We start from the raw sequence: 126,775 nt of genomic DNA, 5'->3' as shown, positions 1-126,775 counted from the left end.
CTCATTGTCTTCTCAATACCTTCATCGAAGAATAAACATGGCGTTGAAAGAGTCTGTAAGCTATTAAATCTGAAGAATTACTCTATGAATTCTTGATTATATAGTGGCAAAGTGCAAGACCCATCTATTTTGAGATGCCTCAATCTCAACAAGTTCCAAATAGTGTCAGGCAATTGCATTCTGTTATATTATATGCTCTCACCAAACGAGTTTCCAGCTTCTGCAGGTTGCTTATTTCCCTTGGCATACTTGTTGAGGAAGTGCGAATGGATAAGAATCTTAAAAGAACCAACTGGGATATGCAATAAGTAAAGTCAACATGGATGCCTGAAAGATCCTGCACCCTGAGAAGTTTGAAGTTCTCCAACGGGCAAGAATGCAAAAGGGCTGATGATACTACAGAGCGGAGACGTGGGCCAAAAGGCTTTGATGCTTTGAAGCACTCCCAATAAGAATAGATGCAAAGATGGTATGGCTCATACAATGTCTGGGCATGAGAAGACGAATCCTTGGAATCAAGACATGTACGCTGCTGCAAGAAACACTCTTCTTTAGCCTTTGCCAGCGCAAAATCATGTAGTAGATCATGAACATGGCTGGCTTTCCTCCATTGAAGGATCCTCTTTTGGAATCTATTACAAGGCTTCTGGCAATTAGATCATTCAAGTAATTTCAAGCTACATCCTCTGAACTTCCTTCATCATCTTTTTGCAGTTGAACAAATCCTTCTGCAATCCATAACTGGATCAAAAGGAATGCTCCAAAATAGAGAAAGCACAGTTTCAGATGGTCTGGTAACTGGTTGTAACTAAGTTCCAGTATGTGCATACACCGTCTGTCTTGATGTTCAAGAAGGTGTGCATTTAAACTATTGGCAATTTGTCCCCCAAAGTGTTGTGTTTCTTGCCATCATAGTTGTCAGATCCACAGCAGGAGTTAGACCTCAGCATTCTGCTGCAACTTTCTGTCCAACTTCGAGAAGTTCTTTAGGGCATCTTTCTTTTCCAAATAGCTTGACTTGCAGCAATTCCCAGGTCCTAGATTCTGATATTGGATTGAAAGGGTAAGTCACACTCATGCATCCAGTTTCCAAAGCAATATGTTGATATCTGCTTGTGAACATAATTCTACTACCTCTCTCATCATCTGGGAAAGAGGCTTTTATATCATTCCATGGTTTAATATCCCACAAATCATCCAAGAAGATGAAATACTTCTTGCCCTTGAGACTTAGATACAACTTTAGAGCTAAATCTTCATCCTCCATTTTCCATACTTGGTCAGTTTCCCCACAAACTAGCTGTAAAATTTCAAGCAACAGTCTTCTCTTTTCATATGCATGACTGACGTGACACCTTGCATGAGCATGAAAGCATAAGGGAACCAAAGGATTTTCATATATTGAATTGCCTAGTGTTGTTTTACCAATGCCAGGCATTCCCATAATCGAAAGTATGCACCAACCTGTGAAACCATTAGTGAGTTGCTCCGCAATCTTTTTCACTTCATGAACAAAATACTCCACATGACCAGTGGGCTTCTATGTTTCATTTCCAGCTTCATGGTTGGGACCTCGCAATCCAACAAAATTTCCTGAACTAGCCAGAGAAGAAAAACCACCAAGGTTCATTGGAAATTTGAGGACTTGAGCGTTGGTAGTTCTCTTGATTTTAATAGCATTCACCTTTCTGCTGATAATCTTAATATGTTGCAGGACATCAAACAGCCCCATTTTCTATTCCCAAAGATGACCACTTCTGGCGATAAATGAATCTATAACAATGCCTTTGAAAGTCTGGTGCACAATGCCTTTGAAACGTATCCAAGGGTCCCTCTGTTCCTCCTGTTCTCGGAAAAGATCCCAAATTTCAAAAAATTCTTCTCTGAGAGATAATATACCTAAAAGGACCATCTCCATTTGATACTGCAGCTGAAGAATTGAATCAGCTTTTGAACTTAGCAGCTCTTGAAGATTTTTGATCACAAATCCATGAAGCCTAGTTGATCAGTTTTGGGGAAATTGGACCTCAGTGATTTTGGAATTATATTAAAATAGACGTATCTCGATTTTATCTTGACAACGTCTATCTCTAGAAGCAAATCAGCAATTTTAAGATTCAGTTCCCTAGCCATTTCTTCAGTAATATCACTGCCATAAAATGTATAAATAGCATATGCTGCACGGCTGAGCACTACTTTGATGTGCAAAAGTAGATGACTCGCTTTCTTAGTCTTCTGAGTGTACTGCAAAGCCGATGGATGAAAGAGATAACATCTAGTAACCTGTAGGTTCTCGTGCAAAGCTTTTAATTGATCCATTACAGATCTCTTGAAACTTGCCGTCACTTTTGATAACTCTATCATATGGCCAAGAAGAGTATAAAGAAAGTGAAGAACAGGTTCATCTGCTGAAATGATATCTCGTAGTGATGATTCTGAAGCTTTGAGGGCGTTGATATAAATCTCTCTCACATTTGGCTGAAAAGGCTTAATCTTTTGTATTAGACAAGAAATGTCATCCTTCATCTCGCTTTCTTCACAACACAAGTACAAGAGACATGCTGCACTGTCAGTCACAGCCTCAGAATGTGTCAGGAGACCATTCAATATCCCATGTTTATTGCACCGGGTCCTAGCAAGTTGAAGGAAAATTCTTATATACCTCAAATTCTCCTCAAGGGCTCGCATTTCTTTAATCAGAGGAAGAATTGAATGAGCCCTCTGGCTGAAATAATTCTTCATATGCTCCAGAAACACTTGAATAAGCTCCATCACTTCATCAACTTCATAACAAGTGGATATTGTTGAGTCGGATACTATAGCATAAACTTGTCGGGTGTGGGGTTTTATCACATCCAGGGTTTTATCACATCCAGCTTCTCTATAACATCTGAAATTTTAAGGCACAACTTTTCTTTTAAGGTCCAACATTTTCCTTTAGACAGAATGAAGTTCTGAGTTGCATCATAGGCCACACTACCTATATGACATAGGAGAAGTTGCAAATTCTTGTCATCAATGTGCCGCTTCCTTTTGTGGATGAAGAAGGCTTGGAGAACGTTTACCTTCCATTTAAGAGTTTGCATTTTATCCTTCACTGGAACTTCCAATTTCCAGTGTGTCTCAAACCACTTCAAGAGGTTTTAGCGCAAAAATAGGAAGAGTCACGAGCTAGCTATGTCTGTCTCTTTTCGCCCTCTTATTCATTCTGATCAATTGCTACACTACATTATCAAAATCTTGCACTTTACAGCGTTAGCGGCTTCGCTGGAAAATTGTAGTACTTTTTCATGGTTATCTCCCTCTTTACAGTACATCCAGACATCCAAATCCAATAAGTTGCAGCCACAATCTACTGCTGTAATGTGCCTAAATATTTACGAATAACAGAAAAGATACAAAAATGACCATCAACTTCGAACATATTAAGCGATCCAGAGGACAATTGTAACAAGCAGAGAAGAAAAATGAAGGGACTAAACATATACATGTCACATATTTCACCTATCCACAACAAGTTGATTAGATATGAAGTAAGTCAATGAAACAACAGAAAGAAACATGAAGAAAATTCATATCCTTATTTCAATCAATTCATTGGCAGAATTAAATGGTTCCGTTTGGATAGACCTGTATTTAAAAACTAGTTTTTTAAATACAATGTTACAGTAATCCACAAATAAAAAACAAAAAAAAAATATATGATTCATACAATATATCAAAAACAACTCATAAATATACATAATAACTTAAAAAAGAATTCTACAACATTTTTCACCTATCACCACCACCGCAACCGCCACCCCCTCCCTCTTTCTCCTCCCCTCTTCCCTTTCCCTCTTTCTCCTGCCCTCCCTTTCCCTCCCACCCCCAGATCAAGGCCTCTAGTTGCGGTCACGACCTAATCGCGACCAGAAGGTCACAACTTTCTGGTTGCAATCTGGAGACCAGAGGCCTCGATCTTCTCGAGACTAGATCGAGGGGGAGGGGAGGGCTGAGGGGTGGGGGGAAGGGAAGGGGAAGAGGGAGACTAGATCGAGGGGGAGGAGAGGGCGGGAGGGTGGGGGGCTGTGTTTTCAAATTCGGACCGGACCGGCCAATTCGACCGGTTGAACCGAGAACCGGCCAAGTGTCCGGTCCGAGTTGATCATTAGAACCGGGAGATTCAAAACCCGGTCAACTCCGGTCAAAAACCGGGTTTGACCGGTACAAAACCGGAAAAACCGGTCCAACAGGAGATTTTGTAAAAAAAGTTCAAACTTTTTTAATATTATGTTTTGACCCCCTAAATTGTGAAAACTTATTTATATACCTCAAATATTTCATATTTTATAAATATTGTCCTAAAATTTGATGTTATTTTTCAATTAAATCCATAATTTTAATTCTAAACTTGTTAATGTTTATTAAATAATATAAATTGTTACTTGATTGTTCTAATTTCTTTGTATTTTTTTGTTAAATATATTTGAAACATCAAATATATATGAATATATCTTTATTAATATCAATATGTTATTGGATATTTTATATACAATAATTTAATTTTTAAATAATTTTTATTTATGACGTTATCCGGTTCGACCCCTATCGACCCTCGGTCGAACCCATTGACCCCTGACCCCTGACCTCGGCCGAGTCGATATCCGGTCCGGTTCTGAAAACATAGGTGGGGGGAAGGGAAGAGGGAGGGGGAAGAGGGAGGAGAAAGAGAAAAGAGGTGGTGGTGGTGGTGCTTGGGATAGTTGTGTTAATTTTTAAAAAGTACTATAAAAATATTTTAATTTGAAAAGTTACCCCAAAATATATTCCAAAAATCCCTCCAAAAACATTACAAAAACATATCTATAGTAAAAGTTTTTTCATATACACAACTATAGTAAAATATTTCAAAAATACCCCCAAAAGTATTGTGAGAGTCCTTACTGATTCAAAGTATTTGCCCTACAATATTTTGGTACAAGATTAAAAACATACTTACTGGGCTGGAATCCCTTGTCATTTCCATGCCTCAAAACTTGCTCATCAACAATCTTCATCATTTTCTTGTTAAAGTTCAACATGATGGTATGAAAAGAGGAAAGGAAATAGCCAATTGTCTTTAAAACTTGGTATTTATTTCATTATTTTTTTGTTGCATAAGAAAAGAGATTAGATTTTTGCCTTTTTGGTAAATGTAGCAAGAAAATGCCATTTAAAAAAAGAGCAAATTGCATAAATGGCACTAAACTATTGAAATGTACCACTTTTGGTCACTGAAATTTTTTAGATGCCAAAAATGCCACCGAACTAGTAAATCTGTAATGTTTAGATCACTTCATATACTAATGCCATCATGAGAGACGGAGAGTAACTTTTTCATGGGCAATTTCGTCTCCATAGCCGTATCCTTGAAGCTCTCCAACATAAATTGCCCTTCAATGTGCTAGACAACTCCTAGGTTCAATTAGAAAGTCCAAACCCTTATTCTCTAGTCAATTTGTCTTCAAATATGAAGTAGGAGCGGTAATATTAGCATTTGCAATTTGTTGGGAATGTGTTGAAGCTTCATGAGAGAAAGACGCAAGGAAACAACTCCGGCCTACTCTTGTGGCACTAAAACAAATTTTGAAGACTTCATAAACTAATAGGAACCTGATAAGGAGCTATGTTGAATGTGCTCTTAGCGAGGTAAGTGTGTAAAGATGTAGGAAATTTGTTAATTAACTGGAAGTTGAAGATGTGTTGACCTTGGTCGATCAATCCTTGGTTTTGATGATTAACAAACCAAAATGTAGATTTGGGCTAATGTTTTTATGTGAGTAATTTGTTAGAACAGATTCTTGTGGCATAAAAGAAGAAGCAAAAACAGGGCACTCATGTCGGACGCTATCGGACGTCCGAAAGGATGAAGAACATCAAGAAGAAAACTCTGTCGGACGCTCGTGAAGAAGCATCGGACGTCCGGAAGGATCGGACGCACGCTTCGGACGCACATCGATCGCATCGGACGTCCGAGAAATTTCGCAAAGATTTGATGACTCTCTGCCTACGTTCGGACGCAGGGTTCGGACGTCCGACAGGTGCGTTCGGACGTCCGACAGACCAACGGCTAGTTTTGACAGCATTTAATATTTGACCGTTGGAGAGTCTTTTGGAGCCATTTCTCATCTTCTATAAATACCCCAAAGCACAAGAAAACACAAGACTTTTGCCAACACAAAATACAAGCTTACAAGTGAGATTTTTGAGTAGAAAGATTCTTTGTTGGTTGTATAAGGGGTTGGGAAAGTTGGGTTGTGAGGTTGCTCAAGTGAAGGTTACTCTCTAGGAGGAGCAAAACCTTGGTGAAGGTGAACCTATCACTTGGAGTAGTAAAACCTTGGTGAAGGTTGCCTCATTTGTATAAAATAGTTCTTAATTGGGTGAGTGATCTTTCAAGTGTAGGTTGTTGAGGGTTAATTAGAATAGTTGTAAAACTCCTTGGCTCAACCAAAGTGTGTTTGGGGTGAGGAAGGAGTGAGCCTTCACTTGTACATCTTGGTTAGCATCGCCATCAATTGAAGAGGCTATTGGTTTGATATTTGGTTTGCATTTCTTATCTTTTCTCTTTAATTAAGTTTTCTTTATTGTGCTTAAATTTGATATATCTTTGTGCATCATTGTGAATTTGTTTGTACTCATTGGGTTGCACCGGGACTTACAATTGGTATCAGAGCTTGGTCTCTTTTGATCAAGCTTAACCGCTTAGAGTAAAGATCATGGCAACCATAAAAGTTTCTTTTTTAGAAGGGCAATCTATTGATAGACCACCTATGTTTAATGGTTCTCATTTTAGCATGTGGAAACAAAGAATGATGATTTTCTTACAATCCGTTTATATTGAATTGTGGTATGTGGTAGAAGATGGTCCTTATGAAGCTAGAATAGTTGACTCTATCACCAATTTGAGTAGATTAAAGACTAGACAAGAATTGAATGAAAAAGACAAGAGATACCTTTCTTTGAATGCCAAGGCCATGTGTATATTGTACAATGCATTAGATGTAAATGAATCTAGTAGGATTAAAGGTTGTAAATCAGCTAAAGATATTTGGGATAAATTGTGTGTATTTCATGAAGGTAACCAAGATATTAAAGAACAAAAGAAATCTTTGCTTGTTTCTCAATATGAATTTTTCAAAATGCATCCTCTTGAAAATGTTGATAAGATGTGTAGTAGATTTTGTGACATTATTGAAGATCTTAAATTGCTTGGAAAAGAATATTCTTTGGGTGAGAAAAATAGAAAGATTTTGAATGCCTTACCAAAAGAATGGGAAAACAAAATAAATGCTATAGAAGAGGCAAAGGATTTAAATTTTATGTCCATTGAATCTCTTGTGGATACCCTAACCTCTTATGAATTAAAGCTGAAATTCAAAGTGCAAGAGGAAGAAAATGCAAAAATGTATAAGAGAGGCGTAACTTTTAAAGCATCTCAAGTGGGGGATAACCCATCCTTCATGGGTAATGAAATCATGGAAGTGGACAATGATATAACTCCTCACATCAAAAGTTTCAAGAAGATCTTCAACAAGAGATGCTCAAGAGGAGATTGCAAAATTACATGGGATGAATGCAATTCAAAAAGAGAAAAAGAAGAGTTGGCCCAAATGGCACTAATGACCGTTGGAGAAGATGAGGTAAGTTCTTATCACTCTTCTTGTGATGAAGATAATGAAGATGATGATGTGAAAATTCTTATGATTAAAATGTATAAAAGTTTGAGAAAATCCTATGCTAAAAATAAAGATTTGAAAACAAAAATAAATGATTTGTTGGAAGAAAACTCCAAACTGTTTCAAGAAAACAAATGTTTGAGAATGGAAAATGATGATTTAAAAAATCAAAAAAGTGTTTTTGATTGCAAAAATAATTTGAAAAGGAAGTTAGAAGAGAAAACAAAGTTTTATGAAAAAATGTTGGAGGAACAAAATGTGTTAAAGAAAAGAATTAATGACTTGAACGAGTTTCTCCAAAATGAAAAACAAAAGTTTTCTCAAACAAAAGAAAGCAAATCTTTTCAAGGCACAAATAAGTTTGCTATGATAAGAAGTAAGAAAATTAGTTGCATTAAATCCACCTATGTGCAAAATACTTCTATCATGTGTAACTTTTGTTGTAAATTTGGACATATGCAAAATGATTGCTATGTAAAGAAAAATATGAGAAAAGGCATGAAATTCATGTGGATTGCTAGATCATGTCGTATTAACTCCCAAGGACCCTATAAAGAAAGGGTACCAAATGAAATTTCTCATATTTAGGTACATCATGAAGATTTGATCCAAGTAGTGCTATATGGTTGTAAGTACATTTGAAAATTTTGATATTCAATATGGTCTTGATTTGAAAAATAAAGGGGGAGTTTGTTTTTTTTTTATTGATGCCAAAAGGGGGAGTATGATCTATTGAAATTTCTTTGTATGTTGGCACTTTCTAAGGGGGAGCTTTATTTGGACTTATTTGATAAAAGAAATCTTCATTTTGTTTGTCATCATCAAAAAGGGGGAGATTGTTGACCTTGGTCGATCAATCCTTGGTTTTGATGATTAACAAACCAAAATGTAGATTTGGGCTAATGTTTTTATGTGAGTAATTTGTTAGAACAGATTCTTGTGGCATAAAAGAAGAAGCAAAAACAGGGCACTCATGTCGGACGCTATCGGACGTCCGAAAGGATGAAGAACATTAAGAAGGAAACTCTGTCGGACGCTCGTGAGGAAGCATCGGACGTCCGGAAGGATCGGACGCACATCGATCGCATCGGACGTCCGAGAAATTTCGCAAAGATTTGATGACTCTCTGCCTACGTTCGGACGCAGGGTTCGGACGTCCGACAGGTGGTTTGGACGCAGGGTTCGGACGTCCGACAGGTGCGTTCGGACGTCCGACAGACCAACGGCTAGTTTTGATAGCATTTAATATTTGACCGTTGGAGAGACTTTTGGAGCCATTTCTCATCTTCTATAAATACCCCAAAGCACAAGAAAACACAAGACTTTTGCCAACACAAAATACAAGCTTACAAGTGAGATTTTTGAGTAGAAAGATTCTTTGTTGGTTGTATAAGGGGTTGGGAAAGTTGGGTTGTGAGGTTGCTCAAGTGAAGGTTACTCTCTAGGAGGAGCAAAACCTTGGTGAAGGTGAACTTATCACTTGGAGTAGTAAAACCTTGGTGAAGGTTGCCTCATTTGTATAAAATAGTTCTTAATTGGGTGAGTGATCTTTCAAGTGTAGGTTGTTGAGGGTTAATTAGAATAGTTGTAAAACTCCTTGGCTCAACCAAAGTGTGTTTGGGGTGAGGAAGGAGTGAGCCTTCACTTGTACATCTTGGTTAGCATCGCCATCAATTGAAGAGGCTATTGGTTTGATATTTGGTTTGCATTTCTTATCTTTTCTCTTTAATTAAGTTTTCTTTATTGTGCTTAAATTTGATATATTTTTGTGCATCATTGTGAATTTGTTTGTACTCATTGGGTTGCACCGGGACTTACAAGATGATTAGGTTAATGTGTAAATATTTGGGCATCTATTACCTGAAAGAACTCTTATAATTTTTTTGTAGGTTGATGGCTGTGGTTATTCAGATTGGTATGAAGATGAAATGTGTGAGCATTCCAAACAAGTCATACTTGGTCTTTTAAGAAGAGTAAATAGGTTGGAAACCGAGAATGAAGCTTTGTGGGAGCAAGTTCTCAAGCGGCAAAACAAAGTTGAGAAAATGGAGATTCAAGTAAAAAAATTTGAAGGAGAAGCTTGGAAGAAAGAATAGGAAAACAAATACTTATTGTTCTTTTTCTTGTAACCTAGATAATTTTTAGTGCATCAATGTGGATTTGGAGGCCTAGTACGGAACACAAGTTTGGAAGACTATAAACTGATGGCTATTAGGGTATTGTTGTCTTTCAAATCCGAAACCAATTCTGCCAAATGGTTTAGTAGGTATCTTATTTTATTGAGGTAGTGCTGTTGTTATATACACCTCATTTTGGTTGGTGTTATTTACACCTTGGATATTTGAGATTGTAGTTTATGAATAAAAGAGTGAAGTACTAGTTTCAACATATGTATTCAAAAGAAAACTGGCTCACAAATGCATCTTCAAAAATGCCAAATACAACAAAAGACTAGTGGAGCCAGTAAAATGAGATTGAATATGCACACCTCCAAACAAAAGAGTAGAAAAGAGTTATAATTATTAGTGTCATTACCATGAATCCCCTAATGAAAACACCCAACAAAGTTAACCTTGTTTCACATGTAAAAAGTTTAGAATTGTCCTTGACATAGAATACATCCAAACAAAAGATTGAATACGTCCAAACGAAGCCAATATATATTCATAAATACTTTAATCTAATCTTCCATCTCTGTTGCTCCTTGATATGCCAGCCTATCTATCAATCTTGAATGGGGGGGGTTCTTTGTCCAAGTGTTCATAGTTGGTGTTGATCCTTATTTTGTCTATTTCAGACAGCTCCCTCTTTGAATAGAAAGATTGTTTGTGGGTCCTTGCAACTGACTGGTTAGCATTATTGGCAGGTCTAACTCTCCTTACTTGTACAGATTACATAATAGTTAACTTAGCTACTTGCCATTGTAAAACTAAAGACAAAAGTGAAAAGAAATTGAACATCTACAGGGGTTCTAGTCTTCCTAATCTTCTGCTTTTTCTTACTATTGGTAGCATCAACACTATCAACATTATGAGTTGGCTGTTTCTGCAATTCTGATGGCCTCGTAGCATGTGCATTACTTTCAGCACGTGAAAAGATGTCATTATGTGAAGTAGCTTGCTCTTCAGCTCCATTTTGTTGAGAATTGGTACCACTTGCACGATCTCCTTCAACTTCCTTATGAGCATGAGGCTGAACTGGTGCACCTTTATAAGACTTTCTAGCATGTTTAGGAGTTGAAGCGGGTTGACTGCAACCTTTAACTCCGGGCCTGTTTGGAACCTGAGTTTTTTGGGAGTTTGTCTAAAACTTTACTGTAGTGTACTGTAGAAGTTTTTGGAAAAATTTTTTAAGATAGAAAAAAATTTTTAAGTTTTTTTAAGAAGTTTTTTGGAAGTTTTTTTCCTTTTCTTTTTTTTTCTTTTCCTTTTTTTTTTCTTTTTTTTTCTTTTTTTCTTTTCTTTCCTCTCTTCTTCTTCTTCCTCTTCCTTCCCACTCCCCCTTCCCTCCCCTGTTACTTCTGCGTTGCCTCCCCAGCAGCAATGGTCACCATTTTTTGTCCTTTCTTTTTCTTTTTCTCTTTCTTTTTCTTTCTTTCTTTTTTCTTTTCCTTCCTCCCTTCCCCTTCCCCCTCAAAAACTCCTGTGCCCACAGCTTCTCCGGCCAGCCCTCATGCATCCCCGGTTCCTTCTCCATTTCCAAAGATTCCTCCAACAATACCTGCGGCTTCTCCCTGGTGAATGCTCCGGCAGTGTCACCGCATCTCCAATCGAAAGCTCAACGAGTTCTCCAGTTCCAGCCACTGCAGAGGTTCCATCCGCCGGTGCCAGTGTTCCTTCCACTTCTGCGACATCGGCAAAGTCACCGGCGATGTTCCCTTCGAGCAGAAACCTGCCAAGTTGCTTACCGGCTGGGACGAGTTTGGCATCGGAAACTTTGCAAGGCCCAGTTGCTGATGAATCGGTGCTACCTCCATTCATGGAGGGCCTAATTGTTCTTGCTGGGCATTGGAAGAGGTGATGACAGAGGTGGTGGTGACGGAGAACGAAGAAGAAAAAGGGGAGGTGGGGGAGGAGGAGGTGGTGGTGGGTTGGAGTGGGTGACGGAGGTGGGGACGGAGGTGGTGGTGGGTTGGAGTGGGTGACGGAGGTAGAAGAAAAAGGGGAGGGAATTTTTTTTTTGTGTGTTTTGGGTATTTTGAGGCATGTAGGTAAAAAACTTTGTGAAATTTTTTGGGGTTCCTGTAGCAAAAGTTGTTAAAAAACTTGTAGGAAACAAACTTGCTAAAAACTTGCACTTCCAAACAGGGCCTCCATTTTTCAGAATACTTTTGTAGGTAGTAGCATTGTGGCTTGCCTGACCACATCTTCTATAGTGTATGATTGCATGTTTTCTTAATTTTCCACATTGTCACTTCCAACATGAACACCACTTCTGTTTTTAGAACTATCTTTTATTTTTATTTTTATTTTTTTGGACCTACCAAATTGGACACATGCAAGTGGAGGATTCAATAAGGGAGTGTCACTCTATCTCTACTATAAGACTAATCTCTATAGTCATTTGGGTCCCTACCAATTTTTAGGATGGCAGAAATTACATGTCAGCAGGGCAGCCCCCTAATTTGGTACAACTTGCATGTACATGTTTTGTTTTCTAAGTACATAGCAAATTGTTCTCCCCTAGGTCCCCTAACTTGATACCCCATTTATCATTTAATATTGGCTTCCATTTCCTAGAAAGTTTTTTCCTTTCCTTAGTTAAAGAATTTATTGCTAGCCGCATAGGACCGCTACATTTTCTCATCCAAAGCACCTTATTTGATATCCTCTCCATTATAAACTATCTAATCCACACAACCATTTCAATCACTGGCAATTCTCTAGCATTCAATATATGGGAATTAAATGTTTCTGATAAATTATTAACTAACATGTCTGGAAAAAAGTCTTACACCAATTATGAGATGGTGCAGCTCTCTTGACCCATGCATGAGTTTGTTGGTCATATGCTCTTAACTCTTTCAATGCTGCCTCATAGAACTCCATTGTTGATGCTACTGCAATGCTCCAAAATCTTTCTTTAAGCACTTCGCCAAGGTGTTTTTTTTGAAGTTTCTGTACATATATTGTACACAATATCTGTGGCTAGCTTCTTGTAATCTCACAACTATATTGCTCATCAATATTCTGTAACAATTGGCTAACAAGCATGTTCATACTAGATCTAACAGACTCTTCAAACTTGTCGACTACCTAATTAGATATCATGTTTTTGTTTCTACAGGCATGGCTGCAATTGTTGCGAACATCAGAAATTCGCTTAACAACAAAGTTTTGGGTACCCAAAGCAGGAATGTGGCTAGCATAAATATACCAATTACATGGATCTGCATATTTAGTTCTCATTCTTATTTTGTCACTAGTATACATGTATACAGGTCTTTCACTCATAATTATATAATTTCTGAGAGCATTTCTAAACTATTTTTTTGTTCCAAATTTTTGTCCGATATGAAAATGGGGATCTATTCCATCCCTGTAGCATTGAAACTAGTGTATCTCGCTGGATCTTCTTCATCTTCTGAATTTGGGTCACTATTTAGCTCCACTTCAACTTGATCATCTAAGAGTAGGTTGTGTTCTTCTCTATTTTGAGTTGTTGCGGCTTTAGTTACTGCACCTTGAGTTGCTACACCTCTATTTGATGCATCTCCATTTGTGGCTCTTTCAGCTAAAGCAGAAATGATCTTTGAGGTATGAGATTTTCTGCTATCTCTTCTTCTTCTATTATTGGAGCTACCATTATCCCTCCTATTCTGACTTGAAGGAGTTGGGTTATTTTCAACTTGGCTCTGCATTTGTGGCTCAAACTCATGTCTATGCATGTACTCATCTTTGTAGTAGTTATTGTACTATTCGAAATCCCTTCTATCACTATAGGCTGAATCATGAACAGGTTGGTCACCTCCCTCAATAGCTTCGTCATCTCTATTGCCTTCATTACTAGCACTATTATCAGTACAAGTACTAGCACAAGTACCTATCTTACTTTTCTTGTTGGCTTGGTCACATCTCCTAGAAGATTCTTGGTGTGATATTTCATCTTAACCAACATGGTCATGCTTCCACTCTAAAGCAGCAACTGATTTACCAGCTTTACCTCCTTTTTGCGGTTACAAGGTGCTGCTGTCTGTTGTGTAGGACTTTACCATCATCCAAAATCTCCTCTATTACAACCGAACTCTTTGTCTTTGAGGACTCTTCTCGTTGCTTTTTCTTCTGCAACTCATATATTTCCTCAACTATGATACGATGACAATTGACTTCCATTAACTTGTACTCATAAACTCAACCATAGAATTGTCTAATGTATTTATCAATTTGAAGTTCCATCAGTCCATGATTCAAATCCCCTTTAGGGTCAATATAATAATATAACATGGTATCACTACGTCCACGCTCTTCAACCATTTCAATTATTTCATGAATCAAAATAAAATTAGCACGGTAAAGATCAAAGCGATCAATCTCTCCACACACATAACTCTTGTATTTGTCAATGGAAAATGCAGATTTATCAGGAACTGCAACAACAAAAAAAGGCAAGCAACACGATTCTTGTTAATCACCAATTTTTACTGTCATATATGTTATTCTTCCAATAAAAATATTTAACCCCCAATTGTTAATTAATTCAAATTAGATAGCTCCCACAAAAGTTTGTAATTTTTTTGATTAATTTATCAGACACAGGGTTCTTGTAGGACCTTTCGCAACCCACTACTACGATAAAAGGGGAATTCACTTGTTCTTGTGTCCTTTTCCAAACAACTAGATCATATCAGCAAACCCTAAACCTAATAAACACTCTAGTTAAATATTTCATTATATTCATAATACATACAACATGATTAATCAAATATTAACCAAATTTACAAGAGTGGGATTGTAAGATTTCTTATAGTATAGTGTGTACAGATCAATGAACTCATCCCTTTGCCTTTTCACCCACTTCGTTGCCATCGATCACTTGTGCTTCATTGCTAATTTTCATCTTCAGCCTGTGCTTTGATTCTCTTCACTGATTATTTTGATTTTGCTGGATTAATGTGGGAACTTTTCTCATCGATCGTTTGCTTTGTCGAAAATTTTGCCAACATTCTAAACTCTACTCGCCCCACTCTTGTCCTTTTCATGCCACAAAAAGCTGTGTAGATGAAATTACCCCTCGAAAAGTTACTTTCTATCTCTCCTAATGACATAAATAATCGGAGTGATCTAAACGGTACAGATTTACTAGTTCGGCGATATTTTTGAGTAATAAAAAAGTTTAGTGACCAAAAGTAATATATTGCAATAGTTGAGTGACATTTTGCACAATTTGTTCTTAAAAAAAATAAATATTTCAGCATACTTTATTTGATTGCTTGGATGGTGTTTTGATTTTGAGTTTTGATGTCAGTCTCACTAGGCGACTTTATAATAGGGTTATTATTATTTTACCCTCTTAAACTATATCACTATTTTCAATTTACCCCTTAACGTTCATTTCACCCCCATAGGTGATTTAACTCTGCATGTTAACAAGTTTTGGACAAAACCCTTCTATTTATAATATTACTACGTTGTTATTATCACTTTCTCTCTTTAAATTATAGTGATATAGTTACTTTACTTTCTAATATTATTTTTTAGACATTTTACCCTATTTTTAACCTAACCAGTATGTCCAAAAATTTTTAATGTATTTACCCTTTTTTATATATAATTAAAAATAAAAAAGTTGAAATGGTTACTCTTCATTTTTTTACTCTTAGAGTTCCAAAACATAAAAGTAAAAGACTTTTTTCAAATTTCTTTTTTTACACTTATTGATACTACGAAAAGAAAAATATATATGAGAGATGGAGATAGAAAATTAGATTTTACAAAGAAAAAAATAAGCGAGAATCTAATATTATCATACTACTTTAATGTTGTCGGGATTAGAACTGGAATTGGGTAGTACACAGAAAAGTAAAGTAATTTTAAAATAACAAAAATGTTGAACTCTTTCTGATTTGTAATTTTTTTGAAAAAGAATTGAGCTCTCTCTCTCTCTCTCTCTTTCCTCATCCCTACCTTTCTATTTTTTTTTCAATATTAATAAGATTGCTAAAAAGAAAGAAATTAATGCTTTGACTTTTTTTTCTTGATACTAAAAAAGAGAAGAGCTACTCGAAATTTTTTATTACTTTTATTATACAAAGAGGAGGGTACTTTCTTTCAAAAATTTTTGACTTGCTAGGTTGATTTAATAGTGGGATAAATTGCCTAAAAAATAACTCCAGGGATAAGTTGATAATAAGTTAATAGTTTATGGTGGTAAAGTGATAATAATTTTATGGGCTAAACATATCTTTTTATTTGAATTAACAAATTTGGTTAACTTTGACCGTTAGTTTTAGGGGTAAAGTGACTAAACAATAATGTTAAAGGGGAAATTAATAATGGCAATAATGTTTTGGGACTGGCTGGCTTGATTGGTCAAATCATGAATTGATTATGGTTTTAGTCCATTTCTATATTTAATTTAGAAAGCCAAATGAATCGATCAAATCCTGGCAAGAGTTGGTCTTTGAACTGGTTTTTTCATTAAATTTTTTTTATATATGAATTTTATTCAAGTAATTAAATATTAAAATAATAAAAAAATTTCAAAATCATTAAATTGGAATTGAACTGATCAAATTGGTTAAACCATAAATCAGAAGTTTATTTGGTTCACTTATTAGTTTGGATTTCAAAACATTGCCATCCACTGGTCCAAAATGGACTAGTGCTAGTATGCCACAATTTGGGAGGCCTTACATCTCCTTTTGGCAATGCATACAGCAAAAAATTGTATATATTAATACAATAGATGTACATAGAATACCAACAAGTTTAGATACTAAAAACAATAACATATAGAAACACAACTTTTACTGTAGATATTAATAACTATCTATATTTGTTGTTTAAATTTTCATGATGTGGTATATCCCCAAGAGTCCAAACTAGATAGATAGGGCCTCTACAATCGCAACATCAATTGCGAGGTGCAACTAATGATAGGTTTGATCTACAATTAAATGGACAAAATTGATAGGAACATCAATTGCAAGATGATCTAAAATTAAATGGACGGGATTGGACTTGAGACAAACTTTTACAATGTCTAGAATGTATAGTGCCTCGAATCCTTGGGATAGTAGAAATGCTGTATTGGACTCTTTGCACTTGGCAAAACAAATGCAAAAGTTCAGTTGATGGGGTTAATTTATACTTTTGTGAGTCTCTTGTTTATAAAATGATGCAAAATAGTCCACCACATATTACAAATGAATAAATTTTGTCTAACAACTTATTTCTATCCAAAATTCTAGTGAAAAATTGCACGTCCAAGTCAAGTGCTCATATTTTCGAGAGGCAAATAAGAAGAAAATTAATATTTTCATCCAAAAAAAAAAACCTTTTGCCATCCATTCCCTCTTCTCCTAGAAGTGGTGGTTAAAGGTTGTTTTTAGGAGAATGTTATTTTTGTTCATATTTTGCCTCTCGAAATTTGAGTATGTGATTTGGATGTACATTTTCAGGTCAAAAATTTAATCTAAAATATGTTGCGATATCAAATCAGTTTATTTTTTAGATGTGAAGGATTGTTTTGTTCTATTTTATATGTGAGAATTGAAATAGGATTTGTTTTATGGGGGATTGTTATGTTGGATTGTGGTGGATTCTAATATCAAATTAATGGATTAAATCCGCTAATAAAGGAGACAACTGAAAAATTTTATTACACTCAAAATGTATACAATAACAATACTCATAAAATAAACTTATACTAGACACTACTAAATTGAGTCTCATTGTTGGGAATATTTGTTCTAATTTTATTAGAACCTTACTCTTGAGAAATCTGCTCAAACACTCACTTAACAACTGAGTTCGTTTATTTTACTTTTTTTCTCTTGAGTTCTGATGCATTCAATTGAAAAAGTGAACCCCTATTTATACTAGTAAAACCCCGACATGTAGCTGCAATTTTCCCCTTCTCATTAATGCATAGCTCCCTAAAAATTTATTGAAGATCACGATGGCTTCTCAATTTGAGCGTGATATAGCAGCAAAAGTCTCTCACATTCACGCTGTGAAAATGGACTTTTACAATTGTCCATTTTTCCATGTCAGACAACTACTATATTGTTGGAGTTTGCTTGTGGTAAATGTCTATAGTTCAATGGTAGGCTTTAGCATTAAAGTCAGTGATGACTTTCAAGGTGGGCTTAGTCGCAATTTCTTGGTGTAGTAAGTGAAATCAATAGTGTCATTATCCAGTACAGAAGCAGAGCATAGAGCAGCAGCTTCAGCAGCACAGGAAAGCACATAGTTAGTGCAACTTATGAAGGACTTACACTAATCAATTGATTACTTGATTCAATTATACTATAACAACTAGTTAGCTATTCGCATGGCTGAAAATCTAGCATTTCATGTGAGAACAAAGCATGTTGAAACTCACTATTATTTTGTTCGAGAGAAGGTGTTGCAAGGAGAAATTGACTTGAAGTATGTCAACACAGATGAACAAGTTGCTGATATATTCACAAAGAGTTTGAATCCTTCCAAGTTCATGAAATTTCGAGAGATGTTCGATATTACTATGAGAAAAGTCAATGCTGAGGGATACAACCTACTCTCGAAATTTCATGAACTTGGAAGGATTCAAGCTCTTTGTGAATATATCAGCAACTTGTTCATCTGTGTTGACATACTTCAAGTCAATTTCTCCTTGCAACACCTTCTCTCGAACAAAATAATAGTGAGTTTCAACATGCTTTGTTCTCACATGAAATGCTAGATTTTCAGCCATGCGAATAGCTAACTAGTTGTTATAATATAATTGAATCAAGTAATCAATTGATTAGTGCAAGTCCTTCATAAGTTGCATTAACTATGTGCTTTCCTGTGTTGCTGAAGCTGTTGCTCTATGCTCTGCTTCTGTACTGGATAATGACACTGTCGATTTCACTTACTACATCAAGAAATTATGACTAATCCAAGGTTAAACATATAACCTACAGTTGACCTCCTTGTATCATAAACACCGGCATAGTTTGCATAACAATATCAGGTCATTGTGCAAGTTTTTTCTTTTTTGTACAATAGACCATAGTCAATGGTTCCTTTAATGTATCTCAAAATTCGACGCATAGCTTCCAAGTGTGTTTCCTTTGGATTTTGCATGAATCTACTCACGATCCTAACTGCATATGTTATGTTAGATCTAACCAAAGTGAGATAAATTAAACTACCTACTAACTGTCTATACATGGTAGTATCATCAAGGTTTTTACCCTCAGTAGAGCAATATCTAGCATTGATCTCCAACACGTAGTTGAGACGGGCTTACACTCAAGCATCCTAAATTTCTTCAATAAATCTTTGGCATATTTTTTTTAGCACAAGAACAAACCTTCACTGGTCCTATCAACTTCAAGACCAAGAAAATGTTTGGAAGCGCACAGACAAGTTTACTTTAGTTCATTGAATTTCCTCATCATCATCACTTGTAATGATTAGATTATCAACATACACAAGGACAGTAGCTAACCTTTCATTGATAGCTTTCACGAACAACGTGAAATCTATAGGTGCCACAAAATATCCACTTTGAAGTAAGAATTCAACTATCTTGCCATACCATACCATAGGTACTTGATTTAATCTATGTAAAGTTTTCTTCAATTTGCATACATAACTTGGTCGGATTTTGTCTTCAAACCCTTGTTGTTGATCCATATAGATCTCTTGATCTAGCTTTCCATGAAAGAAAACATTTTTGACATCCATCTTCCAAAGCTTCTATGACTTGTTGGCTGCAACTACAGATAGAACTCAAACCGTGGTCAGCTTTGCCACTGGACTAAATGTTTTATCATAATCCAGCCCATATTTTGAGGAAATTCACGAGCAATGAGATGTGCCTTGTATCTCTCAACTGAGCAACTAAGTGAATCTTAACCTTATAGACCCATTTGCGAGAGATAGGTTTAATAGCTCTTGGTTTTGAAACAAGATCCTAAGTCTCATTTTGGTTGAATGCTTGAATCTTTTTCTCCATGGCTTTCTTCTACTCAGTGTTTTGAACTGCCTTCTAGTAAGTAGATAGTTCAACTACTTCATCATCTTCTGTCAAAGCTGTATTGGCATACCTGAGATTTACCTTTCTTTGTCTAGTTGATCTCTGGAGTTGTATAGGAGAATTATCATCACCATCAATCTTCTCGAACTAGCTTAGGCTTTTATCTTCTGAGGCTGGATCATGTACTCTTGTTTGCTAAAGACTTTTGCTTTTCTCAAGTGAATGAATATTGATTATGTCTTCAGCTCTCTCTTAATTTGTTTCTAGTTTGTTGGTTTTAAGTTGATAATCAGATCTCTTCTATAGCTTCTTTTTTAATTCATGTAAGCCTGGCAACAATGTTTCTTGGGGCAACCACCAAGATGATGCCTCAATGAATACTACGTTTCATGAGACATAGCATTTTTCAGTCATGGGGTCAGAACACTTCCAATCTTTCTGTTGATTATCATAGCCCACGAATATGTAACGAATGAACTTCCTATCAAACTTTGTTCGAAGATGATCTGGCACAAAAACATAACAAACATAACAAATACACCCAAATACTCTATAGTGAGTAACATTAGGTTTAGCATTTCATAGTTTCTCAATTGGAGAAACAAAGTCTAATTTAGGCTGAAATAGTTTGTTGGTCACGTGGACTACCGTCTTTATGCACTTGCCTAAACAACAGAGAGATACATTTTTGGAATATAGCATGCTCTTGCAGTTCTCTGCAAGATGTCTGTTCTTCTTTTCAACTACTCCATTTTGCTAAGACATGCTAGGACAAGTCAGCTGCTGTCTTATCTTGGACTCCTTCAAGAATCTGGTGAACTCATCCAATGTGCATTCAGATCTGTTGTCTATGTGTAGGAATCTTATTTTCTGACCTACTTCTTTCTCGATTTTATCCTTGAACTCTTTAAACTTGTTTAAAACTTCTGACTTTTCCTTCAAAAAGTTGACCTAAACACATCTAGAAAAATCATCAATAAAGGTAATCATATATCTCATACCACTGATGGATGGTTCCTTTACTCGTCTAAACACATTTGAATAAATTAACTCTAAAAGCATATTGGATCTGAACTTTGACTCTTCATATGGAAATTGATGAGCATTTCCCTACTGGTAACCTACAGAAACAATGTCTTCTTGGACATCTAACTGAAGAGGTCCACTAAGCATCAACTTCGTCATCACGATCTTCAATTTGTGATAATTGATATGCCCCAGTCTAGCATGCCACATATCAATTGTCTCGTTCTTTCTTCTCTTATCAACATAGGTTTCTTGAGCTGACATCACATGCACTGACTCTAGTCATCTTTCATGCATCATTGGTGTACCTGTAATTTTTAGATGTCGATACACCTTGACATCATCAGATCTGAACAACACGTAGTTGCCAGACACTGTTAGTTGAGAAACCAATAGTAAATTTTTCTCCATTCTAGGTACGTAGTAGATGTGCTACAACTCTACCTACTGAGAGTTGTATCGAGGTAGTATCACCGTATTACTAATATAAGTAATTGGTAATTAGAATTATCAGCTGTCACCACCAAACGGCTGCCTTTGTACTCTGTCAAATCTTTTAGTTTTTCTTTGTTTCTAGTCATATGGTTAGAACAACTAGAGTCAATAATCCAATTGCCAATATGGTTGATAGGTTTAGTACTCACCACTGTAAGAGCGAGCTCTTCTTGTAGTTCAGTAATGCAGCAAAATGTAAACTTTTCTACTGCGAAGTATACTTGGACATCTCAATCTTCATCATCCTCATTCACCTTTTTGGAGGATGTAGCAGCATTATCTTCTACTGGTGGGGATCCACAATGTGAGAACCCGTACTTTCTTCATTTTCCTAGTTTTAATTTTTATTTAATCGCATGCTTTTCTGCATTTTTTTTTATATAGGAAAATTTTTCCAGATAATTTTATGAGTTAATATAGTTTTTAGATGATTTTCCTAGTATCGGATAGTTTTTGAAAAATTAAGAACGTACAACGGACGTGGGACCCGCTAGTGCAGAAAGTTCGGAAAAATTCGGCCAGTTCGGTTAAATTTTGGATACTGGGTTTAATTTATCGGGTGTTATGAGATATTTAGAGGTACCAAGTGCATAGGTGTGAGAAAGACAAAAAAAGTTAGGCATGACATTAATGAGAGGGACATGTGTCACTTAGAGATTCATTCTTATCTTTTGACCTTTTTACCATTATTCATGCCTTTACCATTTAAACCAAAAATTGACCAAAATTATCCCCAAATTGAAGCTTCTTGGCCGGCCACCATTCAAGAAAGAAAGAAAAGAAAAGCTCTCCAAAGCTTTGCTCCAAATTTGCTCAATCTTCAATTCCAACGGGTTAATCTTACATTTGTTCCATAAAAACCTACAAGTGAGTGCTAGTGAGGTGATTTGTGAAATTGTTTGGAAGGCTAAGGTGTTGGATTGCTTCCTTTCTTGTCTTATAAGGTGAGTGACTAAGGAACTACTCTTGTCTTTCCAATAATGCTTAATTAATACCCTATGTGAGTTAAAGTGGTGATTTTTGGTGTGATTTCATGATTTTGGTTGAGATTGATGAGATTTTTCTATTTAAACATGATATTTCTGTTTTAATATGAGTGTTATGGTGTGACCATGTATGATGATTGGAAATGATGTTTAAGGAAGCTAGAAGGTGGGAAAAGTGGTTAATTGTAAGAAATTTCTGTTTTGGAAGAAAATTGGAAAAGTTAGGGTTTTCTTATTTACATTCTGCCCGGCACAGTACCTCATAGTTAGAGACCGAATTGGCCTTGGGTTAAAACATGAAAGTTGTAGGGAATGATATTTTAGAGATGCCTACAATATTTCAGGTCAATCGGAGTAGCGTAGCTTGAGAAAAGTCGAAATTACCCTTGCTGTCCTGGTTTTACCCGAATTTGAGAATTTCGTCTGTAATTGGTTATTTTGGTTAGGAATGCTTCAGAATTGGTTGTTGAGTCTTCTGATGAAATGTAACCCTATTTCTAAGCTTTCGGATGGCTTTGGAATTACTAGATTTGGACTTAGGTAGCTTGTTTTATGATGGTTGAACCAGAATGCGGTGGGATAACCTGTTTTTGCGGTTCTGGGTTAGTATTCTACATTTTTTACTTAGTTCGACTAGGAACTGGACTGAGTGACCTTCTGCAATATTGTAGCCCTATATCTTAGCTTTGAAATGGTGGGTCTTGCACCTCCATCCGATAACCGTAGTGCCAATGGTGTCAAAACCGCATAATGACGTCAAAAACTGTTTTTCTGGTTTAGAGCTTAATGCCATTTCCGGTAATGTTTCAAGCTTGATTTTCGTATTTACATGATGTTAAGCCTAGCGAACGGCTTTTGGAAATGAGATTATTCTGTATGACATGTTGGGACTGATTTGAGGAAAATAATGAAGCCATTAATGGCTGAAAAATAGGTAAACACAAGGGATATGCTGCCCGAAACTTTACTTGAAGGCTAGTTGGATTTACTTATGACTTGAGCGAAGGGTTTTTGGGTTGTTCATGCCTTTGATTATATGTGTATTTTGTGTACTGGATTCATGAAAGTGGGAATCATAATTGTTTCGCCTTGGTTATTTTAGGCCTCCTTGGTGATTAAAGCTCTATTTTGGGCAAAAAACTTTTGACGTGTCTGTACTGAAATCGATGAGTGTACCACTCTCCTCAATTGCTGTTTAACTTGATTTCTGGCCTGCCATCTGTGAGTTAAATGACTGCACTACCTGTTTATTTTGTTTGAGATGAGGGTGTACTTTATCGCACTCGTTCTCTTGTCTGTTCATATGCCAATTTTGGAGCGAATCTGAATCTGTTTCTGTATCTGTCATCTGTATCTGTATCTGTTCGGACGTCGTTTGGAACTTGTATCCAACGACCTTTCTGTGATCTCTGAACTCAACCCCTGTGGCTAGTTATTCAAGTCGGGCCGGCAAGGGCCTGGTCGATTAGATAATGAACCACGGTAGTCTGTTTTGGGATTTTTGGGTATTGAGACCCTTGATTCCGGGTATACTCGAGTATTACCACTTCTGCTCTGTTCGATGTGCGGGCCCGGTAGGGGTATGTTTGGTGGACGGAATTGGTGTAAAGTGGGGTCTACGGACATGTTGGTTCTATTTACGTTGACGGAGAGGCAACGGGTTCGGATCAAGTATTGCAAATGAAAATCTGGCTCCTAAGAGCCATCTGTATCCTTTAAAGTGTGATGTTCGTTCATTTCTTTTACTTGATGTGGATATGTGACCTATAAATGTTTTCTTATGATTTCTACTGTTCATAGTTTTGGTACCTCATTGAACTTCTAACTCACCCCGTCCCGTTATTTTTGTTTTCCTTACAGGAAATCGTCTTTTGGACCAATGATCATTTTGAAGAACGAATTGAGCTTGTATAACTACTAGTTTGTATAGCTCCTTGAAAGTTGGAAACCTTAAATGTATTTGAATACAATGGTTCCTTTTGGTTTGTAAACTTATTACTATGTATATATTAAAGTGTTTTCTCATGTTGAAGTGAAATTTGTATTTGGGAATGTACATTCTCTCATATCACATAATGATTGCTTGTACCTGGTTGGATGATGACGTGGCAGCGGCCCGTCCAATTCGATTTGATTCGTGAAGTTTTCTTCCGATTTTGATGAAGTTACGAATGAGTCCCGGCGAGAGTTGGGCAGGCGGTCCGCCGAATCCTTTGGTTCGCTTTAGGGTAAGGTGGGGCTGTCACACACAAAATTTAGCAAGATGCCATTTCTTATCATAGTTGTAGCATTCATCACCTAGTTGGCTTGAGACCATTGATGCCTTCTATTTTGGCCATCCCACTTGATTGTTGCTCTTCCACTTCTTTTGCTGCCATAGGCCTTACTTGCCGTTTGAGTTATTCTAGTTATTTGCTAGTCTTCTATCTGTAGCCGAGATCCTCCCTTTCTCATAAAGAGAACTTTTTCTTCTTCTTTAATAGATACTTTAGACATAGGATTGTCTAAAACTTCCTTGTTGGCAAGTAAACTTTCCAACTCATTTAAGATTGACTCCTTGGCCCAACCATGAGTGACAATAATAACACCCTTGTATAATGGTTTTAGACCATGGGCAATAATTCTCTACATTTTGGTCTTTATGATTGCATTTTGGGAATCCAATCTGGATATTTCATCACGAGTTGATTTTACCTCGAAGAAATATTGACCTACTATCGTATTTTGTTGAGAAATAAACAGTAATTCATTTTTGAACTTTTGGAGTTTTGCATCATTGGTCTTTGTAAAGAGTGTTGTGAATGTGTCCCATACCTCCTTTGGTGTCTTGACACCTTTGATCTGGTGTAGTAAATCATCTTCCACAACTATTGTCAAAGCATATGAAGTTTGGTCAACTTTAACTGTCCACTTTTTAAGTGGCTCTGCCTCCATTGGCGGTGTTGTGTCATCTTTACCAATAACGACCCACAAATCTTGTCCAAGCAAGTAGAATTTCATACGAGTACTCCAGGATCTATAGTTGTTAGAATTAATACTTAATTTATCAATATTTCCAATTGAGATAGCAACCTTTGCAATAGTTAATTTTATGACTTGTGTGATATCAAAAAATTTTCATAGTTTTTCATTATGCTTCTAGAGAATCTTGTCTTGTATCAACCCAATGGGCTGTACTTGCAAAATAAAGATTTTATCAAGAGCAAGTCCAGAATAGACCCACTTTGATCACAGATTGTTGGATTGTGGTGAATTCTAATGTCAATTTAATGGATTAAATCCACTAATAAAGGAGACAAATGAATAATTTTATTACACTCGAAGTATATACAGTAACAACACTCACAAAATAAACTTAAACTAGACACTACTAAATTGAGTCTCTTTCTTAAGAATATCTGTTCTAATTTTATCAGAGTCTCACTCTTGAGAAATCTGCTCAAACACTCACTTAACAATTGAGATCGTTTATTTTACTTTCTTTCTCTTGAATTCTGATGCATTCAACTGAAGAAATAAATCTCTATTTATACAAGTAAAGCCCGAACATGCAACTCCAATTTTCCGCTTCTCATTAATGCATAGCTCCCTAAAAATCTGTTGAAGATCACAACTAGGACAGCTACTCAATTTAGGCATGACACAACAATAAAAGTTTCTCACGTTTGCACTGTAGAAATGGACTTTTACAATTGTCCATTCTTCCATGTCAAACAACTACTATACTGTTGTAGTTTGCTTGTGGTAAATATATATGCTCAGCGGTGGGTCTTAGCATTAAAGTAAGTGATGACTTTCAACATAGTATATAACTTTTACGAACTCAAAAAATTTGTTGCAAAATCTAATGGATTTAACAAGTTTTTAAAAAATTGTTTTTGTCTTTCAAAACTATAGTAAATTCCAAAAATAACTTCAAAAACAATTCCAATAATGACACTTAAAAAAATCTTACATTTTTTTTTTCCACACACTACCCATCACCACTACCACCCATCACTCTCCACTACCACTACCACCACCCTCCCCACTTCTCTCTCCTCCTTCCGTTCTCCCTCTCTCCTTCTCCTTCTTCCCTTCTTCTCTCTCTCTCTCCTTCCCCTCCCCTGCCACCCTTTTTCCCCCCTTCCACCACCCCCCAAATCCCCCCTCTATTTCTACTGGTCACGACCAGAAAGGCCACAACCAAATCTAATCTGATCATGATTGCGACCAATGCTAGTCACAACTAGATTTGAGATGGAAGTGGGGTTTGGGGGCCGGAGATTGGGGGAGAAGGGAGAGAGAGAGAGAGAGAGAGAGAGAGAGAGAGAGAGAGAGAGAGAGAGAAGAAGAAGAAGAAGAAGAAGAAGAAGAAGAAGAGGGAGGAAGAGGGAATGGATGATAGTGGTGGGTGGTGTAAACTTGTTAAAAATACCCCCAAAAATTCATAAATTGTAAAGATATCATAAAATTCATTCAAAAAACCTCCCTTGAAATACTTCAAAAACAGTCCCAAAAACATTTACAGTAAAGTTTTTCATATATACAGTTACAGTAAAGTTTTTGAAAACTACCCCAAAATTTAGGTAACCCAAATGGAGTCTAAAAATATGCAGTAGTGCATGCCTTTGATTTAGAAGTGGGAACTATTTCAAACATATTGGCCTAGTTGAGCCCTCCCTTAGATAGTTTAGAGTAAGAGTAGTACAGGAGTTGATGATTGATAAAAAAAAAATTGCTGTTTCATTTTATATTCATGTATGCACTAAATAAATACATACCCGGCTGTTGATGTTCTCTTATTTTGTCACCAGAGACAAACAGACTGCATCTTTGTTTTCAGTTTTCTAACAATGAATGAAAGATTGTAATCTTTTTCCACAATTTTAAACTTCTGTGCGTTTAGTTGAATTTGTACGGGTTTCATGCTGAATTTATTCAAAGAATCAATAGACTTTAGTTCATCATGCAATGTTTCCTGTTCAAGAACAAAAAAGAGAGAAGAGGATACGTATTAATGTGCTATCTATCAAAGTTCTTTTACCTCAGAATTGCTATGTTCTTTAATGGGTTATTGAAAAGTTATGATTTTGGGGTAGTTTTGCTAGTTTAGTTTTAGCTGCTTGAAAATACAGAGATACCACTTGGGATTATCTGCCTACATAAAATATGGTACTATACTATTTTATCTAAAAAAAGAAGTTTGGGAAGATGAAATGATGCTCTGCCTCAATGTTCCATCTTCTGTCGTATGTTTTATGTTTTCAACTGTTTCTGGGTTTTTCCCGGCAGCAAATTTCCAAATATAAAGACATTCAAAGACCCGAATTAACGTGGGAGTTTTTCATCAAGGATGACCACAATCTGATCCTTTCCCAATTCCTCCTGTTCTTCCTTCATTCTGGGCAGAAATCCTAGCAGCGGAAGTGCAGTTTTGCAATTCAATCCTCTGCAGTGTGGGTGTGTCCCCAAGAACTAGGACGGAACTCCACAAGTCGGTAGCAATACTTCACCACTAGTGTGTCAAGGCAAGGGAGGTGATCCTCTAAGCATTCCAATGTGCAATGCTCAACCATTCTAACTTCAAGAATATGAGCAATGAGAAGAATCATATACTGGATATTTCCTAAATTTAAAGATAGCCTGAAAATTAAGGGGTAACGAGAATTTAGTCCGGTGGTTTTAGTTACCAAAATTTGAGGCTTTAGTTCAAGTCCAAAAAAGGTGTATGAGATACTAGTAGAGTCCAATATGTTACTGCTTACTCTCAATTTTCAATTTTTTTTTTTAAGGAGTGCTCCTCTCTGTTACTTTACTTGTACACTTTTTTTCTTTTCCCTATCTTGTCCATAAGTTGATCACTCTCAGAATAAGAGACGGATTTCGATTTTTATACTTTTTATTAGCAGTGCCGCGTTGTGATTTTTGAACGTCCAGTTCCCAGCTTTGCACAACAGACTCATTGGAGGAGTGGATAACACTAGGCTGCATACGAGTCGAGGTGCTCGCACGTCGTTCGCGAGCAATTTAAGATCGAGTTCAAAGATACTTTAGTTTGTCATCTTGCGAACCAGTTCGATTATATATATATATATATATATATATATATATATATATAATTTTTTATTTTAATAATGAGATTATGTATATATTCCTAATATTTTATTATTTGTTAAGAAAAATTACTATTTTATCCATTTTTTAAAAATAAAAAATTAATTTTTTAAACATTGAGTTTGAATTCAACTTGATTCGAATTTGAAGTCGAATTCAAATTCGAATTTTACTTTGAGAGCTCATCAAGTTCGAACTTAGTAAAATTAAGTCGAGACTCGACTCGATTAGATCAAAATTCGATTCGATTCGATTCGATTCGACTCGACTCGTTTGTAATCCTAAATAACACGCACAAACGAAAGCCATGCAGTCATGGTGGTGTTACTTATGCTTCTAAATTTCTTTTCAAATCAGAATTTATTTTATGATCCCACGTGAATGATTTAACCTATTGTTTAAAACTTTATAAGGACATGTTCGGAAGTTGAAAATAATAAAAAGTTATGTGACCCTAATCTTGGAACAATGAAAAGGGTGAAACATGGCATTAATAATAAACAAAGCTAATACATATAATCTTCAGTATTTGGAAGAAGCTAATACATATATACGCTCTGTTGTGGAGTATAATTGAAGAAGAAAATGCATAAATAAAATAAAATGGAACACCTTTTAGAAGGAAGAATTGATTAGGATCAGTAGAGTTTATCTCTGCAGTGTACATCATCAAGCAAATTAATGTAAATGACGATTGTATACTAGGCTTCATAGGGAACCCTCCACGATCCCTCAAACTTAAAAGTGAACTCAAACTGGTCATTTCCCATTTCCTTCTGTTTTTCTTTCACTGTACGGGCTGAAATCCAAGCAGAGCGGGTGCAATTTTGCAACTCAATCCTCTGTAGTGTGGGTATATCCCCCAAACAAAGAGGGATCTCTGTAAGTGCATGACATTTCTTCACCACAAGTGTCTCAAGGCAAGGGAGGTGATCCTCTGAGGCATTCCAATGTGCAATGTCCAACGACTCCAACTTCAAGAACTTGAGTTTAAGAAATTCTTCTTCTTTCATGTCCCATGTTTTGCCCTCAAAGGAGGCATGCAATAGTTTGAGAACTTCCAGATTAGGCAGTTTCCCAATGGTTGATACTGCACTCCATGGCAAACGAAACTTTGATAACTTCAACTTCTTAAGATTGTGGGGAAAGTTGAATTCACAAGGATGACGAACCACCTGACCACCGTAAACCACATGGAGCGATTCAAGTTGAGTGAGAAAGTCCAGAACAGGAAACCGATTGCAATTGAAAGAATGATCCCATGAATCTAAAAATATGCAACTCAGCTTTCGAAGGTTGGGTAGGCCTCTCATGGTCTTCTCAAGATCTTCATGGAAAAATAAACATGGTGTTGAAAGAGTTTGTAAGCTATTGAACTTGAAGGTTTTCTCCATGAATTCTTGATTATACCGCGGCAAAAAGCAATGCCAATCTATTCTGAAATGCCTCAATCTCACCAATTTCCAAACAGTGTCGGGCAATTGAATACCCTTGCGTGATCTTAGTAGTAAAGTTTCCAGGTTTTGGAGGTAGCTGATTTCCCAGGGGATCCTTGTTGAGGAAGTGCAAACAGATAAGAATCTTAAATGAACCAACTGGAATATGCAAGGAGTAAGGTCGACAATGGTGCCTGAAAGATCCAGCACCCTGAGAAGTTTGAAGCTCTCGAAGGGGCAAGAAGATGAGAAGTCAGAAGACACTAGAGAGCGGAGGCGTGGGCCAAAAGGCATTGATGCTTTGAAGCATTCCCATTCTGAATAGATGCACAGACGGTATGGCTCATACAATGTCTGGACATGAGAAGACACATGTCTGGAATGAACACATATTTGCTGCTGGAAAAAACACTCTTCTTTAGCTTTTGCCAGAGCAAAATCATGCATTAGATCATGAACACAGCTTGCTTTCACTCCATTGGAGGATCCCCTTTTGGAATCTATTACTAGGCTTCTGGCAATTAGATCATTCAAGTAACTCCTAGCTACATCCTCTGGGCTTCCTTCATCACCATTTTGCAATTTAACAAATCCTTCTGAAATCCATAACCACATCAGCTTACTGGTTGGAACTTCTCTGTTCCCAGGAAATGCTCCAAAATAAAGAAAGCATGGTTTCAAATGGTCTGGTAACTGGTTGTAACTAAGTTCCAGTATTTGCATACACCGTCCGTCTTGATCCTCAAGAAGGTGTGTATTTAGACTATTTGCAACTTGTGCCCAGCATTCTTTTTTGCTTGCCATCGTTCTCAGTAATCCAGCTATCAGATCTGCTGCAAGAGTTAGGCCTTTGCATTCGGCTGCAATTTTCTGTCCAACTTTGACAAGTTCTGGAGGGCAACTTTCTTTTCCAAACAGCTTGATTTGCAGTAACTCCCAGGTCCTAGAATCTGATACTGGAGTAAGAGGATAAGTCACGCTATTCATTCCTGTTTCCAGAGCAATATTCTGAAATCTGCTTGTGAACATAATTCTACTACCTTTCTTATCATTTGGGAAAGAGGCTCTCATATCATTCCATTGCCTAAGATCCCACAGATCATCCAAGAAGATGAAGTACTTTTTGCCCTTGAGACTTTGATACAACTTTTCAGCTAAATCATCATCATTCCTTGTACATACTTGGTCAGTTTCCCCACAAACTTGCTGTAGAATATCAAGCAACAATCTTCTCTTTTGACACGCATGACCAACGTGGCACCTTGCACGAGCATGAAAGCATAAACGAACGAAACGATTTTCATATATTGAATTGCCTAGTGTTGTCTTACCAATGCCAGGCATTCCCACAATGGAGAGTAGGCACAAGTCTTTGCACTTATTAGTAAGTTGCTCTCTTATCTTTTTCTCTGCATCAACAAAAAGGTCCACGTGACCAATGGGCTTCTTTGTTTCATTTCCAACCTCATAGCTGGGATCCTGCAGTGCACCAGAATTTCCTGAATTTTCCAGAGAAGATACACAACCAAGATTTTTGAGGACTGTAGTGTCAGTTGTCCTCGTAATTTTAATAGCATTGATCTCTCTCCTGGTCATATGAATCTGTTCCATGATATCAAACAGCCCCAATTTCCAATCCCAAAGATATCCACTTCTCGCAGTAAATGAATCAATGACAAATTCGGTATGGTATACAATGTTTATGAACTGCAGCCAAAGGTCTCTCTGTTCTTTCTGCTCTCGAAACAATGCTTTAATTTCAAAGACATCTTCTCTGAGGGATAATATACTTCCAAGAACTGTCTCCATTTGATGCTGCAGCTGAAGAACTCATGAACCAGCTTTTGATGAACTTAGCAGCTCATGCAGATTCTGGATCACAAACTCCATGAAGCCCAATTCATTGGTTCTGGGGAAATTTGACCTTAGTGATTTGGCAATTATTTCATCGTATACATCCCTGGCCTCTTGCTTGATATCCTCGATCTCTTGGAACAAATCAGCAACGGTCAGATTCAGTACCTCAGCCATTTCTTTAGTTATATCACTGTCATAAGACGTATAAATAGCATATGCTGCGTGAAAGAGCAAATCTTTGATGTGCAACAGTACATTATTAGCTTTCTCATTGCTCTGATTGTACTGCGAAGCTGATGGATCGAACAGATAATCTCTCATGATCTGTAGCTCCTTATGCAAAGCTTCAATTTGATCTATTACAGATCTCCTGAAACTTGCCTTCACTTTGGATAGATCTATCATGTGGCCGAGGAGACTATAAAGAAAATGCAGAACAGTTTCATCCACCAAAATGATATCTTGTGGCGATGACTCTAAAGCTTTCAGGGCTTTGATATAAATCTCTCTCACACTTGGCTGAAAAGGTTTAATCTTCTGTACCACACAAGAAACTTCACCCTTCATCTCGTTCACGATGTCAACATCCATCTTGCTCTCTTCAGTACACAAGAACAAGATACATGCTGTACTGTAAGCCACAGCTTCAGCATGTGTCAAGAGATCTTGCAACATCTCATCTTTATTGCACCAAATTTCTGTAACCCGAAGAAAATTTCGTAGATACCTCAAATCCTCTTCAAGCTCTTCCATTTCTTTACTTAGACGGAGAAATGACCGAGCCTTCCAGCTGAGTAGATTTTCCATTTTCTCCAGAAGCATATGAATAAGCTCAATCAGTTCATTTGCTGTGGAACAAGTGGATCTTCTTGATTTTGAAACTATTGCATAAACTTGCCTGATGTGCGGAATAGCCACATCAAGCTTCTTTATGACACCAGAAATGATACCACACAACTTCTCTTGGAGGGTCCAACATTTCCCTTTGGACAGAATGAAGTATTTAGTAGCATGATGAAGCACCTGATTTATATGCCAAAGGTGGACTTGCAAATTCTTGTCATCAGTGTGCCACTTTCTTATGGGGCTGAAGAAGGCTTCAAGTAGGATCATCTTGAGTCTGAGAGTTTGGAATTTATCCTTCACTGCAATTTCTAATTTCCAATGGTTCTCAAACCACTTCAAGAAACTCAGTGTATCGGCACAATAATTGGAAGACTTGGAAAGCGTAGCCATCTCTAACTCTTCTCTCCCTTTTGTTCACTCTAATCAATTGCAGTAGAAAACTGTTGAAGCATGAACTGTACTGCTTTAACAATTTGGCTATGGCTAACCAATGTTTCTAAACCTGGATTGGTAAGTGAATTGAATAAGCGTTTAGGTCATGGTTTAACTATAGTACAATAGTCAGGGTCAAGGAATAATTTAAAATTTTTTTTTTTGAATTAAGAAATCTTAATAGTGCTAAATTGTCAAAAAAGAGAGAAAATGTAGTAGCCAACCTGTTGAATCTTTTGAGATTTACTAGTTTTGACTAGATTAGCCGGTCTTTGACTGTATTTGATTTTTTTTTTCCGTAAGTTTAATATACAATCAAACCAGTATCATGGTCGGGCCCTGGTTCAACCTACCAAACCGACAGGTTTGACTGGGTTTCTAAACACCATGTATAACCAATGTTTTTGAACTCGGACCGGCAAGTGAACCGGAGAGGGGGCGGTTCATGGTCCGACCCGCCGGTTCAACGGTTCAACAGTTTTTTTTTTTTTTTTTTTTTTACTTCACAGGTCTTCACTCTATAGTCTACACTGGAATTTGACGGCTAATGTACAATCTAACATGGTTATTAATAACTTAAGTCCTTAAAATACATTCACCAATATAATTTAAAAGTTAAATCTAAATTTAAGTTGAGATAATAATAAATTTTTTAAAAGTTATACATGAAACTTGAAATGATAAATATAACTAAAATATCATAGTTCACTCCAAGTTTTCATAAATTTATTACAAACATTAATAGATATAGTCCAAATGTTCATCAATTATCACAAACAAAAATACAAAAATAAATAAAATAAATGTTAACATTCTTTCACAATTCCAAAAAAGTCCATAAAAAAGTTCAGCTCATATTCAAGGCAAACAATTTGACTAACAAACTTCTATCATTGGCATGACAAGGCAACAGCATCCCCTTCACAATTTCATCAATTTAACCTGAAAAAATTAAAAAGTTTATTACAAAAAATATAAATCTAATTGGTGAAGCTAAAAAAAAGCCAATTGGTGAAGCTAAAAAAAAAAGCTAATTGGTGAAGCTAAAAAAAAAAAGCTCTGGAGTCTCGTCTAAAGATAATAGCATGATGATCTTGTCGTGGATATTAGGATGTTGAAGGATTATGAAGAAAAAATTTTTAAAAAAATCAAGAGGAGAATTGGAGTCTGGAGAAGCCAAGGAACAGAGGAAGTGAAGCCGAGGAAACTGAAATGATGTGCCGTCTACACTTTGCTAGGTCTTTTAGGGTTTTTTTTATATAATCTGATTTTAGTTTTTTGGTTAAGTTAAGTAAAATTCTACACAACAAAAGCTTGTCCTTCGGTTGTGGTTTAGTGGTAAGTGTACCTTATTATGGTCATGGAGACTAGAGCTCAAATCCTAGCAGCCTTATTCTTGTCATTGTTTTGAATTTGAGGTTATTGTTTCAAAATTTGAGAACCGCCGATTTATGGTTCACACGGGTTTTCAGCGGTTCAACGGTTCACACGGTTTCCCACTAGCTTTCGGGTTTGATACTGGACCGGACCGATGTCATGGCCGGTTCGTGATCAAACCGACCGATTCGGTCCGGTTCTGAAACATTGTGTATAACTCTTATCTCTCTTTTTGTCACGTATTTTATTTTCTCCCTCTCTGTCACTCTAATCAGTTGCCATACTAAAGTTTTTTCTTCTTGAGCCTTACAGGCTCAGCAGCTTTGCTGGTGAGATGTAGTATTTTAGGGTAATTGAAATTTTGCGCCCTTGAACTATTATAGATTATCAATTTGCTCCTCTAAGCTATTAATATTAGGGCAAAATACACTTTATCCCCATATGATTTAGTGATTTTCACATTACTCCCGTATAGTTTTAAAAGATATATATAATCTCTTTATAGTTTGAATTAAAATATCAAAATGATGAAATTTGCATTTCATAACGGAAGCAACTAAAATGTCAAAAGTACCTCTATATAAAGTTGAAAATTATTTATTAACCACGGGGGATTATGTATATATTTTAAAAATTATAAGGGAGTTATGTGGTAAAACATAAAACCATATGGGGTTAGAGTGTTATGCATATTATATATATATATTTTGATCATTTTAGTTATTTTAGTTTTTTAACAAGGGTAATTTCGACATTTTTATGAGTTATGTTACAAGTAATCATTTACATCACTTTGATACTTTAATCCAAATTATGAAGGGGTTATATATAACTTTTGAAATTATAGATGAGTTATGTGAAACCTTGCTAAATCATGCCATCAATTAGTAACTCAGTGTTCAAATCAATTAAAAAATCGACAAATTTTGATAGTTATCTTTGGGTAAAAAGATTTTAGTATCAGTAAATGAAGAAAAGAATTATAGAAAATTATGCAAATTGGGGACACTAAAGTCTTTGAAAAATAGTGAGAATTGATTCTCTATTTTAGTACTTCCATACGTCTAGTAAATTGCGCTCGCAACTACTATTTTAATGCTTCTCCAAAAGAGATAGTAGAAAGAGTCCTAAATCCTAAAGTGAATTGAATAAGCTTTTAGGTCATGGTTTAACTAGTTCAATGGTTAGGGTCAGGGAACAACCTTTTCTTTTTTTTTTTGAATTAAAAAAAAAGAGAGAAAATTGTCAAAATCTGATTAGTGCAAAATTGTCAGAAAGAGAGAAAATTTAGTGGCCAAACGGTTCAATCTTTTGGAATTTACCAGTTTTGACTAGATTAACCGGTCTTTGACTGGATTTAATTGCTTTTTTTGTTCTAAGCTTAATATATAATCAAACCAGTATTAAGGTGGGACTCTAGTTCAACCCACGAAACTGACATGTTTGACCAGATTTCAAACACTGTATATTACTCTTATCTCCCTCTTTGTTAACTATTTTCATTCTCTCTCTCTCTCTATTGGTTTAATCATTTTTTATTTTCTCTTATCACTCTAATCAGTTGCTATAGTAAAGTTTTTTCTTCTTGCACATTACAGGCTCAGCCGCTCGGCTGGTGAGATGCAGTATTTTCTGGTAATTGCAAATTTGCACCCTTGAACTATTATAGATTATCAAATTGCACCCTAAGATCTTTTTTTTAAATTATTTTTTTGATATGTTGAAGGTTTTAAATTCAGAATTTCCTACTTACAATCCTTCTCGTCTTAACACCTAACCTAACTCTCTCCTAATTCGCATCTTAAGCTATTAATATTAATATTAATTCATGACTATCTTGTAACGCACTGTTCAAATCCATTAAAAAATCGATAAATTTTGATAACTGTTTTTGAATGCAAAGACTTAGTATCAGTAAACTAAATGAAGAAAAGAAATTTAGAGAATTATGCAAATTGTGGACACTAAAGTCTTTAAAAATAGTAGTGAGAGTTGATTCTCTGTTTTTACTCAATTGGTACTTCCGTACGTCTAGTAAATTGTGGTAGCAATTACTACTATTTTAATGAGCCTCCCAAAGAGACAGTAGAAAGAGTCCTAAATCCTATGTAATATTTATTTGGGGGAGGGAACATGATGAAGGTTCCGAGGAAATGGTAGCATATGCCACGCACTTTATTGCTGGAAGGCAGTAACAATGGTGCATGATTCCTGACGCAACTGAATTGATCTATACCTTATCCTGTCTTACGCTAAAATAATAAGGGAAATTTGGGGCACATGCGGACAAGCCAGTTGGAAGTTTTGACTGAAGGGGATTAGGGTTGAACTTGAACTTGGGTATGTTTAATTACCCTAGACTTAGATTTAAGGGTATTTTGCTCTTGATGTCATTTCAGGTTTTTGATATTGGTGGGTTTGGAGGGGGTAGGGATGCCACTTGCGCATTTAAGCCACGGTATATTGGCAGTCCCATATCCCAACTAGTTACTTTTTCAATGGGTCTTTAGGCCTTCCATTTTCCCGAAAAAAAAAAGTTTCAATTTTATATACTGTGTCACAATGGAAAAAAGTTTCAATTTTATATATTGTGTCATGAGTTTTTCATATCGGTAATTACTTTTTGTTTTTTATACCTTCCGTCTCTCCTTATATTCAATTGTTAGGCCTTGATCCTGAAATTGATAGCGAGAATAACTCTAAGAGCTCTCTCCTGACCAGTAAGCTGACTCTAGTGTTTATCAGTAATTACTCTTTTGGCTCTCAAAAAGTGTAAAACTAATTTCCTCAAAACTCTTGTTTTTGTTTTTTTCTTCATCAATCTAAGTACTTTATGTTAGCTTTCTGCACCAGTCCTTTACTTCTTTTTCCTCTCTTTTACTAATGAATCTTGTGGGATTACTGTTAAGAAAACGTTTGGAATGTGAATGTGTTATTTTTGGTGTATGAATTCAAATGAAAGTAACTCAGGTGTTTTGTTAAATTTTTTTCTTCCTTTTGTTATTTGGTGCTTTTTTGTCTTTGGGCTTTTGAAGATCTTAGAGTAGGATTTTTTTTGTTCTTTTTTTTGGGAGTCAAAGATAGACTCAATGGCTTACGAGGCAGAAGGGGAAAAGGGAAGGATGAAATTGGGATTGGAACATCGGGGAGTCTTGAATGTGCATGAGCTTCTTCCTTGAGGTTTCATTTTGGTTATATGGGACTGCAATAAATATAAGCGTGTATTTAGATAGTAACTTACATGTGGTTTAGATATCTCATTAACAAGTCCATATTAGATTTAGGTTAGCCCTTATGGATATAGGGGCTGTTTCGTTAGCACATGATTTAGCCACTCAACACAGAAGCTTTGTTTATCATGGAATGAAAAGTTTTACCTACTCCAGAAAAGAAAAAATCCAATAAGGATTAGTGGTTATGACGTAAAATCAGAATCTAAATCCAAATCCAAAATAATTATTGAAGCATTTAATTACTTAAAAGGAGAAAATATTCAGAACAGCTTGATATCAATAATTATTAGTAGAAAATTTTCAAATTTGAAGTTTGCCCGAAAACTCTGGATAGTAGAATATTTCGGATAATTTTTTGAACAAAATACTATAGAATTTTTTTTTATGTGCTGTATGTGAGATAAAAAGATGATTAAAAAATGTGTCGATGATACAAGCAAATAAAATTTGACAAATAATCTAGTGTCCAAACAAAGTAAAATAATAAGGCTTTAGTCTAATGGTACCATAGCCAAAATTAAATGCTTTAGATTTAGGTTCCAGTTGCAAATAATGCATGAAATAATAGCAGTATCCAATATGTTAAGGCTTACTCCGTTAACTCTACATTTTCTTCCTTTAAGTTGATTATGAAAATGCCAATACATTTCATTTTCAATATTTGGAACGGGCTTCAATTACTTTAAAGAATCTATGGGCTATTCTGCATAATCAACTTTTTTTTTTTTCAACTTATTAAACAATTTGAAAGGAAAAAACTAATGAAAAATAAAATCTATAGTATAATATACAATGACTCGTCACACTATACAATATTCGAAGAGAATCTTACTATATCGATGTTGGGGTACTTTAGGGGTGCCTTTTGAGACGTAAATGCTACTAACCTCATAGTATGATTGAAAAATTCAGGATCACTGCTCTCACAAGTTTTATTTCAAATTAGTTGGGAGCAAAATAATTATTTTTTAATTTTTTTTTTACATCATAATCTCAGTCATTCATATCTTACCTAAACTTATTTACATTGGATCTCTACTTATTTACAGCCCCTCCGATAAAATGGTCTGAAATGTGAGGCCCATGATCCAAAAAACTCAATTTCAATCTCTTGTGACTGTTGTGAGTCCCTAATTATTTAAATCCATCATTTATAATAATCTTGCACTTTTGCTCATCTAAACTTTGACCCGTAGTTGAGAAACATACGAGTAAGTTTTTCATACATTGTCAATCTATATATATATATATATATATATATATATATAGTTTAAATAGTAGCAAGTTTAGATCAATGTTATATAGCATAAATTCAAATTTAAAAATTCAAATCACACATAATGTGGCATACATCTGTCGCTATTAATATAAAAAAATCACTATACTATCAATGCATCAAATTTAATCCAAAACTATAGTAGATGAGGAAATAAGAAGCATCTGATATTTCCAATCTATCAAATTTAAAGAGTAATGGTGTATCGCGAAGGACTTGATGCACCAAGTCCACCAACCAAAGCGGATTGCTTGGGGGCGTCCAGCAGTTGAGTAGAGAATTAGGGATCGCTACAAGGGAGCCAGTTCGTTCATTTCGATGTCCATCCACAGGACAACTTATAAGTCGTCTAATCTAAAAATTTGCACTTCTATTATAAAAAAAAAAAAAAAAAAAAATTTGCACTTCTCAATTGCATAGTTAAATTTTTGAATGAAATGCTTTAATTGGAAAATGAGTGAAATCAGCCAATTATGAGACACAACTGATCATCCAGATTGATGTTACTGGTATGCTTCAAGTGTTCATCAGATTTTTTTTTTTTTTTATTCGAATGGTTGAATGGTATAACAAATCCACCTATTCCATTTTTAGCACCAGATAGGAATATTCAATCTGTTGTGAGATATAATTGAATGGATCATGCTTATAAAGTGAAGAAAGTGGACAAAAGAATAAAATGGAACACCCAATTGAAAGAAGAATTCATTAGGAGAAATAGGAGACAATTTCTGCAATCTACATTATAACACATGAACTACTATGATGAATTTGATAATTTTCTAGGCTGATATTATGATAATATACATAACCTAGTCTACTGATGACGACAATCGGGTCATTTCCCATTTCCTCCTGTTCTTTCACTCTCTGGGCTCAATCCCAAGCAGTAAGTACTGCAATTTTGCAACTCAATCCTCTGCAGTGTGAGTACGCCCCCTAAACAAGGAGGGATCTCAACAAGTTGGTGGCAGTTCTTCACAACTAGAGTCTCAAGGCAGGTATTCCAGTGTGCAACGTCCAAAGACTCCAAGTTCAAGAATTTGAGTTTTAAGGAATTCCCCTTCTTTCATTTTCCATGTTTTCCCTTTAAAGGAAGCATCTGATGATTTAAGAACCTCAAGATTGGGCAGTTTCCCAATGCTTGAAATGGCACTCCATGGCAACTGAAATTCTGATAGATTCAACTTCTTAATATTTTGTGGAAAGTTGAATTCAAAAGGATAATGAAGCAACTGACCGTGGTAAACCACATTGAGCGACTCAAGTTGAGTGAGGAAGTCCAAAACAGGCAAAAAGTTGCATTTGGAAGAATAATCCTGTGAATCCAGAAATATGCGACTCAGCTTTCAAAGGATTGGTAAGGCTCCCAAGGTCTTCTCAATATCTTTATGGTCATCGAAAAACAGACGTGGCGTTGAAAGAGTTTGTAAGCTATTAAACTTGAAGGCCTTCTCCATGAATTCTTGATTATACCATGGCAAATAGTAAAGCCAATCTATCCTCAAATGCCTCAATCTCACCAGTTTCCAAATAGTGTTGGGCAATTGCATACCACGACATGATCTCACTAGTAAAGTTTCCAGGTTTTGGAGGTTGCTTATTTCCCAGGGCATCTTTGTTGAGGAAGTGCAAACAGTTAAGAATCTTAAATAAACTAGCTGACATATGAGAGGAGTGAATTCAACGTTGATGCGCAAAATATCCAGCACCCTGAGAAGTTTGAAGCTCTCAAATGGGCAAGAACATGAAAAGTCAGAAGAAACTAGAGAGTGAAGATGCGGGCCAAAAGACTTTGATGCAAAGACAGTATGGCTCGTACGTACAATGTCTGGGCATGAGAAGACAAATGATCAGAATGAACACATGTTTGCAGCTGCAAAAAGCACTCTTCTTTAACTTTTGCCAGAGCAAAATCATGCAATAGATCATGAATGCAGCTTGCTTTCACTCCATCGGAGGATACCCTTTTGCAATCTGTCACAAGGTTTCTGGCAATTAGATCATTCAAGTAGCTCCCAGCGACATCCTCTGAGCTTCCTTTATCATCTTTTTGCAGTTGAACAAATCCTTCTGCGATCCATAGCCACATCAACCTATTTGTTGGTGCTTCTGCCTATTTGATTCTTGAGTTTTGGTGCCTGAACTGTTCTCGAATTCTAACCATTGGTTGTTGCCATTGCCTGTTGCTTGGCCCAATTGCTAAGTTTTGATCGTTTGAGTTGGGTACTTGACTGTCCAATTGGAGGCAGTTGTTGAAATTTTGGGTGGATTTATGTCCAATTGCTGAAATTTGTTGCTTTGTTTAGTCACTCACACTGCTCCTAGTTTGTTCGAGTGAAATTGGTTGGACGTTCCTTGCCCGTGGAGTTTAACTGTTACATTGTTTGGGGTGATTTTCTGGTATTGATCGAATTGTTGGGCATTATTTGGGGTTTTGGCTGCTGGAGACCCCTATTGCACCCTCAGTTGAGTAATTTTCTGGGTTGGGTTGTTGAATTAGTATTGCCATTGGTTGACTCTAAGTACCTTGTTTGGGGAGTTTTCGGTTTTGTGATTTCCATTGCTAAGCTCATTGGAGCACTTGCAGAGATTTTGAGTTGCATTATTTTTGCATTGACTAATATTCGGACCACCATTGCTTATTGTTTGTCATAACTTCTTTGTTGAGACTTTCGCCTAGTCCTTAGGTGCCTGAAGTTTCCATTTTCTTGATTGGGGTGGTCCTTTTTGTTGCTTCATTATCTGTGCGAGGCACCAGTGGTACGGGTTGGGGTATTTTGACTGCATTTGTTCATTCTCCTTGGTTGGCTGCTTGATTGAAAGCTTAGAGCTTGTGACTAAGTTGTTATTGCTTAAATTCTAACATGCTATTACTGGACTTGCTGAATTTTAGGGGACATTTGTTGCGATTTTGGGTAGAATTGGGTTCATTTGTTGAGATTTGTTGATTTATTTAGACTCTATTACCGCTTCTAGTCTGTTTGATCGCCATATTCGTTGGAATTGACTTCGTTCAAGCACATTGTTGGACATCCTCAGCCATTGATTGAAACTGCTGCATTGTCTGGAAATTTGCTGGTTTGATGTTCTCTGTTGCACTCTAGTTCGCCTGGATCAAGACGCACGTCGGAGCTCTCCTTCCCTCTACAATCTTTCACTGCCGCGCACTACCGTAGCACCATTTTCACTCCACCGTTCCCACCTATTTCATAGCCGCTCGAGACCTTCCACCACGTATTCAGGGAAGTGTAGTTGTCCTATTCGCTTTCTTTACTTTATGATCTCCATTGAGGACAATGTCGGATTTAGGTGTGGGGAGGAGAGGTACAGCTGGTATTTCTGGTGTTCAGCTTTTAGTTTTTTTTTCTTTTCCTTTATTTTCGTTGTTATTTGTTCTATTTTTCGTTTATTTCCTTTTCTTTCTTTTTAGTGGTCAGCTCTTCTATGACTACCAAGTTTTGATGCTGGATTGTTGCCTCTAATTCTGCTATTGCCAAGTTTTATTAATAAAAGGGTATGAAGTTAATATGGTTAAGTTCAGGGACATCGCTTTGGTGAATATCAGTAATTGTTTAACTTTTCCAATTTTTGGTTAACTTTTCTAGGCATAGGGAATGATTGTTGGCATTTTTCTTGTGAATTGGTCCATTTATTAATTTTAGTTCTCCATGTTTGGAAATTTGAGGCTGGCTGCTGTTATTTTTGTGTTATTTTTAGTTATTGTGCTATACGGTTATAAATAAGAGTTGACTGTACTCCGCTAGTGATTACTACTGAGTAACCGGGAATCTTCATCTAAAGTGTCGATTTTCGCGTCAAAAGGTAGTAGTTGTTATGAGTGCGTGGTCCCGTAGCGATTGGAGCTAAGTAACCGGGCTCCTCCATCTGTCAAATGTTGGAGTTCGCGTCAAAAGACTCTAAGGGCTATAGACTAAGTCTTTTGTTACTCAAAAAAAAATAAAATAAAAAAATAAAATAAAATAAAATAAAGATTGTGTTAGTATGTGAATAAGTCAGTTTGCCGGTTTGTGATCTTAATGTCGAGATTTTGGTTAATAGTTGGACCATTTGCTGATAAATGTGAGCAACCATTCCTTTTTCTTAGATTAGTTTGCTTTAAATTGGAGGAGTTGGTGGTTGAGAAGCTAACCGGAGTGGTTTTTCTTGGATCTTAACTGCGATGCGTGATATATGTTTTTCTGGGTATCTTGGCAATACGGTAGTTAGAGCGATAGCCATTGTCAAAATTTTGGTGTTCAATTGATGCTCTCATGCTTGAGGGCAAGCATGATTTAGGTGTGGGGGAAATTGATAGGGTGTTAATTGTTAGTAATTTTATTATTAATTTTCCCCTTTATCCTTGCCAAATAATGTTTTAAATTAGTAATATTTACTTATATTTGGTATTTGGACCTATCTACAGGAAGGAAAACTAAAAAGTGCTAAAATGGGGGACCTGTTGGAGGGAATTGCTCCACACGTAAAAGGGTCCAAAAAAAGCCTCATAAAACTGGCCTACATGAAGCTACAGACGGATTGAATTTCTTTTGGCTGATTAGAAGGGTTGCTGACTAGGACTCTTACTAGCAAGAGGAAACACAAAGGAGAGGAAATTTGGCAGAGCCGCAACTCTTGTACTCCGCAGCTCTTGTACTCCTTTTACCTTCAATTTCGTGGGGACCACGGAGGGAAGTGAGGCAATTTGTTTTAGATTAGGAGACAATTCTTTTCCTTGGGCCGCGGCTTTATCTTTGGGGAATTGGGAGTTTTTTGGGGGTTCTTACTTTTTTAGTTTTTTTTCTTATTGAACTTCGGTGACAATGGCCGGAATTACCCATGCAAATGAACTAATTCATTTGTTCTAGTCGAGGAACAACGGAGGAGTTGGTTCTACTAAATTTGTGAGATCGAATTAGTTTTTATTTATTTCCATTATTCACCGGTATTTATCTATCTTCTGTTTTATGTTCATATGGTTGTTTTATTATTCGATTATCCAGGGCCCGGATTCTAGATTAATTCAATAACCTGAAGCCAATTAGGGTAGTTAAATCCGTAATTGTTTAATTATTCTAAACTGGTGGCGACTGGCATGATTGGATTTGTGTCAGGGAGATAGACAGGCTAACTTAAAGAGACCCTCGTAGCGTGTTGATTGGTTAGAATTAGACTCTTCTAATTATTCATGCAATTAGGGAATTGAACTTCTATGGTCGTACCTAGGGTTGTTTCCTGATTAGAGAAATAGTCAACGGTCGTACCTTGGCTATCGACAAAGTGAGGAAGAGTTGGTTGTTTATCGCGTGTATGACAACTATAACTAATTTATCAGATAATAACTGGAATAACCCTTGCATCTGTGATCGAATTAAGTGAACCATCTCCGAAGTTGTCTCTTGGCTAGAGTTCGTCCATTATTATTTTTATTGTGATAATTAGTTATTTGAGTTGTAGTTATTTTATTTTATTTTAATTTATTCCAAGTAATTTAGTTACTCTCATTTTCAAAAACCCCCCATATCTGGAACTTGAGAAGAAATTAAATTATCCCCAGTCCCTGTGGATTCGACCCTGCTTACCGCTATATACAGAATTTGCATTTTATTTGAGCAGGTATTTATTATTGCACAGGTTCGGCACCTGTCAACAAGCTCTTTACATGTATTTTACTGTCAAATATTTACTTTATCACAAATATTTATTCTCAAATACAGATTTGTATTTACTTTTAAATATTTAATTTTTGTTAAATACAAAACCTACCAGTTTTTCTTCCGCAGAAATATTAATATAACATTTTTTCAATTTTAGTCACAAATATTTATGTATTTAACGTAAATTAAATGATTCAGAATAAAATACTCATAAAGAGCTAATACTTTACTCGTGTAATGGATGAAAGCCATAAAAAATTAACATTTTATAGGCCATTTCTTTTTTTTTTAAATTTTAATTTATATTAAATAGATAACCTATCGATTTTCTTTTTGCAAGAATATTATTGTAACACCTTTTAATTTTTAATTACAAATATTGATATATTTATTATAAATTAAATATTTAAAAATAAAATACCTGTAAAGAGCTGGTAATTTAAATAAGTTATGCGTATTTGCCTATAAACTACACTCCTTACTTAAATCAATAAACTACACTCCTTAACTTAAATCAATAAACTATATTCCTTACTTTAAATAGTGTAATTTATAGGCAAATACGCATATCCTATTTAAAGTATCGGCTCTTTACAGATATTTTATTTTCAAATATTTAATTTATGATAAATATATTAACATTTGTAATTAAAAATTAAAAAGTGTTACAGTAATATTCTTGCAAAAAAAATTAGTAGGTTATCTATTTAATATAAATTAAATATTTTTTAAAAAATAAATGGCCTCATAAAATATTAATTTTTTATGGTTTTCTCCATTACATGAGTAAAGTATTGGCTCTTTATGGATATTTTATCCTGAATCATTTAATTTATGTTAAATACATAAATATTTATAACTAAAATTGAAAAAGTGTTATATTAATATTTCTACGGAAGAAAAACTGGTAGGTTTTGTGTTTAACAAAAATTAAATATTTGAGAGTAAATACAAATCTGTATTTGAGAATAAATATTTGTAATAAAGTAAATATTTGAAAGTAAAATACCCGTAAAGAGTTGATACTTTAAATATGTAATACGTATTTGTCTATAAACTACGCTCCTTAAAGTTTATTAATTGTTAATTAATTTATAATACTTTATCATTCATTGGACTAACACAAAGCATAAATCAGGTACAAAATTCTAATTTCACTCTCTAAAATAATATTTTAATTATTTGGACTGAATTTGTAAAGAATTAGTAACCTCAGGGTAGGTCAGTGTAATTGTTTAAACCACAGGGAAGGTAAGTGTAAATGTCAGAAACCTCAGGGGAGGTTTCTGAAATTATCCCTATATTAAATAGATAACCTACTAATTTTTTTTGCAAGAATATTACTGTAACACTTTTTAATTTTTAATTACAAATGTTAATATATTTATCATAAATTAAATATTTGAAAATAAAATATCTGTAAAGAGCCGATACTTTAAATAGGATATGCGTATTTGCCTATAAATTACACTATTTAAAGTAAGGAATATAGTTTATTGATTTAAGTTAAGGAGTGTAGTTTATTGATTTAAGTAAGGAGTGTAGTTTATAGGCAAATACGCATAACTTATTTAAAGTACCAGCTCTTTACAGGTATTTTATTTTTAAATATTTAATTTATAATAAATATATCAATATTTGTAATTAAAAATTAAAAGGTGTTACAATAATATTCTTGCAAAAAGAAAATCGATAGGTTATCTATTTAATATAAATTAAAATCTTAAAAAAAAGAAATGGCCTATAAAATGTTAATTTTTTATGGCTTTCATCCATTACACGAGTAAAGTATTAGCTCTTTATGAGTATTTTATTCTGAATCATTTAATTTATGTTAAATACATAAATATTTGTGACTAAAATTGAAAAAATGTTATATTAATATTTCTGCGGAAGAAAAACTGGTAGGTTTTGTATTTAACAAAAATTAAATATTTGAAAGTAAATACAAATCTGTATTTGAGAATAAATATTTGTGATAAAGTAAATATTTGACAGTAAAATACATGTAAAGAGCTGGTACTTTAAATAGGCAATACGTATTTACCAATAAATTATGCTCGTTAAAGTTTATTAATTGTTAATTAATTTGTAATACTTTGTCATTCATTGGACATGTGACACAAAGGACAAATCAGGTACAAAATTCTAATTTCACTCTCTAAAATAATATTTTAATCATTTGGACTGAATTTGTAAAGGATTAGTAATCTCAGGGGAGGTCAGTGTAATTGTTCAAACCACAGGGGAGGTAGGTGTAAATGTCAGAAACCTCAGGGGAGGTTTCTGAAATTATCCCTTTAATATAAATTAAATATTTTTTAAAAAATAAATGGCCTCATAAAATATTAATTTTTTATGGTTTTCTCCATTACATGAGTAAAGTATTGGCTCTTTATGGATATTTTATCCTGAATCATTTAATTTATGTTAAATACATAAATATTTATAACTAAAATTGAAAAGTGTTATATTAATATTTCTACGGAAGAAAAACTAGTAGGTTTTGTGTTTAACAAAAATTAAATATTTGAGAGTAAATACAAATCTGTATTTGAGAATAAATATTTGTAATAAAGTAAATATTTGAAAGTAAAATACCCGTAAAGAGTTGATACTTTAAATATGTAATACGTATTTGTTTATAAACTACGCTCCTTAACGTTTATTAATTGTTAATTAATTTATAATACTTTATCATTCATTGGACTAACACAAAGCATCAATCAGGTACAAAATTCTAATTTCACTCTCTTAAATAATATTTTAATTATTTGGACTAAATTTATAAAGAATTAGTAACATCAGGGGAGGTCAGTGTAATTGTTTAAACCACAGGGGAGGTAAGTGTAAATGTCAGAAACCTCAGGGGAGGTTTCTGAAATTATCCCTAAAGAATATAATGACATTACTACTCTTTTATTGATGTTGAAATGCAAATTAGGTGTCAAAGTAATTTAATATTATAATATGAGTTAAGTACCTAAAACTACTATGTGTTTTGAAAGTATGATAAGAACGTAACTGTGTCCTTTTGATACAAACAAATCAATATAATCATCATTTTTTGAAATACAAATCTCAACAAAGTGCTTGCAAAAGGAAAATATTTTGAAACATTGCTCAAGACAAAAAATATTTTTTGACACCAAATCTACTAATTCTTTTAGATAGCTCATTTATTTTTTTTGAGGTCAAAGATCTTAAGGTTATTACCTATAAAAAATTGGTTGATACTTAATAATTTTAAAAAGATATTAAGACAAATATGGTTGTAAAAAAATTTAATAATAGAAGTTAACTTTCATTAGAGAAAACCAATGTTTTATGATGAGTTTGTTTAACAAAAGAATTAAATTTTCAAGGAAGAATGAGACAACTTATTATTGCAATATATACACTTACAAAGTATTTTTAATGGTAGCTGTGTCTTTATGAATAAAATCTTACTGTAAAACTTAATTTTGGTATTACGTATAACAGCCAATTGCTTTTTAGTCAAGGGATACATTAGTTATTAGGTTGAAGAAAGTTCACGGATTTCACATTCTATTAAACCTTTAAATTGACCTTAAATCAAAGGGATAAAGTATTTATTTCCTTAGGTGTCGGGGGTACAAGTCTGGAGGATTTATTGCATTTAACCCTCAGTTAAATTGGCCATTAGTTATATAACTGGTATAGTCTTTTTTTTTTTTCAGTAAAGGAGGGGGTGAAATTTAAGATAATCGGAGGGAAAATAGGGGATTTGAGCCTAAAATCTATAACGAGTTTGAATTATAGTTATTACTAGGAGGAGAGAGCCCGTGCAATGTGTAGGAGTTGGGTGCCTGTAATTGAAGGTAGTGAATAATTATGGTATGGAGATAGTTTTATAAATATTGTTTGATGATTTGTAATATATCTCCACTTGAATAAGAAATATAAGTAAAATTGTGCAGAAACTGTGGCATCATTGTTTAATGAATCATTTGAGTTGATGTTTTAAAATGGAATTATGAATGAACTGCAAATGTAGTTCATGAAGATGAACTAAATCTAGAAGCAATGAAGCAATCGTTCATCATGCACCGTGATATTAAGATGGTAAGCGACAAGGATTTTACCGAATTTTCTAAAAGATTTTCTCAGGAACTCATATATCAATAAAGGATATTAAGATCAGTCTAGTACTTCATTTCCAAGTTATTCAATTGGCAGGAAAAGAAAAGTTAGTAGAAAAAGAAACCTAAAACACATACCTTAAGTTCCATTCCGTCATGTAGGGTAGCATTCTATGGTAGAGTATAGCTCCTTTGTGCCTAGTTTCATAAGTTTCAGCTGTAGATTATATGCTTTGCGGTTGCTAAAATTTATAGGTTTTTATAACAAACCGCTTTGCATTTAATCTATTGTAGAAATTTTTTTTAGCGGATACCAATATTTACATATATATAGAAGATGAAGAGAATCTAACAGAAGAAGGTAGAGAAGTAGCCATTAGAACAGCTCTGCATAACTGTCGAAAACTGTTACTCAAAAATAATAAGATATTAATTCAATCACTAAAATCCCTATCACACCAAATGTTCAAACAGCAAAAATGGCATTACCCAAATACTTAAGGTATAAACTTTAAAATAACATTACAAACATAATATCCAAAACTTGCATTAACAAAATTTAGAATCCAATACAAGATAAAGAGGTGGAGAGAAGAAAAACCTTTGTCACTAGAGTTTCTTGAGCCTTTCCATCTTCATCTCCATCGGCCTCCTTGTTGAGTCAATACAATAGTGGATGAATACACACTACAATATCCTACACTAAAATAAGAAATGAATAAGAGGAGAGCTACAATTGTTGAGGATTTGTGTCTTGCCTCAAAGGGCAAGGCACAATCCTTTTGTCGTTCTTCTATGCTCCAAGGCTCTTTCTTCCTTTAAAACTAACTAAGACTAAAAACTCAAAAGCTCCTTCTAAAACTAAAGGCTTCTCTATTTATATTCTTCATGTCCCTTCCAATCTTCCATAAGAATCCTCTTTGTCTTGAAGAGTCAAAAAGTTGAGATGGAATGATATAAAGTTGACAAAAGTTGATGTCTTGGGTCCAAAAAGTAGCTGCCAAATTGTCATTGATGCTGCAAGAAAGAAGGATGAAAAGTTCTGCAAGTTGCAGATTTTTTCTGCTCAAGTATCTGACTTAGTATCTGAAGCGAATTTCACTATTCGGCGTTGTATACTATTACAGACTCTTCTTCAAAAAATTCTCTAACGAGTATCTGGTGCGATTATCCAGCTTTGCTCCTTTAATCCGACGTCGTATACTGTTCAATACCTTTTCTCTTGCAAAAGCTTCTAGCGGGTATCCAGCTTGATATTTGATCCAAAATTTACTGTCCGGTCCCGTATACTCTCATCCAATTCGATAATAATTTTTTGTAAACAGCTCTGTATTTTCCTTGCTCCTTCATCCCTACCAAAATATGGTAAACATTAAAAACTAAAAGGGCCGAATTGACAAGTCTTCTAAAAGTTACTCAAGGACATCACATATGTCAAAATGGCCACTTACATTATTTTAGGAGCTCAAAATTAACTATAAATGAACTAAAATATGTACAAACTATTAGGTAAAATAGGCACTTATCAAATAATATGAATTTTGTAAGAATTTGTTAGTGAGCAAGACAAAGCTATATTATTGTGTGGGCTCAAATGTGTAGAAGAACAACGATGATTTTCGGAAGTTGTGAAACTATTAGTGTGAAAGCCGAAGACATCAGCAAAAGGCCAGAGTGATGACTATGACAGTGCACCAATTGTAGCTAACAAATGCTCTAGCAACAATTACGCAAATGGCTGGGATCTTTTCTCCATCAGCCAAGCCATAATGGTAGGAAATGTGATAAAATTTGCATATTTATGCTATTTTTACTTGAGCCAGAAAGCATTTGCAGATTTCCCTATTCAAGTTTCTCAGTTACAACGTAAATTTAAAGGTGGGGGAAAGAGGGTGGGAAGACAGAGGTGGAAGGAGAAGGGCAGGAGGACAAGGAGGAGGTGGGTGGCTGGTGATAGAGGTTGGTAGAGGTTGGTAGTGGAGAGAGGAGATAATTCAAAATTTCCAAAATACCCTTGTTTAATTGTTAAATTAGGAGCCAAATTGCTTTTAGATGGTAGCGCTACCGTAAAAGGTCTTAATTGGACTCGAAATTTAAGTTCATACATTACATTAGTCAGGAATAAAAGTCAGGAATTAAATAGACTCTTGAAAAAAGTTTAGAGACGAAATTGATCATTTTCCAAAAAAAAAAAAAAAAGAATCTAAGTTGCTTCTTTTGCAATAGTGATTTGAACTACTGTTTGTTTTAGTTTTGCCCCATATTCTCCTGCGTGTTCTGCCAGGTTTTTAGCAATTAATTGAGCATCTTGTGGTTATTTTTTTAGCTTTTTTTCCTTGTGAATAGCCTCTCTACTTATCTTCTACACAGATAGATTCAAAAATTGATGCTACATTTAATGGTTTTTGAACAATTTAACTCTTGCTTTGTTTATGTACCGTTCATTTGGGCCTTGGTTTCTATTATACAGTAATGACTATGTACTCATTGTAAATGTGCTTTGGACCAATTTTCCAGATGAGTTTTGGTTCACTAATTTTCCTTACATCCTATTAATTTTTTTTTGGTCATGTCTCCAATTAGATTCCTAATGCATTTACCCCAAACGAATTTCATTAATATTTTTTTTACCTCATAAAAAACCTTCCTCCATCTTTATTGCTCTCACTCTATTTTTTTACTCCTCTGGATTTTTTTCTCCCTTGTTAGTCAACGTTCACACTGTAGATTTTAATGCTCATTTATCTGTTTCATGTTAAGTCTTCAATGCTTTCCTTGTACTCATGTATTTATTTTCGTGTTTTGCCTCCTTTGAGGATTATGTAGCTTTAACACACATTTATTTGTATAGACATAAATATAATCTTCTGAAACAGCAGCATGCGCATATATACATATTTATATTTAAGGAATATATGGTAAAACCCTATAGAATAAACAATATGTGTGGTATTCACCTTCTTGTAAATCACAATAAGTTTTACATGATGCGTAATGTAGTGAAGTTAAAAATTTAAAAAAAAAAAGGATTGAAAGAAGATTTCAGTTAGCAATGTAGTGAACTTAAAAATTAAAAAAAAAAAAGGATTGAAAGAATCTTTGGAAGCATACATGCATGTAGACCAACTTTAAAGTTTTAGTCAATTTTCTATTTTTATCCATTTATTTTTTTATTGTTGTATTTGCAGGTAGTAAAGATATTTCCTTTTTTATTTGTTATATGTTTTTCTTAATGTATTCAGTAATCATAGTGATGCTGTTGTACTAACTTATGCAAAAAATTTTATGGGTATTTAAATTTTTTTATGGAAATTTTAAACTTTTTATTCTTTCATCATTTAAAAACTTAGATAAGCATTTTGTGAATCATGTGTTTCAATAAGCTAACATATTAATTTCTTTTTTTAATGCTATTAATTGCTTTGAATAATTGTTTTCATAGTTAACATATTAACCTTTTTGCCAACAAATATTTGCTCGTTCATTTAAGGTACTTTGTTTTTGCAAATGATAACCCTTCATTTTTCTGGATGGTAGTTTATATGTCGTATTATTTCTGCGCCTTCATCTTCGAGTGGCACGCAGCAAAGAAACTTTCTGGTACATTATACCTTGCATAAAACTTTCTTTACAGATCATGTTACCTACATCAGGAGGTTTAATTATCTGTTTATCTTTATATTGTACCTTGCATAAAACTTTACTCTACATAAAGTTGTATCGTGCTCTGCTATATGTACACAATCTGTTTCGCTGTTAATTCTGTTGCTTTTGCTTTTATAATTATTCATATCTGTTCGCTCATATAATTCTGTAAGGGAAAATCATTCAAAACGTTCTTCATATTTTGTAAAATAACTTTTTTCATCCTTCACTTTTAAAAGTGTAATTTTACATCCCTTACAAATTCATATCGATCAAATTTAGTCCCTACCTAGGTTTCCGACTCGTCTTTGGTCGGAATCCACCATATACCTTGCCCATAATCATTTTTTAAGGGCAAAATTGTTAAATCAAATTTTACATAATCCGATTCATAATCTCTCACATTTCACAAGATAAATTTTTTCATCCCTCACATTTCACAAAATGAATTTTTTTTATACTTCACATTTTTCAAAATAAATTTTTTCATCCCTCATTGATCATGTGTGCGAATAAATTTTTTTTTTAAACCCGTGTATATATCTATTTGATTTCAACCAAAATCAAATAGAGATATATTACATACTATTCATACTACTTAGGTGAAATCAAATAAATATGTACATGGATTTAAAAAAATTGTTAGTTTTTTGCTCATATTCATTTTCTTTTACTGGAAAATTGAAAACAAATAAGACATTTTATCTTAAATATTATTGAATATTTATATCAAATTAAATTTGGATAGAAAAAAATAAACAAAGGAAAAGTATGACAAAAAGAAGTAAGTGATTGGCACCTTCAAATTAAATTGAAGACAATCATAAGGCAAATAATTCAACTGTTGGTCTTAAAAGTAGTGAGTAGAAATTTTAGATTTAAATTGCAATTTGTTAGCAGAACTATAGAATTTGAATTAGGACCCATTAATTAGATGGTCTTATTATACAACTCAATAAATAAATTATTACCAATAGAGAAAGTCACAAATGTTGAATAGGTTCACATGGTAAAATCATATAGATATTTACATGGGTTTAAAATAAAATTGTTAGTTTTAAACCCATGTATATATCTATTGAATAGCATGTGTATAACTACAATTAGTTTGTTTAGATGAAATCAAATAGAAATATATTATATACTATTCGTACTATTCCGGTGAAATCAAATAGATAAATACATGGGTTTAAAAGAAAAAAAGCTATTCGTACACATGATTAATGAAGAATAAAAAAATTCCATTTTGAAAAATATGAGAACCAAAAAAATTCATTTTGTAAAATATGAGAAACGAAACAATTTATTTTGTAAAATATTAGGGACGAAAAAATTTATTTTGTAAAATGTGAAGGACTATGAATTGGATTATATAAAATTTAATTTGACAATTTTGTCCTTAAAAAATGATTACGTAAAAGGCACGTGATGGATTCTGATAAAAAAAATTAGTCGAAAATCTAGGTAAAGACCAAATTTGATCAATGTCAATTTATAAGGGACATAAAATTAAACTTTTAAAAATGAGGTGTCGCGCCCCATTTTTCGCGATGGAAAAGAAAAATAAAGTGTGAGGTTTATAAAAGATATGATTTTATTTTTAAACAAGTTAAAAGGGACCTAGAATGGGACTTGAAAAGAATGCGACAATTTGGGTCCAAAATTTAGTCTAAAAGGGTTTTTAAGAAAAAACAAGAGTCGCCACTTGGTATGGAGTTTTGGTGTACCAAGTCACCCAAAAAAATAAAGTAAAACAAAATAAAACCCTTTTTGACAACTCCAGGTCTTTGAAAACAAGAGAAAATGGATTCGGGAGTCACGGTTGAAGAAAGGGAAGGCAAAGATTCGATTAACTCAAATCTAAGGCACCCTTTCAACCTAGTCTAAGCTAGTTGCGAGGTTTAGTCAAAATTTTCCTAATCTAACCCTTAATTTATCACATTTGGATGTTTTCTATATGAATGCAAATCTAAAAAATATCGCAAGGGACAACATGTTCATTCAAGGGTTTAATTGAACCAATCGCATTAATTGCGAAGGTCAAAATAAATCCTCGAAGGTGTCACAAGGATGCAAATGATGAAAAAGAAAAGAAAATAAAAGAAAAGAAATTAAATTATATACATATATATAAGTGATCAAAGAAAAAGGGAATGCAACATAAAGGGTACGGAAGGCAAAAAAATTCGTGACATAATTTTCTTATACATGGATTAATAGGGTATTTAAACTAGAAAGTTATAATCACCCATTTCCCATGTTTGAAAAATAATTATCCTAACATGAACAAGCAAATGAACTAGCTTAAATGGGATGCAATTCTAAATGACATGATTAGCACCTATAGCGGGTAGGGGATAATAAAATAGGGAATATCATGCAAATGAGAAAAGATCCTAAAAATGAAAATATGCATGAAAATGTGGTGAATAGCATACAATGATGAATCTAGCGCAAGATGACCTAAAGGGTCTAGCGTTGGACTAGCCCATTTCTAAAAATCCTTGCTAGCGTTGGACTAGCAAGTAAGCGGAGGGAGAAACCACAACTAGCGTTGGACTAGTGTGGTGACGTCATGCATTAACAATTCATAGCGAAACAAATAAAACATAAATTAAAACAAATAAACACATAAGAGCACGTAGCACATAACACGTAAACATAATATCTAGATGCCAAAATCCTAAGAAAAGCGGACAAAACACATAACACATAAGCCACATAAACACGCAATCTATCTATTACATCGGGGGCGCCTAACTACAATCTAGAAGGGAAAAATATAATAAAACAAATCTAATTATCCTATCTATTACATTTTTGAGGTATTTAAATGCCTCTTGAATCATTATAAAAATTAACTAAAACATATATAAGAAAATTAGAATGAATATTTAAATCAAGTAAATAAAGCATATAAAAATATATAAACACATAGGAACAAATAGGAGCACATAAGAGCACGTAATTGACATTGAAATAATAAAATAGGGGTACCTCCCGTTTGAAGTGGTGACTAAATGGAGTCAAATTGTCATATTTATACTCACAATGAACAAAAGAATCATGGCACCACTTTAATTGAAAATAATAATAATGTTAAAATACTAAATTCACATTAACATGTCAAACGCAAAGAAATTTAAGAACATCTAAAAATTGCAAGTTGAATATGTTCAAAAATAACATAATTAGTTATTAAAGAAAAGAAACAATCATAATAAAGAGAGTCAAAATTCATTAGGGACTGAATTGCAAAGATTGAAAACTTTTAGGGACAGAAGTTATATTTTTCCAAAGTTTAAGGGTCAAAATTAAATGAAAGATAAAATTCAAGGACCAAAGTGCAATTACATTAAGTACCTAAGTGAAAGGAAATTAAAATATTCTGGGCCGAAGTGAACTACTCCAGAGATCAGGGGCTAAAGTGCAAAATTTGATTTCTGATTGGGGAGAAAAAGGCCATTGGGCCATAATTTATTTCTTTGGGCCGAAAACTAACTAAGCCCAACCGAAAATCCATAGAAACGAGCAGGCCAGCCCGTCATTTTATCACTCAAACCCGACCCAGAAATGCATGGGCTCCAGCCTCCTAGCCCATCCGAAACCCAAAAGAAAAAATAAACCAAAGCCCATTTCCAAAACCCAACCAAAACTAACTCCTGGCCCAACCGAAGAAAAAACATTAGCCCAAACCGTTTTCTTTCTTTTCTTTTCTTTCTTTTTTTTTTTTCTTCTTCTTCTTTCTTTTCTTTCTTCCCCGTTCGTTCCGTCTCTTCTTCTTCCCAGGCGAGCTGAAGCTTCAGCTGGCGGCCATGGTGGTCGCCGGTGGCGCCGCCGCCGCCGACCGCTACCGCCGGTGACCTCTCCGGTTACCAAAAATCCTCAAAATACACCCCCTCACTCGATTTTTCGCGTAGGTTCCATTTCCGGAGTTAGTTTTTACAAAAGATGATCTGAAAGTGGCCAAAAAGTCAAAATACAGTCCAGTTTTTATTTTTTAAAACACCCAAATCTTTCACCAAAAATCATAAAAAATATATTACAATGCTCCTTATAACCTCTATAATACAACTATGATTTTAATTTGACAAGAAAACAACATAAAGAGACTAGAATAAAGCAAAACAGCCCCTAAAATTCATTTTTTCCATTTTGGCATTTTCACAAACACTTGACATGCATTCATGGGCCCGTTTCTTTTTTCTTAGTTCTGTGCATGAATTGTCCCAAAAATTAGCAACCCAACAACCAAGGAAACCAGCAAAAGCAAAAGAAAATTAAACAATGAAGCATGGATTTAATGTGCTAAACAAAACTAAAAATTACCTCAATGTAGGTGGCAATCGCTTGGTTGAAGTTTCTGATGCAAAGCTCCAATTATCCAACTGGTTGCTGCCTTGTTGTGTGCAAAATGTGTTGGAAAAATATTGGGAGAGATGAGAGCCGAGAGAAGGAGAGGCGTTATTCTTTTTTTTTCTTTTTTTTCGGTTGAGAGACCAGAGAAAGAGCCGAGGGAGTTTTTTTTTTCTTGTCTGTTTTTGTTTCTTGTCCCTGTGTCAGGGAGAGAACCGAGAGTGTGCTGAATTGAGGGAGTAGTTTTTCTTGAGCCCCAAAAGTGCCGTTCTTTTTTTTTGTCAGTCCCTGAGATTCAGGAGGGAACCAAGGGATTTTTGTCAAATGGGTTTTGGTTTGTTCTTTCTTTTTTTTCTTTTCTTTTCTTTTTTTTTTTTAAGATAAACCTACAAAAATGAGACAAAATATACTTAAAATACAAGAAAACAAATGATTCATCAAATAGAAAATATTCAATAAAACATAAAATTTGACAAAAATTTGGCAAAAATTTGGTGTCTACATGAGGGATGAAAAAATTATTTTACAAAATGTGAGGGACGTTTTGAATGATTTTTCGATTCTGTAATTCTTAGTAATCCCTTATTCTTTTTCTTGTCTCTTTTGTTTTCTATATTTTTTTTAAAAAGAATTTAGTATCATGGTATCAATGGTTAGAAACAAGAAACTATTATCTCTGAAGACCAATGCTTTGACATAAAGCATGCATCAAAAAAACAAAATGCATCTGCTCACATGCTTGTTGAGAAAGGAGGATAACAAAATCAAAGCAGGAAAATTAAAAAGATACCTAAAAAAGTTTCTCTCACTATTTATGAAAACTGTTGTCTTGAATGAAATTTAGAGAGACAGAGAAACATATATGTAGCTATGTCCTTTTTAAAAAAAAAAAAAAAAAAACAACAACAACAAAGAAAGAAAGCTTTGAACCCTGGCAGGAAAAAACAAAGACACAATCCATTGTTAAGGGAAAACATCTCGAGAGAGTCCACTTAAGAGTCCAATATGTAAGTCAAGAATTCAACTCTGACCCAAAACTTAAGCTATTAGGTATTGCGCCCTTACTTACATATTAACTGCTCTTTCTTTTTCTTTCGGACCAATGTGGGGCACAACCCTTTACTCATAAACCTAATAAATCTCCCCCTTCATGAGTAACCCCCACATTAAACCGAAGTTTACAAGCCCTTTTTCGAGCTCACTTTAATACTCAACACAAGCCCACCTTATCACTTAAGGTCACCTCTTATTCCAAACATGGACCCACTCTTCTTTAACATCCAAACTACATTTTGGATCCTTGCCAACCCATGGCACACCTGATCCAACACCAACCAAACTCCTTGGCACTTCGGTCCACTATCAAGAAGAGAATTTTTCACCGATCCAACTTCGAGAAGAATCCACTTGCCCATGAGTAGTCCAGTCTCACAACCTGAAACTCTAATATCAATTTATTAGGGAGAAACACGTTGAGAGAGTCCACCTAAGAGCCCAATATGTAAGTTAGGAATCCAACTCTAACCCAAAAATTTAAGTTATTAGATTTTGGGCCCTTACTTACATATTAACCGCTCTTTTTTCTTCTCTCGGACCAATATGGAACACAACCCTTTACTCATGAACCTAACAGGTATGATATTTGAGAATGATAGAATGGGGCAAGAACCACTGATGGATGTTGCTGAGCGTTACTTGGAAGAATTAGCAAAAAGATGTATGGTTGAGATTGAAGCACATGACGAGAGAAAGCATGCAGTAACAAGGTTGAAGTCATGTCGGCTTCATGATCTTGTGAGAGATCTATGCTTGGTCAAAGCAAAAGAGGAGAATTTGTATAAGATGGTCGATAAAAGAACTTCACGAGATTTTTCTCCTGCAATTGATGCACATTATGGTTTGGTTTTTCGTTTGGATGTAAAGGATATCTCTGAACCCAACTTTCCACCAAAAGAACAAACTAAACATCTTCGCTCATTCTTGTGTGATCTATTGCAAGACAATTGGGAGATTTTTCAGGGGTGAGAACAATGTCCCAAGTCAAGAATTTGAAGATGCTTAGAGTTTTGGCAATTTTAGCCTTCGATATGACCTCCGGAAGTGGTTTTCTCAAATCACATCTAAACTTGCCATATACCTTGGGCAATTTAAGGTACTTGAAAACTCTCGATTTACCCGGTAGTCATTGTTGTAGAATTCCAAACGTGCTATGGAAATTGGGTCATTTGAGATATCTTTAATTTTCGGACTCGCAGGACCCTCACCCTAAGTTGTGATTGAGCAAGCAGCTAGAGATACTTGAATCATTCCATAACAGATTTTGCTATCCTGAAGATGTATGCAAATTATCGAATCTCAGAGCTTTCAAAGCAACAGTGCATAAAAATTTTGAGGACTTGGAACACATCATCAATCATATATAAAACTTGGCATGCATGTGCATTAGCTCACTTAAAATTGAGAGCTGTAATTTTGGCTAAATCAACTTCAATAATTCGAATGACAACAACAGGGGTTTGGATGTTCTTTCACGGGTGTTGTTTAGTAGGAATATTCATGAATTAGAAATTGACCGTAGTTTATGCAAGAAGTTACCGGATTATCAATCCCATATATTTCCTGACCCTGCAGGACTTACTCAATTAAAGCTGCATACTAATAATATTGAGGAAGACCCAATGGGAACACTCGAGAAGCTTCCTAACCTAAGAATACCGGAACTTGGGCCAAATTCATTTCTAGGCCAAGAAATGACCTGCCACTCAATTGGATTTCCCCAACTACAACATCTCGTGCTTAATTTTTTGGGCAACTTGAAGCAGTGGAAAGTGGATGATGGGGCCATGCCTAAACTCTCAAGTTTACGGATTGAGTACTGTACAAAGTTGGAAATGATTCCAGATGGGTTGAGATGTTTAACCAATCTAAAAGAGATATCTCTTTTGGAAATGCCGGAAAAATTCAACAATAGAGTTAGGATAGAGAATGGTCAACAAGGAAAAGATTATGATAAAATAAGCCATGTGCCTTTAGTTAATATCCGCAGGTACTCTTTTTCTTGTTTTATTTTTTCCTCCGATTTTTCTCTTTTGATTTTCAATTTAGGGGTTCTTGGAATTCTCTTTTTCTTAACACCTAGTTCCAATCTCAATTTTGATAAGCTTCACCAACATGAATCGATATTTTCTTTTGTGTTTTTAATATCTCTTTTTCATTTTCGAAAGAGCTGGATCATACTACTTGTTGTGTGAGATTTTTATTTTTATTTTTTAGTTTTAGCTTCCAAATATTTATTTTTCTTTATATAAGACATCATCTAATGCAATTCTTGTTCCATGACTGATTAGGAAATTTGGTGAAGGGGAACTAATTTTATATATGAGTGCACCACCTTTTGGCTTCTGAGGTAAAATCAAAAGAATTTATTTCCTCGTGTTTGGAAATGGGTTGATGTAATCTGTCATAAATTAAATTTAATGGATTAGTATGTGTTACCATTATATAATGTTCTCATCAACAATGTTGCATAGCTAAAAAATGCCTATTGACTGTTTAAACTATTCGTGCTTCCCATGTAGTAGTTGATTTAAATTGTTATCTTCAATCAAGTATCTTGGATTAAACTTAAAATCTGTTTAGAATTTGATAGCAAAGAAGGATCATGTTGCCCTCAAATCTCATTGATATCAAAACCAACAATAAGAGCTCGTGTTAATTCAATCAAGACTATTTACTTCAAGTACAAATAGCTTAATTCAATACAACTATTTAAATTAACTAGTTGCCCGATATTTTCATAATTTGTTTCTTTACTAATGTGTCATGAAATCAAGGTTTATGTCATAAAAGTCAATACTGTTTTTAAAATAATTTGGAGATATCTTGCTCAGATAATTTGGAGACCAGAGTCACAGTTTCAAATAATCTGTTTCTTGAAGACCAGAATCAAGAGAGCAAATTGGCACCATGGTACCCGGGGATGGATGTTAGGATCCAAGTACGGAACAAACAACTATTGAGATATCAAGTGTACATCAATTTAATGGTAAATAAGATACAAGCATGAAAGTTAGACGACATACAATATTTAACGTGGTTCGGCTCCACCATTGAGCCTATATCCACGGAGAGAAACACGTTTTTTATTATGAGAGAAAAACCCTATACAAGAATATAACTTGAATTCAAATTCAACCTTTATATACCATCTCTCATCTCTCAAAAACCCTTTCTCACATCCCATGTATAAGATTACACGATCCCTTGTGTCTCCTTGTGTGTTTTTGTGTAGTATACCAACCCACCTATTTATAGGTAATATTATTTGGCCAAAACCCAAATAACAATAGGAAACTAATTCTAATTCCCACACTTGTAGGAAATAAGTTCTAATTCTAAACTAAATAGAATATTCATTGGCTACTACTTCAAGTAACTAAAATCAATTAGAAAACTAATTACTTCCACACAAAACAAAAAATCTATCTAAAAGAAATCAAGCCAATTTCCTAACAAATCTCCACCTTGACGAAAATTTCTTTTAACAACTATTTGCCTTCAACTACTAAATAATATGGTACCGAACTACATTCCCGAATTAATACAGTTCTGACACCAAATTAATTCAATCGACAAATGAACATGTGTAGTTACTCGAATCCAACCTCTAGTTGACTCGTGAGAAAGTGTCTCAATTCATCATCTCCCTTTGTAGGATTTTTTCTCACCACAACTTGCAATCCGGGATCCCCTTCTGTGAGCTCTAACCCTAACCATTGAGGCGACCAAGTGGTACAATCACCATATTTCTTCCCATTCTCAAGACTGTTTCGTCACGTGTGATTTTCAAAACTCCACCTAAAACGAAAAACTTGTAACTGTCAAAGACTTCTAGCACATGGAAATTAGATCACTTTATTTTTTTGGTACATGTGCCACACCACCCAAAAAACATAACCAATATCTAAAAGCCATTGAGATGAAATATCAACCGTTGGAGGTGTCAGAAAGTCTCCACCAATTCATGTCCAAAATCAATATTGGATTCCACATTTTCCTTGACCTTTGAATCACCTGCCTAAATTCACCGTCAAGCATCTCCATGCTTTTCGACTTCCCATCCTTCACCATCAATGTTTTTTGCCAAACCATTGAAACAATGATACCACTCATTAAATTGTTCAATTAGTAACAACTAATAATCCACTTGATCTCAATAGTTAATTAGGATCCAACCATGAACTTTGCTCTATTGTCCAGTCTCGCTACCAAACTCTGATACTACTTGTTAGGATCTAAGTGCGGAACAAACAACTATTGAGATATCAAGTGTACAACAATTTAATGGTAAACAAGATACAAGTATGAAAGTTAGACGACACACAATATTTAACGTAGTTCGGCTCCACCATTGAGCCTACATCCATGGAGAGAAACCCGTTCTTTATTATGAGAGAAAAACTCTATACAAGAATACAACTTGAATACAAACCCAACTCTTGTATACCATTTTTCATCTCCCAAGAGCCCTCTCTCACACCCCGTGTATAAGGCTACATGATGCCCTTATGTCTCCTTGTATGTCTTTGTGTAGCATGCCAATCCATCTATTTATAGGGAATATTATTTGGCCAAAACCCAAATAATAATAGGAAATCAATTCTAATTCCTACACTTGTAGAAAATAACTTCTAATCCTAAACTAAATAGAATATTCATTGGCTACTATTTCAAGTAACTAAAACCAATTAGAAAACTAATTACTTCCACACAAAACAAGAAATCTATCTAAAAGAAATTAAACCAATTTCCTAACAATACCTTCACCTATCCACATCTGATATAAACTCTCTACTCCAATGTCGGAATCTTCCCTGCATTTACCCCAAGTAAAGGAAGCATGGTTTTAGTTGCGAATGGAGGTCATAGTAACTATAAATTAAAACCTTTGATACCTCTCCTTCTTTTCCAATTTTTTCTCCCCTATCCAGATAGAATTTGATATTCTCATGCACTGCATTCCATTCCTTGAGACTTTTTTTAGTTCTAAGATTTCCACCAAGAACTACCACAACCAATGGAAGACCCCCACAATTTTTCAACATTTTCTTTCCTAACTTTTCCATCTTGGCCAAATCTTCACAACTTGTGTAGCATTAAATCTTCACAACTTGTGTAGCATTAAACAAAACTAATTTAATATCAACAACGATGCATCTATCATTCATTTCTCATATAATCCTTGGTTCAATCATAGTAGATCTTCCATAATCAGAAATAAGCATTATGGTTATCATTCAACAACTATACGAAAACCTTAACGGACTATTAATCAAACAAGTCTCCTGACCCAAAGACTTGAGACATATCAATAGTCTTGGAACCAAAGACATGTTAGTTTTTTCTTTTTAAACTACTGGATTGTATGAATTTGATTAAAAATAGATCAAGTTGTTTAAGTAAATGGTAACAATGCAAAAGGATCATGTTTCCGTTGTGGTATTTCAATTAGGGCTGTAAATAGAATCAAATAGCTTGGTACTCGAGTTAAACTCGGCTTGAATCATCTCGTTTAAACTTGTTTGTTTATGTATCAATTCGAGCCCGAACATGATTTCTAATTTGAAAATATTAACGAACTAATCACGATCTTCACGTTATTCAGCTCAATATGTTCAAGAACATATAAGGCAAGTAAATTTCATAAAAATATGGCTAGTGTTTCCTTTCTTAATTCCACTTCTTTCATTCCCCGTATATTGCTTATCTTATAAAATAGCATGCATATAACTCTCTTGTCTCTTGAATATAACATGATTAAAATTGAAAATATATATAATTAGGAAGATTTGTTGTTATTGTTATCCAAACTTTCAAACTTTTTAAAAATTGAAAATGATTAAAAACTTATAATACAACAAAATTTTATTACATATTTTACAAGGTTATGTGAAGAGTCGAACTATTTTTCATAGTATTTTAAAATATATAAATACAAAAAATTTTAAGTTATACATATAATCATGTATTATACAGGTATATTATGAGTGCTTACTAACTAATGTACTAAATTTTAATCATTAATAAAACATCTTATCATTATTTCAAATAAATTTCCTAATACTAGTTTGAGATAAGTTTTTAAAGTAAAATAGTACATGTGTCCCATAAATCAGTAAAGTTTGATCATTAACCAAATTACCATATTATCAGTAAGAATTACTATGTATGTATAAAACTTACTATTACTTGAACTAAACTTACTCTCTAAAATAAAAATGAATGTAATTGAATGTTGTTAAAATAAAATTCTTACAAATATTATGCATTCGATTTGATAATCTTGCATGAAGGTGTGAACACTCTTCACACCAATCAACCTTTAGTGCGAAAATCAAAATTGGTGATTTAATTAATTCTGTTGAATTTTGTGGAGTGCGTGCAAATGAAAATGCACGATCTTTGTATGAATTGATTCGTTGATTGAACAACTTATCACCATTTTTCTGAAAATTAAGTACGTACGAAATTCAAAATTAGTGTATTTTTTACATAGTTTATAAGTATCATTATAAAAAATAAATATATATCAAGAAATTCTACCTTCCTTTGTAATTTTCTGAGATAAGAAGTATCACAAGCAAATACAAATCATGCATGTCTGTCTTGTAGATTAAGATTTATGTTACCACTAGAATTTCTGATTTTTATGTTAATATTGTATTGGTTTGACAAATAAAATGTACAATCTAGAAAAATGTGTTGAAATTAAAAGTACATGAAATTAATTACTTAACAACAGTGTCGACCACGTCATTATAATTCAGACCAAAGTAACAAAAATCAGATAATTACAATCTTTTTATGATAAAAAAACATTAACTCTTTTGGCCTAAAGGTATGGAAACTGTCATCATGACAATATCAAATACTAAACATAGTTATCGAACTCCAAGAATCCAAACTAAAGTCGCAAACAATCTAAAGATGTAATTTTTCTATCGCAAAAAATTTCTCATATCAAATTCCATCATTTTTGTATTTGGAGGGAACTTGATTCCATCAAAAGTCAAATACCAATATTTGTGCCATAGGAAAAAAGATGACATAAAAACAGTGATGGATATCTATTGGTCTAACCATAAAATAAATTTTTATACTTACTGTTGCGTAATAAGTTGTTATTGAATCATGGGAAAATGAGTCTAAAACGATGACCTATTACCTAACATTTCACTTCTATTTAAAGACGAAAGACAAAAACAACAATAATCAATCAAAAATATTACATTATTGGGAATAATATTTAAAAAAACAATGGAAATGCAAATGTTTAAAGAATAAATAGTACCGAAATTCCTAATTTGAGGCGAATGACATTTTAATCGGTGTAGTTGGGATTTTGTCTTTCGAATTTGATGTGAGATTTCTCTTTTGTCAACGCAAAATTGCTGAAACTTTTCAAATTGTTGTGTGAAATCATTCCGGTTTACATTTTGTTTTCTAAATAAATGTTTTCTCCTTTGCAATCTTGCGAGTTTGAAATTTAGCTCTCGTTGAAATGCTTGAAGGCGGGCATGTTCCATAGTGAAATTAGGTTAAGGGCTATGGAATTGGGACATTTGAGATATCATTAATTTCGGACTCAGAGGACCCTCACCCCAAGTTGCGATTGAGCAAGCAGCTAGAGATACTTGAATCATTCCATAACAGATTTTGCTATCCTGAAGATGTATGCAAATTATCGAATCTCAGAGCTTTCAAAGCAACAGTGCATAAAAAATTTGAGGACTTGGAACACATCATCAATCATATATAAAACTTGGCATGCATGTGCATTAGCTCACTTAAAATCGAGAGTTGTAATTTTGGCTAGATCAACTCCAATAATTCGAATGACAACAACAGGGGTTTGGATGTTCTTTCACGGGTGTTGTTTAGTAGGAATATTTATGAATTAGAAATTGACCGTAGTTTATGCAAGAATTTACCGGATTACCAATCCAATATATTTCCTGACCCTGCAGGACTTGCTCAATTAAAGTTGCATACTACTAATATTGAGGAAGACCCAATGGGAACACTTGAGAAGCTTCCTAATCTAAGAATACTGGAACTTAGGCCAAATTCATTTCTGGGCGAAGAAATGACCTGCCACTCAATTGGATTTCCCCAACTACAACATCTCGTGCTTAATTTTTTGGGCAACTTGAAACAGTGGAAAGTGGATAATGGGGCCATGCCTAAACTCTCAAGTTTACGGATTGAGTACTGTACAAAGTTGGAAATGATTCCAGATGGGTTGAGATGTTTAACCAATCTAAAAGAGATATCTCTTTTGGAAATGCCGGAAAAATTCAACAATAGAGTTAGGATAGAGAATAGTCAACAAGGAAAAGATTATGATAAAATAAGCCATGTGCCTTTAGTTAATATCCGCAGGTACTCTTTTTCTTGTTTTATTTTTTCCTCCGATTTTTCTCTTTTGATTTTCAATTTAGGGTTCTTGGAATTCTCTTTTTCTTAACACCTAGTTCCAATCTCAAGTTTGATAAGCTTCACCAACATGAATCGATATTTTCTTTTGTGTTTTTAATATCTCTTTTTCCTTTTCGAAAGAGCTGGATCATACTAATTGTTGTGTGAGGTTTTTATTTTTATTTTTTAGTTTTAGCTTCCAAATATTTATTTTTCTTTATATAAGACATCATCTAATGCAATTCTTGTTCCATGACTGATTAGGAAATTTGGTGAAGGGGAGCTAATTTTATATATGAGTGCACCGCCTTTCGGCTTCTGAGGTAAAATCAAAAGAATTTATTTTCTCGTGTTTGGAAATGGGTTGATGTAATCTGTCATAAATTAAATTTAATGGATTAGTATGTGTTACCATCATATAATGTTCTCATCAACAATGTTGCATAGCTAAAAAATGCCTATTGACTGTTTAAACTATTTGTGCTTCCCATGTAGTAGTTGATTTAAATTGTCATCTTCAATCAAGTATCTTGGATTAAACTTAAAATCTGTTTAGAATTTGATAGCAAAGAAGGATCATGTTGCCTTCAAATCTCATTGATATCAAAACCAACAATAAGAGCTTGTGTTAATTCAATCAAGACTATTTACTTCAAGTACAAATAGCTTAATTCAATACGACTATTTAAATTAACTAGTTGCCTGATATTTTCATAATTTGTTTCTTTACTAATGTGTCATGAAATCAAGGTTTATGTCAAAAAAGTCAATACTGTTTTTAAAATAATTTGGAGATATCTTGCTCAGATAATTTGGAGACCAGAGACAGTTTCAAATAGTCTGTTTCTTGAAAACCAGAATCAAGAGAGCAAATTGGCACCATAGTACCAGGGGATGGATGTTAGGATTCAAGTACGAAACAAACAACTATTGAGATGTGTATATCAATTTAATGGTAAATAAGATACAAGCATGAAAGTTAGACGACATACAATATTTAACGTGGTTCGGCTCCACCATTGAACCTATATCCACGGAGAGAAATGCGTTTTTTATTATGAGAGAAAAACCCTATACAAGAATATAACTTGAATTCAAATTCAACCTTTATATACCATCTCTCATCTCTCAAGAACCCTTTCTCACATCCCATGTATAAGATTACACGATCCCTTGTGTCTCCTTGTGTGTTTTTGTGTAGTATACCAACCCACCTATTTATAGGTAATATTATTTGGCCAAAACCTAAATAACAATAGGAAACCAATTCTAATTCCTACACTTGTAGGAAATAAGTTCTAATCCTAAATTAAATAGAATATTCATTGGCTACTATTTCAAGTAACTAAAACCAATTAGAAAACTAATTACTTCCACACAAAATAAGCAATCTATCTAAAAGAAATTAATCCAATTTCCTAACAAATCTCCACCTTAACGAAAATTTCTTTTAACAACTATTTGCCTTCTACTATTGAATAATATTGTACCGAACTACATACCCGAATTAATACAGTTCTGACACCAAATTGATTCAATCGGCAAATGAACATGTGTAGTTACCCCGAGTCCAACCTCCAGTTGATTCGTTAAAAGGTGTCTCAATTCACCTTCTCCCTTTGTAGGATTTTTTCTCACCACAACTTGCAATCCGGGATCTCTTTCTGTGAGCTCTAACCCTAACCATTGAGGCAACCAAGTGGTGCAATCACCATACTTCTTCCCATTCTCAAGACTGTCTCGCCACGTGTGGTTTCCAAAACTCCACGTAAAACGAAAAACTTGTAACTGTCAAAGACTTCTAGCGCATGGAAATTAGATCTCTTTTTTTCTTTGGTACATGTGCCACACCACCCAAAAAACATAACCAAGATCTAAAAGCCATTGAGATGAAGTATCAACCGTTGGAGGTGTGAGAAAGTCTCCTCCGATTCATATCCAAAATCAACATTGGACTCCACCTTTTCCTTGACCTTTGAATCACCTGCCTAAATTCACCGTCAAGCATTTCCATGCTTTTCGACTTCCTATCCTTCACCATCAATGCTTTTTGCCAAACCATTGAAACAAGGATACCACTCATTAAATTGTTCAATTAGTAACAACTACTAATCCACTTGATCTCAATAGTTAATTAGGATCCAACCATGAACTTTGCTCTATTGTCCAGACTCGCTACCAAGCTCTGATACCACTTATTAGGATTTAAGTGCGGAACAAACAACTATTGAGATATCAAGTGTACAACAATTTAATGGTAAACAAGATACAAGCATGAAAGTTAGACGACACACAATATTTAATGTTGTTCGACTCCACCATTGAGCTTACATCCATGGAGAGAAACCCGTTCTTTATTATGAGAGAAAAACTCTATATAAGAATACAACTTGAATACAAACTCAACCCTTGTATACCATTTTTCATCTCCCAAGAGCCTTCTCTCACACCCCATGTATAAGGCTACATGATGCCCTTATGTCTCCTTGTGTGTCTTTGTGTAGCATGTCAACCCATCTATTTATAGGGAATATTATTTGGCCAAAATCCAAATTATATTGGGAAATCAATTCTAATTCCTACACTTGTAGAAAATAACTTCTAATCCTAAACTAAATAGAATATTCATTTGCTACTACTTCAAGTAACTAAAACCAATTAGAAAACTAATTATTTCCACACAAAACAAGAAATCTATCTAAAAGAAATTAAACCAATTTCCTAACAATACTTTCACCTATCCAGATCTGATATAAACTCTCTACTCCAATGTCGGAATCTTCCCTGAATTTACCCCAAGTAAAGGAAGCATGGTTTTAGTTGCCAAGGGAGGTCATAGTAACTATAAACTAAAACCTTTGATACCTCTCCTTCTTTTCCAATTTTTTCTCCCCTATCCAGATAGAATTTGATATTCTCATGCACTGCATTCCATTCCTTGAGGCTTTTTTTAGTTCTAAGATTTCCACCCAGAACCACCACAACCAATCGAAGACCCCCACAATTTTTCAACATTTTCTTTCCTAACTTTTGCATCTTGGTCAAATCTTCACAACCTGTGTAGCATTAAACAAAACTAATTTAATATCAACAACGATGCATCTATCATTCATTTCTCATATAATCCTTGGTTCAATCATAGTAGATCTTCCATAATCAGAAATAAGCATTATGGTTATCATTCAACAACTATACGAAAACCTTAACGGACTATTAATCAAACAAGTCTCCTGACCCAAAGACTTGAGACATATCAATAGTCTTGGAACCAAAGACATGTTAGTTTTTTCTTTTTAATCTACTGGATTGTATGAATCTGAGAAAAAAAAGAACAAGTTGTTTAAGTAAATGGTAACAATGCAAAAGGATCATGTTTCCTTTGTGGTATTTCAATTAGGGTTGTAAATAGAATCAAGTAGCTTGGTACTCGAGTTAAACTCGGCTTGAACCATCTCGTTTAAACTTGTTTGTTTATGTATCAATTCGAGCCCGAACATGATTTCTAATTTGAAAATATTAACGAACTAATCACGATCTTCACGTTATTCAGCTCAATATGTTCAAGAACATATAAGGCAAGTAAATTTTATAAAAAATATGCCTAGAGTTTCCTTTCTTAATTCCACTTCTTTCATTCCCCGTATATTACTTATCTTATAAAATAGCAAGCATATAACTCTCTTGTCTCTTGAATACAACATGATTAAAATTGAAAATATATATAATTAGGAAGATTTGTTGTTATTGTTATCCAAACTTTCAAACTTTTTAAAAATTGAAAATGATTAAAAACTTATACTCCCTCCGTCCCATTGTTAATGTCATGTTTCACCTTTTTCATTGTCCCAAAATTAGAGTCACGCTACACTATTTTCCTTCTAATGTTCCGTCCTTACCCTCACAGTGCATGTGCTAGAAAATTCAAATAAATTTGGTGGGACCTGCTATTTATTATCCATTTGGAGAAGCCAGAGGAGTACGTGAGACTAACTCTCACTTTATAAGGCCAATAATAGCGCGTGTCTCTAACATACAAAGGGATGCTTTTGGTTAAGATGGGACCCACGAAATCATTACTCCATGAAAAACACAAAGTGCAGCTGACCATTGTACTTGCGACGGGGTAAATTTGGAACAAAGACTTGGCTGTCAATAATGATACCACTGTACATAAAAAGTTGCATTCCCTATAAACGTCTCTAATATTGGGACGGAGGGAGTACTACAACAAAACTTTATTACATATTTTACAAGGTTATGTGAAGAGTCGAACTATTTTTCATAGTATTTTAAAATATATAAACACAAAAAATTTTAAGTTATACATATAATCATGTATTATACAGGTATATTATGAGTACTTACTAACTAATGTACTAAGTTTTAATCATTAATAAAACATCTTATCATTATTTCAAATAAACTTCCTAATACTAGTTTGAGATAATTTTTTAAAGTAAAATAGTACATGTGTCCCATAAATCAGTAAATTTTGATCATTAATCAAATTTACCATGTTATCAGTAAGAATTACTATGTATGTATAAAAACTTACTATTATTTGAACTAAATTTACTCTCTAAAATAAAAATGAATGTAATTGAATGTTGTTAAAATGAAATACTTACAAATATTATGCATTCGATTTGATAATCTTGCATGAAGGTGCGAACACTCTTCACACCAATCAACTTTTAGTGCAAAAATCAAAATTGGTGATTTAATTAATTCTGTTGAATTTTGTGGAGTGCGTACAAATAAAAATGCACGATCTTTGTATGAATTGATTCGTTGATTGAACAATTTATCACCATTTTCCTGAAGATTAAGTACATACGAAATTCAAAATTAGTGTATTTTTTTTACATAGTTTATAAGTAGCATTATAAAAAATAAATATATATCAAGAAATTCTACCTTCCTTTGTAATTTTCTGAGATAAGAAGTATCATAAGCAAATACGAATCATGCATGTCTGTCTTGTAGATTAAGATGTATGTTACCACTGGGATTTCTGATTTTTATGTTAACATTGTATTGGTTTGACAAATAAAATGTACAATACAGAAAAATATGTTGAAATTAAAAGTACATGAAATTAATTACTTAACAACTGTGTTGACCACGTCATTATAATGCAGACCAAAGTAACAAAAATCAGATAATTACAATCTTTTTGTGATAAGAAAACATTAACTCTTTTGGCCTAAAGGTACGGAAATTGTCATCATGACAATATCAAATATTAAACATAGTTATCGAACTCCAAGAATCCAAACTAAAGTCGCAAACAATCTGAAGATGTAAATTTTCTATCGTAAAAAATTTCTCATATCAAATTCCATCATTTTTGTGTTTGGAGGGAACTTGATTCCATCAAAAGTCAAATACCAATATTTGTGCCATAGGAAAAAAGATGACATAAAAACAGTGATGGATATCTATTGGTCTAACCATAAAATAAATTTTTACACTTACTGTTGCGGAATAAGTTGTTATTGAATCATGAGAAAATGAGTCTAAAACGATGACCTATTACCTAACATTTCACTTCTATTTAAAGACGAAAGACAAAAACAGCAATAATCAATAAAAAATATTACATTATTGGAAATAATATTTAAAAAACAATGGAAATGCAAATGTTTAAAGAATAAACAGTACCGAAATTTCTAATTTGAGGCGAACGACATTTTAATCGGTGTAGTTGGGATTTTGTCTTTCGAATTTGATGTGAGATTTCTCTTTTGCCAACGCAAAATTGCTGAAACTTTTCAAACTGCTGTGTGAAATCGTTCCGGTTTACATTTTGTTTTCTAAACAAATTTTTTCTCCTTTGCAATCTTGCGAGTTTAAAATTTAGCTCTCGTTGAAATGTTTGTAGGTGGGTATGTTCCATAGTGAAATTCGGTTAAGGGCTAAGATGGATACGATAAAGAAGTTGAAGGAGATAATAAGTTCTTAGAAAAAACACAAGAAAGTTCTCTTAATTGGAGTGAGCATGCAAAAAAATTGAATGAGGATGCTATGTTTTGGAGGACTTTTAATTGGAGTGGAATTCTTAAATTGAAGGACTGTTAATTGGAGTGGAAAAGTGGGGGAATGTAGGAAAAACGTGAGTATGATTATAGGATTTTTAGGAGTGGTTATAGGATTAGTTAAGAGACAAACATTTCTTAAATTACACATAACTCTTAATTGGAGTGGGAAACATGGGAAAAATATGGGGAAAATGTGAGTATGATTATAGGATTTATAGTATACTCAATAACTTGATAGTATACTCAAATCATGGATGAGGTAAAGTCTGCCTAAATAAGCTTTACAGTGTCCTAATTCCTTGCAAAAAAAAAGGCGTTAAATAGTCCTAATTGGCATTGCAATTTACGACAACGTGCCAGTGGCATCTAGTCCTAATTTTTTTTGGGGTCAAAATCTAGTCCTAATTGGTTCTGCTGTTTCTTGATCATGTTGTATCCTTCCAAATTCTACTTAGCGTATAATAATTGATAATGGCTTATTCTATTCTTTCATGGTATTGGACAGGTGAAAACCACACCAGAAGTGTGGTAAATTTACTATAAACTCCAAATATTATCTCCCCAACTTTTTGTATACTTCTTAAAAAATTTAAACTTTTGTCAACAATAGGCTGGTCACACAAATAAAAAAAAAGGGACTGGTCACACATCTCATTCTTTGCCCTAAAGAATTAATTTAGCAAATTTCTTAGAATAATGGTGAAAAAAATCATAACAATGGAGGAACCTGGGTTTGTTTCTTTTTTTTTTTTTTGGATCTGAAACAACCCTATTCATTTTTAAAAAATAAATAAATTGGCCATCTTACGTTCATTAATAAAGGGAAAATTTTTTGGTCATTGCATATGGATGCCCGGCCATCCTAAATGGGAAAAAAAACAGTTGTTCGGTTCTTGTGATTTTTTTTAGGGTTAAATATAGTAAGCCCCTTAACTTTACATTTAGTTGCACTTTATCCCCTCAACTTTACATTTAGTTGCACATTTGTGATTTTTTTGAAACATGATTGTAATTTGCAAAGTTCATTTGTAGGGGTGGTTATAGGATTAGTTTAGTGATAAATATTTCTTAATTATAAAAATTTTAAATTGTATTAAAATAGCATACGAATGAGCATTTGTCTTTTATTAAGGAGTAAAAAAGATTTAAAGTATAAATAACAAACTATAAATGGTTTATGAAGTAGATAGTGGGAAAGTTTTAAATTTTAAATTTGACTGGTGATAGGGTTGGTTATAACCCATTACTTTTTATGTATTAAAATAAATACAAAAATTTAGAAAAAAGAATGAGAAGTTTGGAAGCCATTGAAAGACTCTCTCCTGAAAACCCCCTCTGCAATAGATATAGATATAGATTATGAGATCACTGTCATGAGTACAATCATGAATAATATGTGAAAGCAAGGATTTTATTTGTGAACGTGTGGCAGTTTTGTTTTTGTTCATATCTTTTTGTATAAGAAAAAGAAAAACAAAAAATAACTACAAACAACATATATGAAATCTACGAATCCTAAACCTCACTCACAGTAGGGAGCACTCTAAAAGTCCTTCCCTGACTATTGGGCTAACCCCAGTGATTTATAACTTGAAACTTTAAGATTTTCCAAGAAGCATATAAGAATTAAAAATAGAAATGTGAAATTTTTTTTGAACTTTCAGTCATAGCGTCGGCAACAATCTTATTTTGTAGCCACCCCCATCTTAATTCAACTATAATTAATTTTGCTCTCTCTCGAGTTATGGGATTATTGTAGAATTAATTAGCTGTGGGTAATGTTTATTTTCCTAAATTTATACTGCATTATTTAGCATATTGAGTGGGCCACGCATGAGACAATGGACAGGAATAGGTCAATAGTTTAATATGTGTGTCGTACTACAAATGCGTAGGGGGTGCTATCAAGCTACATAGCTTGCAAGCGGTTTGGTCAAAAGCTTGTCTCGAACTCGGTTTAATCGAGTTTGAGTATAAATTTATTAAAATATACAATATATTTTAGATTTTTAATTTTTTACATTTTAGATTTATCAGATTATCATTTTGCCATCCATCACTTTTTTTACTGAACATTACTTCACGTAAATTTATTAAAATATGAACCCATAATAATCATTCGATAGTTAAAATATACAATATATAAATAATATAAATACTCGATTAAGCTCATCAAGTACTCAAGTATTTATTTCTGATACTCGAACTCGACTCGTTGTTCGAGCATGAGCTCGAAGTGCTTGTTACGTGTAACAAGTGAATTGATGGCTCCAGCCATATTAGTTTACTTTTTTGCCTTTAGAGATGCTAATTTTATGGCCTCGTTTCTTCCTAATTATGCCTAATTTCATAAGTTTGGTTTGTTAAATCATTTCTTGAGCATCGGAAGATGGTACATGCTAGTTTGCCTGTTAGTCACCTTCCCCATGGGCTAGCTTATTTTTTTATTTGTTTTATATATAATTATAATATATACTAGTGTTTCTGTTGCATCTTCTTGCATATACATATGGACGGATTGGAATTAAAACAGATGAAGACATTAATTGTTTGTGTGCAGTTTTGTCGTGCTCTTGTGGGTTGGTTTTTTTGGTGCTTAAAACAGCTACTAAAGTTAGGTACTCCTTGGATACTCTTCATTTTTTCGCTTACATTCATGAATTGTTCCTCTACTTCTACTAAATATCTAAATGATGTTTCATTCTGCCCAAGCCAACTAATGGTAGGTAGGGTGCATATGCTCGAAAACGGGCTCAAAATTGCAACCAACCATTTGGCAGAAGTATGCAAGGTCCGAGAGGAACAACAAAGGTTGGCCAGTGAGTTGATAAATGAATTAGATAATTGGCTTGACAACCATGATGTCGACGAAGAGTAGTTATTGGTGATGAAAGATAATCGCAGAAAACGATCACAATATTGACAAGTAACCGATAGGATATTGGAGCTAAATCATATTATCAACTGCTAATTAGTCAAAACGTAAGCAACAAGATTTGGGGAACATCATCCATATTGTGCAGAACCAGCAGGGATGTCAAAACTGTATGGGCATTGAGCTATTTCGTTCCAGATAGAAGGGTTGTTTTTTATGAGACCAAAAGTTTTGATGCGATGGCTCAAAGGATTGCGCACGAAAAAAGGTTGTTGGTTGACTTCAGAAGGATTCATCTCTTCGAGATTGATGATGATGAGGATTATTGATGATGATGAAGGAGATTAGTCCATAGGCTCCAAAATTAACAAGGAAGAGAAGTACTGGATTTATGATGAATTAGTAAAACTGAGTATTATTTCCTAGCTACTGTTTTTGAGTATTGTTTCCTATTACTGGACGTGTGTGATGAATGATTGCCTTTCTATATGTATTTTTCCATTTTTAACGAAAATGGGTATTGTAGTTTGATTACGTTTTTCCTCCCAATCTTTTTTATATTTGCAATGATTGAAATTCCTATTTACGCACCACTTTTCTGTTTCTTTTATCTGTTTATTTTTTAAATTGTTGATTTTCGTTCTATCTGACATACCAGTGTGCTTGTTGGTCACCTTCTCCATGAGTTAGTTTATTCACTTATTTGTTCTATATATAATATATATATATAATAGTGTTCCTGCAATATCTTCTTGCATATACATTTGAAGGAATTGGAATTAAAACAGAGGAAGACATTAATTGTTTGTGTGTTGCTTTGTCCTGTTCTAGCGGGTTTGTTTCGTTTAGTACTTAAAACAGCTACTAAAGTCAAGTACCCCTTGGATACTCTTCATTTTTCGCTTACATTCATGAATTATTTCTCTACCTTTACTAAATGTCTAAATGATGTTTTATTTTGCTCAAACCAACTAATGGCAAGCAGGGTGCATGTGCTTGAAAAAGGGCTGAAAACTGCAGCCAACCATTCGCAGAAGCATGCGAGACCCAAGAGGACCTACAAAGGTTGGCTAGTGAGTGGATGGATGTACTTGATAATTAGCTTAACAACTATGATGTTGACAAAGAGTGGTTATTGGTGATGGAAGATAATCGCAAAACACGATCACCACACTGTCAGACAACATATAGGATATCGAAACTAAATCATATCATCAACTGCTAATCAATCAAAATGTAGGCAACGGGATTTGGGAAACGTCGTCTACATTGTGCAGAACCAATAGGGATGTCAAAGCTGTATGGACATTGAACTATTTCATTTCGAATATAAGGGTTATTTTATACGAGACCAAAAGTCCTGAAGCGATGAGTCAAAAGATTGCACATGAAAAAAGGTTATCGGTTGACTTCAGGAGGATTCGTCCCACCTTGATTGATGATGATGAGGATTATTGATGATGATGAAGGGGATTAGTCCATAAACTCCAAAATTAATGAGGAAAAAAAGTACTGAATTTGTGATGAATTAATAAGATTGACTATTGTTTCCTAACTACTTTTTTTGAGTATTGTTTTCTAGTATTGGACGTGTGTGATGAATGAGTGTAATTATCTTTCTATATGTATTTTGTCATTTTTAACAAAAGGTTATTGTAGATAGATGTTTACATTTTTTCTCCTAATTTTTTTATATTTGCAATATTTAAAATTCCCATTTATCAGCATTTACCGGCATATTGACCTCTTTTCTACTTCTTTTGTCTATTTGTTGTAAATTTACTGATTTTCTTTCTACCTGACATGTTAGTTTGCCTTTTTGTGACCTTTACTATGAGTTAGTTTATTTTCTTATTTGTTCTATATATAATATATATACTAGTATTTCTGCGGCATTTTCTTGCATATACATTTGGAGGGATTGGAATTAAAATAGAGGAAAACATTAATTATTTGTGTGATGCTTTGTCCTATTCTTGCGAGTTTATTTCGTTTGGTAGTTAAAATAGCTACTAAAGTCAGGTACCCCTTGGATATTCACCATTTTTTCGCTTAAATTCATGAATTGCTCTTCTACCTCTATTAAATATTTACATGATGTTTCATTTTGACCAATCCAACTAATTATAGGCAGGGTGCATGTACTCGAATTATGGCTCAAAATTGCAGCCAACTATTTGGCAGAAGTACACGGGACCCAAGAGGAACAATAGAGGTTGACCAGTGAGTTGATGGATGAACTCGATAATTGGCTTGACAACCATGATGTCGGCGAACAGGGAAGATAATCGTAGAACATGATCACATCACTGCCAGGCAACCGATAGGATATCTGAACGAAATTATTTCATCAACTGCTAATTAGTCAAAACGTACACAACAGGATTTGGGGAACGTCATCCACATTGTGCAGAACTAGTAGGGATGTCAAAGTTGTATGGGCATTAAGTTATTCCGTTCCGAATATGAGATTTATTTTTGATGAGTTCAAAAGTCCTGATGCGATGGTTCAAAGGATTGCGCTCGAAAAAAGGTTACCGGTTGACATCAGGAGGATTCGTCCCACCTAGATTGATGATGATGAGAATTATTGATGATAATGAAGGGGATTAGTCCATAAACTCTCAAATTAATGAGGAAAAGAAGTACTGAATTTGTGATAAATTAGCAAGATTGAGTATTGTCTGCTGATGACTTTTATTTGGGTATTGTTTCTTAGTACTGGACATGTGTGATGAATGAGTGTAATTATCTTTCTATATGTATTTTTTCATTTTAGCGAAAAAGGGCAACGTAGATATATGTTTACGTTTTTCCTCCTAATCTTTTTTATATTTGCAACGTTTGAAATCTCATTTACTAATATTTACAATCATTGCACCTTTTTTTTTGTTTCTTTTGTTTGTTTGTTTTTAAATTTGCAGTTTTTCTTTCTAACTGACATGCCTATTCGTCTGTTTGTCACCTACACCATGAGTTAGCTTACTCTCTTATTTGTTCTATATATAATATATATATATATATATATATATATATATATATATATATATATATATATATATATATATATGTACTAGTGTTTCTGCAGTATCTTCTTACATATACATTTAGAGGGATTGGTATTAAAATGGAGGAAGATATTAATTGTCTGTGTGCTGCTTTGTCTTATTCTTACGAATTTGTTTCATTTGATGGTTAAAGCTACTACTAAAATCAGGTAACCCTTGTATATTCGCCTTTTTTTTCGCTTAAATTCATGAATTGTTCCTCTACCTCTATTAAATGTCTAAATGATGTTTCATTTTGACCAAACCAACTATGACAGGCAGGGTGCATATGCTCGAACAATGGTTCAAAACTGCACCCAACTATTTGGCAGAAACACGCGAGACCCGAGAGGAAGAACAGATGTTGGCCAGTGAGTTGATGGATGAACTCGATAATTGACTTAACAATGATGATGTTGACGAAGAGTGGTTATTGGTGATGGAAGATAATCGCAAAATACGATCACAACACCACCTGGCAACCGATAGGATATCAGAACTAAATCATATCATCAATTGCTTATTAGTTAAAACATATGCAACATGATTTGGGAAATGTCATCCATATTGTCCAGGACCAGTAGGATGTCAAAACTAGGACTGTCAATGGGGTTGGGCCAGCCCGAACTCGGCTCGTTCGGCCCGACAGAAAACCCGATGAGTCCGATCATTTAGTGAGCCGGTTTGAACTTGAGCCTAAAAATTAGGCCCGAATTAAATGTGAGCCGAGTTTGGGCCTTATTAGGCTCAAATCCGATATAGGCCCGGCCCTTTAATTTGATATTATGTATAATTATATATATAATATTTATATTTTGATATTATGTATAATTATATATCCAAATATATTTTTACTAAATACTAAATATATATATAAATTACAAAACACAAAAATACATCTAAAGACTCTTTCATGAGCTTTCTTGAGAGCCAATATTAGTAATGCATAACGAAATTTCTAATTTTTCTTATTGGTTGAGTAAATTTTTGTATTGGCATATTATTGGTTGATTTTTTTTTTGTCTACAAACACAAAAATCATCAAGCATATTTGGATTTAAATCACAAGATTATAAAAAAAAGTTTCAACTTTTAAAAATGTATTGGCTTATGATCGCATGTTTTATTATTATTTTTCATGCATTTTAAACGGATTAAATATAAATATTGTTGAAAAAGTTTTTGGTTTATATACTTTTTAAGAACTATTATTTGTTCATGTTTAGTTTTAATATTATAATCTTGTAAATGTTAAATTAGTTTTACAACTTAATAGTTATAGTAATTATATTAAGAAAATTAAGGAGTAATAAGTGAGATTGGGCTAAGCCCGATTAAGGCTCACAACCCGAATATTATGTGAGTTGAGTATGAGTTTCACATTTACGAACCCGAAACTCATAGCCCGAAGCCCAAAAATATTTCAAATTAAATGAGTTGAATTTGAACTCATCAAAACCCGGCTCATTAGTCCCGATTGACAGGCCTAGTCAAAACTGTACGGGCATTGAGTTATTTCGTTTCGGATATAAGGGTTGTTTTTAATGAGTCAAAAAGTCTTGATGTGATGGCTCAAAGAATTGCACACGAAAAAAGATTGTCGGTTGAGTTAAGAAGGATTGTCCCTCTGAGATTGATGATGATGAGGATTATTGATGATGATGAAGGGGATTAGTCCATAGGCTCAAAAATTAATGTAGAAGAAAAGTACTGAATTTGTAAAAGATGTGATTTTATTTAAAATAAGTGAAAAAGGACCTAGAATGAGAGTTAAAAAAAATGTGACAGTTTGGGTCCAAAATTGAGTCTAAAAGTGTTTTTAAGCAAAATAGGAATCACCACTTGGTATTGAGTTTGAGTGTAGCAAATCACCCAAAAATATTTTTAACAAAAATACAATAAAATAAAACCCTTTTCGACAACTCCAGATCTTTGAAAAATAAAAGAAAATGAGTTTGGGAGTCACAATTGAAGAAAGGAAGGCAAAGGTTCGATTGACTCGAATCTAAGGCACTCTTTCAACCTAGCCTAAATTAGTTGCGAGGTTTAGTAAAAAAATTTTCTAATCTAACTCTTAAATGTATCACATTTGGATGTTTCCTACATGGATGCAAATCTAAATTTAGAAAATATCGGAAGGGATAAAATATCCATTCAAGGATTTAATTGATATCAATTGCATTAATTGTGAAGGCCAAAATAACTCCTTAAATGGGTCACGAGTATACGAATAATAAAATTAAAAAAATAAAATTATATATCTGGATATAAGTGACCAAAGAATAGGGAATGCAACATAATGGATATGGGAGGCAAAAAACTCGTGACATAATTTTCTTATACATGGATTGATGGGGTATTTAAATTAAAGAGTTATAATCACCCATTTCCGATGTTCAAAGAGTAATTCTCCTAATCTGGTAATTCTCCTAATCTAGTCAAACAAATGAACTAACTTATTTTGCAATTTCTTAAATAAGATGCAATTTTAAATGATATGATTAACACATATAGAGGGTAGATGATAGAGGATAATAGAATAGGAAATATCATGTAAATGAGAAAAAATTCTAAAAAAATGTGCATGAAAATGTAATAAATGCCACGCAAAAGATGAATTTAACGCATGAACAATCTAAGAGTCTAGCATTGGACTAGCCCATTTCCAAAAGTCCTTACTAGCATTGGACTAGCAAGTAACCGGAAGGAGAAGTCACAACTAACGTTGGACTAGTGTGGTGACCTCATGCATTCATAATATATAGTAAAACAAATAGAGTATAAATTAAAACAAATAAACACATAAAAGCACGTAGCACGTAAGTCTAATATCTAGATGCAAAAATCTTAAAGAAAGCGGATAAAGCATATAAACACATAAACACGTAAAATCTATCTATTACAGCCGAGAGTTTAACTACAATCTAAAATGGGGGAAAATATAATAAAATAAACTTATCTATTCTATCTAATACAATGGGAGATCTAACTACAATCCAAAGTGGGAAAATAAAATAAACCTATCTATCTTATCTATTACATTTGTCTATCTAGTTATAATTTTTCAAAAATATTAACATCTATTACATCTTGAGATATTTAAATACCTCCCAAATAATTATAAAAATTAACTAAACAAACATAAGAAAATTTGAATGAACATTTGAATCAGATAACTAACAAAGCATATAAAAAATATAAACACATAGGAGCACATGGTCCCAAAATTGTAATTCCAAATTTCGAGCGAGGCGATGCACATGCAGTTTATGTTTGAAATTGATAAGTGTTTGTCTTTATATCATGTGTGTGTGCCTGTTTTAGTGTGTTTGATGTGCTTTTGATTGCTACAAGAGTATTATTAATGCTAGTTTTGTTGAGATTTTGTGTCTACTGAGGAGTGAATGAAAAACTTGTGATTATTTCATTTTACTCACAAAAGCTTTGTGTTTTTGCAAGGATTAATGATGGAGCAGTGGTTTGGAGTGAATTTCATATTTATTGGATAGTTCAAGGATGATTTAGTGCGCTCGAGAAATCACAAGTAAGGACGAGAAAAGCTTCCGTGACAAGTGGAAAAGAAGAAACATTGAAACTGGAAGACCTTTGGGTCTAGCCTTGTATCCTCACTTGACAGAAGATGATCCAAGGCACAAAGATACGAAGAAGTGCCCCCAGGATGATCCAGCCGTGAATCTGTTGAAGCTAGTTGCGAATCCCAATGTGGATTGTAGTAGAGCAAAATAGGAGAAGCAAATCCAACGCTGGATCCTGGATAAGCAGGCATGGATCCAGCACCAAATTGAAAACAGAATCAAACTTGAAAAACAGAACACTGGATCCGACCATATTTGGACCAGATTCGACAATGGATCCTGCGGCGGATCTATATGGTAGTTTGGAGCAGTTAGGATTTCATGTCAATTTTTTTCTATCTTTTTACCACCCTATAAATAGTAACTTACGGGGGTGGTGCTATAGCTTTTGGAGGCACACTTTGACGACACAAAATTAGCTAGTTTTTTCCAAGAAAAACATCTAGAGAAGTTAAGGTTTTCACCACAATAAGTTTGTTTTGTCCTAGGATTGAGATGAACTTATTTGATTTTTGACCGTGGATTGATTGTGGTTGATTGTTACCATATCATGTACTTGCTAGTTTATGTATTCCATGTTTTTTATGTTTGTAGTTGTTTGATCACCATTACAAACCATCTATCCTATTGTTTGTCTAGTTAGAGTTGGTTAATAATACTAGATCAAAATTGTTGAGCTCTAAATTGTAGATTCATGAAAGTAGAGATGCATTTAGGTGGATTTAACTTGTGTAATTTCATTATCTTCATAAACTTATGCTTAATTGTTCAACCACGAAAGTAGGTGAAGACTAGGTATATGTATACTTGTCATTAGTGAAAGCAATATTCAAATGTCTTAGGAAATTATATTCTTGGCAAGACAAGAGTAATAATTTCAATCAACCAAATCACCTCCTATTTATGAGCATTTAAGCGAGTAAAAAACCTGGAACTATCTTCTTATTGTTTCTCACTTGTCATATCATTAGTTATAGCTTTTACTAGTTCATTGTTGTAGTTGCACTTTACTTTAATTTGAGATTATTTAGGCAATAGACTAATTGATAAGCCTTAGTAATTGTTATTGTTACTTGTGGATCGACCATAATTTACACTATACTGATTTAATGACCTATATACCTGCGGTTGGGAATAATTGAAAGTTTTAATTTGAACATATAGTCCACGTCATAATTATAGTTGGCGATTTGTTTGAGATCCTCAAGATTGTGATACACGATTCCTCTGAAAGACCTGAGATTCATCAATTTGGTTAAATCTCCAGGGTTGTAAGACCGGTCATTGAATGAGTCGAGTATCTCCAATAGTTTGCTCAACCCATCTAACCGCATCTTAGGGTATTTTCCAAAACATTAACAGTTAAACCAAGAGAGGAGGGCGAAAGGGGAGGATGGTGGCGGATGTAGAAAGTGTTATTGATATGTAGGAGAGAGAGAGAGAAGCTTTAAATTAAAAAAAAAAAGGTGCTAGAAAGATTTAAATAAAAGAAAAGAGAAAAGATTTGAGTTCAAAGAAAAATTCTAACTGCATAGGAAGTTTAAAGAAATGAACAAAATTTAAGCAAAATGAAAAACAAGGAACGAAAGTCATTTGTTGATACAGGAAAGAAGCACAAAAAAAAAAAAAAAAAAAAAAAAAAAAAAAACCAAACTGATTTGATTTGTCTACATGCATGTAGTTGTTTATTGTCCTTTATTGAAAAGTATTGATAGATTTTAAATTCAATACGAGTAAAAGCTGTGAATTGCAGAAAAAGGGATGGAGGAATCAAGAAACTTGCATTGGGTTGTGGTCGAATTGCTCTTTATTGGGAGAATGATGGATCTTATTAGGAAAAGTTTAGATTGGTTATGGTAATGTTTCTTAAAATACTAGAGAACAATGTGGCGGTGTCTAAATCATGGAAATTCAATGTTCGAACACAATTAGTTTTCCGTTTGGCCAACCCAAGGATGTTTCTTAGTTTGGTATTGTACTTATTTAGACCATCATCTCATTTTCAATTAAGGTTATTAATTTAACCCTCTCTTCTTAAGCAAGCACACAAGAACATAGATGGCCCCCTCCAACTACATTGGTGAATCTTGCTTTGAATCTAGCTCCATGCCAACAAAGAGAGACTAACCAAGCCAAAAAGTAAAAATAATCACACATTATCTCCTAATTAAATTGACACATTTTTCTTGGAGCTTCCCAAACACTATAAGTGAAGGATCATATAACAAATTGGTATCTTTCCCTAATAGCCAAGTAAAGATGCACTCGCAATACATACAAATGCTAGCTACACAAGAAGACCTAACCAACTTGCAATCTTGTTGGCCCTTGTCATGCTGGTTTCAGATCATTTGGAGTCCACATAACAGCTGCTATGTGCAAAGAAACTCGTGACACAGAAACTGCAACATGCAAATGAAAGATGGTGCAAGACTTGAGGCTAGAGTTTTCAATACAGAAAATTGGTAATAGAGGCAAGTATTGTTTTCTTATGATAAAATTGCAATACACCGAGCTTTAACAGTATAGGAAACAAACTCAGTCATTCATCATAAGATTAATTTGTATGTATAATAAGCTTTATTAAGAATACAATACTCTGCCTTTGTACCTTCTTTGGGACAATTAGCAGAGAAAATTTTCATATAAATGTTAGTAATTGTACAGACTAACATAGTGCCAGCTTTTACACACAAAAAAAAAAAAAAAAAAACCACAAAAATGAACAAACTTTAATATCAGAAGAGTGGACGAAAATCACATATTTGTGAATCAAAAGACATCACAGATTGAATTTTGAAACCAGAATTCTATAATTCCACTTCAAATCACATTAAATTTAGAAAAAAAAAATGTGAAAACACTACTGTAAGCATCCATGTTACAAATCAATTACTCCAACTTTTTCAAATAATATCCCTCTATGCATTAAAATTTCCATATAAATTAAAAATTGCGGGAAAAAGAAAAGAGATTAAGTAAGTTTAATTACCTCACATTTGAATCGGATGAGATCAGGGAAAGCCAGGAGATTCAATGTAGAATTTTCTTAAGGCAAGACCCGGGGCTTGGTCAAACAGGATTGCTTGGACAAACAGTTTCTACTTGATAACCTATTATTCCGCCAACAAGTCTGCACAATGACACGAAAATGAAGAGAAATAACCACAAATTTCCTTCAAAAAGCTGATACAAAAATGAAAACTCTGAGAAAGACGAGAAAAAGATCAAGCAGAAGGACAATAAATAAATAGCCATAAAATTGAGCTAAATCTGCTATTAAATCTTACAAAATTTCTTCACCTTTTGGAAGTGGATCTATTTTTTCATGAAACAGGGGAATGACAACAAAAGTGTGTTGTCATAGCCAAAAAATTCATGTTATGAGTTATGGCAACATTTTAGTGATTTTTCTTGTAACAAAAATACGTGTTTTATTAATGACAATAACACAAGTTCTCACCAAAAAATTAACATTATGGGGTAATAAGCACTATTGTCATTAAATTTAATTTATTTATGACAAAATTAGATGTTGTCACGAGGTGTTGTCATTTAAATTTGATATATATCAAATAGTATTTAAGGCAAAAGCAGCTAAACAGCAAAACAAATCTGACTCCACGGCAAATATATGGATTGCATAGTTTGTAAGTTAAATATAAAAAGGAAACAAGATGATAAACTAATATAAACAAGACAAGCAAATCAAACAAATGTAAAGTCTGCCAACTAAACTTATAAATTTATAACCAATAAAAAAATTGCCTTGCATCTTTCCCTATTTAACTTATATATTTCATTCTATTCAATAGTAATTCTCTGGCATCTTATATCTAACAATCCTTTAAATATATATATATATATATATATATATATATGGTTCTGTCCAATTAGTAAAAAAATAATAATCTTAAAATTTCTCTATAAATATGTACGGTAAATTCATTCATTTTTAAGAAAAAATTTCTAACATTACTGCAAAAAAAAAAAATTACTAAACAAAAACAAAAAATATCTCAAAAAAAATTTTCCACCGACATTTTGTCCTCCCAATCCTCCACTGGCACCACTTGCAGGGAAACAATTTTGGGTAACTGAGAATGGAATCAAAGTGCATCATCCCTGAACAAACTTGCCATGTCATTTTGTACTACGAATTAAAGTAAATAGTCTTGATTGACTTAACACAAGCTCTAATTGTTGGTTTTGATATCAATAAGACTTGGAAGGCAACATGTAAGGCTGCAAACTAATCGAGTCGCTCGCAAGTCAAAGTTTGACTTGAGTTCGATAGAGTTCGAGCTAGTCAAATTGAACTCGAGTTCAAAATATTAAGCGCGAGCTTAGTATATATATATTTTTTATTTTTTATTTTAATAGTAAAATTACATATATATTTCTAATATTTTATTATTTATTACGAAAAATTATTTTTTATTTATTTTTTAAAAAATAAATAATTATTTTTTTTATTTTTTCGATCTCAAGCTTTAAATTGACAGCTCGTCGATCTTGAACTCGAGTTCAAGCTTGATAAAATTAAGTCAAAACTCGACTCAATTAGAACAAAACTCGACTCGACTCGACTCTTTGTAGCCCTAGCAACATGATGCTTCTTCGTCACCGAATGCTAAGCAAAATTTAGGTTTAATCCAAGATATTTGATTAAATAGGGATGGTAATTTTAAAAAATTACATGGGAAGTACAAATAGTTTAAAGAGTTATTAGGCATTTTTTACGCCATGCAACATTTTTTATTGATGAGTACATTATATGACGGTAACACATACTAATCCATTAAATTTAATTTATGAGAGATTATGTCAACCCATTTCCAAACGCGAGGAAATAAGCAAAATATTTTGATTTCACCTTACAATATGGAAGGCAATGCTTTCAAATATAAACTTACTTCCTCATCACCAAATTCCTTAAACAGTCACGGAACAAGAATTCCATTAGATGATGTCTTGGATAAACAAAAATAAATATTTAGAAGATAAAACTATGATCCCGTTTCTTCTGAAGTGGAAAAAAATTTAAAAAAAAAACACAATAGTCATTAAAAAGACAAAAGAAAATATTGAATGATGTTGGTGAAGCCTATCAAAATTGATATTGGAACTAGATGCTAAGAAAAAGGGAATTCCAAGAACCGTAAATTGAAAATTAAAAGAGAAAAATTGGAGGAAAAAGTACAAGAAGAAAATGAGTACCTGCAGATGCGGATTTGAACTGAAGGCACGTGGCTTATTTTATCATAATCTTCTCCTTGTTGACCATTCACCCTCCTAATTCTATTGTTGAATTCTTTAGGCATTTGCACAAGAGTTACCTCTTTTAGGGTAGTTAAACATCTCAGCCCATCTGGAATCATTTCCAATTCTCTACACCCCTCAATACATAAACTTGAGAGGTTAGGCATGGCCCCTACTTCCACCATCCACTGCTTTAAGTTACCCAAATCATCAAGCTTGAGATGTTTTAGTTCGGGAAATCCCCCTGAATGGCAGATCATTGCTTGGCCCAGAAAAGAATATGTCCCAAGTTCCAGCAGTCTTAAGTTAGGAAGCTCCTCGAGTGTTCCTATTGAGTCTTCCTCAATTTTAGTACACTGCAGCCATAATTCAGTAAGGCTTGTAGGATCAGGAGACACACGGGATTGGTAATCCGGTAACTTTTTGCAGAAACTATTCACGATCGATAATTTATGAATATTCCTACTAAACAACACCCTTGAAAGAACATCCAAACTACCGTTGCTGTCATTGGAATTGTTGGAGTTGGTCCGGCCAAAATCACAACTATCGATTCTAAGTGAGCTAATGCGTATGCAATCCAAGTTTGATATATGATTGATGATGTGTTCCAAGTCCTCAAAATTTTTATACACTGTTGCTTTGAAAGCTTTGAGATTCGACAATTTGCATACTTCTTTAGGATTGCAAAATCTGTTGCTAAATGATTCAAGTATCTCCAGCTGCTTGCTCAAGCGTAGCTTAGGTTGAGAGTACCACCACCCGTCCGAAAGATAAAGATATCTCAAACGTCCCAATTTCCATAGCACATTTGGTATTCTACAATGATAACTACCAGATAAATCGAGAGTTTCCAAGTACTTTAAATTGCCCAAAGAATATGGCAAGTTTATACCATGACCTCTCAATCTCAAACATCTCAAATGGATAAGCTTACCCACATATTCCAGAGGTGATTTGAGATAACACCTTTGAGAGGCCATATGGAAGGATAAAATTGTCAAAACTCTAAGCATCTTCAAATTCTTGACTTGGGACATTATGCTCACCCCTGGATTAGAATAGGGCACTGCCAATGAATCACACATGAATGAGCGAAGATGCTTAGTTTGTTCTTTTGGCGGAAAGTTGTATTCAGAGATATCTTCTGGAAGCAAATGAAGGACTAAACCATATTGTGCTTCAAATGCAAGGGGAGAATCTCGTGAAGTAGTTCGATCGACCAGCTTATACAAATTCTCCTCTTTTGCCTTGACTAAGCATAGATCTCTCATAAGATCATGAAGTCGACATGACTCCAACCTTGTTACTGCATGCTTCCCCTCCTCATGTACTTTAATCTCAACCATGCATCTGTGTGCTAAATCTTCCAAGTAACGCTCGGCAACCTCCATCATTGTTTCTTGCTCCCTCCTATCATTCTCAAATATCATACCTTCTCCTATCCACATCTGATATAAACTCTCTACTCCAATGTCGGAATCTTCCCTGAATTTACCCAAGTAAAGGAAGCATGGTTTTAGTTGCCAAGGGAGGTTGTAGTAACTGTAAGCTAAAACCTTTGGCACCTTTCCTTCTTTTCCAATTTTTTCTCCCTTATCCAGATAGGATTTGATATTCTCATGCACTTCATCCCACTCACTGAGGGTTGTTTTAGTTCTAAGAATTCCACCCAGAACCACCACGGCCAACGGAAGATTCCCACAATATTTCAACATTTTCTTCCCTACCTTTTCAAAACCTGTGTAGCATTAAACAAACTAAATTAATATCAACTATGACGCATCTATCATTCATAAGCATCATGTTATCATTCAACAACTATACAAAAAACTTGATAGTCTGTTAACTGATAAGTCTCCCAATCCAAAGATTTGAGACCTATCAATAGTTAGGAAAAAGGCTATCCAAAACATGGTTCAAAGACTCGTCCAAGTCCAGGCCTATCCAAAACATGATTAAAAAATATGTTCACAAAAAACCAACAAATTTTCAACCAAACCAGGCCTAAATATTGTGTTCTTATCTTTACATGTTTAAAATTCCTTATGAGCTCTTCTGACAATTTTGGATAGACATACATATAAATATGTAGCACGCTAAAAATATATTTGCGCAATATTTACTGTGATTTGCAACACATAATGGTTAGTGAAACATCAATTTAAAATCTTATAGTTAGCAATAAGGGTGAAAAAAAGAAAAATGCAAAAACACATAATCTTTACTTCTTATTTTTTAAAACTAATAAAAATATACATGTATCTTATCGCAAATTTAAAACATTCATTAGTTTAGAAAGAACAGAGAATGAATTTTAAGAAGAATTACATATTTGTCTAATCTTAAATATGCGTCTCATTGGCAGAGTCACGATTCTATTATATAAATATTACATATTCCATTGCAGTATTTCAATATATATATATATATATATATATATATATATATATATATATATATATATATATATGAATAAAGGGGAAAAATTTTACCTTCACTACTTCTCCCCCTCAGTGATTTCTTGCGTAGCAATCCCCAACTTTCTTCATTGGTCAAAAGACGCAGTTGATGGTGATAACCATTTGGATCAACATGTTCCGCAACGTCTCTATTACGAGTTGTGAGCACAATTTTGGATCCATGCTCCGAAACTGGGATTGCGTCTTTTAAGCAATCCCAAGCTTCTGTTGACCAAAAGTCGTCGAGGACTATCAAACATCTCCTATCTTTAGCTTGCAAGTGCTGTTGAAGCTGCCTTGCTAGCTTATCTTTTTCGCTCATCATAATCTCATTGCTCTGTTCAGGTATAAGCTTGAGTAGAATGCGTTGGAAGAGATCTTTTGGTTGCCATTGTTGTGACACACAAACCCAAGCACGACCTCCAAAATATTGCTCTACTCTGTCATGGTGATATACCTTTCTAGCAAGAGTCGTTTTGCCTATACCACCCATGCCGTAAATCGAAGCCACGCTTATTTTGCGCTCTGCCACCTCATTCAGCAAATATTTAACCAGCTGCTCAACATCATCAGGCAGTTCAACCACATCCTCGTCGGCCACAAAGGAGTAAGTGTGCCTTAATTGTTGCTGCCTGGACGTATCACTCGAGTCTCCCTCCTCCGTTCTGGTCATTACATGCCCATACTCGCCAAAATTTTTGGTGAGATTAGAGATCCTAGTTCTGAGACTTTGAATCTGTACGCCCAAATCGTGACGGGTATAACCCTCTGTGGCGATGCAAGGAATCCTCTTTAGAGTACTTGTAAAGCCTCCGTTGCTTGAAATTGAAAGCCTCAAAGCATAATCTTCAACCAGATCACTTGCTTCATAAGCGACAGTTCTAAACTCCGGAATCCACTGTTGTACACCGTCCCTTGCAGTCTGTTTCGTATCTGCATATCTTAAGAACCTTTGTATCCCTTTGAGATCGTCATGAAGGAGTCTGACTTGCTCGCTAACGCCTTGTAGAAACTTGCCTTCTTCAATTAGCAATTTACCTATATTACGCACTGCAGAGGATAGGATGGCTTCTGCCATTTTGGAATTCACTAGCACAAAATGATGGGTTTTACTCTTACATAGCAAGAAGAGCAATTTATCTGACTCAGATATTGATAAATGTCAGTAGACTTTCACATCTTGGCTCTGGAATCTGAAAACCTTTGTGGGAATGCTATTGAATTTCTCCACGTCCTTTCCTTTTCAAATGTCCACACGAGATGCATTATTATTGTTCGGCCCCACATGGTGCTGGCCAGCTCGTTCCCTTAATAGTGACATGATCTTATCCCTTTTTTTTTGGGTTAATCACATTTTATCCCATTAAAGAATACCCCATTTTTCAGTTTACCCCCTAACATTTAATTTTGTTCACTTAACCCCCTTTAGAACAAAATTGCCCTTGCATTATTTTGACTTTTCATTTACCTTATTTTCCTTTCTTTTATTTCTTTTTCTCTTTCTTCTTTATTTAATTCTTCCTTTTTCCCACAAAAATCTTCACCTTAATGATTGAAATTAAAAAAGAGGAATTGTAGAGATCTATCTTTTCCTTAAATGATTAAAAAAAATTCAAATCACTTTCCTAAAATACAATTTTTTTTAGCCTTTCAATTCTTTTAATTTTGGGTTTTCCTCTTTCCTTTCTAGTTTCTCATTTTATTCCCAAGAAAATATCTTAAAATGAAATTGTGACCTGATTAATAATTATCAATTGAAATTTGTGACACGTGACATCATACAAAAAATCAAAATTAGTTTTTTATGTCTTTTAAACCTTCGCCCAAAAATATGCGATTACAAACTCAAAACAAAAATTTTTGTGGAAATCAAATTTTCTATTGGGAAGGATGATAGAGAGAAGAAAGAGAAAAAGAAATAAAAGAAATAAAAGAAAGGAAAACAATTTCATTTTATGATATTTTCTTGAGAATAAAATGAGAAACTAGAAAGGAAAGAGGAAAACCCAAAATTAAAAGAATTGAAAGGATAAAAAAATTGTATTTTAGAAAAGTGGTTTGAATTTTTTTTGATCATTTAAGAAGAAGATAGATCTTTGTAATTTCTCTTTTTTAATTTCAATCATTAAGGTGAAGATTTTTGTGGGAAAGAGGAAGAATTAAATAAAGAAGAAAGAGAAAAAGAAATAAAAGAAAGGAAAACAAGGTAAATGAAAAGTCAAAATAATGCAAGGGCAATTTTGTCCTAAAGGGGGTTAAGTGAGCAAAATTAAAGGTTAGGGGGTAAACTGAGAAATGGGGTATTCTTTAAGGGGATAAAATGTGATTAACCCTTTTTTTTTGGGAATAATGTTTTAAGGTGACACACCGAACATAATACAATTTTAAGAGCGAAGCTAAGGTTGTGTTTAGATTGCATTTTTTATGATTTTTCATGAAAAAATTATTGTAACGATTTGATGCATGTGAAAAAAAAAATAATAGAAAAATGTGATTACGGTCATGATTATGACAAAAAGAGAATTTATTTTACTCTCAAATTTGAATGTGATGATACAGTATAGATTTTGTCAGTTGCAATTTCGGATTTGATACTAATTGGATTCAGGCCACGTCTTGCCGAGGCAACTGAGATGGCAGTTTTGGGCTGTATTATCCCCCAGCAGCAGCCAAGTTTGCAGCCATGGGGATGCTTTTCTTTTTTGCCCGACCTTTATAGATAAATTTGATCCTTGCTTTTCATTGTCAAAATTCATTTTTTTCCTATTTTGTTAGTTTCAGTGTAGCTAAATGTGTTCTTCTGAACTTTTAATACAAATTTAACCTCATTTTTAAATATGATTGGGGCATGTAATGATCCTTTCGATATTACTCTAATGACTAAAAGAAGTTCTTGATTAATTTTTTTTATTTTCTGAACATTTAATGCATTTGTTTTTCAGTGTTTTTTTCTCTTCTTATTTTATGAGTGACGACATGGCAAATTTGCAGGAGATTATTAGCCAGCAGCGCCAGTAAACTTGAATCGCAGCCATACATAATCCTAAAGTGGAAGAGAGCTTCTTGCTGATTTTCCTCCCAGTTTCGTATCATTTCTAAAGAACTCTTGCCCTGCACTTGCAAAAAAGCAATCCTCTCCTATACATCAGAAGAATAGTTTTGGTCACTTCATCATTCGATTATAGTCGATTTTGATTTAATTATGTTTATATCTTGATAAAAAGATAAGTGTAACGATGATGAACTTGAAGGTTGAAAATTCTTTGGCCTACAAATCTGTAATTGATGACATGCAGCTTAACTTTGCCTTTGGTTCCAACAAATTGACTAATTACTCAGAATATTACAAAAAAAAAAAAAAATCGAATATTTACAACTCTGACAAAGTGCGTTATTAAACTATCGTCAGTTCGACAACAAAAGGAAATTTTTTTTTTTTTTTTAAAAAAAAACAGTACTGGCAGCCAGTCAAAATTTGACACAGCCCGGCAGCAGCTTCTGATGTGCATGGATGTATAGTGCCGGCCACTACAAAAAATGTTTGTAGGCTTTCCACTGGTCCTTTTCTCCGCTCTAGCAGCTCAACAAAGATGCTCCATATCAAAGTTGCTTTCCTATCTTACGAGAAACACTTGCAACCATTCCATGCGTAAGTGGCTAAGAACTAGTCTTTGGATTACTCCAAATGAAACAAAATCAGAGACTGATCTGATAAGAACATGTGCTGGGCTATACAATATGATTGTCCTAACTTAACTTTTTCTGTCGAAATTATATGAACCAATGCCTCGAGGTGTAAAACATCTCAGTGCATGTTGACGAAGACTTTCAGCTCTCTGCATCACTCGGGTTCACAATTAAAAGATGAGCTTAGCTATGCTAATTGTTACCTACACAGATGGCTTTTGATGCAATTGATGCTTTTGTTGTTTTTTTTCAATATTTGCTTAGAGATGTGGTTGTACTGATATATTGAGTTTGTGTATTTGAATAAAATTTACTATCAAATCATGTAAAAAAAATATACAATAATTGCACAAAAATCTCAACGGTACCTGTCTCAAATCCCAAAGAAACATGGGTGGCTTAGGAAGTTTTAAGCATTCAATCAGGTGGAGATTTCAAGTCCCATGATACAATTTTTGCATAACTACATGTGTAAGTAGTACTTGCACAAGAAATTTATATCCTGACAAATATTTGGCTTCATAAGATTTTCCTCCGGGGAGGTGCCTGTTAGCCTGAGAACTTTCTAATCCGCCTTCAATGGAAATGAAAGAAAATGTACATTATACCCCTCACATGATGGTTGACAAAAGCAAAGAAAGGTGATATTGACCGATTTATCTCAGAATACAAAGAGTAAAGGAAAGAAAGCACTGTATACGACACTGAGAAGTGAGAGGGAAGGCATTTTGCAATCCATGGTAGACATGGTCAATCAGCATATGCTGGAAAATTTGCCCCTACGGTAACGCATTCAATAACCATTCCAGAAACTTGCACATATGAAACTTTTTTCTGCTGCATTAGGTGAGTTATTTATCACAAAGTTAGATGGAAAATAAGGGAAAACAAGGAAAAGGGAGTGCAGGATTTGAAGTCTGAAAGAAACTGTAGTACTTAAAGAGTGATATGGAAGTACCTTGCGTCAGAGAGGCCTCAAAAGCCTTTTCAAGTTGGTGCTTAAATCCTTGTCTTCGCCTGTCTGAGGCCCCTATTCCTACTTCCGAGTTTACTAGAACTGCCGCCACTCCCAAGCAAGATTTCTTTTCTGCAATTTGTTCCTCAATCCGACCAGACACCTCGTTTACTGATCAAGAATCTCTCCCTCCATTGAGAGAATTGTATTCCAACCTTAAAAATTCCTTCCCACAATACTCAAATACAGATTAGGTTGACCAAATTAGACTCTTTTTTTTTTGGCTTTTTGATCAAATACAGATTCCTTCCCACAACCTTAAAAAGCCATCTCCTGACTTTTCTTTTTGGCTTTTTGCAGCTGCTGCCGGGCTGACAGTGCTATTTTTTTTAAGACAACTCAGACAACAATAGTTTAATACCACGTCATTGTGAGAGCCGTAAATGTCCGATTTTACTTTTTTTTTGGCAATATTCTGAGTAATTAGCCCAAAAAATTTCCTTAACTTATGGTTCTTTAATTTATTTGCATGCAACGAAGATGCTTATTCCTATCTATTCTTAATGTATGAACTTTATGCATGTAGTATTGAGGCTATTGTTTGTGATTATAGAAATCAATGCTTTTGTAAGAAAGCCATTTATGTTCTTTGTTCTCTGTTTTATAGATGGTTAGCTGAGATGGAAGCAAATATCATTCTACTGAAAGCCCTTTTTTTACATTTTCTTCTCTGTTATACTAATGTTCCTTTTCTTTCGTGTAAAAAAATAAATATTCTAGGTAGGAGGTGAATAAATGTAATCCGTCGAAACTGGTATCTTCATTGTAAATGTGTATGAATTTTATTCTTTTTAAATGGAATCTTGATAAATTTAAGGATATTATGTAATTTCATTTAAGAAGTCTTTATTCTTTCTCTCATTGATTGAACATTTACAGAAGCAATTAGTGTAGGATCTTTTAATTTTCATTGGAGAGATGCTACTGCTAGAAAGGAATAATTTATGCACTTAATTTTTTCCACATCTTGCCAGTAAACGTATGAATAATTCCCATGGCATGCTATGTTTACCACTTGAAATGTCAATGATGCAAGCAATCCACAAAAGTTTTTTAGTTATACCACAAAATCAGTGAACTTAATAAAATTTTCTACAAGAATCTCTAATATCATATTTCTTTTTAGCTCTAGTCTAAAAAATGTTGTTTAAAAAATTTTTAAACATAAAAAGAAAAAGGACCAGAAAATAATAACAATATTTAGGCCAGTATTTCAATTAATTAAAATAAAAAATAATGTTCATATCTAATATTGTTAGGATCAACATTTGTCGGCATGAGTTGTGCTAAGCATCTTATTATATTATATACATCTACATGTGAACTGTCATTACTCACCCACAATTTAAATACTCTGAATTATATTTTCTATGCAATAGGATGGGCATTAGCTGTGCTATTGGATTTTAGATGAATAATTATTTAGCCTGATGAGAATTTTGAACCTTTTCAAATGGATAATTTATTTCTAATTTATCATAAGGATTTGAATACAATTGTGCCCAAGTTTAAAAAATGAGAGTGGCAATAAAATTTTCAATATTTTTTAGACAATAGATTCACCGCCAGAAAAACTAGTTTTGTATGCTATTGAATTTCTCCATGTGCTCACCTTTTGAAATGTCGACGAGGTGCATTATTATTATTCGGCCCACATGGTACTGGTCCAGCTATTTCCGTCCCCACGCGGTGCATTATTGCGGTAATAATGCAACTTTTTCTTATAGATAGCCTTAGGGCTGCTGTCGAGTCGAGTCGACTCGAGACAAAATAATTAAGTTCGAGCTCGAGCTTGTCAAGCTTTTAAAATTCGAGTTTGAGCTCGAGCTCGACATCAATTTATGGAACTCGAGTTCGAGTTTAATTAAATGTAATCAATTCAAATCAAGTTCAATCGAGCTTATTCGAGCTCAATCAAACCTAATCAAACTCAAGTAATAAAAATTAATATTTTATATATAATTTTAAATAAAGGATATTATTAACATTTCACAATAATAAAAATTAAAATATATATTATAAAAAGCTCGATAGAGCTCGTCGAGCTTTCGAGTATCATATTTCCAAACTCGAGCTCGACTCGATAGTTCTAACGAGCGGCTCGAGTTCGAGATCGAGCTCGGTCAACTGAGCTCGAGCTCGACTCGATAGCTTTAACGAGCAGATCGAGCTCGAGCTCGACTCGATAGCTCTAACGAGCGGATCGAGCTCGAGATCGAGCTTGGTCAACCGAGCTCGCGTTCGAGCTGCTGACCAAGTAGTTCGCGAGCTCGAGCCGAGCTACTTGGTTCAGCTCCACCTCTAGATAGCCTGATGGAAAAGCTTGCAACTGACATGTGTGATTCCATGACATCTGTAAGAAGTCTTCTGGAGTTTCATAGTAGTGAGTCAGTTAGAGAGCGCGTAGAAACCAATAGATGCATTTCTTCCTTCCTTGGTCTTTAGAAAAGAGTAGGAGTGGATAAAATTATCCGCTAACCCAAAAACCCGTCATATCCGATTCGATCTGATTCAAAAATTAGGATATTCGATTTTTATTATTTGCTCGGGTCAAAAGAGGGTCGGGTACCCGCTAACATGCGGGACGGGTTAGGGTCACATAATTAAAAATCCGCGGATATCTAATCCGTCCCGCATATATATATATATATATATTTATTTATTTATTTATTTATTTTTATTTTTATTTTTATTTTTATACACACATTATAAAATAATAATTTAGAACAAAATAAGTAATTTTATTGAACAAATTGCATTATAAATATGAGAGACTATAGTTTATTTACAAGATTCATTTGTAGAGGTCATAATCTTTTATTTTATAAAAAAAAAGTTTAATTAATGTCGAACATATATATTAAAAATTTTGCTACTTATTTCAAATTTTTATTGATTTTATATTCTTTTATTTTTTTCCTTTATCTTATATTATCTTCACATGCTTATTTCTTGTTGGGAAACCTTTTTTTAGAAAAAAATTTATTATATCTTAGATGAATGTGTAAGGGTCGGATAAGGCTGACTCGCAAGGTACGGGTCAGATTAGCCAAATGGTGAATGAGACGGGTATCCGACCCGCGCCCACCCCTAGAAAAAAGGCTTGATAGTTTGTGCTTTTTTTTTTTTTTTTGCTTTAACAAGATTTATAATGATCGGAGTAACACACAATTAAATAATATTATAAATAAACATACAAAAATGGAAAAAAAATTAGAAATTCACATATACTGACACTTTAATCTAGGATCTCTAGTAGTTGCATCTTTAATTCTAATCACTAAATCAATATCTCATGACATAGTGGTCAAGATTAGTATGTGGCTTTGCAGTGGAGGACCAAAAGGATTAAAGTAATTTATCTTGTTCCAAAATCAAATCCAAAGTTGGATGAAGTTTTATGACAACATGATATCTACTCAAAGAATATTTTGAGACAAAAACACGAGAATACAACAATAACAACTGATTAAGCAAAATGTACAACAATGCACTGCGAAATCTTTGCCGAATTCAATGCATAAAAGCGAATTGACATGATCAAAACACTACTAATTCAATTAGACAAATGGAGAATTGACAAGGAAGTAATAAAGAGTGTGTTTGGTTTACATTTTTCCTACACTTTATTTGTCTATACTAACTTACTTGCATTATTAATATATTTTTCAATCACTTTTTTATCTTACATATATCACATCAAAAAAAGTGTTACAGTAATTTTTAAAAATCCATCAAGTTGATTGAACATTAGTACTACTGCATGTAGCCTCTCCATCGTCTTGTTTGGTATTAACACTTAGAACAACTACTTCTTTCTTTATTTAACATGGCTTCCCTTTTGTTCAAAGTTATTAGACATTGTTTGGATTGTAGCTTACTCAAGAAAACTTTTTACGTTTTCCTAACTACACTTTTAATTATTTTTCTACCTCATATACATCATATCGATACAACATATTTTTGTATAAAAATTTCTAAAAATGACAATCCAAATGAAACAACTTTTGATTGATTGAGATCAAATTTCACACTTTTGAGGCCCTTAAACCCAAAAGCCGCACATGATTTAATAGGTCTTTCATGCATGGCTCTATATACCATACTAATACTATATAGGAGTTGATCTTTTGAGGCCCTTAAACCCAAAAGCTTCACAACGAATTTCATGCATATGTATATTTGTCTTCGCATGAAGGTTCATAGCACAATCAAAGGAAAAAAAATAAAAATTGGGAATGTTATAAGCACCATATTACGAGACGACGGCGTGAATAAGCGGCAAGAACGGTTGGTGCAGAGACAATCATATAAGATGTGCCACCACCTAATGCAAAAATGCTACGAGTCGGCTATTGGTTCAATTCCCAAATAGTACTCATACAAGGAAAATACGAAGAAGAAAGCAAGACAAAAATCTAGAGACAAGAGGGCTCTAACGGGGTTCAATAATTCTCTATCTATATATGTGTAGTGGAAGGGAGAAATTTTTTTGTGAATGAGATGGTAGTGTATATATTGATTTGGTAATGTATCTAATCATCCTTTATAGGCTCTAAGCTGTAGCCAATCAAAAGCATCTAATTATATTCCTTTATAGGCTTCAAGCTGTAGCCAATCAAAAGCGATACTACACTGGCACTTAATCTCTACTATCTCTAGGAAATAGTACTACTACTGCTACTAGTGCAGAGTTTTTTTAAGATTGTGTCAGGCTCTTCCAAAATAGGATTGAGAAGGAATTGCAACCAGAGAGAGAGAGAGAATGTGAGAATTTGGGAGAAAAAAATTGTAATTGTATTACTTGTCCTTCAATCCATTACATTGTCTTGGATTTATACAATTCCAATGATGGATCCGAATCCAATTGACACAGAATTTCCGTGCAATGATCTGATGCTAACAAATTCTGTTATAACTAACTTTTAACTGTTTTTGGCTCCCTAAGCTAATTACACTAACACCCCTAAAACTTTTGCTTCAATTACAATTACGTCCCTGCTCCTGACATTACTCCACCCTTGAAAGCAACCTTGTCCTCAAGGCTGAAACTCAGAAAATTGACTACTGATAAAAGATTGATCTTCCCACGACGCTTCCTCCTCTCCTAGCTGATGCCATTTTATGACATACTGGACCACAGGGACAGCATTTCGCATGATTACCCTCCTTTTCAAGACTGCAGCAGGTTGTAGGAGGCACTGGTCTTGGCAATTAAATTCTGGTAGTGTAGAGGTAGTAACCTGATGGGGTCCTAACTTAGGCTTAAGAAGAGAAACGTGAAACACTGGATGTATTTTAGACCCAGGTGGAAGTTTGAGCTTGTATGCCATAGCACTGATCTTCTCCATAATTTGGAAAGGTCCAAAAAATTTTGCAGTTAACTTGAGGTTTCTCCTGAGTGCCACAGTCTGCTGCCTATAAGGCTGCAACTTCAGGAAAACCGAATCCCCCACCTCAAATTCTCTTTCTGTCCTATGTTTGTCAGCAAACAACTTCATCCTATTTTGAGCCTGATGCAGATGCTCTTTGATTCTCTGAAGCATTTGAGCTCTGGTTTGCAGCATGTTGTGGGCTGCTGGGATAATTTTGTCATGGTAGGGCCCTATAGGTAGTGACAGGGGCTTGTAACCATATAAAGCTTCAAATGGCGACACCCCCAAGCTGGTGTGATATGCAGTATTATACCAGAGTTCTGCTGAGCTGAGCCAATGACTCCACTGAGTTGGACTCTCACTGGTCATACATCTCAAATAAGTCTCCAAACACTGATTTAACCTCTCACTCTGACCATCAGTCTCAGGATGGTAGGAATAACTATAATGCAGCTCAGTTCCAGCCATCCTAAATAACTCCTGCCAAAATTTACTGGTGAATACTTTGTTTCTGTCTGTTATGATGGATTCTGGTAACCCATGGAGTTTGTAGACATGATCCAGGAAGACCTGTGCCACTTGAGCAGCTGAGAATGGATGGGAAAATGGCATGAAGTGGCCAAACTTTGTCAGTCTATCTATGGCTACCAGAATAGTGTCAAATCCCCTAGAGCAAGGTAGCTTTTCAATAAAGTCCATAGTGATGTGCGACCAAGCTTGGGTAGGAATTGGTAGTGGCTGCAGTAATCCTGGATAGGGAACCCTTTCACTTTTGTTCCTTTGACAGACTTCACATTCTTGTGTGAATTGTATGATCTCTTTCTTCATTCCTGGCCAGTGAAATATGCTTTGCACCCTCTGTATACATGCCCTCTGGCCAGAATGCCCTCTAATAGGGGATTCATGCAGAGCTTTGATTATTTTCTGCTTAATTCCCCTGCCATTCCTTACAAATAGCTTGTCTTTATACCTGAGTATCCCTTGATTGAGCTGAAAATCAGAGTCCTGTGGTGTAGGATCCAGCAGTAGTTGACTCATTAATTCTCTACACTGTGTGTCTTCAAAGTAACTGTCCTCCAACTCTTGCATCCACAGAGGTTGAACACCAGTAATGGCCATCAACTGTTGTGGTTCAGGTTGTAGTTCCCCCATGGTCCTTCTAGATAATACATTAGCAACAGTGTTTTCTGAACCCCTCTTATACTGAATCTCATAATCCAGGCCTAGAAGCTTTGTCAGCCATTTATACTGAGCAGTAGTGGTCAATCTTTGTTCTAGCAAAAATTTCAATGACTTGTGATCTGTTCTGATGATGAAGTGGTTCCCTACTAGATAATGCTTCCACTTGGTCATTGCAAACACCAATGCCATCAGTTCCTTCTCATAGACAGATAACCCCATGTTCTTGAGGGAGAATGCTTTACTGATGAATGCTATAGGATGACCCTCCTGTAAGAGTATAGCTCCCATGCCTTGCCCACTAGCATCAGTTTCCACCACAAAGGGGATACCAAAATTGGGCAGTCTGAGCACAGGAGCACTAATTATGGCCTGCTTAAGGCAACTAAAAGCCTTGTAAGATTCTGCATTCTAGTCATAGGCATCCTACTTTAGCAGATTCGTCAAGGGCTTACTGATTGTTCCATAACCCTTTATGAAACGTCTGTAGTAACCTGTGAGGCCGAGGAACCCCCCGAGTTCTTTAATATTTTTAGGGGTAGGCCATGACTGTATGCATTCCACCTTGCTCCTGTCCATACTTACTCCTGTACTGGACACTACATGCCCCAAATACTCCACTTCTTGCTAGGCAAAAGAGCACTTGGATAACTTGGCATACAATTGGTTATGTTGAAGCACCTCTAGTACTTGTTTTAGGTGCTCCTTATGAAAGTCCAGGGTAGCACTGCAGACCAAAATGTCATCAAAGAAGACCAGGACATACTTCCTTAAGAATGGCTCAAAAACCTGATTCATCAATGCCTGGAATGTTTCTGGTGCATTTGTGAGCCCAAATGGCATCACTAGGAACTCATAGTGCCCTTGATGAGTCTGAAAGGCTGTTTTGTGTGTATCTGCCAGCTTAACTCTGATCTGGTGGTAACCTGATCTAAGGTCAATTTTGGAGAAGAACTTGGCTCCATAGAGCTCATCCAGCAGCTCATCAATGTTGGGGATAGGATATCTGTCTTTGACTGTCAAGTCATTGAGATGCCTGTAATCCACACAAAAACGCCAAGTGTTATCCTTTTTCTTGACCAATAGCATAGGTGAAGCATAAGGACTATTGCTTGGCTTGATGATTCCAGATTTCAATATATCTGCTATTTGTTTTTCAATCTCTGTTTTCTATGAGTGAGGGTATCTATATGGTTTCATTTTAAAGGCTTGTGCTCCTGGCTTTAGGGGAATTTGATGATCCAAGGGCCTGTTGGGAGGCAACTGAGTAGGTTCCTGAAATACTTCTGAGAATTGCTGCAAAACTGCAGTAATTGGTTCTGGAAGCCCTGGCTCCCCTGTGTCTGGTTCTCCATTTTGTGCTGAAACAGCACAACACCTCCTCTTCTCTTGCAAAAAACCTCTGAGATCCTTCCTCCTAATAAGTTCCATGGTTGCATCATTAACTACTCCATGCAATGTGACCACCTCTCCTTGATGGAACATAGAGATTTTTAGTTGATGAAAATCAAAAGTGATGGGGCTGTAATGGTACATCCAATCTACCCCCAAAATAATATCCCAATCACCTAGTTCCATAATTCTGAGGTCAAAGCAAAACTTATTATTCTGAACATTCCACAGGACCTTGGGACACTGAGCTCCACTGGTTACCAAGCTCCCATCCCCCATTATGATAGTGAAAGGCTTGACATATTCAAAGGGAATGCCTTGTGCAGACACCAGGCTGTGATGGATATAGCTATCACTGCTACCTGTATCTGCCAACTGTCCTTGCAACAAGATAGTATTTCGCCTGAGTGAGTCTGATAGAGCATTGAGTGAAATTTCGATTGGTTCTCCTGGATTTCCAGTCAGCTCATCCTGTTCCCCTTGAGCATCCTGGAATTTAGTGTCCTCCTCATCTTCATACATCATAAGGTTCAAGTGCTTCATCCGGCACTGATGTCCTACCCCAAATTTCTCCCCACACTTAAAACACAATCCATTACTTCTTCTGAACTGCAGTTCCTGAGGGGATAGTCTCTTAAACTCTGGACTCTTGTCTGGATTTTTGGGAGCTACCCTAGGCATGTTGTTCTGTGGTAGCTTGTAAGTACTGATTCCCCCATTGGCAGAGGTTGGATTACTGTACATTCCAAACTTTGGTTCAGCCACCACCTTGTTGCCATCCTTGACTGTCCTGCCTTGCAACCTGAGAGCCTGTTCCTGCAAATGAGCTACCTCCATAACTCCAGAAAGAGTATTTGGCTTGAGCATTCTCACCATAGGTTTCATCTCCTCCTTGAGACCACTGGTGAAACTGGAGATGAAGTATCCTTCACTAAGGCTTGGATTTTGAATTAGCATCAATGTTTTTAACTCCTTAAACTTTTCTTGGTAGATCTCCACTGTACTCATCTGCTGCAGTTTATTGAATTCCTCTACAATATCTCTACAGCATGTTCCCTTGAATCTCTGACAAAGCAGCTCCTCAAATTCCCCCCATGTTAGCCTTGGTTTTTCTAATTTGACTCCCTGGAACCAATTATCCGCTCTACCTTCTAAAAACATCTCGACTACTAGCAATTTATGTTCCTTGGTTACCTTATTCAACAGGAAGTACTTATTACATTTTTTGATCCATTCCCTAGGATTTTCCCCGCTAAACATATGTAACTCAATTTTTGGAGGATTATAGCCAAGAATCTTACCCATGAACTCGCAACTCCTAACTTCCTCATCTGCTCCCAAGGTCAGCCTCTGGTGTATGGGAGGTGTAGGTAGTAATGGTGTACGATCTCTGCCAGCTTTGCCTTCTCCTTCTGCACTTTTCTCCTTGCTCAGTAGTGTCTTCATCATTGAACTGAGTGCCTCAAACTTCTGATCCATACCTAGCGCAATCGAATCTAGTCTCTTATCCCTGCCTGCCATTTCTTCCTTTGCTTGTAGCTGTATATTCTTCATATCCTCCATAACTTCCTGTAACTTGAGTTCCTGCTTCCGGAGATGATCTTCTAAGGTTTTGAAGCGTGTACTCTCTGCCATTGATTGGTCTCTGAGCTGCCGAAGGATCGCGCAGCTCTGATACCAATTTGTCAGGCTCTTCCAAAATAGGACTGAAAAGGAATTGCGACCAGCAGGTTCTGGGGAGATTTGAATGAAGGAAAGAACAGAAAGGGAGGGAAGAGGTAGGAGAGAGAGAGAGAGAATGTGAGAATTTGGGAGAAAAAAATTGTAATTGTATTACTTGTCCTTCAATCCATTACATTGTCTTGGATTTATACAATTCCAATGATGGATTCGAATCCAATTGACACAGAATTTCTGTGCAATGATCTGATGCTAACAAATTCTGTTATAGCTAACTTTTAACTGTTTTTGGCTCCCTAAGCTAATTACACTAACACCCCTAAAACTTTTGCTTGACAATTACGTCCCTGCTCCTGACAGATTGTCCTTTCTGGCTTATCGTGCGTACTAGGCGCAACGAGTCAGTTCGCATTTGGAACAAAGAGTACTAGGCGCGACGACTAGCTAGTAGTTTCGGGGGGGGGAAAAATCCAGCCACACACAATGGCCATAGAACAAGAACACCGACTTTAGACAATCATATTTGACAGATTTTCTTCATAACATCGACATTCTAAGCAATTCGCCCTTCATTTACTTAAAATCAAGTATAAATAGATATTTGAGGAAAAATATGAGCGACAACTAAAAAGGTCTTGAAAGAAAACAAAGAATAAAGTAAGAGTAAAACGACAAATTGATATGCATACAAACATGTCTAAGGGAGAACTCAAGTGAGACTTGGACAAGAGTATCCAATGTTTCTTCTGCCCATATTATTATGTAGTCTCATAAAATTCAAGAATAGACAACTAGACTATACCATTCTGAAACACTAAATTTTGCAGTTCAATAGGGGATTGCCGGAGGGTAACTATGGTTTTGTCTGGTTATTATGCTTCTTCTTCCAATGTTTGATATATAATATATATTCACGTACACAATTGTATTTATATATTAAATTGGTCTACATGAATAAAATTATACATATAATAAAGTTATATTTGCTTGTAATAAGAAATCCAATAGCTTGTAAAATTGCTCCAGTCCACTTAGTGGCTAGGAACTAAGGATAATGTAACTGAGGATGGAATCAAAGCACATTATTAACCATATTTGCTTTGGTCATCCGCCCAAGTGGCTCAAGGGTGGAGTTTGCCAAAATATGGTCATTCTCCATATGCAGTGCACATGCATATTGTGTAAGAATTTGTTTATATTGTGTGAGTTTGTTTTTAGGTACAATTCTTTTGTGTTTGGGAGCTCAAAAAAAAAAAACCTATAAAAAGCTCTTTTTTTTTGTGCGTGTCTTAGAAACCAAAAGAAATTAGTATGTCTATATAAAAAGCAAAAAGACCAATAATGCTTCAAGAGCCCCGAGAGCCTCGTTTCATTCATTTCCATCCTCCCTTACCATCCCTTACCATTAGCATCTTCTCCTACTTTTTTCACTCGTCAAAGATCACCACCAAGTCACCACTCAACCTCCTTCATGCCTTTCCATTTTTTTCTCTCTGAAAAACGCAGATGAGTAACGTCCAACAGCCAACATTCAACGATCAAGGAAGATTACCAAAAAGGATGACCATTGTTTTGGCCTCCTCCCATGTCCTTTTTTTCTTTTCTTTTCTTTTTCAATTTTTTTTCACTATCTAGACTTTATCCATTGTTATTGAATATTTCTATTTTTTGGGTTTTTTGGTTGTAGGTACTTTTAGATTCTTGCCTCCAAATCTCCAGCCTCACGGGTAAGTATATCAAGGATTAATTAATGTCTTCATTGTTTTAATTTTTTGTGTCTATACTATAACCTCTGTCCTTTTTTAATTTTGATGAATTAATTTTTTTATTTTTAATCTTGTTTTCCTTCAGTTTGCGATAGTTCTAGATTAGTTATAGCTTTTATTTTTACTTGTAATACGAATTTTGGATAGGATGGCTAGTAGATTGTTTACTTAAAATAGAAATTGAAGGCTCTTTGCCTAGTTAATGTGTAAAATTCTGAACATTCATGAAATTTTAGTTGAAGACAAACTTGTTTTTGTGCATGAAGTTAGCAATCCTTATAGAATATGTTTTGTTTGTTTTTGTTATGGGGAATGTTTGTTGATTTGCAGCATTACTGAATGGAAAGAGTTGCAATGGAATTTTGATGAAGAATATTTTTTTGGAGCAACTTGTTGAACTGTTCTTTACTTTTGGTGCTTTGGGAATTCTAGATTATGACGCTTTAGGATGTGTTTCCTGATGCTAATCAATGGTGAATGACTCAAGAATTGAATATGTGATTTGCCGTGGAAGGTGTTTTTTTGGAGGGAATTTTGCCAATTTGGTCCTTGAACATTTTCACTAAAACCAATTTCATCCTTGATAAATTATTTCATCAATTTAGTCCTTGGATAAGTTTTATACTTCCAATGTTGGACTTTTCACTACATTTTACTCCATTGCGTGGACCTATAGAGGCATAATCATCACATTCTAATCTTCTGCAATTAATCGATGAATACCCTACCCATGCGATTAACCTTAAAAAATAGAATGTAATGGAGGGAAATTGGGAGAAGAACTAGGGTTTCGGTGAAATTGCTATGGAGGCCAGAATTGAACCAAGAACGTCGTGAGCTCTAACGGTGGACGATAGCGATGGTGACAGGGATGGCAACAATCAACCGGAGTCATTAATAAGATCAAGTAAACCATAATTGCAAACCTAGTTCTCTTCATCTGTATGTATTAGTTGGTCGATTTTGGTGCCACTAGTATATTGGAATGGTGAAATAATAAATAATGGAAGGATTTGAAGGAGAGGGGATTTATTTTCCAATATTGTATAGTTGTAGTGGGGCATGAACGGAGTTAGGCATGGTGAAATTTTTTGTTAAAGTACATATAGATTTCACATGGAAAAGATAAAACATTTACTTTGACTAGTATCTTGTTGGCTAGAATGAACTAATCTTGTGAGATTGGCATTGATCTTTTTTGGATGACTAGAACGTGCTGGTTGTATGAACACTTTCTATTGTCTTTTCGGCTAGACATTTGTCGGGTGCTACCTGGTTTAGTTATGTTAAGGGAATGTCAAATTTTAAGGCGCAATTCTGCCAAATATTTTTTAGGCACCAAGCTGCCACAACCTCTCAATTTGTCCAACGATTGCATATATAACTGAGACAATTGCTACATCAAATGGTTTACAATGCCTTACAACCACACTATAACCAAACAAAATTAAGGCCAATCATAACAACCTTGCAAGTTCATGAACAAAACGCTAAATCTGACTACATAGGTTTTCCTAATTCATCTAAACTAAAATTTGGAGCCCCAAGTCCATGACAGCATGTCCTCTTTTGTCGTTGCCAACAAGCAACTTGCTCTTATCTTCTAGCTTTTGAATTTCAGCTTTCATCATCTTGTTCTTTTCTTCCAACCTTGCAAGTTCAATCTTCATGAACTAGTTCTCTTGTTCGGGTTTTCTTAGTTCCTTCAAGAATTTTGCCATCATATTTTTTATCATCTCCAGCATTGGTGGATTAAACCACAAAAAGTACTTACAAGCCTTCAGTAACTGTAATCAATATTAATACCCCCATTAGGTGTAGAAATTAGATTGCGTATTACTGCAAATAGAACTAAATTAAAAGTTACTACTAAATAGCCATATCCGATTATACTGCCAAAACAAAAAAAAAATTCCCCTCACATAGTAGTTTATATGTTGTAAGAAATTCGGCTGGATATGAGTAAGCAAGTGTAGAATCTTGTAGAAGCAATCTTTGGTGATTTCAAGGGACAACTTTGCCAGCAAGAAACAACTCATTTGGACCTTGAATTCCTCTATAAATAGAAGTCTTGGAGAGCATTTTTGAGAACTTTGAAGATTAGAGAAACTTCACAAAAAATATAGTCTTCACTAGAATTTCTTTAGTTTATTAGTTAGGGTAGATTAGTATAGTTAGTGTGGTTTTTCAATCTTGTACTTATAGTTTGATTTGAATGAAGATTTGAGGAGCAAAGATGGAGAGGTTGAAACTCATGTGACAATGGTGACATTTCTTCTATTACTTTCTCTTTTGTATTTGATTTCTTGCTTAGCTATAATACAAGTTTGGTATTTGTTTTCATGTTTAGTTAAAGTTTATGTCTAGATTATGGATGAACTTTTTATATCTTGTTAGTGATATTTATTTGATTATTTAGTGATATTATTTTGAACAAGTTATTTATCACTTTTGCTTATTTAATCATGATTAACTGGCTATTAATTGTGATAATTTTAAGGTATTAAGTTGCAATGAGAATTGAGATTTAACACTAGTTCAAAGAAGTGATAAACCTAGGAACTACACTCTTGAGGGTAGAGGAATACCTTTGTGGTTTAAGTGACTTATTTCATGTAATTTCATAGAAGAAATGAACTTGTAGTTAATTTTATAACTACAAGAGTAGGTATAGTTTAATTACAAGTATAGTTGATTCACTACGAGAGTAGGTTTCGCATACATTAGGAAATTACACCATAACTAGCCAAGATAATAGCATTCACTTAACCGGTAATTTCATTTGCATGCATAGTAAGGAATTCCATACCTCTAGAAGTTTTCTATTGTTATTTTTATTACTTTTATTTTTCGTTTATATTGTAGATTTAATTTCTTACACTTATAATAGTCTAAATGATAAAGGAGTTTGAAAACCATCATTAATTGACAATCTTTCTTGTGGGTTCAACCCTTAATACACTATACTCTATGACTCGTATACTTGCAAAAAATTGGGTGTGGGGTAATTACGATGTTATAAATGTAAAACTTGACTGTGGATGAACTAATCATTATATGTATACCCCTCGTTCATCAATTTCATAAAGTGATTTGATGTTAATTATATTTGGTAATTCTATGCTATATCAATGGCATTTTCCCTTTGTGATTATGGAGGGTGTGAGAGCAAACTCCTTGTATGTAAATAGTTGACAAAATGGTACTCATTCCCAGGCTGATTGCCATTTGTGCATTCTTTATTTACAGGAAGTTCCTAAGCATGCAATATAGAAGACTCCATGAAGCAAGGACTCATTCATTTGTTCCCCAGTTTAGAACCTCTTTTGCTATTATTATTTTCATGAGGAAAGGCATAGAAAAATTTTACTCCCGGTGCTTTAGCTTCAAAATTTACCTTTAGTCAGATTATGTAAACTAAGAAAGTGTACCACCCCCTGGTGATTATTGATTTTTATATTGTTAGCTGAAATTTGTATCCATCCTTTCATGATTTTCCAACTTTTGATATATTTGAGTTCTCTTATGAATCATGAAGATTTGGAATGTGGTCTACTTTCTGCACTAAAAGCCTAAGAATTATATTCCAGTAAATGTTTTCACTATTTTGTGAGCAAGGAAAGATAGCAAAATCTAACCCTTGATGATGTTTATAAGTTTTAAGTAGCTGCATCATTAGGAAATTGATGGATCTCGTAACTAAACCATAGTACAACCTAGCCTTGAAACAGCAAGTGCTGATGGCAAGCTGGACAAAATCCTCTAATATTTTGGTTATTTAATGAGGACAACACTTCCTATTTTTCACATGATTACATACTCATATGAAGGCTTTAACTTTTACTGAATTATAGATGAAATCTTGTTTGATTCTGCCTAAATGTTGAAATTCTCTAATGTTCTGGTTCATTAATAAGGACGACACTTCCTATTTTTTACATGATTACATACTTAGATGAAGGCTTTGACTTTTACTGAATTATGAGCTGAAATCTTGTTTGATTCTGCCTGAATGTTGTAACCCGCAAGGATGTAGCCATCCTCATCCTACTTACTGGTAAAGATCAACCTTCGCTGGTTTATGGATGCCTTCACCATATTAAAGTTTACTCTAATTTGGTTCAATATTTTTTGGTTTATCTGTAACTAAATTCCATCAGAAACAAACAAATTCCACTAACGGATCCATTTTGAATTTGTACAAATCATTTACTAAACTGGGCATCTCCATCTTTTCTTCCCACTGCGCGTAGTGCGGTTTACGCCTCCTAGTTCCTTTAAAAGCTTGCAGTCATTGTTTCATTGTGTCTTGGTAAAACGCATAGTTAGGTGAAGATAAATTGCTTTTCAACCATCCTTTTCTGCAGTGGAATGTGACTTTTTAAGATTCTAGTGTATATTGATATGCTTATGTCATCTCGCATGTTGATTGTCATTCTAGAATTTAAAAATGACAGTGCACCATGGATTTATGCTTCATCGTAGATTCTAATAGCATGTAATCAGAAAACATGCTTTTTTGGTTTGTTAGGTCTAAAACAATTTATTCTTGAAGTACAAAAATAGAAATTCTGATATCTACAACTGGTTAGCTGGGATCTTTAGATGACTGATGTGGTGATTTTGGAAGAATTTTTGGTATTCTTGATAAAAATTGCCCTAATTGCAACTTTTTCCGGATTATCTTTTTTGGTTTTCTCAACTTTTCTTTTTCAACATGTAAGCAATAGGAATTATGACTGCTCAATGCATTCACCTTTTTTGCTATTTTTGATGTCAATTTTGTTTGAGTTCATACAAATGCTTGTTATCAGTTATTAAATATGGGTGTTTTGTCTACCTTCGTCCTGCCGATCTCTTTTTTTTTTTTTATCGAATATGATAGACCTATTCCTACTATATATATTACAAGGAGGAGTGTGATCCAACGGGTCATGGGGAGAATCCGGGGGACTAAACCTTAGTTTGTTTTTATTTCCTGCCGACCTTAGTTTGTTTTCATTTCCCACTTATTTGGTTTGCATCTTTTCCCGTTGACTCTTTGCTGGTTTCTTAAAAAAAGACGACTCTCTGTTGGTTCTTTTGCAATAGCTATTTGAACTGCTGTTTATTTCAGTTTTGCCCCGTATTCCCCACTCATGTTTTGCCAGGTTTTTAGCAATTAATTGAGCATCTTGTGGTTATTTTTATCTTTTTCTCCTTGTGAATGGCCTTTATACGGTAAAGAACACATTTACGTCAAAAGGATACAGGCTGCTCTCAGGAGCAGGTTCCACAGCTGCTTGTTCGAGACTCGTTGACTCTCCGTCAACCGAGAAATTATAATGTCTGTAGATCACCACTAAACGTCACTCTCCGTCTACCGATCATCCCCCTGCCAGGCCCGAACGCCAATCAAGTATATATGGTTCATCAATCTCCTCGACCAAACCCTATACCGGCTCGATTCAATCAACTAGCCATGGGGTCGGGCTTATAACCCCAGGTATTCAAGTATTCATGATATGGGTTAAAACCTCAAGTATTTAGAATCAAGTATTCATGAGTGGAGTCGTTGGTTGTCACCCAATGCTCACGCAGGTAATGATTGGAGCCGTTAGCTGTCACCTAACACTCCGTCATGAGTTCAATTCACGAGTTCAAGTCATGAGTAAACAAGTTAGGAACTTTGTCCTTTACCCAAGGTTGCCCAACTTATCCGATCGCTCTAAAACTGGTCTCAAGCATGAAGTCCAACGAGGGCTCAATTCAACAATTACTGACCTACATTTACACATACGTATGAGTAACTCAAGTTTCAACTTATCCGACGTCTAGGATAAGGGTTCAAGGGCCCAGTTCAACTACTGCAAGAAGATATACAGTCGGTTTACAATCATGCACATGTACATGCTCGTCCACATGCAAGATCAAATGTTTCAAGTTCACGGAGTCGAGTGCACATAAGGACACACTTGCCTAACCAAAATCAAGTCACAAGCAAACTCAGCATGTCACGGTTTCACGTATTTCAAGTATTTCAAATCAAGATACAAGTCACATGTAAATCACGTTACTTGTGCATGCATGAATCAAATATCAAGTGTTTAGTCAATGCGATAAAGTATACACTCGCTTATGAACTGTCAAATCAAGTGTCTAGCAAATTCCTAGCAATAATGAACATGGAATATGCAGATGAAACACTTACCATGACACAAGTTTATGTGTTCGCCTCGTGTGCACTTTCAACCTCACTTCCACGTTCTAAAATCACATTTATAAAGTGTTATGAGATCCACTGTGCCAAGTCACATTACTTGAAAGAAAATCACCCCAAACCACCCAAGTTATCTCCATTCTAAACATAAAACCAAGCTCAAAATGATTCAACAACTCCAACTTGAAGTTAGAAATGGAAGCAAGAACAATTTTAAGAAAACAGAATTTCTCCATTTTTGTGCGCCGCTATTTGGAAAATCATATCTCAAGTTTCTTAAGTCCAAAATTATAAACTTTATACCACTGGAAAATAGACTCAAAGGGTTATAATTTTCCAGAAGACACATTTGTAAGATTTTGTCCACAAGTCAGTCAAATTTCAACCTCAAGTTGCTGTTTCATCTAGTGTGGAAATTCAGTCAATTTTGAAAAATCACAGATATTCATAAGAATTGAGAAAAATTCTGAAATTTTTACGGTATAAAGTATTCTGAATCTAATTTCACATCACAAACAAGACTCAATTTAGATTTTTTTACACCAAGATATGATAGATTTTCCAAGACTGCTCAGAGTCTCCTGCGAAACAAAATTTTCAGCAACACTTGACTCAACCTTCCCACTTAACCTCATGATTTTGGTTCAAATCCAACTCGCAATCAAAGTTTAATATCCAACATAGTTTGTGAAGTAAGATTTCTCCCAAAATTTCTTGAAAAATAAGGGCTAATAACACTCAAAAGTTTCGGCTAGCAAGAAGCTTTCAAAACAGAATTTTTGCACCAAAATTTGCAACAAAATCCAACCAAGATTCAAGCTTTCTAAGAAATATACACACAAACCACAACATCAAGTTTTAAAGCACCAAAATCTACCACAAACATTTATCATAAAAGCACAAAATGAACTCCAAGTCATCTACCTAGCTTGCCATGAAAATACAAGGAATTTTCCTCAAGTCATCTACCTAAATCAAGGTTTTAAGGAAACCCATTAACAACCCATTAAAGATTCAATTTTTCTAACTACAAATCTATTAAAAACTTGAAGGAAAAGAGGGTTTCAAGCCAATACCTCTCCTAGCAATGTCAACCAAGCAACAAGTCCAAGTTTCCTCCAACCAAGACTTTCTTCCAAACTCAAGCAAGATTCCAAGAATCAACCAAAGTTGTGGAAGATTTGAAGCAAAAAAAAAATGAAGGAAGAAAGTTGAGCTTTTGTTCTCTTTTTTTTTTTCCTAGCTCTCGGCCCCCTCTCTCCTTTCCTCTTGATTTTTTTAAGCAAGAAAAGAAAATTAAATGATAAGAAAGTTTGGTCAAAGGTCTCATTTGGTTCCTATTGTAACGCTTGTTAAATAATAAAGAAGCTTGGTCAAAGGTTTCACTTGGTTCCTATTGTGACACTTGTCACCTTCTAGAATTCTTTAGCTTCAAGTGTTCTAACACTTGTCACATTCTAGAACTCTTTAACTCCAAGTGTCCCAATTCTCTCTCTTATTGCACTAAGGTCCTTCCTTTTTTTTTCTTTCCAAAAGTTCCTTTTACACCCCACTAAAAAAGAAATTTTCATTTTACCCTACACATTAACTTTCACATGTAAAATTTAATAAAAATATTAAGGCAAGATCATCATCAAATCAATAAATAACCAAATAAATAAAGTACCATGTAGTTAAACTAGATAAATTGGTAAAATTTCTAGGTTCTCACAAGATTATTCATTAATAAAATCTCCTTGAAAAATGAGATTATATAGTCGATCCAACAACTATAAATAAAAGTGCTAATTGGGAGACAACCCAATGTTTTCGTAATTTATGTTAATTTGGTGTGATTTTATGTTTAAATTATGTGTTTAAATTATTTTATCAATTTTCTTTTGTAGGTATTGAAAATAGGAGCAAAGGTGACCAAATGAGGTGAAAGAGGCAAAATTTGATTAAGAAATTCCACCACTCGATTTGAGTAAAAGTTGTTTTTGGTTTGTTAGAAAGGGATAAAATGCATGTTTTGATTATTTGACATGTGTATGCATTGATTATTTTATTAAAAGAATGACTTAAGATGCATTTTAAGCAATTGGGGCAATAAGTATAATTTTTGGAAAGTCAGGAAATTTTGCAAAAAAATTGCCGAACGACGAAAACGCTGGCTCAATATGCGACTTAAGGTCGCGTTTTCACAGCCACGTATTTTATTATGCAATTTTTCAACAAAAAACATGGGCATCAAAACGCAACTTCAAATCACGTTTTCTTGAGCCCGTATTTTGCATCCTACAATTTTAAAGTGAAAAACGTGAGTTCAAGGCCACGTTTTCAAGTCGCGTTTTCAATTCTTGTTTTTAAGAAACAAAAACGTGAGTTCATTCCTTTTCTTCTTCTTTTTCTTCTTCTCAACTCACATTTTCTCTTACACACTCACACATACTTCACCAATCTCCTCTTATATACCATTTCTTTGCAAGAAATCATCTACCAAACACCTTTTAACCTGCATAGAGTCTTTTTAATCAATTAAAATTCAAGAAAAATATCTCAAATTTTGGTTATAAGAAATTAAAAACTAGGGTTCATAGTTTCTAAATCCATCAATTGGAGGTCAATTGGGATAAATTTCATAGGATTTTTGCATCATTTGCATCACCAAACATCACTCTACCAATTTGAGGTAAATTTCTTGAATTTAATTTGATATTTTAAAATTCACCCTTTGCATATATTTTTTGAGTTTATTGATACACTCTGAATGGTGAATTTGTGATGTTATTTGTTGATGTATATAAGTTTCATTATACTTATTTAACATTTTTAAGTGTGTTTAGATGATCAAATGTGGGAATATGATGATCTATGCAATGTTTCACTTTATGCATATTCCTATTTTATGATCAATGCGGTACTTGGTGTTGAAATGTTGTTAAGCATAATTAGATGATTCAAATTGTTAAAATGTGACTTGTTTATGATGCTTACATTCATTATATAGTGACATTCGTTATATGATGATCAAATGTATACATTCATTATATGGTGACATTTTAGACAATTTGAGTGCTTAATCTTCATATAGAATATGATTGGATGATTAATTTTGAATATGTGAAGAATTTAACAATTTATGTAAAATTTTAGGGGTGAAATTGAATATGTGCATAATGTATGTTTTTTAGATTGAGTTTTACTCCCAATTTTGTTATTATATGTGACAGCCCCACCTCCCCCTAAGGCGAACCAAAGGGTTCGGCGAACCGCCTGCCCAACTCTCACCAGGACTACGGAGTCGAATCACACAAACCCGATATAGCGCACAAATGAATCCCCTAAGAGAACAATCAATCGAAGACTACTAAGTTGAGGGACATGAGTCCTACACCGTAAGGTACCATGGTACTTCGATTAAACGCCTCAACGGAAACGAAAATGAAGACGAAAATGTAAATGAAAAGCGAACACATCACAATCCGGCCAAGATAGGGCCGGATATGAGGCAGTGAGTAACCCAAAATTTTTTTCAAAAACCCTGCTAATCCGGTCAGATATCCGACCAAGAACAGGCCGGATACACGGCCGGATTTGGTGAACAGTTCCCACCAGAAATTTCTTTCCTTGTTCAAATGCCGCGCTCATCCGATCGTCTAATGGTTACAAGTAGCATCTCAACAAACACGAAGGTACCATCTCAAATGAATACACTTAATGTACATGAGAAAACACTTGTATACATACATTGAAAACTTTACAATTAAAAGCGTGATACTTAATTAAAAGACAATTAGGGTTTTGATTATACGAGAGCTAACAAAAGACGTTTACACTAGCTCAACCCTTTTCTTAAAATCACGGTTCAAATTGTGGTTCCCTATAAGGAAAACAAAGATAACCGGAAGGGGGTGAGTTTACGCTCAATGAGGTACCAACATAATAGCAATTAAGAATCATGGAACTTCATATTCAGTTAGTCACATATGCAACTCAAATAAAGAAATGAACAAACACCTTAGATAGAAAAGATGCAGGTGGCTCTCAAGAGCCCAAAATTTCCTATTGCAGTACTTGATCCAAACCCGTTAACTCTCCGTCAACGTATGAAGAACAACCATGTCCGTAGACTCCACTTTACACCAAATTCCGTCCACCAAGCTTACTCCTTATCGGGCCCGAACACCTCAACAAAAACAGAAGTGGTAATACTCGAGTATACCGGAATTAAGGGTCTTAATACCCAAAGATTCCCAGAAATCATCCCCATGGCTTATCAATTTTCCTCGACCAAGCCCTTTTCTGGCTCAATTCAATTGACTACCAAGGGGGTTGAGATCAGAGTTAATAGAAAGGTTGTTGGATACAACGTTCAAACGACATCAGATTAAGCACAGATAACAGAGTCAAATGGATACAGTAAATAGGTATACAGATAAGAGAATGAGTGTGATAAAGTATACCCTCGTCTCAGACAGAATAAACAGATAGTATAGCCATTCAAATCATAGATTGCATGTACAGAGACCAAGTTAAGCGACCAATGAGGGGAGTGGTACACTCACCAGTTTAAGTAAAAAAATTTAAACGTTCCCCCCCCGAAGTACTTCCTGGATCACCAGCACGTCCTAAATGATCAAAATAAAACAATTATGGTTCTTATGGGAACGACATTCACAAATGAAACTCAACTATGAGTCATATGCCTAACCAAACGAACTACGAATGCAAGGGTGCAAAAGCGTGATTTTGGAACGAAAAGGTAACGAGATGACCTAGGGTTTGAACGACCCAAAAGCCCTTCATTTCTACCAAAAAGGTAACTCAAACTTAAAGGAACCAAACGGCCTAGAAAATTGGACAGCATCTCTCCTAAATTTGCTTACTTTTCCATCCTACAAACAACCATTTAAATTCATCCAAAACAACCACAAGTACACATACAAATCATAGGCTATTCAACACACCTCATTAGGGTTACAATACCCCTCAATCTTAGCCAATTAGAAGCTCAACAACCAACCATAATAAAGCCTTAATTAGAAGCCCTAAAACTGAAATTTTCCGCAAACAATTGCAATTAACGTACAAAGGCTCCATTTAACACAATTTAGAGCATCAATCCAAGGCCAACCATAACCATCATATGAAAATAGAAAAATCCTCAAAAAATCAGAAATTTATCTAACTCCACTTTAATCCATGAAATCTTCCATAAAACAACCTATTTAGTTACCACAAGTCACTAATTTACCATTATTAGGAACAAAAAGTGAGTTTCCAAGCAAAATACCTTGACACCTCAAGAAAGGTAGTAGCTTAGGGGTTCCTCCTCCAAAACAACTCCACAATACCTTGAAACTCTCTTAGCAAGTCACTTTTGTGGACAAATTCAAGATTTAATCGGTTGGATTTCAAGATATAAGCAAGAAATAGAAGATAAAAGTTGAAGTTTTCTCTCTTTTCTCTCCTCAAGAGGTTCGGTCAAAAGAGGAAATAAAATGGAGAAAGCTTGGTCAAAATTGATGTTTTAGTAAAGGTAAAGAAAGTTAGGCAAGTCCAACTTTGAATAGGAACAGGACACGTGGCACTTTTTATGCTTAAAGTTATCTTCTTGTCTCCCCATGGTTAATCCATCTAGGTAACCTCTAATTGTCTCCTAACACCTAGTAATTAAATCCCTTTGTGCAAAACTTAACCTAATTGACCGAATTTCTCTCACTTAACGCACTAGCGGGTCCCACGTCCATAATGCACTCCAAACTTAACATGAACTAACTTATATCAGAAAAATGATTTAAAAACTCTATTCACTTATAAAATCTCTAGACAATCAATATCATAGGGTATAGTGAAGAAAATGCATGAGGGAAAAAAATAAAATAATATAAAATAAGAAAAATTTACGGGTCCTCACATTATATAGTGATGTTATAATTACCTAGAGAAGAAGACAAGTTTATACTTCATATTCTAGATAAAGAGGGTGTTAATTTTGTTAAATGCATAAAAAAGTTTGAAAAATGTGATGTGATGATGTGAGAAATTTTGGCAACGGATTATTTGCGACAACTCTTAATGCCTTTGTCATTTTTACATCTTTTGACCCTTACCTAGTTTGTCTGTCATTTTGCATTTTAGGGGTTTATTACTAATGGTTATCTAATGGAACTCATGAACATTTGGAGATAAGTGGACATTGGTTTGTGAAACTTCATGACATGTCAATCCTGTCGACAGGGGAGTATTCTTTTTCTTATCTTACTTACCTCCTTTACACATTGAAGACAACGTGCATTTTAAGTGTGGGGGAGGCAAAACTTGAACCTATTGGCATTGTTTGTGATTGAATTTTGGTTGGAGATATTGGACTTGAGATTGAAAATGTTATGGTGCTTTGAATTTGTTAAAAATTGGATTTTGTTGGAAGGGAGTTTTATCCATTTATAAGGAAAAATTCTGCTAAAAGTTTTTCAAAATCTTGTCCAAAATTACAAAATTGCTCCAAAATATTTCAAAATTATTCAATATTATGAAGGGGTAACAAGTTCCACACAATTAGTAACTCAAATTTCTTCTACTCTTGAGATAAATATATGTGGTTTGACAACTTCTTTTCTCATTTAATTTGGAAATGACTATTATGTGATTATCATTTGTGCATTTATAGGAAAGTATATCGTGTCAAGTAGAGAAAATTATGCTTAAATTTTACAAATTTGATGAAATTTCTTCTCTTTACTTGACTTTACATAATTGAGTGATAAATATGGTCAATAAATGCAATACTTTTCTCATGATTATTCTTTTGAGGGAATAATAATTATCTTTGCTTTGGAAAAAAAAGGAGAAAAATAGTAGAAAAACAAAAGTAAAAAGAGAGATTGAAAGAGAGAATAAGAATTGTTCTACTCCAATGGTTCTTGTACTTAGTAACCGGGAATCTTCATCTACAAATGTTGGCTTTTGCGTAAAACGGTACCTAAATTAAGAGTATGCAAGGCAACTTGAATATGTGAAATGCTGAGTAACCGGCGATTTTCATCTAAAAATGTTGATCTTCGCATCAAAAGGCACTTTCACAACTTGAGTAAATATTTAGATATGTTATATGAATAAGTCTCTCTTTTAGTTACAAAAGAAGATGATCATGAGTTTAGGAAGCATTTTTATTGATCACGGGAACTATTTGCTTGTAAATTTGGATAAGGATGAGAAATTGAATTGAACTAGTTGAAATTACGGTATAATTGGCTCTCCTTTACTTGATATTCTGAGTACTTGACCTTAATTGAATAATTGCATAATGGTTATTTATCTTGTTTTGAGGAAATGAAGTTGAATCATTTACATATGTTTCATTTCAAAATTTTGGATCATTGTTGATTTGTATTTCTTATTGCTTGAGGACAAGTAATGATTCAAGTGTGGGGGAATTTGATAAGTGTACATTTTGTGTGTTTTTAGTATGTTTTATTATTTAGTTTGGTGTGTTTTATCCATCTTTATAATTAATTAACTAAGTTTCTAGTGGAGATTGACATTTTGTGGATTAAGTTTTAAAAATTGCAATTCTATGGTTTAAAGTGGGGAAAATTTCATATTTTTGTAGGTTTAATGATTCAATCATCAATTGGAGTGAATTGAGAAGATATTTGGATGATTATTGATGATTTGAAGTGATTCAAGAAAAACATGTAGTGCAAAATATTCAAAAGAAGAAATGCAATTTAGAGTGAAAGCGTAAAAGTTTCACAACTTTGACACCTTGTGGTATTTTGGCTATATCTGGACTTACACGGATTGAATTGAGGTGATTCTTGAGCCATTTTGAAAGTAACTCATAGCTCTACATTTTTATGAAGACATCGATATTCAGTTCATGATTTTTTCAAGTAAAAAGGTCGAAATACAGTCAGTCATGTTCATTATCAAAAGCTGAAATAGGGAATTGACTAGTTGAGGGTATTATGGTCATTTCTCAGTCCACAGAACTCCAAATTGGATGATTATTGTTGCATTGGAAAGTTAACTCAAAGGGCTATAACTTTCATGCTTATATAAGAGCTAGTTTAGCTTCTAACATTGAGAAAATATTAGTGGAAGTTGGTACAAAAACAAAGTAAGGATGAAGATTGACCAGAATAGAGCAAACCTGTAAAAAAGGAAAACGTGAGGTCAATATGCGACCTGAAGTTGCATTTTCGAGGTTGCGTATTCTTCAATTTTGACTGCAACTTGTGTTTTGTTCACACAAGCTTTTTTTCCTATTTTTCTGCAAGAATTTCGGTGGAAACAAACCAAAGAAAACTACCAAAGAGGCTTTACAATTCAAATCTAGCTTGTTTATGGGCTCAAGGAGAATCGTAACATGATTTAACACTTTGTCTTTTGTATAAATTCCTTTATAAATAGAAGCTTTGGATGACATTTTTTACAACTTTGGAAGGTTAGAGAAACTCCACAAAATGTAGTCTTCACTAGAATTTCCTTAGTTTATTAGATAGGGTAGTATAGTATAGTTAGAGTAGTTTATCTTTCTTGTATTTGTAACTGGATTTGGATGAAGATTTGAAGAGCAAAAATGGAGAGTTGAAACTCATGTGACAAGGGTGATTTCTCTCCTATCACTTTATCTTTTGTATTTGATTTCATATTTAATTACAATACAAGTTTGGTGTTTATTTTCATGTTTAGCTAAAATTTATGCCTAAAGTTATGGATAAATTTTCTATATTTTGTTTGTGAAATTTACTTAGTTATTTAATGATATTATTTTGAACAAGTTATTTCTCACTTTTGCTTATCTAATCATGATTAACCGGTCATTAATTTTGATCATCTTAAAGTGTTATATTTGCAATGAGAATTGAAATGTAATACTAGTTCAAGAGAGTGACAAAACTAGGGAGTTCACTCACGAGAGTAGAGGAGTACCTTTGTTGCTTTAGTGACTTGTTTCATGTAATTTGATAGAAGAAATGAGCTTGTAGCTAATTTCATAACCACGAAAGTAAGTATAGATTAGTTATAAGTATAGTTGATTCACTACGAGAATAGGTTTCACATGTATTAGGAAATTATGTCATAATTAGCCAAAGTAATAGGATCCACTTAACTGATAATTTCATTTGTAAGAGTAGTGAGGAATTCCATAACTCTAGGAGTTTTCTATTGCTATTTTTATTACTTTTATCTCATGTTTGTAGTGTTGATTTAATTTCTTACATTTGTGATTGTCTAAATAATAAAAGAGTTCGAAAATCACCGGTAATTGACATTTTTCCCTGTGGGATCGACACTTTAATACTCTATACTCAATCACGACTCGTATACTTGCGAATAGAAGTGGCAAAATGGATTCATATCTGCCAATCCATCCATATAAACCAACATTAAATGGATTTCAATGGTTTTAAATGGATAACCATTTAAATCCAATTATGTTGGTGAATTTAAATGAATTATCCATGTCATCCATATACATCCAGTTAGCTTAAAAAACAAAAAACACACATAGTGATTGCAAATATTTATAAAAAAATTGGATAGAATCTTATGGGACCATCTATTATATTCTTCATAACTTCCTCATATGTCAAATTAATTTTGTGGAACCACTTATTCTTTCCTTCATAACTTCCTCATATGCCAAGTTGCCAATAACATTAATTGCATTTTATTTGTTTTTAGTTCCTAGACTTCTTCCATCCTTTCCAAAATTATATTTTAGTCTCTACTCTTGTTTTTTTAATTAAACTCTCATGTAGTAATGATTGCAAACATTTACATTCTTAAGTAAAGAAAAAGCGAGAATGCATCATGCAGTGTCAAAATAATTTTTTATTTTTTAAATTCTTTTATTTATAAAAGAATTTTTCTAACGAGTGTCCCCGTAACATTGGTTAAGATACGTAAATGACACTTTTTTTTTTAATAAGTGGAAGGTTTTGAATCCAAATCCTCACACTTACAATTCCTCTCCCCTTATCACCCAACCCAACTATCCAAAAAAAAAGACACCTAATTTACTAAGTAATATAAGGTAACTTGTATATCAATGGTATAATAAGGAGTTTCATACATTTTTATGTACTACGTGCACATGTAATGAAAATATTTTACTTGTTAAATAACATAAGATTTCTTATTAGAACTCCACTTTTATTCAAGGCATCCCTCTTGAACAGGAGTGCAAAAAATTGGAAACGTAAACTTCTTTTCACTGTAAAGCCGTATTCAATTCACCCAAAAGTTATAAAAATGTAGCCAAGTTCTTTATTGTTCATTACTTTACAAAATGATACTTAGAGTAATGATGAAAGGTTAAATTGACCATAGCAGTTAAATTTTCTTGGTACTAAACTAATTTCATGAAGAACTGAAATAGCATAGTAGTACAAGCATTTGTTATTACCAAAAGGTTTTAGGTGATTTAAGGATAGAACTTTGAGGATCTGTATTTTTTGGACAAAAAACACTTGGATCTTAAATTTAGGATTTGGGAGAGTAAATGGATAAATGGATGGATCATGGTTTACACTATTCATTTAAATGACATTCATTTAGATCCATTTATTAAATGGTTTTAATTGGATTGGATCAATTTGATCCACTATCCATTTAACTAAAACTATTTATCAACCATATATCCATTTGTCACTTCTACTTGTGAAAAATTGCATGTAGGGTATTTAGAATTTTATAAGTGTAAGACTTGACTGTGGATGACCTAATTGATATATATATATATATATATATATATATATATATATATATATATATATATATATATACCCCACACTCGTCACTTACGCATTTGAACTTTTCCTTTCCTTAAGCTTGCTGATTTTGTCATATGCAATTTTATGGCGAAATAAAGAAAAACAACGGAAGAAAACCTGTGTTTGATGCATTGACCACCCTCGACATTGGCAAAAATTTGTAAATAGGCCAGGGAACTTGAGAATGTCTTGCAACATACACTCACAATTACATCTTTTGAAGTATTTAAGTTTAAGATTGCCCCCACAAAAAAAAATAAAATAAAATAAAACACATTGTAAAATTTTACATCGAAAAGGAGAATATCATAAGATATACAAAGAACTCAAATAGACTTTTTGTACTTTTTTTTTTTTCGGCAACGATAGATGTTGTATAACTTACTCTAGCCTAGTCTAAGGGAAGGGGCAGGGGGATGGTCAACTAAGATCAGCCACATATTGTGGCTAAACTGTGGGAGGCAGGGGTTGATTCCCTAACCTCCAGCATCATCATTATGGTGATGACCACTGGACCAAATGGCCAGTGGCAAATAGACTTTTTGTACTTGGTTTTTGAACTTTTTGGTAAGAAGCTTGACAAATAAATGTTGAACTTTCTATTTCCCTGTAAAGCATGTGTTATAACCCCTTTCATAAACAAACTTGTATGTACTTACAACCCCTCACTTCCTCTTGGCAGCCAAGTGCTAGTTCTGACTATTTGAATTTGCAAATTGATAAGTCAGTTGTCTTTTTTTATTTTATTTTCAGCACAAAAAAGTATTTGTAGTGGCTCCTTCTTTAGTATTTATTCTGCTGATCTAATTCTAACCGCAGGTTGTTTGTCTTTTATTTGACTTGCTTATTCTTTATTGAGGTCAAAAATGGTTGGTGGGTATGAACAAATAATGGGAACAAAATTGTTAAATCACAAAATAAGCACATTTTCAAATTCTGCACTTTATAATACACCATTGTTTATATTTGCTACACATGGGCACAGAGACCAAAATGCCAAGGTCCCAGAATGAGTCGACAAGGACAATAAAAAACTGTTAAATGCACTAAAACCCTCGGTACTTTATCTTTAGTTGTACTTTACCCTCCTAAACTTAATTGATGTTTCAGGATAAAGTCCCCATTATATATTAATCATTTTTATTTTTTTTTCTCCCTTTCGATCTTTGTCTACTTGATCATTTTTTTAAGTTTCTAAAACTTTGTCCTTTCTATCGTACAACCAACTACTTTCTTTTCTTTCTATTATTATCTATATATTATTTTTATTCTCTTTTAACTTATTCTTTAATTATTTCTACCTTTTTCTTATTTTTCATTATTAGAGGTAATAGTGATTACAATATCAACGTTATAACAAAGTTTATGTTAGTTATGCATAAGTAATTTAAAGTTTCAGTTTGCTGATGTTTGTTTAGATAGCCAAATTGTTAGTCACATAAGCTTTTGATTATGGTAGATATATATTAGTTTCTCATGCTATTTAGTTGTCTTGAATTACCTAATACTGTAAATAAATAAATAAAAATAAGAATGCCATTATAAATAAAAGAAAAGTGCAACAGTATAATAAGCATACAATTAGTTATACTAACAGAAAAGTGACAGAAACAGTGGCATGAGAGAAGTACAAAAAAGAAAAATAAAAAAGAAAAGAAAGTAATGGAAAGGAAAAAAAAAAGGAATGAATAAACAAAAGAAATTAAAAAAATATAGCAAGAGCACTTTTAGCTTAAAAAAATCAAACAAGGAGGCAAAATGCTTGTTTAATAGATTGAGGGAGGTAAAGTGCACAAAATGTGCAAATTGGTTATTTGGTGTAATGAATTAGTGCATTACCATCTAATCTAATGCTAATTAGGTATCTTTAAAACTTCAGTATATGGTAATTACAACCTCTAAATTAAGGAAGCTGTTGTACCTTCTGAGGCTTCCTCTTAATGGAGAAATTTGTGTATATGAACGCTGAGCCTCTTGTTCTTCAGAGCACTAAGCGAAACATTGAAAAAAGTAAGTCAATTGACATATCACCCACCAATATCTCCCCCCCCCCCCCCCTTCTGCCCCTTCCCCTTCTTACTCCCATTACAGGAACTGTAGTTGTAAATATATGAAGTGCACATGTAATTGTCATTAGAAAAAGTAAGTAAATCTTGTATGTACTGCTTTTCAAAAAAAAAAATCTTATGTGTATTGATAGTGCATATACTATCATGGTTAGATACTTGATACATATTTAAAATTTGAATTTTAAATTCAAACTTGCATTAATTTTTTTTTATTCATAGTGTGTACATGATTAGCGTATAAAAGAACAAAAAGGTAAAGAAAGAAAGACTTTCACCATATTGTTATATCATGATCATGGAATATACACCAATGCTAAGAGTACTTTTAAGGATTTCTTATTGATGATTGATTAATTAATGCAACAAATGTGCAATGCTGATTATTAATGTAATTTAGAAGATCCAGCAATCAATCCCTCCTTCATGAGCTGATCCCCTCCTGCCTTCCTCCCTCCTTCCTCCCTTCTTCCTCAATTCGTATTGCCAACCCACAGCCTTAAAACCTTACATTACATTCACAAATAACCGAACCTCAGACCTCAATCCAAAGCCCCCAGAGAAGCTATGGACTCAAGTTCAACTCTAGCATCATCATCCTTCCTCATGATCAAGTCAACTTCAATCCCATCTTTACCAATATTGAAGAAGCAAATTCATTTTCATTCTTATAAGCCCCTTCACAGCAAGAAGTTGATGATCATCAATGCCTCTTCTGCTTCTTCTAACTCCTCCACTCCAAACCCCTTCATTTCCACCCTCAAGACCACCACTGCTGCTGTCATTTTTGCGGTGGCCGTGTTTGGGTCCTTTGGGAAGTTCAATAAACCAGCTAGAGCAATTTTTCCATTTCCACCAACTCCAACATCACAGCAAAACATTTCTGATGCCATCGGAGTCTTCAAAGAAGTTCTTCAACCCTTAAAGAAATCCAACTCTGAGGCCACTGGGGCTGTGTTGGAATCAGAGTTGCATCAGAAACTGAATCCTGAGGCCATTGAGGCCTTGAAAACTTTGCTTCAGAAGAAACTGAAGGCTAGCAAGAAGAAAGAATGCTTGGATGCATTGCACAAGTTAACCTCAGCTCAGCCAGAAATCACAGATTGGACGTTTCTTGCTGCAAGACTATTGAATGAAATGGGGAATACACAAGAAGCAATAGAAGTTCTGTTGCCTATTTTGCAGGAGGGTGATCTGCCTTCTGTCTTGACAATGTTTGAGATTTCATTGTTGGTGGACTTGTCTGCACTTAAGGAACATGTAAAGTGCTTCGAGGAAAAAATCAGGGAGTCATCAGAGGGTGTGGTTGATCAGGAGAAGCAGGGGAAGGAAGAGAGATTTCTTATGCTAATCTTGGCACAGTTACAATTCTTGCTTAATAATGTGGATGAAGCATTGAGGATTTATGAGGAACTTGAAAGGCAGGATCCTAGTGATTATAGGCCTTATTTTTGTAAAGGGGTGATATGTACTTTGCTTGATAGGAAGAAAGAAGCTAGAGAGCAATTTGCTAAGTACCGCGAACTTTCGCCCAAGAAAATTGAGGTGGAATGGTACTTGAGGACTCCTATTCGAAGAATGAGGCTGTTTCTGACTCCCGAGGATAAGAATTGAATTAATGGTTAGTAATTCAGTGGATTCTGAACAAAAAGCATGCTTTTGATATTTTCTGGCAATCTGGAGGTCGACTTTTGATACGTCTAGTGCTTTTGTTTTCTGTTCCGTAGATGGGAGTTTAGGAATTTCAGTTTCTGAATTGCAGTTCAGAAATGATTTTGTGAGGTATCAATCGTTAATCCTTCATTTTTTTTGATAAAATTGGTTCTGTATGAGACAAATAAGAGCTTCAATTTCTGGGCAATCAATTTCAGTGTTGAATTCCTATAAACTTGCATGACTTTGTTCATTTGGTTCAATTCCAGTACACCCCAAAATATACCCCAAGAGGCCAATATAATCTTCTCTGCTTTCACTTGAGTGACCTCATATATTTGCATGATTTAGTGGTTAAGAAATGAAGCGATCTGGTCTTTCATCAACAATATATGTGATCATGACATGATATCTGCCTAACCGATGCCTTGGATACTGATTATGAACTGGGAAAAAATGAAAAAAATGAACAAATGAGACCAGAATATGAAGACTTTCTTGAGTACCTCAGAGTACTCTTACACATAGTTATTAAACTCGGCCCGGAG

At 34.3% G+C, this 126,775-nt stretch overlaps 5 protein-coding genes and 2 long non-coding RNA genes across 7 annotated transcripts; 2 read left to right on the top strand and 5 right to left on the bottom strand.

The window, feature by feature from the left end:
• Positions 1-29,172: 29,172 nt before the first annotated feature.
• Positions 29,173-31,716, bottom strand: LOC113716549 (putative late blight resistance protein homolog R1A-10). The gene has a single exon (XM_072070084.1). The coding sequence runs from the start codon at positions 31,714-31,716 to the stop codon at positions 29,173-29,175; it is 2,544 nt and encodes an 847-aa protein (XP_071926185.1).
• An 8,204-nt stretch (positions 31,717-39,920) lies between these two features.
• LOC140016542 (probable disease resistance RPP8-like protein 2) lies at positions 39,921-41,020 on the bottom strand. Its single transcript, XM_072070083.1, has 3 exons — positions 40,723-41,020; positions 40,405-40,589; positions 39,921-40,247 (listed from the first exon to the last, which is right to left on the bottom strand). Exons 1-3 carry the CDS (start codon positions 41,018-41,020, stop codon positions 39,921-39,923), a joined length of 810 nt encoding a protein of 269 aa, XP_071926184.1.
• Positions 41,021-54,791: 13,771 nt separating this feature from the next.
• LOC140016400 (uncharacterized) lies at positions 54,792-57,045 on the bottom strand. Its single transcript, XR_011822799.1, has 2 exons — positions 56,663-57,045; positions 54,792-56,289 (listed from the first exon to the last, which is right to left on the bottom strand). It is a non-coding gene; the product is annotated as an uncharacterized lncRNA (long non-coding RNA).
• A 1,300-nt stretch (positions 57,046-58,345) lies between these two features.
• LOC113716015 (putative disease resistance protein At1g59780) lies at positions 58,346-75,411 on the top strand. Its single transcript, XM_027240318.1, has 4 exons — positions 58,346-58,710; positions 59,202-59,735; positions 65,597-66,130; positions 75,231-75,411. Exons 1-4 carry the CDS (start codon positions 58,346-58,348, stop codon positions 75,409-75,411), a joined length of 1,614 nt encoding a protein of 537 aa, XP_027096119.1.
• An 8,438-nt stretch (positions 75,412-83,849) lies between these two features.
• Positions 83,850-90,668, bottom strand: LOC113716654 (putative disease resistance protein At1g50180). Its single transcript, XM_027241049.2, has 4 exons — positions 89,483-90,668; positions 86,946-88,728; positions 84,718-84,858; positions 83,850-84,127 (listed from the first exon to the last, which is right to left on the bottom strand). Exons 1-3 carry the CDS (start codon positions 90,525-90,527, stop codon positions 84,798-84,800), a joined length of 2,889 nt encoding a protein of 962 aa, XP_027096850.2. The 5' UTR covers positions 90,528-90,668; the 3' UTR covers positions 83,850-84,127; positions 84,718-84,797.
• A 2,837-nt stretch (positions 90,669-93,505) lies between these two features.
• On the bottom strand, positions 93,506-94,423 carry LOC113715807 (uncharacterized). The gene is made up of 2 exons (XR_003454092.2): positions 94,095-94,423; positions 93,506-93,973 (listed from the first exon to the last, which is right to left on the bottom strand). It is a non-coding gene; the product is annotated as an uncharacterized lncRNA (long non-coding RNA).
• Positions 94,424-125,141: 30,718 nt separating this feature from the next.
• Positions 125,142-126,188, top strand: LOC113716014 (protein SLOW GREEN 1, chloroplastic-like). The gene has a single exon (XM_027240317.1). It carries the CDS (start codon positions 125,142-125,144, stop codon positions 126,186-126,188), a length of 1,047 nt encoding a protein of 348 aa, XP_027096118.1.
• Positions 126,189-126,775: the final 587 nt, after the last annotated feature.

This window comes from Coffea arabica, chromosome 11c, assembly GCF_036785885.1.
Source record: "Coffea arabica cultivar ET-39 chromosome 11c, Coffea Arabica ET-39 HiFi, whole genome shotgun sequence".
Taxonomy (NCBI): domain Eukaryota; kingdom Viridiplantae; phylum Streptophyta; class Magnoliopsida; order Gentianales; family Rubiaceae; genus Coffea; species Coffea arabica.
This window is presented reverse-complemented; position numbering and strand designations above follow the sequence as displayed.

Coding starts and splice junctions, on each gene's coding strand:
- LOC113716549 (XM_072070084.1), bottom strand. CDS start 31,716: ATGGAGACAGTTCTTGGAAGTATATTATCCCTCAGAGAAGATGTCTTT.
- LOC140016542 (XM_072070083.1), bottom strand. CDS start 41,020: ATGTGGCTATGGATCGCAGAAGGATTTGTTCAACTGCAAAAAGATGAT. Junction 40,590..40,722: donor CATACTGTCTTTGCATCAAA/GTCTTTTGGCCC, acceptor CTCATATGTCAG/CTAGTTTATTTAAGATTCTT. Junction 40,248..40,404: donor TGGCTTTACTATTTGCCATG/GTATAATCAAGA, acceptor CTGGATTCACAG/GATTATTCTTCCAAATGCAA.
- LOC113716015 (XM_027240318.1), top strand. CDS start 58,346: ATGGGGCAAGAACCACTGATGGATGTTGCTGAGCGTTACTTGGAAGAA. Junction 59,736..65,596: donor CCTTTAGTTAATATCCGCAG/GTACTCTTTTTC, acceptor TGACAACAACAG/GGGTTTGGATGTTCTTTCAC. Junction 66,131..75,230: donor CCTTTAGTTAATATCCGCAG/GTACTCTTTTTC, acceptor CATATTGTGCAG/AACCAGCAGGGATGTCAAAA.
- LOC113716654 (XM_027241049.2), bottom strand. CDS start 90,527: ATGGCAGAAGCCATCCTATCCTCTGCAGTGCGTAATATAGGTAAATTG. Junction 88,729..89,482: donor GAGGGGGAGAAGTAGTGAAG/GTAAAATTTTTC, acceptor AATGCTACACAG/GTTTTGAAAAGGTAGGGAAG. Junction 84,859..86,945: donor GTTCAAATCCGCATCTGCAG/GTACTCATTTTC, acceptor GTCATTGTGCAG/ACTTGTTGGCGGAATAATAG.
- LOC113716014 (XM_027240317.1), top strand. CDS start 125,142: ATGGACTCAAGTTCAACTCTAGCATCATCATCCTTCCTCATGATCAAG.